Source organism: Narcine bancroftii, chromosome 2 (assembly GCF_036971445.1).
Source record: "Narcine bancroftii isolate sNarBan1 chromosome 2, sNarBan1.hap1, whole genome shotgun sequence".
Taxonomy (NCBI): Eukaryota; Metazoa; Chordata; class Chondrichthyes; order Torpediniformes; family Narcinidae; genus Narcine; species Narcine bancroftii.
In genome coordinates this window covers 98,322,624-98,466,802 of record NC_091470.1, presented here as the reverse complement: position 1 = coordinate 98,466,802, position 144,179 = coordinate 98,322,624, and the positions used below count along the sequence as shown (strand labels likewise).

Here is a 144,179-nt window from a genome sequence, read left to right as displayed (position 1 = left end):
AACAATATGGACATTGATGAATATTTATGCCCCGAATTATGATGATGAAGCTTTTATGAACTTAAAAACAGCTGAGGGAAGACAAGATATATTAGTTGGGGGAGATTTAATTTCTGCTTGGACCCAATGCTGGATAAATCGGCAAGAACAATAATGAGGGTGAAAGCAGCAAAAACCACAATTTCATATATGAAAGATCTAAATCTTATCGATGTATAGAGGTAATTAAATCCCACAGAGAGAGACTACTCTTTTTACTCAAGGGTGCACGACTCACATACAAGGATTGACTTATTTTTAATGTCTGCCCAGATAAAAAGTAGAGTGATTAAAAACAGAATATCTAGTGAGGCTTCTATCAGACCATTTTCCATTAATATTAACTATAGCAATAATGGAAAAGCAAGAGAATATTTACAGATGGCATCTCAATACTACATTGCTCAAAAGAACAGACTTCTGTGAATTTATAAAAAGACAGATAGAAATATTTTGTGAAACAAATCTGTGGTCTACTAATAGTTTTCTGATATGGGACATGCTTAAAGCATATTTAAGGGGACAAATTATATCCTATTTGAAGAATCTTAAGAGGGAATATATGGCAGAAATAAACAGTTTGGAGAAGGATATTAAAGAATTAGAAAACAGAATCAAAGAACAGGACTACAAGAAGAATACAGATTACTGGAGAACAAAAAGCTAATGCAATACAAACATATAGGACAGAAAAAGCTATATTTAAAACTAAGCAACAATACCATGAGTTTAGTTAACAGGCGCACAAAGTTTTAGCTTGGCAAACTAAAGCAGAGGAGTCATCAAGAATGATAAATGCTGTAAAAACAGAAACAGACACTAGTATATAAGCAAAAAGAAATTAACACACAATATTACAGACCTGTGATTGGCCAGGCAGCAGTGACACCTCTCATAAGTGTTTGAATTTACCATGGATATCCAACACATTGCGGGTAAAACCAACATGGTGCCGATGCACTGACCCACCCTGCAATCTTTTAAACTTGCTCCTCTCCCGGTGCCATCTCCCCCACCTCCACCCCCAAGTCAGAGTTCCCACCTTGGTGCTTTCCTTACTACCTGTCTTTTCTTTTAACTGTGAAAACAAGACGGCTCAGTACTATTCGTATAAATAAAAAATACATCTTTCAGTTAGTCCCAGTTTGGAAATCATCTTTTCAGTCCTTTCACTTTCAGCTGGCAACTTTAAACTTTTCATAACTTTGTTAAAAATTCTTCCTCATTATCAAAAAGTAGTCAATTCCCTCCTGAGGCATCCACCCTAGATTGCGGTTGTCTCTTTACCTTGTCAAATTCCTTTTTGTTTTGACCAAGGAAGGGCTGAAGTCCTGGAAAAACATTACTTGCATTGTCCACCACTAATGGGCTATTATTGTTTTTTGAATATTCATATGCTGCTCCCAAGATCGCATCTCTCTTCTTTCTAGTAACTTAAAAGTCTTACCGTATCTGGTCATGGTTGCTGTTCGCCAGTTCTTCTGGGTCTGAGGCTCTGGTGAGTCCTTTCAATTTGCAGTTTTAAATTTAACTTATTTTGTCCCAGCATTTGTGGGATCCATGATTCAAAGAAACTCATCGTGTCTTTTTCTTCTATTCCTTCTCTCAGTCCAATGATTCTTACATTGTTACATCTGCTAAAATTTTCCATTTGGTCAATCTTGTCCATCAGTCCTTTCTTTCCTGTGTCCCATATTTTTGCTTCTTCTTCCAGTGCCTTCAGCCTGTCTTTTGTTTTGTCCAGCTCAGCCTCCAAATCATTCATTCACTTAAGTTATCTACTTTGATATATCTTCTTTGATATATCTCTCATCACTGATTCCATACTTGTAAAACGACGGCATAAACTTTCCACCATGTTCAGGATGGTGGCTGTATCTTGGGCCAACTCCCCAGCTCTGCAGGCTTCAGCTGGTCCCAAGGCCCCTGCTGAGTCACTCCTTATCAGGCTTCCACTTGATGTTCTTGGCTGAATTGTCACTTGTTTTTGTTCTTGGTTGCCTTGGTCGTTTAGCATTTGCTTTATCCAGTTTTGATGATAAAACTCTATTTTTTGAACTTTTAAACCATCTTTTTAATACTTCTTGTGGAGAGCATTTTCAAAACACTTCTGCTCAGCTCATTAGTATGGTCACAACCACCTTTTGCACTCTCTTGACTTTTTTCACTTTCTGTGTATTGCACAGACGGATTGTTTATATTCCTTTATTTGTTTAGATGTGTACTTTGAGTACAGTGTTTATTTGCACGTCCAATAAATAGTAATTTGCCTCGCCCACAGGAAAAAGAATCTCAGGAATGTATGTGATATCATGTATCTGAAATCGGAATGCCCAAAGTTAGAGAGGGAGTTGCAAATGCAGAATCTGTCCTCCACTACCAGAAGGGGGAGAACATCACTCATTCTGAGCCAACATCACAGAAGGTCTATGACACTGACAGGAACCACCTTACCATGTTGTTGAAGCCAGAAGGTTGTACACATCCAGACAGAAAATTAGGTGCTGTTCCTCAAGCTTGCTTTGGGCCTCACTGTGACAAGAAGCCACAGATTGACCGGGGACAGGTTGGAAGGGGTCAGTACTCAAGGTTGCTGCTCACAGAGAGTGCTCGCAAAGAAGCAGTGGCAATCCATGAGTGGGAGAATGTCGGAGAACCCAAGGGAAGGACAGGCCAGTTCATTGTGGCTGGATTGGATTAGAAGCCAGCACAAGTGTTGGCATATGTGATGTGGTTGGCCTTAGAGATAAACCTTCCCTCTTTAAACAACCACGTAAATTCAGGAGTTTTATTTATCTCAATCTATCTTTATTGACTGCTTTGATTTACACAGTAATGATATGCTCTCTGTGCTTTTGATTATAAATTTCAAGCAGGTAGAATTTATGTTGCCATTCACATACACAATCAGCTGAAACTGTAGTTTTTGTCTGCAGTTGTAGTGTTAATATGATAAATACATTTCTCTTTTTATTCTGGTCTGAGAAATGTAAACAAAAAGGAAGTGCAAACTGTGCAAGACAGAAAATAAATATTCAATAATAAATAATGTACAAAGTTAGAATCCTTAAGTAATGTTTTTTAGACTGCAATATCGAGAAAATTGTGTAAAAAAATTAACATAATTACTGCCTGTGTTGTTGTTCACACTGGGCACCTTTTTAGACTGCAAGTACCTGACTGCAACAGTCCCAGGGGTTGGACATACAGTGGAGTGGATGACCATCAATGAATTTATCTGGTACGATTTATACTGCAGGCTTCCTCCAAAATGTTGTAGGGATCCTCTAGGATAAATTGTGAGGAAGGAATGGACTCAAAATTCCTGCACATTCCTTTTTAGACTGCCCGTGTAGTGGCAAAATTCCTAATGAGTTCCTGATTGAGTTTGTTGTTGAGGGGTCTGATGGTGGAGGGGGAGCAGCTGTTCCTGAACCTGGTGGGGTAAGTCTTGTGGCACCAATACCTCTTTCCTGATTACTTGAGGCATTGGGAATCTTGGAAGCTGATAAATCCCTAGGACCCAGTCATCTCCACAAATATCAAAGAATAAAAAGTTCAAAGTTCAAATTTATTGTCAGAGTACATGCATGACATCACGTATATCTCTGAGATTCTTTTCCTGCAGGTCAGGCAGAATTTCTACTGTCAGCTGTACACTAGAAGAAAGATATAAATACAAAAGAGAGGAAGGTAGATAAAGAAACAAACAAACTGACTGTGCAATAAAGAAAAAAGTATTCATTAATAAAAAATGTGTAAAGTAAGAATCTTTAAATGAATCTCTAATTGAATTTGTAATTGAGGAGTCTGATGGTGGAGGGGTAGCAACTGTTCCTGAAATTGTAGCACCTACACCTCTTTCCTGATGTCAGCAGCAAGAATAGAGTGTGTGCTGGGTAATGTGGATCCTTGATGAATGCTGCTGCTCTCCAACGGCAGTGTTCTCTGTAGGTGCTCTCACACCAAACTCTGCAAACTCCTGAGAAAGTAGAGGCTCTGACATGCCCATGCTTTCTTCATGATGCCATTAGTGTGTTGGGTCCAGGATATGTTCTCCAAAATAGTGACACCCAGGAATTTAAATTTGCTCACCCTCTCCACCTCTGATCCCCCAATGATCTCCTGAAGTCCACCATCAGTTCCTTGGTTTTGGTGACATTTTGAGTGCGGGATTGTTGTTGATGCACCATTCAGCAAAATTTTCAATCTCCCTCCTGTATGCTGACTCATTGCCCCTTTATATACAACCAACTCCCCTTGTATCATCAGCAAATTTGTAGATGGTGTTATTGTCATACTGAGCAACACAATCAAGTAGAGCAGGGGGCTAAGAACATAGCCCTGTGGTGCTCTGGTACTGATGGAGATTGTGGAGGTGATGTTCTTGCCAATCCTCTCTGATTGGGGTTGAAGGTGAGGAAATCCAGGATCCAATTACACAGTTTGGTATTCAGGCCCAAGTCTTGGAGTTTGCTTTTTGGTTTTGAGGAGATAATGGTGTTGAATGCCGAACTGTACTCAATGTAGAGCAATCTGATGTTTGAATCTTTGCTGACCAGGTGTTCTGGGGCTTTATGTAGAGCCAGTGAGCTGGCATCAGCTGTAGACCTGTTGCTGCGGTACACAAATTGGAATGAATCCATGTCGCTGTTCATACAGGAACTGATATGCTTCAACACCAACCTTTCAAAGCACTTCATCACAGTAAATCTGAGTGCCACTGGTCAGTAGATCACCTATCCCTTCTTGAGCACCAGTACGGTTGAGGCCTGTTTGAAACAAATGGGTACCACGCCTTGATGGAGTGAGATGTTGAAGATATCCGCGAATATAGTACTCAGTTGGTCAGTGCAGGTTGTCAGTACTCTGTCGGGACTGGATGCTTTCCTTGTATTCACTCTCCTGAAGGCATTCTGCATGTCATCCTCAAATATGGAAGGAGAGGATCATGGGAGTGCACCTTGTTCTGGTGGTCAAATCGGGCATAGAAGTTGAAAAAATATGGATTCAGCTTACTACCGATTGGCATTGAAAAACAAGAGCTCCCCCATGATGCTTGCTCAATCTTGATTTCCAGTCTGAATATACACTGGAAGTCCAAAACGACAGACATCTCAAGATTTGGGTAGGCCTGAGTTTTCAGATTTTGTGGATTCTTGGGCAATACTTTTAAAATTCAAATATAAGGAGGAATAAGGATGAGATGAACAGGTACATTTTGATAGTTTATTCATTAACCTTCATGCTTCATTTCTCAAAATGAGCAGTTTTAGAATGAAGTCAACAGTTGACAAAAAAAACTGTGTCCGCCGTGATTCTGTGGTGCTTATGCATGCATGCACACACACAGAAGCCTGTCAAATTTTAGAAGTTTGAGAGTTTTCGAAAAGTCCGGATTCTCAGGTGGTCAGGATTTCTGACATCCAGATTTTTGGACTACTGTAGACCATTAAAGTGGAGTCTCAGAAACCTTCTGACCTTTTGGGCTTTAAGCAGGGGATCTTGAAGTGAAATGATGAGTCACTTTTACCTTTAACCACCTTTGAAGCTGTGTTTAACGTGTTGTGTAAGAGTATTTACATGTCAAAATAATCTTATCACAAATTAAGATACACAGAGGTGAATAAGAAATGAAGCATTTGCACAAGGGCCGTGCCCGGTAACCAGGACTTCGATAAACTTTAACACAACCAGTGTGTCCAGTCATTTCTGCTGAGTTCGCCACGTCTATTTTGACCTTGGCCCTTGATTTCCTTAACCACCTCTGCCACACAAAATTAGCAACTCAGTCAAAAAGCACGCTGAACAAAGGCTTGAGAAGCGTGCTTCTCTGAATTTGAAATGGATTGCTACTCTTCACGGAACTAACTTTGATCTGTCAGTGCTTTCTGTTAAGGTTGCCTGAAACAAAGAAAGAACTGTTAATCTCTGATGGATTATTTCTTGCTAGTAATCCCAAAAATAGGTTTAGAATTGATTACACTGGACAACAGTTCTTTAAAAAAGGTTAACTTCCAGAAAAAATATTGGGGATTATGATAGACAACTTCAAGCTGAACACAAAGATAATTTCAGATTTGCTGTATCACATAGGAAGTTAGAGAAACATTAAATTAACTTTTTATTGAATTAAGCATGTTTAATCACATTGTATGAGTTCAACTGACCTAAAAATATTTTGCCGCTGGTTTTTGTTTGTACTCAGCATCTGATGCCTCTCAGTGTCCAAAAATAGTCGGCCAGCATTGATGGATTCCAATTGCCCTAATATGCTTTTCTATGATTGCAATACCCTTGTGAAACCATTCATCGTGTTTGTCACTAAGTGCACCAAGAGCAACAATGACAAGTTGCACTTTGTGGTTTTGTCTGCTTGAAGAAGACTTGAATATGACAGGAAATCACAAAAATAGGTTAAATCTGAAATGTATGTGATAGGAAGATGTTACGGTGATTTTCATGATCAGCAGGTCAAAATCCATAAAATACACACAAAAGTGTTCAGGAAGCAAAATCTTCATTGTCCAGTGAAGTTCTTTCTCAAGCTGATGTTCAAGTCGAGGGCTTGACGATTGCTATTTCAACAATCAATAACTCTGGAGTGAAACATGAAAGTCTGCAGACACTGTGATTGGAATAAAAACACAGAAATGCTGGAGGAATTCAGCCGGTATCGCGGAGTCCCTAGGAAGCAAAGCTATATTACCAATGTTTCAGGCCTGAGTCCTTCGTCAAGAGAGGAGCTCGGTTAGCTCAATGCTATTACAGCGCTAGTGACCTAAATTCAAATCCGGCACTGTCTGTAAGGAGTTTTTACATTCTCCTTATGTCTGCATGGGTTTCCTCTGGGAGCTCAGGTTTCTTCCCACCTTTGAAAACATACTGGGGTTGTAGGTTAATTAGATGTAATTTGGCAGTACGGGCTCATGGGTTGAAAGGGCCTGTTACTATGCTGTATGTCTAAATAAAATCCAACAGGCAAAAGCCCATAATTGGACATGGATAGTAGGACAAGAGAGGAAAGATGAGGATTAATCGGGGAAGGGAGAAAAGAAGAAAGAGGGAAAAGGAAAGAAAGAGTGAGACAAAGTGAGAGGAAAGGAGACATAGCGATAGGGGAAGGGGAGAGATGTGGGGGGGGGGGAAGTCAATGTTAATGCCATCTGGTTGGAGGGCGCCGAGTCGGCATATGTTTATCAATGGGTCTGCCCGGACCATTCAAGGAAGAGATCCCAACTAATTAACATATTAGACAATTTCTTTAGAGCTTTTCAACATTTTTCTTTCCACTCACGTTCCACCTTATGTAATCCCTATGCCATTGGTGCTCTGTGATTAGTAAGAGTTTGCTTAAGGTGGTAGGTGAGTGGGAAGGGAAGGTTGAGAATCACTGCTTTATACTAAATTGTTACTGAAATATTTTGCTTGAGAAAAATTGTCATTGGCCCATTTCCTTTGGAGTTATGAAACCGTGCACATAATGAGTCAATTAGGTAATTAAAACATTGGTTTTCAAACTTCCCTTCCCACTCACATACCACCTTAAGTAATCCCTTACCAATCATAGAGCACTTACGACATAGGGATTGCTTAAGGTGGTATGTGAGTGGAAAGAAAAAGTTTGAAAACCACTGATTTAAAGTAACAGAAAATCAAAGCACTGCAGATGCTGCAAACCTGAACTAAAAACAGAGAATGCTGGAAACATTCAGCAGGTCTGGGTCTATGAATATTATAATTTAAAAAAAATAATAATTTAGACATACAGCATGGTAACAGGCCATTTCAGCCCATGTGTCTGTGTTGACCAATTTACACCTAAATGACCTACATCCCCGGTATGTTTCAAATGGTGGGTGGAAACCGGAGCTCCTGTGGAAAACCCATGCAGATAGGGGGGAGAACGTACAAACTCCTTACAGACAGCAAAGGATTTGAACCCCGGACCCAATATCGGGCACTATAACAGCTTGGCACTAACTGCTACGCCAACCATGCTGTCCCTATTTCTCTTTAATTTATATTTAAATTATATTTGTTCTCTTATTAAGTGGTTTTAAGGACTTGAGAAAGGTGCCGCAAGACTTTCACTCTATCTGTACATTATACTTATGGTTATGTATGTATCCATTATACTTATGGATGACAATAAATTTCATTCATTCTATCTGTGAAGAGAGAAACAGAATTAATGTTTCAGATTGAAGACCTTTCATTTTTTAAAAAAATGCTTCCCAGATAACAGTTGCAGAACAAAATAACGTTAGAAATAGGAGTAGCAGTTGGGCATGTGGCCTATCGACACTGCTCCACCATTCAAATTGATTGTGGGTGATCTGGCCGTGGACTCAGCCCCACTTTCCCTAATCTTTCATAAGTCTCTCAGTGTCTTAAATACATTCAATGAGGCAGCCTCGACTGCATCCTTGGGCTGAGAATTCCACAGAATTCACTGCTCTCCGGGAGAAGCAGTTCTTCCTCATCTCTTGTCGTAAATCTACTTATGTAGCTTGAGGGTCTGTCCCTTCTTTTAGTCTCACCTGCCAGTGGAAACAACCTCATTACTTCTACCTTATCTATTCATTTCATAATTTTGTATCTCTTTTAAGATTCTCTCTCATAAACTTCAATGAGCATAGACTCAAGCAATTCACTCTCTCCTCATAAGCTAACTCCCTCATTGTCAGAATCAACCTGGCACCATAGAGCAATTACAGCACAGAATCAAGCCACCTCGGCCCCTCTAGTCTGTGCCAAACCAATCTTTATGCCTAGTCCCTGTGACCTACACCCTGCCATCCATGCCCCTCCCATTCATGTACATCCAAATTCTTCTTAAATGTTAAAATTAAGCCATTTACCACTTCAGCTGGTGAACCTTCTTCAAAGCCAATATATCCTTTTCTCCAGTATAGAGACCAGAACTGAGCAGAGAACTCCAGGTGTGGTTTCACCTGCACAGTTGCAGCAAAATCTCCCTATTCTTGACCCGGGTTTGAAATTGGCACTGTCTCTAAGGACTTTGTATGCTCTCCCTGTGTCTGCATGGATTTCCTCCGGGTGTTCCTGTTTCCTCCCACCCTTCAAAAATTGTAAATCAATTGAGAGCAATTGAGCAGCACAGGCGTGAGAACCAAAAGGGCCTGTTACCATGCTGATGTCTAAAATATTAAAATTTAAATTAAATTCCTGTAGCAACGAAGACCATTTGCCTTCTTGATTACCTGTTGTACCTGCAAAGTTCAAATTCATTGTCAGAGTACATATTTGACTTCACATACAACCCTGAGATTCTTTTTTCTGTGGGCCAGTCAGAATTTCTACGTAAACTGTACTCAAGGAAAAATAAATATACAAAAGATATAAATGCAAACAAAGTGTGCAATACAAAAAAAATCAATACTCCATAATCAATAATGTGCAAATTAAGAGTCCACAAATGAGTCCCTGATTGAGTTTGTTGTTGAGGAGTATGGTGGTGGAGGGGGAGCAGCTGTACCTGAACTTGGTGGTGCGAGTCCTGTGGCACCGATACCTCTTTCCTGATGGCAGCGGCGAGAACAGAGCGTGTGCTGGGTGGTGTGGGTCTTTGATTATTGCTACTGCTCTCTGACGTCAGTGTTCTCTGAAAATGTTCTCGATGGTGGGGAGAGTTTTGCCTGTGATGTCCTGGACTGTGTCCATTACCTTTTGCAGGGATTTCCATTCAGAAAATGATAGCCACAGCCAAAGTTTAAATCAATTTCCTGAAAGGAGAGAAGGATTGTTTTGCTGAAAAATTCACTGTTGGAACAGGAGCAGAGGGATGCTAAAGGAACATCTGCCCTCCTTCTGGACCACCAACGACTTCTGCCTGATTTTCCATTCACTATTCCAATGGTCTGACCTGCTGAGCATGTCCCTTGGCTCCAGCATAGGCAGGACTGCTGGAGCTGCTGTCAAGGCAGTGTCGCTGCTGGTGTGGACCCTAGAAATCGGAGAGCAGAGGCACAGCACTGCTCTGTGGTGTCCTGATGTTGATGACTCTCTATCGGCTTTAAATGGCCTGTTAAAGGAGCCAACAGTGTTTTTTCATTAAATCCTGCAACCACGGAAGTCTATGCCCAAGATCACACATGTCAAACTCTGGCCCGCGATATAATTATATTTGGCCCGCAAGATCATTTCAAAAATGTATTAGAGATGGCCCGCTGGCCGCCACGCCAGAATAGCGCATGCACAATAATACAACAAATCCCAGAATGCATTGGTGTCAGCCCGCTAATCGCCCCCACCTCCTCTGTTTACGTTGCAGGGTCTCACCGTGGACTCTGGTTTTGGGGCCTGGCCGGTGTCAGGGGAAGCCAAGGCCGCTTCCTAGCGCCCAGAACCGGAGGCCTCGGGCTTGACCTCGCCAGGAACGTTGCCCACTCCCCCTCCCTGCCGCAGGCCGACCCACGACTCACGGTGACAGGGCCGCTGATCCCCTGAGATGGCGCCTTGCAGCGAGAGCCGATGCCCCCACACTCCCACACTGTCGTGTACCCCGCCCGCCCCCCCCCCCCCCCCCCACCGCAGCGTGGCCTGGCCGGTGTCAGGGGAAGCCAAGGCTGCTTCCCAGTGCCTGGAACCGGAGGCCTCGGGCCTGACCTCGCCAGGACCGTTGCCCACTCCCCCTCCCTGCCGCAGGCCGACCCGCGACTCACGGTGATGGGGCCGCTGATCCGCCGAGATGCCGCCCTGCAGCGAGAGCCGATGTCCCCGCACTGTCGTTGTCCAACCCGATCGCCCGCAAACCCCCGCCCTCCCACACACAGGCCTGAGTAAGGATTATGAACTTTCATCTCAGGATAAAACGATCTTCCAATAGTTTCATGTCACAGTGATAAATATATTCCTGGTTAAAAATGGTCCTGCACCTGGATACAAGCTCATTAGGCATAAAACTTGAAAAGTGTGTAAATCAAAGGATATCTGTACCAATGGAAAAAGGGCATGGCAAATAACCCTGCTAGAGTTCATGCCCACAATCAGTCACCCATTTGATTGTTTCAGGAATCATGTTATTCTCCCACATTCTCAATAGCCCTCAGATTTTACTATTCGACAGCACACTAGCAACATTTGACAAATCCTCTCTAGAGAAATATTATTTATTGAATATTTTATTTCTCATTTGTTAATGCTTCTGGAAAGTGTTTATCCAAAACTATTATTAAACATTTATTTTAATAAGAAAAAGTTTAACATTACATATGTTGAAAGAAGAGAAAACATGCAGATGTTGTTGAAAATTTTCAATAAATATTTAGTCCAAGTTTTTAATTTTGGCCCTCCGTGAATTTGAGTTTGACACCCCTGCCCAAGATGGTGGCGCCAGTGCCGGGCGGAGGCAATGAGGGGTGCGGACTCCAAGGAAGCAGCGGACCAGCGGAGGCCACTAAAAACACGGAGAACACCACACATCGAGAAGAAGCATAGGAGACGACCCTATGGTGACCATGACAGTGGACCGGCAAGGGTCTCAGTGACTGAAGGCCTACATAGGCTGTTGAGACTAGCTCATGGGAATCAGGTATTAGAACTGGGATTCAAGAGGGTGCTGAGGGCAAGAAGAGATCCTGAATGGCCTCGGGCACTGAAAACTCCCTGATTGTATCGGAGGTTTGGATCTGGAGCTCGGGTTGCTGATGGATTGAACAGGAGTCTGTGAGGCTGCGGGGGTGCTTGGAGGCAAATTCACGGGCAGTGTCTCTGAAAAAACTCTCTTTTGCTTCTCTTTCTCTCATTGTTAGGGGCTCCTGGAAAAGCTCACGGTGACTCTGTTTGCCTTACGGCAGGCATAACTTGAGCTATAGCTCAATGCTGGAGAAACTTGGCAGGTCAGCGTAGCAAAGATAAAGATTCATAATCAACGTTTCGGGCTTGAGCCTTTCAACAAAATGTTAGTTATGTATCTTTATCTATAGTACATTGTTTGACCTGCTGAGTTTCTCCAGCGTTGTGTTTTTACTTCAATCACAGCATCTGCAGACTTTCAAGTTTTACTTTCAAAAGTTGAAGTATGTCATGTACATTACATTTTTAACTTATTATTAGGTGACAATAAAAGGAACCTTGAATGTTGAACCTTTCTCTATCTCATCATTAACACATCACCTGGATGGAGAAGTGCAGTGCGCTGATGGCCCTTGGTACTGCAAGGAGGGGATGAACAGCAGATTAGCAGAGGCCATTTATAGGAGCAACAAAGGTAGGGCTGGCACTTCTCCAGTGTTGGAGACACGGCCTCACCTCCACGCCCTGTGCACAGGCTGATGCACCAACCCACCAGGTCTCCGCTCGTGCCACCAATATACCCCATTATTTCAGCACCTCACAGATCTAAACATACCCCACAGCGTCCTGAAAACGGACAACATAGATCCAATTCTCCCCGCACAGAGCCCATCTTCTAACATTGCATGAACTGCAGTTAACATGGCGCGGTTACAGAGCCAACAACCTTGGTTTGATCTGACGCTGTCTGTCAGGAATTTATACACTCTCCCCGTGTCTGTGTGGGCTTCCTCCAGGTGCTGTGCTTTCCTCCTACTGTTCAAATGTACTGGGTTTGTAAGTTAACTTGGATTCAATTGGGTGGCATGGGTTTAAACGACTGGAATTGGCTTCTACCGTGCTGTGATTTTTAAAAAAATTAATGAAAACATTTAAATTTAAAATAATTCACTGGTTGGGTCACACTATGGATCCACAGGTATTGAAACTGGTGAAGCAAATGCAAGTGAGGTCTGACTATTTTGCTTTCTCTCATTACTTACTTCTTTTTTTCACTCTCACCCACTCTGAATGCAGGCAAATGGGATGAGGGCAACATCAGCATGGACATGAAACATGAAAGTCTGCAGATGCAGTGATTGTAGTCAGATGATTACAGTAGAAATGCTGGAGGAACTCAGCAGGTCTCGTAGCGTCCTTGAGAACTTCTTCAGGATAAGCATTTTGCAGTGGAGCAACTGAAACACGAAAGTCTTCTCTTCAAACCCCTCCCCTCATACCTTGACAAAGGGCTCAGGCCCGAAACATCGGTTTTTTAGACATTCAGCATGGTTACAGGCCATTTCAGCCCATGAGTCAAGGGTGCCTAATTTATACCCGAATGACCTATAACCCCCATAAGTTTTGAACGGAGGGAGGAAACTGGAGCCCCCAGAGCAGACACAGGGAGAACGTACAAACTTCTTACAAACATGTGAGGTTTGAAGCCCAGTCCCAATTGTTTGTGCTGTAACTACGTTACACTAACTGTTACACTGTGTTGCCCCTTTACCTCCTACAGATGCTGCAAGTGTGGCTGAATCCTCCCACTCTCAGATGGACCCAGCTGCTGTCGATCACAGTCTTTTGTAGACACTTATCAGGTAAGTGGTTAATGTTCTACAGGTAACAATGTACAGTAGTCAGCTAGTATCAAGGTCATACTCCACAAATTTAAATAGTGTAGATATGAGGTATATTTCATATCTCAAACAGTAATATTGTTTATTTCACATTTGCTGCAAATCAAACCCATTACGATTAAAGAACCCAAATTGATTGCAGACTGATATGACCCTCCCCTCTCCTCCTGTCCTCCCCCCTTCTCCCCTCCCCTCTCCTTCATTAGTATGAATGGATGCTTCACTATCAATGGGCCCACAGAGGGGCTGTTTCCATTCCATAGGACACCACCCCCTCCCCTGTCTCTGCAACTGGCAGACCAGAACAGAGGGAATGGATAGAGAGAGTCCTTGGTGGGTATTTATCTATGACCTTTTCACATTTTGCACAGTTGCTGGTTTGGAATTCAAGGGGCCCAGGAACATAGAAGCCATCTCAAAGTTCGAAGTTCAGATTTATTGTCAAGAGTATATACATAACATCACATACAGCCCTGAGATTCATTATCTTGCAGGTGAGGCAAAATTTCCATTTATCGGTAGTGCAAACAAACCGTATTCAAGATACAAAGACAAAAGAGAGAAATGTAAAGAAGAGCGTGTGCTGGGTGGCTGCTGCTCGCCGACAGTAACGTTCCATGGTGAGACCTCACTTAGCGTACTTTAGCAATTTTGGGCTCCTGATTTAAGAAAGGATGTGCTCTTGTTGGAGAAGGTTCAAATGATTTTGGGAATGAAAGGGTTATCATACGAGGAGATTTTGACAGGTCTTGGTCTGTACTCATTGGAATTTAGGAGAATGAGAGGGGATCTCATTGAAACATGTTGAAAAGTGTGGACAGAGCAGCTGTAAAAGGATGAGAGTGTCTAGAACAAGAGGGTACAACTTTAGGATTAAAGAGCTTCCACTTGGAACAGAGATGTTCAGGAATTTTTTCAGCCAGAGACTGGTAAATCTGTGGAATTTGTTGCCACAGGAGTTGTAGAGGCCAGATCATTAGGTGTATTTAAGACAGAGATTGATAGGTTCTTGTTTAGCTAGAGGTTATGGGGAGAAGGCTGAGTGGGAAAATGGATCAGCTCATGATTGAATGGCAGGGCAGACTCAATGGGCTGAATGGCCTATTTCTGCTCCTATGTCTTATTGTTTTATGGTCTTTTCTCAGGAGTTTTGCCTGTGATACCCTGGGTGGTGTCCACTACATTGTGCAGGGCTTTCTGCGCCCATACCAGGCCGTGATGCAGCCAGTCAGCACTTTCCACCACACACCTGTAGAAATTTTGCCAGGGTTTCCGATGGTGAAAGGGAAGCAACTGTTTGTGAATTTGGTGGGACGAGTCATGTACCTACACCTCTTTCCTGATGGTAGCAGCGAGAACAGAGTGTATGCTGGGTGAGTGGATCCTTGATGATTGCTGCTGCTCTCCAATAGCAGCGTTCCCTGAAGATTTTCTCATAACAACCCTTCACTAACTCCTGAGGAAGTCGAGGCACTGATGTGCTTTCTTCACGATAGCATCTGTGTGAGGTGCTGCCTGAAGAAGGCAGTCAACATCATAAAGGATCCTCATCACCCTGGTGTTAATATCTTCTCACTGCTATCTTTGGGCACAAGCCGGAAATCCAGCACCTTGAGGGACAAGAACATTTTACTTCCAGCAACGCAACTGTCTTTTTTTTTCTTTTTTTTTTCTTTTTTTTTTCTCAGCCTGCATTAAACCTTTCACACAAGCCACCCTCTCCAACAAAAGAGCGTGCATGGCAAAACTAAGCCTTTTGCACCACTGTTCTTTCATGCTTAGATCTCTATCCCCCCATCATTGGAGGTTATTTAAGCAGAAAGTTGAGCATGTTTTAAATGCACCAGAAAGAGCAACGCAACTGTCAATCTCTTGTTACACAGATCAGGAACAGCTCCAACACCACAAAAAGACTGTCTGCACTATTGCAAGTCCCTTTCACTTTTGCATTAGGATTACCCGGCATCAGAATAAGGTTTATTGTCATGAACGTATCACAAAATTTGATATTTTGTGACAGCACTATTGTGCATTACAGGTGCAAAATTGCTAGAAATTACAATTCTGTAAATACAAGATATTAAAAAAAATCATTAGAGCTAAAAAGAGAAAAATGAGACAGTATCTACAGGTTCATTGTCCATTCAGAAATCTAAATGGCAGAGCGGAAGAACTTGTTGGGTATGTATCTTCACAGTCCTGTACCTGATGATAGCAGAGGGTATGGCCTTGGTGATGAGGGTCCTTGATTATAGAGGCTGTTTTCTTGAGGCACCACTTCTTAAAGATGTCCTTAATAGAATGAAGACTAGTGCCCTGCCTAGGCATTGGCACCTCCACACCAGTCAGAATGCTCTCCACGGTACACCTGTAGAAATTTGCAAGGGTCTTTGATGACGTACCAGATCTCCTCAAACTCCGGAAAAAAAAAGGACAGCCACTGGCGAGCCTTCTTGATTGCATCGACACGACGGCCTCCAGGATCTTCAGAGATGTTAATTCCCAGGAATTTGTTCACCCTTTCCCCTGCTGACTTCTCAATGAGGACTGATTTGCATTCTCCTGGTTTACAGATAAAGCCTCTGACCAGGGCAACCCTGACTAAGCAGGGATAAGAGAGTCACCCGAACAGCATCAACCAGCTCTTCATCCTGGGCGACACCATTGCTGTTTCACACAACTTTATTCAAACAGCTGCTTCAAGCAAAGCCCGACCGAGGCCCTCCGCTGGCTGAATATTTGCTCCCATCTTCACCAAAGGTTTGTGTTACTTCAGAGGACATTTACCTTTACAATTTTAAACATATATTTTTACCTATTATTTTATTCATATTTATTTTAATTTTTAAAATGTATTTTCCTCAATTTTTTTTTGCTGGTTGCTTGAGGCTGGAGGATGCTTGAATTCTGGATGCCAGGGATTTCACTGTGGAATTATTTTTTACCAATACCTGGTTGGCTGAAGCAAAGATTGGACAGAGTTGGTTTAGGACCAATACTTTATTTTATATCTGAACACAGTGCAAATCAGTCTTTGCAATACCAGGCTTGGAAGTTTTTGACTATGCATACACTGGATCCCAAATCTATTATTATTTTTGGATATGGTAAGAAAGTGTGGCTCCCTACCACGTAGCAGTGACCTGCATTTTATTGGCATCTGAACAACTTTTGAGGAATATTATTAAAAGATTAGATTAGTGGGCCACGATCCAAAGCCAGTCCTCGCTTGTTACGGACAGTTAATAAACTGCATTCACGACATTGCCAGTTTCACTTTCAACTTGCCTCCCGGCCTCTGCATCAGTCTCAAAGTCTCATGTCTGACTATATTTCTTTGGGCCATGACGTAGTTTCACATGCCGTCAAGTTAAATGCCCACCTAGAACTCCCTCTGCCTTGGAAAAGTAAAGGACAGTCACACACCCTTCCCATCAGGGTGAAGATCCACGGGAATGAATTTGTGCCCTGCTAGGTCCAAGGACAGATTATCTCCCATTGTTATCAGAATCCTGAATGAACTTCAAAATAGTTTGGTATTGATCAGTACCTCTCTCGTACCTCTGCACTTTGGTACCGTCTTACTTGCTGTACTACGTAGGAGATGCTCACAAAACAACCTTCATCATTATACTTTGATACATATAAGAATAAACCAAGAGCACCATGTTCCTTGAAATTCACTTAAGTAGTGACCTATCATGGACAACAGCACCTAATAACCTGAATACGCCTGGGATTGTCTGATCTCGGAAGCTAAGCTGGCTCAGGATTGGTCAGTACTTAGAGGGGAGACTGCCAAGGAAAACCAGGTACTGCAGGTTTCTATGAGGGACACCTGGACAAAGTGGTGACTCTCTGTCTATCTTACATAGATTCTGCCTTACGTAGACAAAAGTTAAAAGAATTTTATGTATGTTACATTCTAAATATAGTATTGCATGACAATAATGGAACCTTTACACAAAACACCTCCTCACTTGTAAGGAAGCCATAACAGTGACTGCACTCCCTGAGAAGCGGGCAAGGCTACCAGCCACCATTATGTCAACTTTCTACAGGAGCTCTATCAAGAGCATCCTGGCCGGCTGCATCACAGTGTGGTACAATTGCTGCAGAGAAATGGATTGGAGATCAATCCACAGCATCACTGGCATCTCCCTCCCTGCCACTAACTTGATCTACCAGGATTGTTGTCTGAAGAAGGCATGTAAGATTATTGAGGACCCCTTCCACACGGCATCTTTCAGCTGTTCCTGTCAGGAAAGATATTCAGAAGTATCAGAGCCAGGACCACCAGGCTGAGGAACAGCTTTTTCCCATGGGCAGTGAGAACGCTGAACGACCAAAGGAACTGCTCACACTGACCATCTGAGACTCTCATATTCATAAAACAAATATTTATTAATTAATTCGTATAAGGCTTTAAATGACTCGTGAAGGGAGCCAATGTTGGTTTATTTTAAAGTATGCTAATAAAATGTAAACTTTATTGGGTAATTTTTTGACAGTATTACTCTGCTGGTCATAGGATGGCTGGTAAGACTTGGGTTGGACTTTATAGCAGCTGGCTCAAAACCTACATTTTAGGTGGAAATTCAGGGGTTGTCATACACGAGTCATCTTATATGTAGGCAAATGCAATACTTGTCCTGCATATGTATTGTTTATCTGTATGGGTGCTATATCTGGATGTGTGTCTGCATGTTTTGCACTGAGGACCAGAGAACGCTGTTTCATTGGGTTGTACTTGTGCAATCAGATGATGATAAACTTGACTTGAAACTTTGAACCCTGACCTCTTATTACCAAGGCATGAGCAAAGACTCTGTGAAGGTGGGCTGAACTTGGTCACATTTCCTTTCTCTGGGTGTCAGCAGGAGGTTATTGCTCAACAGTGGAAATGTCCTCGGTTCAGAGCAATGGGAGAGAGAAGAGATGCCGCAGAATTTGTACTACTGTGTGCAAACGGCAGGGGGCAGATGCACGGCGAGCAGCCAGAGATACTAGAACACAACAGGAATAGGCCTTTTGACCCATCTGGTTAGTGCAGAGATAAGAAATGAAGCATTGCAGGGTAATAAGGACTGGAGCCTTACTTGGATCCTGAACTGAGAACAGTCACAGTGGATAGCAGAACCACCATCTGGATTATTAATATTAAGAATATAAGAAATAGAAGCAGGAGATACCATCCAACCTGTCGACTGCTCCTCCATTCAACGTGATCATGGCTGATCTGATGATAGGCTCATTACTGCCTTTTCCCCATATCCCTTAATTCCCCTACTATGTAAAAATCTATCCAAACTTGTCTTATAGACATATATACTGAGGTCGCCTCCACTGCTTCAATGGGCAGAATTTTACCTTCTGGGAAAGGCAGTTCCTCCTCATCTCCATCCTAAATCTATTACCCTGAATTTTGAGGCTATGCCCCAAGTTCTGGTTTCCCCCACCAATGGGAACAACTTACCTACCTCCACCTTATCTGCGCCTTTCATAATTCTATACATTTCACAAAGATCCCCTCGCATTTCTAAATCAATTAGTAGAAGAACCGACTCGGGACGGTGTAATACTGGATCTCCTGTTAGGGAACGAGCTAGGTCAGGTATGGGACATTAATGTTTGAGAACAACTTGGGTCTAGTGATCATAACACATTTAGAGCACATTTCGAAGGAATAAGAAGGGATTTGGGGAGTATTGAGTGGGACAGGATATTTTCAGGTAAAGATGTAAATGACAAATGAAGGATATTCAAAAAAGAAATTTTGAGGGTACAGAGCAGATATGTCCCAGTGAGGATCAAAGGAAAGGCTGGAAGTCATAGGGAGGCTTGGTTTTCGAAGAATATTGGAAATTTGGTTAGGAGAAAAAGGAGTGTCCTTGGGAATATTTTGTCCGGTCCTGGAGATTTATCCACCTTTATCGTTTTCAACACAGCCATTACTACCTTCTCGGTTATCCTTATATGCTTTATGACCTCCCCACTATTTTTCTTTACTTCAACTGGTTCAATATTTTTTTCCCTAGTGAATACTGAGGCAAAGAAATCATTCAAAATTTCCCCCATTTCCTCTGACTTCTCACTCAGCCTACCCTCACTATCTACAAGGGGTCCAATTTTATCCCTCACTAATCTTTTACTTTTAGTGTACTTATAGAAACCCTTGGATTTATTTTTACTCTGTCTGCCAAAGCCTCTTCATGCCTTTTTTTGGCCTTTCTAATTTCTTTCTTAAGATTGCTTCTACACTCCTTGTAGTCCTCCTTCAAATTCTCAGCTCCCTGCTCTTTATACCTCTTGTACACCTTGTGAACAGATAGTGGGGCCATTAACAGAGATATTTAGGATGTCAGTGGCCACGGGGGTAGTGCCAATGGATTGGAGGGTTGCGCATGTGGTTCCACTGTTTAAGAAAGGGTCCAAAGGTAAACCTGGGAATTATAGGCCCGTGAGTCTAACGTCTGTGGCGGGCAAGTTGATGGAAAGTGTTCTGAGGGATTGTATTTACAAATATTTGGAGGTACAGGGATTGCTAGGGAGTAATCAGCATGGTTTTGTCAAGGGTAGATCATGCTTGACAAATCTGATTGAGTTTTTCGAGGGGGTTACAAAAAAGGTTGATGAAGGGAAAGCTGTGGATGTTGTCTATTTAGTCTTTAGTAAAGCATTTGACAAAGTTCCCCACAAGAGGTTAGGAAAAAAGGTGGAGGCATTAGGTATAAATAAGGAGGTAGTGAAATGGATTCAGAAATGGTTGGATGGGAGGTGTCAGAGAGTAGTGGTAGAAAATTGTTTGTCCAATTGGAGGCCGGTGACTAGTGGAGTTCCTCAGGGATCGGTCCTGGGTCCACTATTGTTTGTTATATATATTAACGATCTGGAAGTAGGGGTGGAGAGTTGGGTAAGCAAGTTTGTGGATGATACAAAGATTGGTGGTGTTGTGGACAGTGAGGAAGATTACTGTAGATTAAAAGGTGATTTAGGAAGGCTGGAGGTGTGGGCTGAGAATTGGCTGATGGAATTTAATACAGATAAATGTGAGGTGTTATATTTTGGAAAGGCAAATCTAAATAGGTCATATGCATTAAATGGTAGGCTATTGAGATGTGCAGAGCAACAAAGGGATTTAGGAGTGATGGTAAATAGTACCCTCAAGGCTAATACTCAGGTAGATGGTGTGGTGAAGAAGGCATTTGGAATGTTGGCCTTCATAAATCGTAGTATTGAATTCAAGAGTAGGGAGGTTATGATGAAATTGTACAAGGCATTGGTGAGGCCAAATTTGGAGTACTGTACAGTTTTGGTCACCAAATTATAGAAAAGATATAAACAAAATAGAGAGAGTGCAGAGAAGGTTCACGAGAATGTTGACAGGATTTCAAGGTTTGAGTTACAGGGAAAGGTTGTGCAGACTGGGGCTTTTTTCTCTGGAGCGTAGAAGATTGAGGGGGGACTTGATAGAGGTGTTTAAGATTTTAAAAGGGACAGACAGAGTAAATGTGGATAGGCTTTTTCAATTAAGAGTGGGGGAGATTCAAACTAGAGAGCATGGTTTAAGATCGAAGGGGGAAAATTATAAGGGGAACATGAGGGGAAATTTCTTTACGCAAAGGGTGGTAGGGATGTGGAATGAGCTTCCGGAAGACGTGGTTGAGGCGGGATCATTATTTACATTTAAGGATAGACTGGATCGTTACATGGAGAGGAGAGGACTGGAGGGGTATGGACCGGGTGCTGGTCAGTGGGACTAGGGGGGGTGGGAATTTGTTACAGCATGGACTAGTAGGGCCAAACTGGCCTGTTCTATGCTGTAGGTGGTTATATGGTTATATTCTTTCAAATTCCAGCGAGTACAGTCCCAGATGACTCAATTTCTCCTCACAGGCTAACACTCTCATCTCTGGAATCAACCTAGTGAACGTCTGTGCTGCTTTCAAAGCCAGTACATTCTTCCTCAAATCAAAGACCAGATGCAACTTCACCAGTATCTTGAACAATTGCAGCATAACCTCCCTGCTCCCACATTCAATCCCTCGAGCAATGACCAACATTCCATTTACCATTTTTTTAAAATTTTTTTATTTTTCACACTATGAACCATATTGACCAAAATACACATAATCATTTCCTTCTTGAATATACAGTGTCATTTTCTCCCCTTTCCCCCCCTCCCCACCCACTAAACGTTCAACATATACAATACATTAAACAATGTCATCACACAATGAAAATAAACAAGGAAATGGTGTCATCTACTTTTACACACTGGGTCAGTTCATTTCGTCGTCTTCTCATTCTGTCATTTTAGGTGGTGGAGGTCCATGGTAGGCCCTCTCTGTTGTGTTCCATGTACGGTTCCCAAATTTGTTCGAATACTGTGATGTTATTTCTTAAATTATGTTATTTTTTCCAATGGAATACATTTATTCATTTCTATGTACCATTGCTGTATTCTCAGGCTCTCTTCTAATTTCTAGGTTGGCATAATACATTTTTTTGCTACAGCTAAGGCTATCATAATAAATCTTTTTTGTGCTCTATCCAAATTGAGGCCAAGTTCTTTACTTCTTACATTACTTAGAAGAAAGATCTCTGGATTTTTTGGTATGTTGCTTTTTGTGATTTTATTTAATACCTGATTTAGATCTTCCCAAAACTTTTCCACTTTCTCACATGACCAAATTGCATGTACTGTTGTTACCATTTCCTTCTGACAGTGAAAACAGCTGATACTGTTGGGTCCCATTTATTTAACTTTTCAGGCCTGTGTAACCAATTATATTGTATCATACTTAACTTTTGAGGCCTGTGTAACCAATTATATTGTATCATACGTAACCTCGTATTTATTGTATTTCTCATAGTTCCGGAGCATAGCTTTTCCCATGTTTCATTCTTTATCTTTAAGTTTAGATCTTGTTCCCACTTTTGTTTAGGTTTACAACTTATTTCCTCGTTCTCTTTCTCTTGCAGTTTGATGTACATGTTTGTTATAAATCTTTTAATTATCATTGTGTCTGTAATCACATATTCAAAACTGCTTCCTTCTGGTAACCTCAGTCTGCTTCCCAGTTTGTCCTTTAAGTAGGTTTTCAGTTGGTGGCATGCAAACATTGTACCGTGAGTTATACCATATTTGCACTTCATTTGTTCAATAGAGCAGCACCATTTGCCTTCTTGATCGCCTGCTACACCTACAAACCAACCTTTTGCAATTTATGCACAAGTACTCCCAAGTCCTTCTGCATGGCAGCATACTGCATTCGCTTGCCATTTAAATATAATCTGATCTTCCATTCTTCCTTCCTTCTCACATCAGCAACATTTTACTCCTTCTGCCTCCCCTCTATCTTCTTCCCGGTTTTCTTTCTTCGAGTTCTCTCTTCCCTTTTCCATTTCCTTTCACAGAGCCAACATCAATTCTCACCTTCCCTCTTATATCCAATTAACACCTTTTGTTTGTTGGTTGTTTGTTGGTCTGGACTCCATCCCCTCCCATTCTTCCCCCTTTCTCTCCCAGTCTTTACGGAGATGCATTTTGCTCACATCTTGAAGAAGGGTTCAGGCCCAAAATGTTGGTAATATATATTTACCTCCGATGGACGCTGCAAGACCTGCTGAGTTCCCACAGCATTTAGTGTGTTGTTACTACAATCACAGCATCTGCAGACTTCCCTCATCAATAACTACCTTCCTGACTGTCCATCTCCCGTGTGCCAACACAATTATCAAAATAAAGCCAGGCTGAAGGATTCGGGTGAAGAAAGGGAGATGTTTGAATCACAGATGCTGGAGTGTTGAGCAACACAGTGAAGGTTCTTTGTGGAACTGGAAGTGTGCAGTTTGCACAAAACAAGACACAAGGAAGGGTGGGACAATCCAAGAAAAGGGGCGACAGTCTGAAAGGAGTTTCAGAACAAATAGGGAAAGGTGTGTTGGAGAGTAACCCTGAGTAGTGGGAAATGGACAGGGGCTTGGGGGAAGGCAGATGAACACCTTCGCTCTGTCTGCATCAATGACAGGGATCTCCCAGGGGCAAACCATTTCAATTAGTCGCTCCACTCCAGCACTGTTATGTCTACCCATGGCCACATCCACTGCCAAACCAAGACCCCCTGTAAATTGGAGGAGCAACCCCTAATTTTCCATCTGGACACTCTCCAACCAGATGGCATTATCATCGACTTCTCCGGTTTCTGCTGGCCCACTCTCCATTGTCCCTCTCTTCTCCATCCGTCTTTCCTCCAGTTCTCCACCCCCTTCTCTCTCCATTCACAGAGCCATTCCCCCTCCCCCTGGTGTGCCCTCCCTTCCTTATCTACCTATTTAACTCCTGCCTGTGCTCCTCCCCTTACCCCTTCCAACAAGGCTAACTTGTATATTTAATATAGATAGAACGATATTCAGAAACAACAGCGCTGTTCTAGAGCATCCAAACCCCCTAATTCTTTATAGCAATAATCCATGAATGGGACCCGTCTTACAGAAATTCACCTTTACATCTGATTTTTTTTCCTAAACGTAGAAAGTGCATGACTGAATACAAGTAGGTGGAGTGCTGTCTTTCTATTTCATCAGAATTGCCTGTCTAACTATTGCTCCCATTTCTTAGGTCATTGGGCACACACAAGGGGAATGTGATCTGAAGCTCCTCCCCCCCACATCCCTCCACCTCATTCACAACCGGGCCGCACTGTTCCACAGTTGCCAGATCCACTGCCTCACAGCCCCAGGGACCTCGGTTGCTCTCTGTGTGGAGTTTGTTTGTGCATTCTCCCCTTTTCCAGGCTCCTCCCACCTCCTAATGATCTGCATGTGCTAAAGACTCAAAATGCTCCGATTATTTTAACCTCCACCATCTAGGTTAGCTAGTCTCGACAAACTGCCCTCAGTATGTAGATGAGTGACACCGAAAATTACATTTTTAATTTAATTTGGAGACAACAGGGTAACAGGCCCTTCCAGGACACAAACCCACCCCACCCTACCATTCTTCAGTCGTTACTCAGATGCCTTCCTGTTCAGATATTGCCTACTTTTTGCTCGTACCTTGAAGAAGGGCTCAGGTCTTGAAACGCCAGTAATACACCTTTAACTCCAAAGGACGCTGCGAGGCAGGCTGAGTTCCTCCAACAATTCTGAGTGCTTTTACTACAATCACAGCATCTGAAGACTTTTGTTTCATACCCTATGTGGCCAAGGGGTTATGAATGGTGGGAGGAAACCAGAGCACCCGGCAGAAACCTATGCAGACAAGGAGAGAATGTACAAATTCCTTACAGACTGCGCTAGATACGAACCCTAGACACTGGCACTAAAATAGTGCTGTCCTACCTCGGGAGTATAGGTGGGAATGTGGGGAGTAAAATTAAATGATTGCCCACTTCGGGAGATTTTGTGGCTGCCATCACAGAAACTCGCATTTTATCACCAAAATGAGATGTGAACTTGTGGATTTCAATTTCCTGCCCCATTCCTGTCCAGGGCCTCATGCACTGCCAAACTGAGACCACCCACAAATTGGAGGAACACCACCTCATCTTCTGTCTGGGCACTCTCCCACCAGATGGCATTAACATTGACTGGTTTCCATTAGCCATTTCGATCTTCCCCTCCCCATCTCTCTTCCCTTGTCTCCTTTCTTCCAGCTCAGCATTCAGAGCCCTCATCAATTCTCATCTTTCCTCTCCAGTCCTCTTATCTATATTATTGCTTTTTGCCAATTAGCCTGGTGAGGCCTGCTGAGTTCTTCCAGTAGGTTTTTACAATCACAGCCCCTGCAGCTTTTCGTGTTTAACTCTGCCCCATCCTTTCAATTCAGGCACCTGCCTGCGTTTTGCTCACATCTTGAAGGACGGCTCAGGCTCGAAACATTGGTTCTGTATCTTTACCTCCTATGGAGGCTGTGAAACCGGATGAGTTTCTCCAGCATATTTTTTGAAAACATGGTCTCTGTACTAAACCATTGTGCTCTGGTACACAATCAAGTGATTGAAGGTAAATTAAAGAGTGGGAGAGATAGTTGAATTTTGTTTAACTTGTGACGCAGAGGACATTAAATACATTGCACACCTTTCAGTTATACTCTGCCCACATAAAAATAATTAACATGCAAAAGTACCCAAGAGCTTGTGTAGACCTTAAGGCATCCTACCACACCAGTAGGAAATTCTGTAAAGGAGGTTTCTGCAGAAAAGACCAGATGGCATCATTTAAAAGCCACAAAAAGTAGCTTATTAGAGGTGATATCCATTCAAATGAAGGGACACTCTCCTTTCTGTCAACTTTTTTTTAAAGGAGCTGCCACCTTTATGACAACCTTCTACAGAAGCTCTATAAAGAATGTCCTGGCAGGCTACATCAGTGTGGTAGAGTTGCTGCAGAAAAATGGATCAGAGTCAATCCACAGGACTGAGGCTCACTAGAGTCTCCCTCTCCCATCGATGTGATCTACCAGGATCCTATCTGAAGGCGGCGTGCAAAAATCACTGAGGACTCCTTCCACCCTGCACACAGCATCTTTCAGCTGCTCCCATTAGGGAAGAGATACAAGAGGATCAAGCTGAGGAACAGGCAATGAGAACGCTGAACGACCAAAGGAATGGCTCGCACTAACCACCCAAGACACTCCTATTCATGAAACAATATTTATTTATTTATATATGCATATGTATCATTTGTATGTGTGTTATACCTGGTTGTTTGTCTACATGTTTTGCCCAAGGACCAGAAAACATTGTTTCGTCGGGTTGTACTTGTGCAATCAGATGACAAACTTTCGACCTCCAACTCCCTCACTTTATACATTGAACCACTTTAGCTTTTTTTTAGAACTCTATATTTTGGTAAAGGGCTATAGCCTGAAGCAAGAGACCATCTACAGTCTTACATGGATGCAGCTGAATTTCCTGAATTGTTCAAACAAGCTCTCGTTGTCCAACTGCTCTCTGCATTCATAAATCACATTTCAGCCAATGGTGGGAAGGGTTTTGCCTGTGATGTCCTGGGCTGTGTCCACTATCTTTTGCAGGGCTTTACGGTCAGGGGTATTGGTGTCCCCATATCACAAAAGGGCTCTTCCTCCACACAATTCTATGATCCACAATCCTGCCTCCAGCTTTCTGTGGTTTCTCTCCTCCCACCCTCATTATACAGCTCAACCATTAATGACATCATGAAAAAAATAGCACATCAGCACCTCGACTTCCTCAGGAGTTCGTGGAGGTTTGGTACGGCATCAGAAACCCTGCAAAATTTCTACAGAGGTGTGGTTGTAAGTTGACTGATATGGGGACACCAATACCCCTGACCGTAAAGCCCTGCAAAAGATAGTGGACACAGCCCAGGACATCACAGGCAAAACCCTTCCCACCATTGAGAACATCTACGGAGAATGCTGCCGTCAGAGAGCAGCAGCAATCATCAAGGATCCACACCACCCAGCACACGCTCTGTTCTCATTGCGACCATCAGGAAAGAGGTATCGGACTCACACCAGTAGGTTCAGGAACGGCTGCTACCCCTCCACCATCACTCTCAACAATAAAATCGATCAAGGACTCTTACTTTGGCACTCTGTTGTGCACTGCAGAGGAAAAAGAATCAGTTTGTTTGCATGTATACGTTGAGTATCTCTTTTGCTTCGTCTTCATGAAAAAGAATTTCAAGGTTGTATGTGATGTACTCTGACAATAGATTTGAACCACACAAACAGCTCCTGAACACTCAACTTGGTTTATTACTCGCATCTTGTTTTGGGGCTTCTCACTCAAGAAACATCCATCCTTGACAGACATATCAGAACTCCTTCCCCCCCCCCCTCCCCTTTCAACTTTCACCTATGCCCTAGAGTTTTCTACCTTGAGAAGAAAGCTGACCATTCACCTTGTCCATGTCCCTCACAATTTTAATTGATCTCTACCAGGTTACCTTGCAGCCTTCTCTCCTCAAAGTCTCAGGGTGGCCCATCTCTCTTCACACCTCCAGTCCTTGATACACCCAATGGGGGGAACATTCCACTGGACTGCCTGCTACTCTGATCTCTCCCTCCCCAGTTGCACACTTGCCGAATCAGATCCCAGCAGTTCATACTTCTGAAACTAAAAGGAATGAACAGCAGAAGCATTTCTCAGTTTAAAAAAGCACTCTGGTCATAAAAAGTATTTTTATTTTTCAAGCTTTCAAGTCATAAAATATTCCACATGGCAGAAAATAACAATTATTACATTCATTGACTGGAAATAATAGAGGAAGCAAATCAGTGAAAAGATTGCCATTTCTATCAATGCATTTTCAATAGACGACGTTTTCAATATCCTGTAAAATAACCCCACCAATCCCAACCAGCATCATCAATATAGCTCCTCTTCCATTCATTTCATACTTACAACTATCATTCACACAGACCCTTATCTGTTGCACTTGAACCCCCCCCCCCCCCTCCATTTAATCCTGGATTCGCAAAGTCCATTGGATCAAAATCCTTCCCTCGAGCTGATGGCTTTTGTCGGATCAGGCAGGTTAATGAGAAGAGAGCTTCTATAAAGACAGCGACTTGTGGGGATAATCCTCCTCCTCCTCAGCCCACACGTTGATCAGCAGGTTGCCCACCAGGTGCAAGCCACTGGACAGTTTAGCCCCGTAGTGTTCATGAGGAATTCACCACGAGCAAGGTACCATTCTGCTCACCGTGTTATTGGTTTCATCAGAAATCACATCAGAATGCCCTTTTTATTTTATTTTTCACACCATAAATCACATTAACCATGGTACACACTTGAAGAGCTCAGGTTCCAAGGACCAGAATGTACCAATTCTCCATCTTAACAGAGTCCACGAGCAAACAATCTAACCCTAACACTACTCAACATGCAGATTAGCATTAGAAATCAGAGCATAACTCACTGCCCAACTTGTTACCCAATCAGCAGAATTTTTGCCTGAATTTAGCCAGACCTAGACAACTTTTATTTTTGTTTACACCCACCTAGACCTCGGCGATTGTTTCACAAGATATAGGAGCAGAAGTCAGCCTATTGAGTCCACCCCGCCATTCTAATCATGAGCTGATCCATCCTCCCACTCAGCCCCACTCCCGTGCCTTCTCTCCGTAACCCTTGATGCCCTGGCTAATCAAATGCCTTAAATACAATTCAACAACCTCGCTTCCACAGCTACCTGTGGCAACAAGTTTCACAGGCTCATGATTCTCTGACTAAAATTTTTTTTTAACTGATTCGGTTTTAAATTGACACCCTTTTGCCCTGAAGTTGTGCCCTCTTGTCCTAGACTCCCCTACTATGGGAACTATCCTTGCCACATCTACTCTGTCCAGGCATTTCAGCATTCAACATGCCTCTATGAGGCCCCTCTCTTCCCCACCCCCACACTCCAGTCTAAGAGCTGAAAAATGCTCCATGTATGCCAACCCTTTCATGGTTTACCAGTGAATGATGGTTTTGTTTTGAAGAGCTCCAACACTGGGCAAAGCTCTGACGAAAAAGGGGACCAAGGTCACATTCACTTCCTCAGCAGGGCAAATTGAAATGTGGGAAACAGATTGTTGATCCGATTGGGACACCTGCAGCAGGATGGGCTCAGGGGCAGTTAATCAATAGGAACCCCAGAGGCATGTGGGGAAAAGAACCATTCACCACTTCTAACAGAGATTCAGAGGATGGAAGAGAAAGCCACATCGACAGAGGTGGAATTGGGCACAGGGGAGACCGAACAGAGGAGGGATTTGCTCACTGGCCTGGAAGGCGAAGGGTCAATTTGTTTGAAGAGAGTGGACAGGATCGAGATTGGAGACATGTTTGGGGGAGGGGGACCCAGACCCACAAAGAGGTGTTCGGACGACCTGCACAGCGGGCAAACCGGCCACTCATTTCAAGGGCCAAAGTCTGTTCGGCTGAGGGGCGTCAACGGCGTCCCGGGGGCCCCGCACCTTCTGGCTCTTCCAGTGCGCATTCGCCGTGGGCTGGGGCCGTTGGTACAGGCGCATGGCGTTCACCGGCCTTGACTGTCTCCTGCTCCCAGGCCAACCTTTGTCCTCCTCACCGTCCCTCAGTCAACACTTAAAACAAGTTGCACCCTTGTACTGAAGATCTAGTTACATCTACAATTGAATTGTGAAGCAATCAAAAAATATATTGTACATCATTAAAATTTACATATGAATCAATTCAAGGACCATACTCCCATTAAAGTTTAATAAAACGTTCTGCAACCATCCAGAAACTTTTAGAAAGCCATCAGCACCAGTTCACACCTTTAAATCTCACAAATATATTAAATTGCACAAAGTAATCTTACTGTACAAATTCACCCCAAACTGGAAGTTAAAAGTCAGACCTATTTAGAGACTCAACACCCCACTTGTGCAAATAAAAAGATGCTTTTTTATTGGTGCATTAAAAAGTACACATTTCCATTTACAAACCCAATCCAAAGTGCAATGGTCTGCTCTGGTTTTGCATCCAACAAGTTTGAGAATGGTGAGTGGACATTGCCTACTCACAAGGCTGGAAATTCTAGGAGTAAGAGTTTGGAAATGTGCCACGTCTTAGGTGGTGCTCCACCCTGAGTGGGCAGGCACAGGTGGAGCAGTGGCATAGATGGACATTTGAAACCACATTGGATAACCCAAGAATCAGAAGATTAAATATCTACCATACATACTCATGTAATTGTTGATACTGTCCTATAGTCGACCCGCCTTTTTTAGGTTCAAAAATCGTGCATTTTCGTATGACCAGTGTAAAAGTTGACCCCCATATTTGACCCTGAGCACTCGATGGTCTGACTGCAGATCCTTGCCTCGGCTGCCCACCAGAGCTCCCAATGCCTCGGCTGCCCACCAGAGCTCCCAATGCCTCGGCTGCCCACCAGAGCTCCCAATGCCTCGGCTGCCCACCAGAGCTCCCAATGCCTCGGCTGCCCACCAGAGCTCCCAATGCCTCGGCTGCCCACCAGAGCTCCCAATGCCTCGGCTGCCCACCAGAGCTCCCAATGCCTCGGCTGCCCACCAGAGCTCCCAATGCCTCGGCTGCCCACCAGAGCTCCCAATGCCTCGGCTGCCCACCAGAGCTCCCAATGCCTCGGCTGCCCACCAGAGCTCCCAATGCCTCGGCTGCCCACCAGAGCTCCCAATGCCTCGGCTGCCCACCAGAGCTCCCAATGCCTCGGCTGCCCACCAGAGCTCCCAATGCCTCGGCTGCCCACCAGAGCTCCCAATGCCTCGGCTGCCCACCAGAGCTCCCAATGCCTCGGCTGCCCACCAGAGCTCCCAATGCCTCGGCTGCCCACCAGAGCTCCCAATGCCTCGGCTGCCCACCAGAGCTCCCAATGCCTCGGCTGCCCACCAGAGCTCCCAATGCCTCGGCTGCCCACCAGAGCTCCCAATGCCTCGGCTGCCCACCAGAGCTCCCAATGCCTCGGCTGCCCACCAGAGCTCCCAATCACGGATACTCGCCCCGGCCGCCCACCCATCCAAGCTCCCCATGCCACAAACACAGACTTGTGGCCCCACAGAGCTCCCAGGCCTCAGCTGCCCATCTGAGCTCCCTTTTCCTTTCAAAATATTTTTATTGATATTTAAAGTATAAATGATTGAACAGAACAATTATACAATGTACCACAAATTTAGGAAAAAGATTACAAATATGATAATTAAAAATCCAGAGCACATTCTTAAAAATAAAATAAAGTCTAACAACAAAATAAAAAAAAAGGAAAAATAAAGACTTACTATCTGGTCCCGGCCACCTGAGCTCCCAATGCCTTGAACGATGCAGATACTTATCACTGTCAAAAGCATGACCCATGTAAAAGTCGACACCCCCAAATTTGACCCATAAAATTGGTCCAAAAAAAAAATCCATAAAGGATCGGACTGAGACAACACCATTGAGGGAGCGAAAGGGAACACTTGACAGTGGGGATCTGGAACTTGCCTCCCTCCCACCCCACACTCAGCACAAACAGACCCAGAATCACGACTGCTCATTTGAAAGCCTGTAACATTGAACCCTGCTCCCTCACCATCTTGAAGATGATCTCTTTAATCTTCCAAAGCAGTAATGCAACCATTAAGCACAGAAAACACTCCCTTCTAGTCTGTGACGAACTGTTATTCTGCTCAGTCCCACTGACCTGCACCCAGTCCACAGCCCTCCATACCTCTCTCATCCACATTTTTCCTAAATATTAAAATTAAGCCCATATTCACCACTTCAGCTGGCAACTCATTCCACACTTCCACTACTCTGTGTGAAGAAGTATCCCCCAAATGTTTCCCCTTTCACCCTTAACCCATGTCCTCTGGTTTGTATCTTACCTACTCTCAGTGGAAAAAGCCCACATTTACTCTGTCTATACCCTTCAATTTTCAGTGCTTCAGTCTACAGCATTTACAAATCTGGGATTCAATACCACAAGCTCAGAAGTTGTCATCAGATTTATTTGTTTTAATATTTAAAATTTAAATTTATACATACAGCTCAGTAACAGGTCATTTCAGTCCATGCTGCCCAATTGACTGACAATCCCCCCCCCCCACCCACCCCCAGAATGTTTTTGAAGAGTGGGAGGAAACTGGAGCCCCTGGGGAAAACTCACACCGACACTGGGAGATTGTACAAACTCCTTACAGTGAGGGTTTGGGACCCCAGTCCCTGATCTGCTCTGTTTTTATTTTAGATTTTCAGCATCTGTAGTATTGTCTTTTCAATCCAACCTTGCAAGAAAGTAAATTGATGATCATGTTAATTTGAAGTATAATCTGTTAACTTTTACTTTATGCAACCAGTGGAAAAAGAAATTAAACTGTTCGGTTTCTAACTCATGTGGTAACGCTGTCAATAATTGGTAAAAGACTTTGGTGGATTAGCCCTGTAGTCTTCCTCCAAAACTTTAACAGCTTCTCCCTCGGCAGATACCGTAGTATAGGATTTTTCTTTATTAAAAAAAAATCACTAAATCTGGGGGGTTGTCCTATTCACCGGGTCCAAAATCTGGTGAAGTTTCAATAACGCCGCCATCTTCAACCCAATCTCACGCATGTCTTGTTAGTTAGCAACAAAGTCTCAGTGCTCCTCCACAGGATCCATCTGTGCAGTCCCACTGCTGTCGGCTCTGTACAGGCTTTAAGCTGCCTGATAGGAGCCAACGGTGGTTTATTTTAAAATATCCAAATAAAATTGAAACCTTTTAGTTGGGTTAATTTGTTATTAAAATATGATTTGCTTTTAACAACATCCATTAGTCAGCAGTCAGTGCCAGATTTGGGTGGCGTCTTATACAAAAGACATCACTCGAAACCTACATCTTGGGTGGAAATCTGGGTTGTCCTATATGAAGATTTGTATGGTACTGCTTGATCTCCATGGCTCCAGGATTTCCTGCAGCCATTTATAGATTTCCTGGCCCTGCAGTGTTTTTGCTTGGATTACAGTGGGGGTGAACAGCATCCACACCAAAGGAGATGGTAAGGAAGGTGACCACACGAACAGACCACGGTCTCCCCAAACCCCACCCCCTCCCATCAGTCAACACCCTGCCCTTACTCTTCGCTCTCACCCTGGGAAAGCTTCCACTGCCCCAGTACATCCAACAGGGCAGCGAGGTCACAGAGAAACTGAAACAGCAAATGCTGGCATCTCAAGTAGGCAAGCTGGCAGGACTCAAGGGTGGGCAACATCCATGGAGAGAAAGGGTCAGGACCCTTCGTTGATGCCAAAGTAACAAGGAGTGATATCAAGTGGGGAGAAAAGGAGGGGTCCAATACCCCATCAACTCACCCCACCTTTTCCACAGCCCCTTCCTTCTTCAGTTTCAATAAAGTGCCCTGACCAAAACATTAATTGAACACCTCTCTCCATGGATGCTGCCTGACCCAAATCCCCCTAGTTTGTTTACTCAGGACCTTTCCTTTAAGGCAGTGGTTTTCAAACTTTCTTTCCACTCGCATACCATCTTAAATAATCCCTATGCTGTAGGTGCTCTGTGATTAGTGAAGGATTGCTTAAGGTGGTATATGGGTGGAAAGAAAAACTTTGAAAATCACTATTTTAATTGTACCTAAATGACTCGTTATGTGCACGATTTCATAACTCCAAAGGAAATGGGCCAATGACAATTTTTCTCAAGCAAAATATTTCAGTAACAATTGGGTCGAGAGCAGTGATTTTCAAACTTTTTCTTCCCACTCACATACCACCTTAAGCAATCCCTTACTAATCACAGAGCACCGATGGCATAGTGGAAAGAAAAAGGTTGAAAACCACAGTCCATTTATTTTCCCTTTCTCATTGTAAAGGCAACTCCAAACACTGCCATAAGTACACATCAAAATGCTGGAGGAACTCAGCCGGTCTTTCAGCATACATAAAAAAGCCTCAGTTCTGCTTATTCCATGAAGAAGGGCTCAGGCCCAAAACGTTGGTGATATTTCTGTCTTTTCTGGTATGTTTTTACTATGATCACAGTTTCTGAAGACTCTCCTGTTTCACTCCAAACACGGGTGGATGATGCGCCGAGTCCACACAGCAAGCATTCTTCAGTTCTGACGTATGCCCCTCCTGGCTCACTGTGAAACCTCCCAGCTCAGGATTTAACAACATGACAGAATGTCCAAACATTGGTACAAAATTACAGACCCGCTTCTGTTATCAATATGGGAAGTCCCCTTACATGGCAACAGACCAATTGCAATGGGGAACAGGAAAGGCCAGAATGCATTCTGGTCACAGGCCGTTCCACTGTGAGTCAACCCAATGGAACGGTCAGGACTCAGATCGCACCCACTAGGACAATAGGATTTTAAAAATTTATTTAGAATGTAGACGTATAGCACGGTAACTGGCCTTTTCGGCCCATGAGCCCATTTACACCCAATTGACTGACAACCCCCAGAATGGGGAATGTTGGGAGGAAACTGGAGCTCCCGAGGAAAACCCTCACAGGGATGGGGAGAACATTTCAACTCCTTATAGACAGCGCAGGATTCAAACCCAGGTTGCTGGTACTGTATCAGCATTGTGCAAACTGCTATGCCAACTGTGCCATCCAATTGTCCTGGGGGACGTGACTCAGTGGGTTGGATCTGCCCAACACATCTTGGTTTTAATGCCCACTCCCATCTCTTGCCTTAACCCCAGACAGGACAAGACACAGTTCCATTCTGGAACACTGATGGCATCTAGCCATAGTCTCAGAGGAGAAAATCTGAAAGGAATGTGAAACCCTGTAAATCATAGATCAGTGTCAACAATGGACAAACCCATGAAGAGTTGGTGCAAAGCTTCGTGTAACAACGCACAGAGCAGCGCGTCTGGACCGACCGCGATCCCTGGGCCAACGCCCTCCCCTGCATTACACTCTTTCAGCCCTCCGGTTGGGCTGGTACGCCACCCGCAAAATGTTGGGGGTTTCCTCCATGACACGGACCAGCAGGTTGTCGATGTAGTTCTCCAGCTCCCGCGTATGACCTTCCTTCTTGGCGATTGTCTCCTTCTGCTTGAGGATCAGCTGGACGAGCTCGTCATGAGTGAGCTGAGCATAGGCAGCCGCTGGGTCGGAAGGATCATAAGCCTGAGGACGATAGGGTGAGAACGTCATTACCGCAGGGCTGGAGAAAACCTTCCTGCACCACCCTGCAGCAGTCCCAAAATAAAGCCCCTTAATACCGAAATTCAAATTTACTCATCAACATGGTCTAACTCAAAATCTATATCCTCCACCCACCACACAAGGAGTAATATATGGTAACCAATTAACCTACAATGCAGATAATGGAATTCTTTATTCTAGAGCTCAGAATCCCCAAAATGGAGTTACAAATCGCATCCTCATTAAAATCTTAAGACATAGGAGCAGAAATAGGCTAGTCAGTCCATTGCGTCTGCTCCACCATGAGCTGATCAATTTTCCCACTCAGACCTGCTGCCTAACCTTCTCCCCAGAAACTTTGATGCCATAACCATAACCTGGCTAATCAAGAACCTCTGCCTTAAACTCAATGACCTGGCCTCCACAACCGCCTGTGGCAACAAATTCTAGATTCACCACCCTCTGGCTGAAGAAATTCCTCCACATCTGTTCAATCCTGAAATTGTGCCCTCTTGCTCTGGACCCTCCCATCTTTCTACAACTACTCTGTCCACACCTTTCAACAATAGAAAGGTTTCAGTGAGAAACATGGGCTATCAAAAGGGTGAAAGACAAAGTAATTGGAATTATGCTTCTAGTTTGCAGAGATCATTCGTGATGGAGTTATTTAGAGAATTAGGAATCTAAAGTGTCAGAAAGCCACAACTTGTATACCACCATCAGGAGGAACCAGTATGTGGATCAGAATTGGAAGGAGCTTGAATTTGAAGCCTAGAGGTGGCTTTCACACCAGGGGACAGGAAGTCTCTTATTTAAGAAATAACTCCCAGTCAAATAGATGGTAGCAAAGGTGATAAAATTGACGAGTTCTGCACAAGTTCTGTGGCAAGGTTGTTTCCCATGGTAGGAGATACTGGGACAAGACGGCATAATTTCAAGATAAAAGGGCATCAATTTAAAACAGTTATGGAAAAATTTCTTTAGTCAGAGGGACTTGAAGTCTGGAACTATTTGCCACAGGCAGCTGTGGAAGCAAGGTTATTGGGTGTATTCAAGGCAGATGATTAGACAGGGCATCAAAGGTTACGAGGAGAAAGCCGGGGAGTGGGGCTGAGTAGGAGGATGGATCTGCTCATGATTAGAATGGTGGAGCAAGCTCAATGGGCTGATTTCTGCTCCTATATCTGATGAGTGCAGGAAGTAAAGCCAATGCAGTTGACGTAATAAAGGGGTTGGGGAGTGCTACCAGAAATGTTTACATACAAAAAGACAGGCATAGCTGGGGCCCATAGCTACACCTTTCATTTGTAGGTGTAAGTCACAAGAGAAGTTGTTCAGGCCAGGGACGCTCGGCCAGCAGAGGAGTGATGGTGAGGGGGACAGGTTGGACCTTGGTTGCTGAAACAAAAGACCCCAAGGCCTGCCTGATATGTGATGGAGGTGTACAAAGACTGGATATCCATAAGCAAGGAGGAGGCTTAGAATGTTCTCATTCAAAAAAAAATAGTAACAGTTGATCTCAAAGGTGTGTTAAAAATTGATAGCAGAAGTGAAGAGAAACTGAAAGGTATTTGTAACCAGAGGAAAGACTGGAGAAAATTGGCAAAGGGCCTGCTTAAAGTTTTGTTTCTGAATAATTTATGGTCTGGACTGCACAGCATGAAAAGATGTCAAAATGGTGGAGGGTACAAATACTGAGCTGGATGTAGGTAAGAAGGGAAGACAGGATTGAGGAGAGGCTACCAGGACAGTCCCATTTGTTGACCTTGGGCAAGAGAGGTGGAAAGTGAAGGGCTGGTGCACCATCAGGTTGGAGACTATGAAGAGGTGAGTGGTGGGATCTCCTGATGATGATGATAAGGCCTGTGACAAAGGCCTGGTGTTTGTTGGTAATGTCATGGCTCCGGGATGGGCATGAGGAGGTAACAGAGCTGTTGTCTGCAGGTTGGAGAACTTGGTTAGGAATGATGCACAGTGTTAGGGTAGGGAGGGAACTGGAGAAGTTCAGGTGGCTGATGCAATGCCAAATGAAAAACTCAAGAGACAGCAGAGGTCAGGATTGAACCTGGGTCACTAGAGTGATGAAGCAGAAGACCCACTGCCCCCTCCTTTGAGTCGGCTTAGCTCCGCTGGCCACCTGTTTCGGAACTGCTCCCCCCTTTTTGTCCCTCGGGTCTGTCTGGCAAAAAAAAAGGTGCAGGACAGGACAAGGCTGTCTCACAGTCAACCGGTTTAGCAACACCTTCTGCCCACACCCAGCAGTCACTGGCATTGAACATTTGTCAGCATTCATAACAAATTTACCGGATCAATTTTAAACAAGTTAAATATTTCAGACCAGAGCCACACTATTGGAGCAAATACAAGGTTCAACTAGTCTTTTTCCAAGATACCAATACCTCCCATTCACTTCAAAGGGACAATACTGTAGTTATGTCAAATTTAACTAGCATCAACAGGGTTCAACAGGGCCCCTCATTGGGCCAGGAACAGTGATATTTCACAAAACAGGCCCTTCAGCCCATCAGGTCCATATACTCACCCTATTTTATTCTCCCCGCATCTTTAAATTTTCCATCTGACCCACGCACTGGCAGCGCTGAGGGCAATTTACAGCGGCCAATTCACCAACTACTAGTCTTTGGGAGCAATGGACCTGGGGACGGTAACCCATGTGATCACAGGAAAAAAGTGTGACTTCACACGAGCAGCTCAAGATCAGGATTTGGAGGGCTCAGGAAAGGAGATTTAAAGAGGAAATTGAAGGAAGTTAGTCACCCAGAGAATGTTGGGAACCTGGCATGCATGCAGGGAGGGTGATGGAGGCAGGGGCTCTCACTCCCTGAACGAGCACATGAATCAGGGCAGCCCAGATGCATTGGTCTGTCAGTAGATGGGCACAGACCCACAACAGTAGCCCCATTTTTTTTCCACGGGCACAGACCCACAACAGTAGCCCCATTTTTTTTCCCCACAGATCCTGCCAACCTCAAATATTTCCAGCAACTTGCTTTAAATACAATAAAACCCCTGGTATCTGGTACCCTTGGGGACTGGTAGATGCCGGATAAGTGTATTTTCTGGTTGCTTGAGACTTACTCTTACAATGCCTAACTAATACACCTGCATAAGGAATAAACAGTTTAAAAGCCAAAAGACAAAAATTATTTACTGAACAAACTTCACTTGCAAGAATACGTAAACATGAAAGCATTTTACTCTATCTTCAGTCACATTCTTTGAAAATATTTAACCATCACTGCATCTGCAGGTTCCTCCCCTTCCACGGGGCCGCCCAAAATAACATGATAAACCACCTCCTCCCCCCCACCCCCACAAAGTTTGCAGATAAAGCCTCTGAATGGGGCGGCTCTTACTAAGCAGGGATAAGGAGACAGTTTAAGAGAGTCGCCCCAACAGCGAGTGTCACAAACCAGCTCATCATCCTGGGCGACGCCATTGCTGTTTCAGACAACTTTATTCAAACAGCTGCTATGAGCAAAGCACAAGCAAGGTACTCCGCTGGCTGAATATTTGCTCCCATCTTTGCCAAAAGTTTGTGTGTTATGTTACTGAATAAGTTAATACAAATATGGAATAAAATACATCAAGGGGCAAGGTTAGATTGTGGGAGTTTAGGTCACACTTCACAAACAGACATCTCATTTGAAATGCAAGAGCTATGCCTAAGCACAGACTTCATGTCAGTCAGTGTCTTTACAGAAAGGAGTGCCTATATTGTCTTTAAAGGAACAGGTGTCCAGGCTCAGAAACTGAAATCTTTTGCTAAAACTGGTGCCAGCTTGAAGTTTAAGAGGAGTCATGTGGTTCTGCAAATAGAGAGACACAGTCAGTTTACAGCAGGAGTTGGTGTTGGAAACTGCAAGTTTTGCAGACCTGCAAAACTGTCCGAGGATCTCCTATTGGAAGATGGGCTTTGAGTTTGAGTTCAGCCTATTCTAAACCCTTGTAGTCAATTACAAGAGGCTTTGACTGGTTAATCTGTTTCTCTAGAAATAGGGGGAAAAAAAAGAATTCTGTGGTAACCTGGAAGAGATCATCTTTTGGAAAACCCATGAGGGGGCAAGTTTCTTCAGCAAGAGACTGAAGTGGCTGATGAGAGATCAGTTTGTACGTGTCCAATGAACAACAAATCTCTCTCTCTGAAACCAACTAAGACCTTCCTTTGCGGTAACAATTTAAGGGAAAGTACAAGAGTCTGGTGAAGATCACAAATCTTCAATTCTGTGCACAGTATGAAAATTGCCTGATCCCTGTGAACTTGGAGAAGTGAAAAGTAAATGATTTGACAGTGAAATAAAGAACTTTCCTGAACACATACACGTGCACTTAGAATTAGAAGGGGGTTAGTTAAGTGAAGTTAATAGTTAACTATTGTGTGTGAAGAAAATTAAAAACATTTTTAAGTCTTGGTGAATTTCTGTTGCTGCTGCCTTTGGAGTCCTCTGGGCTCGAAACAGTTACTTCAGAGAACTTTTACAATTTTAAACTTTACCTATTTTAGGTAAAGTTTATTTTCCATAATTTCTTTGCCAGTTGCTTGAGGCTGCTGGTTGCTTGAATTCCACATACAAGGGATTTTACTGTAAAGATTCTGATTTTATTTCCTGGAATACATGATCTTTAATCACAAATTACTACATTTCAGACAAGCCTGCTTGGGTGACAGTTGGAGAGTTACTGACCGACATTCACTGCTCCATCACGTCCACAAGTTGACAAGGTCCAAGACTAGGATGACTTCCAGGACTTCCCGTCAGCAGAGAGGTCAAAGGCCCACCTTTGTATTGAAAGTGGTGCCCCTGTGCTCGAACATTCCACCCTCTCCATCAGATTTTGGAAAAGCAGCACCATCATTTATTTGTACAGGAAGACTTGGAAACCAACATTCCCTTTGAATTCCAAATCTATTGGCACCACAGGCATCAAAGGAGTGGAGGAATTCAAGGAAAGCAGCTACATTTCATTTTAAAAAAAGGCATACAGCACGGAAGTAGGCCCTTTCAGCCCACGAGCTTGTGCTGCTTATAATTACAACCAATTTAACGAACTACCCTGTACATTTTGGGAGGAAGCCAGAAGAAACTCACACAGACACAGGGGGGTGGGGAGTACAACCCCAGTCCCGATCGCTGGTGCTGTAAAGGCACTGTGCTCATCGCTACGCCAACCATGCTGCCAAAATTTGATATAATTGTTAAAATTAAATTCACGCACCTTATGGATTTGACTTTTGTTTGTTGCCAATGAGTTGCCAGCTGAAGACTTGGTCACTAACACATTGATATTCTTCATTTTGCTCTTCAGATTCTCCTCTGAAGACATTTCCTTGAATCTTGTTTCTGTTGCACTCAGGGGCTTCACAGGGTGAGGTCTGGGAAAATAATTTAACCACATTTAACCCATCATCACTTTGCCTCTCAGAGTGCAAGCATTCCTTAATTTCGCTGTAACGTATTTTTTTCCTCTGTATTACAGTTTCTTTACAGTTCTTTATTTGTTTACATGTGTGTATCAAGTACAGTTTTTTTTGCCCTACCAGGAAAAGGAATCTCAGGGTTGTATATATTACGTATGCACTCTGACAATAAAACTGAAATCCTTTACGTACCTTCCTTACCTCCCCCCACTTATCAGACAAGGCACCCAACTGGGATAAATTTACAGCTGTCAATTGAATGCTGCCAACCGGCACATTCCTTAGGATGAGGGGAAACAACATGGAGGTAACGCTCACTGTCTCTGCAAGAACACGTAAATTCTAGAGGTCAAGACTGACCCTCAAGTTCCTAGAGCTACAGGCAATACCACGAAATGCTGCACTATTACCACCCTCAGTGTGACGAACAGTAGAGACAGATACAAGATTCTGCATTCATGTCCTCTGGGGGTGGGGGGGCCATTTGAAAGCAGGACCAGCCCTCTCAAGATTAGCTGTTTGCACTTGTGAAATAAATCTCAACACAATGCCCAGAACACTTTCAATTAAAAGATATCAATCTTTAGACAGAAAAAGTGGCTCTTTGTAATAGGTTTCATTTGATGCTGAAATAGCACATTGAAAACTTGGATGTGGTTTCTATCAACACCAAGGGACATGGTAAGTACTTATTTTTTCCAATAACCATAACCATATAACCGTTTACAGCACCGAACAACACAATAGAAGCCAATTCCAGCCATCGAGACCCATGATGCCCAATTACACCCAATTAACCTCCAACCCTGTATGTTTTGAAGGGTGTGAGGAAACTGGAACACCCAGAGGAAACCCATGCAGAAACAGGGAGAAGATACAAACTCCTCATAGCCAATGCTGGATTCGCTGGTGTCCTACTCGTGCTGCCCTACTTGGGGCACCAGGTCCCTGTGGGGCACTTCGCGATAGAACTCTTGCATCTTTTCAAACTTCAAGCTCTTGTAATATCTCGTCATGTTTTGGTCCTTGTCCATCTTCTACGATCATTGCTGACTCCCCCAAACTGTAAACATTTCAGCCTTCAAGGATACAAGCCTTTTCTAGACACATCCCACTAAAACTGGACAACAAACATTTTCCATAGGTTTTCTTCTTGAGGGGGAAAAAAAAGAGGGATTATGATAGACAACTTCAAGCTGAAAACAAAGATAATTTCAGATTATCACACAAGTTGGAGAAACATAAATTTTTATTGAATTTAGCATGTTTAATCGCATAATGTTGCTGAGCCAAGCTCGCAGGTTGATGGCACATGTCGCACAACAAATGTGAGGAGCCAGGGTTTGTCTTGGTCATCAATTTTACAATCAAGGTAGAGCTCAAAGGCTTTCTTAATAAGTTAAGTCATGCTGCATCTTTGAGCCTTAAGAGTATCCTCGCCCCAGATGTAACAGAATATATTGCAGCTGTTGCAGCACTGATGAGACATTTCTGCTGTATTGAATCTTCCTGAAGATAATAAATGCTATCGTTTAGTACACTCACTATGCTATTGCCTGAAGAGCATGTGCATCAACATGCGTTCAAGCTATTATCAAGTAATGCACAGCATTTGTACATGTCAGCTGTTTTTATAGCCTGTCTGCATCTATCCTGACTAAACGTGCCTAGGCCTTTGACAACATTTGCATAGCACCCGCACTGGGTACATTCCCAGGCCTGCTTGGACTGACCAAAACAACTTGCTTTGTGGGCAATACACCAGTAGTCTTAAAATATGACACGAAATCACAAAAATGGTTTATATCTAAAAAATATGAAAGGAAAAGATTACGGCGATTCTCATGATCCGCTGCCCAAAATCCATAAAATACTCCCAATAGTGTTTAGGAAGCAAAATCTTAATTGTCCAGTGTTGCATGAATCTAAATTGAGAATTAAAAATCCAAGAGAGATCCTGAAAAATGCAGGAGGTTTAACTGCAGCAGAGAGCATCGGTGTGCTGGGACAAAATACTTCTCACAATCACATCCAATGTCCTGCAGCCTACTCCAATCTATCATTGCCTTGGCTTATGTTTGTAAAAACAGTGCTTGCTGTAACTGGACCAGATCTACTTCAAATTCCACCTACAAATTTCCTGATGTCACCATGGTTGTCGGCAGAATAGCAGACTGAAGTGTACAGGAGGAAAATAGATCTGCTAAGTTGAGTGGTGTCACAACAACCTTGTGCTTATCAACAGCAAACTAAAGAACTGGTTGTGGACTTCAGGAGGAGGAGGAAATCAGACCACCACCAGACAGTCTGCGTTGAGGGGTCAGCAGTGGAAAAGGTGAAGAACTTGAAATTCCTGGGTGTCAATATTTCTGAACATCTAATCTATCCTGGGGCCTCCATGTCAATGCAAGAAGGCCTGCCAGCAGATATACTTCATGAGGAGATTTGGTATGTTACCAAAAAGACTACTGAAAATTTCTACATGCCCAACATGGAGAGCATTCTGACTGGCTGCATCACTGTCTGGTAATGGAGGTCCCAATGGACAGGACAATAAAAACTACAGAGTTGTAAACTCGGCCAGCGCCATCGCGGGCATTACTCTCAACTCCATCAAAGACATCCACAAATCTCCAAAACAAAAAGCACCCTCTATCCTCAAAGACCTTCACTCCACAGCCCATGCTTTCTTCACCTTGCTACCATTGGGAAGGAAGTGCAGACAGGAGCCTGAACACTCAGCAGCACAAGGACAGCTTCTTCCCTTCCACCATCAGATTTCTGAATGGACAATGATCCACATCCATTGAGGCTGATAATTGCACAATGCATTGCTGGCACAAAATAACGAATTTCATGACATGCTCACGATTATAAATTCTGCACATTTCCTTAATGTACAGATCATTCAACCTTCCTCAAAGTAACCCCTTCAACCTCATTTCCCCACCAGCATATTTAACAAAGTCCCCTGATTTTTCCCTCCAGCAACCTATGCGATGAGGCGATTTTCAGTCACCAAATAACTTGGGAGCCAGGATAGCTGGAGGGATAAAATACTAACTCAGCACTTACCAGGGGACAACATGCAAGAATTTGAGTGTGGAACTTATGCAAAAAAATGGCAGGTCTGATCATCTTCCCGCTGGTTTTTGTTCAGATTTAAGCAGGAAGCAGGCGTGAGTCAGACCATCAGAATCTGAGTATATGCAGGAATGTTGAAAGAGATTTAACAACTCAGAACTGGATAAGTAACTAGGAAAGAGCAGAGGGAAGACCAAAATAATTCATTAATACAGAACAAAGAGGTCATTCCCACAGCTGAAGTGCAGTTCATTAATGGACACACCTCGAGGCCTCGATTAAAAATCCACCTGGGAATTTAAATTCAAACAATTCCAACCAAAAAAAAAAAAATTTTTTAAAATATATATATATATGTGCATGTGTGTATTTAAAATATATTTTTAAAAGTTCCACTTAATAAACCATGGGATGGTGATGAAAATCCTTTAAAGAAAATGGTAGAAACACAGGTCTGGCAGCCTCTGAGGAAGAAAACAGTTCATGTTTCAGATCAGAGACCCAGAGTCAGAACCGGCATAAATAATGTCATAATGAAAAGCTGAAGGATCTCGGTTTACATTTTTGACATATAGCACAGTAACAGGCCCTTTTGGCCCACAAGCCCGGGCCGCCCAATTACACCCAATTGACCTACAACCCCAGTACATTTTGAAGGGGGGGGGAGAGAAAACCCACACTGACACAGGGGAAAAAGTACAAACTCCTTATAGACAGCTCCAGATTAGATCACCAGTCGCTGGTGCAGTAACAGTGTTGCAATAACTACTATGGTAACCGCACCACCTTTGGTCAGGCAGTATCCTCGAGTGGAAATGGTCAACATTTCAGGAAGGAAGAGGTGATAGGATTTTGGAAAGACTGGGGAGATGCAGATATAGAGAGAGACCACTGGGAGGGGTGGCAGAGAGAAAAGACCAGCAGCAGGCGCAAAGAAAAGTGGATGGGAATAGTGGGGGCTACATAAAGTTAGAAAAAATATAATCCATCTTCATGCTATCGGGAAAAGGCTGACCAAGAAGAACATGAGTGATGTCATTCAAACTCATATTTAGCTTCCCTCTGGCACTGGACAGGCGTATGTGTGGCAATGGTGAAGAGGATTAAAATGGTTTAACTCTCAAATTACATTTTTCTACCACCTTTACCCCTCTTTTACCCAAACATTTCTGAGTTCTGACAAAGGGTCACTGATCCAGAAGTTCCTCTTCCCATGGAGATGCCGAAACTTCAATTTTTTAGCCATTTCCATTGTTGCACATTTCCTGCAATTGCAGTTTTTTTTCAAAAAAAAAATTATTTTCTCAAAAAACAGGTCAGGACAGCCAGACTAAGTGGAGACATTTACACAGGTTGACCTGTAGTTGTTTCCGCACATTACAGGCACAAAGGTTTAAAAAAAAGCACATTCCATGAATGAAAACAGTTCCAGGTGAGTCTCAGTTCAGAATTCTGTAAAATTACAATAAATGTTAGCCCTTCCAACTCCACTACCACTGATCTAACTCGTTGGGGATTGGGGAAAATATTTCGGCTAAACAGATGTGGCCATAATTATTCAGAAAAATAAGACCTCAAGGGCATTTGAAAATTGGCTCAAGCCCTCACCTGCGTCCTGACGCATTGTCCCGTGAGTGAATTGGTTGTGTCTCCGTAGGCAAAACCCTTGCCTGGAGTGGCTTCTTCTGGCCAGATTGCTCCGTTCCGTGACAACTCCGTGCTGGTGGCTTTGTCAAGGGAGGGACATCAGGTATAGGGAATGCAGACTGGGTCAAAGCAGACAGAGACCGAGAAGGGGTTGAGAACCCAAGAGAATCTGGTGTAGGCAAAATCACAGCCTGACCACCGGACTCAGGCAGTTGATTGGAAGTGGAAGCATTCACACCTGAACTCTCAGAAGTCTGCTGCTCACGTTCACTGAAAGGCTCTGCACTCAGATCTGAGGTACCGTGGGCAAGCTCTTGCTCTAGGACTTTCATTATTGGTTCTGGATCACCAAAATTAGTTTTCTTGGATATTTCTGCACTTTCACCATCATCAGCTGGGCTCTGACCATAAGGTTCCCCTTCCCTTTGGGTGACGGTCACATCATCCACATTTATCTCTCCTTGAGTCGACTCCTGATGGCCGGGCTCAATCTTCATCAGCTGCCCCCTGCACGGGTGGTCAGAATCGGCAGCAATAATCTGAGTTGGATCTGGATCAAGGTCAAACAAAGTCCGAGCATCTCCTTCCCAAGATGGAGTCCCAGGTTCTCGAGATGGCAACGGACTGCCCATTTCAACGGCTTGTTCCGTTGCAAAAGTATCTCCCGCAGAGTTTTCCACCTTCCCAGGAAGGACCAGCTGTCTGCTGGGCCAGAGACCGGAAGGACATTCCTCAATCACATCCATCTCCTTCGCCACTGAAATGTCAGGGATCTCCTTGGAAATAGTGGTGGAGGAAGGCACAGGGTCAAGTGCAGCAACCAATGTGCCTCTGTAGTCATCTCTCTGTTGATCAGCATCAATATTCTCCGATGGCACAGTACCTGCCCCTTGGACCACAGCAGACCCCTTTACCAGTTCCGCACTACACTCAGCATTCCACTGAAGAGAGATCAAGTTCTCTGATGGTTGGGTCTCTGCAGACTGCAGAGAGGCATCACTGGAAATAGCTCCACTTGTTTTGGTTAAATTCCTTGGTTTAGGAGTTGGCAATATCTTCTGTTTCTGAATAAGCAATGGCTTCGGAGACTGCGACGCCACTGAACTGGACAAGATGCTGCGGGGGAATACTTTGGGTGGCTGCGTGGGAAGATTGGTTTCTGATGTTGGAACAGGACTGAGGACAATTGAGACTGAAGGATCTGTGGACTCCTTTCCTTGTGAAGCATTGCTCCCAGGCAACTGCAGTGGGCGCTGCTGTTTATCATTAGCCTTCTCACTCTCTTCAGTGTTTTCAAACTTTCCCTCTGGATTAGTTTCAAGTGCAGCATCTCGAGTTAACTCTTCATCTTGCTCAATCGTGCTGGGATAGACACCCACCCCATTGCAAGAGGGCTGGCCACTGCTTGGAGTCTGTTTCCTTCCAGTCAGCTCTTGGAACAAGAGTTGAGAAGACATCTTGCTGCCCTGCCTGAGTGGCACATCAACTTGCCGAACCATTCCCTCCACATGCTCAGCTGTAAGCAACTGGCTTGTTGGGGCATTTGAAGATCGGGAGGAGGAAGAGGAGCAGGCAGAAGGAGACAGAAACAAAGTGGAGGGACAGAGCTCATCTAACCGAGATTCCAGTGAGTCCAACTTGGCATTCAATGAGGAGGGAAATGGCTGAGCAGGAAGAACCGAAGCAGGTGGACTATAGGTCAAATGGAGGCTCGAAAAGTCAGAGGCCTTCATGCTTATGGCAGGAGCGGAGCTAAAGGGATCGCTCAGAGCAGGAGGAGAGTGGGGCTCTGAAAGTGAAGGAGGTAACAAGGAATTGGCCTCCGGAGACACGTCCAATCTGTAAAAAGGACAAAACACCAGTCAGCCAGGTGAAGCATCAGTGTCGCTGGGATAGTTTTGGAGAGGGGGTGGGTCATTTCCCACACCCCACCGCGAGTCAATTAAACTAAGTACTCCATTTGCTACTGATTATCAAATGGCTGTAGTCCCCAGTAGAAAAGTGGAGGAACCTTGACTGCAGCTAGCTATCGGTGGACTCATTTATGTTGAACTACTTGACAAATTGAGCAGCTTTCAATTCATCACCGAACTATTCCTCTCTCCTTCAGATCGAGTGTTATTTAGTTATTTACCTTCAGAGAAGAACCCACTCCAAGGTGACTCCATACAAAAAAAAATCCCAAAATATACAAATACTGGAAAATAAATATCAGGACAAACTGGAAGACAATAACCAAAACAAATTTCAGTGGCATAAATATTTGAAGAGAATGTAAAACCATATACAGTTTAAAAAAAAAAACCCTGATATCTAGCACCTATGGGGATTGGTAGATGCTAGATAAGTGAATTTTCCAGTTACTTGAGATTGCACATTGCCTGATTGGTGAACTAATGGCGAGGCGTACCAATTTTACACTTCATTTTTAAAAAAATCTATTTATTTTCCGTGATTAGTTTTACCGTTCGCTTGAATTCCAGAGAGGGGTTTTACTGCAGCATTATTTGAAAAATTAAAATCAAATCCATATATTTAATATTCTGAAAACTTCCAAATGTCAAAAATCTTTGTGAAACAGCCAGTATTTCAATGATGCTCACTGAAAATTAAGCAGGTTTTAATACAGTCACATTAGAGACACTACTCTCACGAGCACAAGGATTCAAAGTTTTGCATACGATAGCCACTGTTTAATTCGCTAGAAACAATTTTACCGAAACCTCTGCCAGCAGAGTGCAATAACTATCCCAAGCTGCAAGTAATATGGGCCAGATCACCCAAGAGAGGTACATTGGATAAATTGCAGTTCTAGGTGGTGCAAGGGGAAATGAGTGGGAAGCCCCGAAACACTAGACTGGAGCCTCACATGAGTCAAGAGGTAAATGGGGTTTCCTCCGAGATCAACCCAGAAAAGTGGGACTGGAGCCTTGTGCAGGCCAAGAGATAAAGGGGGTTGAGTAAAACACAAAAATCTGCAAGCACCATGACTGAAGTAAAACCACAAGACTGGAGAAACTCACCAGGTCGTACAGTGTCCTTTATAGTAAAGGTACATCACCTATGTTTTGGGCGTGAGCCCTTCATCAGGGTATGGGAAAATGTCGGCAGGCATCCGAAAAGAGATGGAGGGGGAGTTGGTTGCAAAGCCAGGTGATAGGTGGAGAAGGGAGGGAGGGGACAGCAGTGATCAAGGGGAGGAGGAATGGTTAGGGGAAGAGAGGGAGGAGAAATTAACAGGGAAAGGGACTTCCTGCAAGATCAAGTGGTAGATGTGTGTGGAGGGGGTGTGGAAAGAAGAGTACAAGGAACCAGGAGAACGAGAGACATAGATGTCAAAAGTTGGATGATGGCCAAAGGATTGGAGAATGGCAGCAGGAGATGTGTAATTACAGCAGAGCGGGCGGTGGTTTAGGGTAACAATCCAGCACCTTTCACTGTTGGGGTGGAGGCATGGTAACTTCCATCTCACCCCACCTCTGGTCCATTAAAGATTCCCATCCAAAGATTCAGTTCTACTAACCAATGTTCCCTCTAATTTTTAGCAGTCAGTGCCCGCAAAAATCTGATGTTGTTCACATTATTTCCTGTGACATTTGTGTAAATGTACACTTGAAATTGTTTAAAGATCATTTTCGCCCAGCCCAACATTGATATATTTTAAATAGTATACAAGTCTGTTTAACTACTTGTTTAACCAACTAGTTAACAGAAACAGTTAGCTAAGAGATTATTTTCAATAAGTACAATTATTAAATACATTATTTTCAGTAACTAACCTTTTGTGCACACATTAATTTCCTTTAGATGCTGGTTGCAAAATGTGCGTGTGCACACCAGGGTCAGTGCCAAAGGGGGCATTCACAGGATTGCCCCTGCCAATGAGGTATTGTGACCCCCACCCGCTCGCAGCCATCGCTCCCCTACCTATAACGCGCAGCGCCACTAACGTGGAGCATAAGCAGCACTTTTGTTACGTTGGAGGGGGATAGCAGCGGCACGGCATAGAAGAGGTTCATGGTAGGCAGGTAGGCCACCACCATCCCCTGCCCCCCCAAGCGAGTTTTCAAACATCAGATTGGGTTCCCCCACAATTACCCTAATGCTTCCCGCTAAAACTTGTTCTGGCACTAACCCTGGCACACACACACCTAGAGGGAACAGTGTAACTAGCATGTTTCTGTTGGAAAGATCAACTCCACATTCAACTTGTTCCATCAAATTACTGCAAAGCTCACAACTTCCCATAAACCCACCTAGTGACAACTGCCCCAGGGTGATCTCCATTTCACAGGCCCAGCTGGCTTACCAAATTACCAATTTAGAACCCCTCAAACACTTATCTCCCCCCTCCAGTGTTCCATTTACAGGGTACTCGCTGCTGTTGCAAACCTCCCAATACAACGGGTGACTTCCAGTCTCTTGCATGCCCTTCTGGGACTAGTTCCCTCATGAGGGCAACAGGAAGGGAGCTTAAAAAAAAAGCAATAAAGCCAGCACAAGCTTCTATAACTCAGACTCACATGTCTGTCCATGGCCTTGTGTACTATCCCACCCTGATCACCCACAAATTGGAGGAATGCCTTATTTTCCATCTGAGCTGTCTCCAGCCAGATAACATGAACATTGACTTTTCTGCTTTCTGCTACCCCTGCTTTCCTTCTTTCCCCTTCCCTGTTCTCCCCTCCCTTCCTCCTTACCCACCCAGCCATCCTTCCTCCCCCAATCGCTCCTGTCCCCTCCCTCCTTTCTCCACCTTCATCTCCTGCCTTTGCTTCCTACCTTCTTGTTCAGATGTTAGCTAGCATTCTCTCAGACCTTCACGAAGGGCTCAGGCCTGAAACGCCAGTTCTGTATCTTTACCTTTGCTACACAAAGCACTTTGATTGACCTGCTGAGCTTCTCCAGCCTTCTGTGTTTTTACAGAACAGCTGAGCTTGAGTGAAGGCCAAAAAAACCTGTTCATCTCACCTCCCCCTCCATAATGCAACTGGACATTCATTCAAATGGCTTGAACTGGAATCTGTGAGGCTGTGGGAGCACTGGAGGCAAATCCACGGACACTCAGCGTCTCTGAAGGGGCTCTTTTTCGCTTCTCTTTCTATCATTAGGTGCACCGTGAGCAACGCTCATAGCATCTGTTTGCCTTATAGCCAGTGCAACACTATTACAGCGCCAGCAACCCGGGTTCAAATCTGTCGGTCTGTAAAGAGCTTGTACTCGTCTGTGTGGGTTTCATCCAAGTGCTCCAGTTTCCTCCCACCTTTCAAAACGTACAGGGGTTGTAGGTGAAGTAGGCTATTTGGGCGGCACAGGCTCATGGGTTGGAAGAACCCATTTCTCTGCTGGATGTCTAAATTTAAATTTATATTATTTTTAAGCATGATCACATGACAATAAAAGGAACCTTGACTATTCCACGGCGTGCATACTTAGACTGCTTCACTGATCAGCAACAGGTAGGGCTCCTCTCCCCAGAGAACACTGCAGCTCAATTCCCATGGTCTAAGCAGAGCTGGGTTCAGATCAAAAGCTTGGCAACTGCTGGTGGGAAAGCTTTGGAGGATCTCATTCAAGATCCTGGATGATGGTGCAAGTCATGGGCATGTGCAAGCCCATGTAAAACCACAAAGCTGGTTAACTCAGGTCAAACAGTCTACTTTATATAGCAAAAAATTTATAACCAATGTTTCAGGCTTGAGGTCTTCATCAAGGTATGAGCAAAATGTAGACAAGCATCTGAACAAAATGGGTGAGGGGGCAGGAGGAGGAGCACAGCCCACAGGTAGGAGATAATAGCTGGATATGGGAGGGAGGCCACATAAGCAAATGGGGAGGGGGTGGGATGGCTCTGTGAATGGAGATAGAAGGGGGTGGAAAGCTGGAGAAAAGGCAAAGGCTTGGGAAAGAGGCAGAAGCAATGTTAATGCCATCCAGTTAGAGAGTGCCCAGATGGAAAATAAAGCATTGTTCCTCCAATTTATGAGTGGGACAGTACACGAGGGCATGGGCAGACAAGTGAACATGGGAGTGGGCCACAGAATTGAAATGGTTGGTTACTGGGAGATCCCTGTCACTGATGCGGACAGATCGAAGGTGCTCAGCAAAGTGATCTCCCAGTCTGCGCCATCTCTCCAATAGGCCACAAGGGAGCAGCAGATGCACTAATTACTCCCACAGATACACAAGTGTTGCTTCACTTAGAAGGACTGTTTGGAGTCCCTGCAAGGATCTGAGGTATCTACACCATAAAACATTACATCACAAAAACAGGTCCCTTCGGCCCTTCTGGTCTGTGCTGAACCATTTTGCTTAGTCCCACAGTCCTGCACTCAGTCCGTAGCCCTCCAAACCTCTCCCAACCATGTACCTGTCCAAATTCTTCTTGCATGTTAAAATTGAGCCCACATTCACCACTTTGGCTAGAAGCTCATTCCATACCCCCCACCACTCTCCTGTGTGAAGCTCCCCCTCATATTCCCCCACAACTTTTCCCCTTTCACTCTTAACCCATGTCCTCTGGTTTGTATCTCACCCACCCTCAATGGAAAAGCCTTCCTACATTCACTCAGTCTATACCCCTCAATTTTAAATATTTCTATCAAATCTCCCCTCATTCTTCTACGCTCCAGGGAATAAAGTCCTAACCTGTTTAATCTTTCCCTGTAACTCAGTCCTGGAAATCCAGGCAATGTTCTAGTAAATCTTCTCTGCACTCTTTATCTTAGTTGATAACAAAACCACACAATACTCCAAATTTAACCTCACCAATATCTTGTGCAACTTTATCATAACATTCTCAATACTTTGATTGATGAAGCCCAATATGCCAAAAGCTCTTTACAACCCTATCCATCTGTGATGCCACTTTCAGGGAATTATGTATCTCTATTCCCAGATCCCTCTGTTCTCCTGCACTCCTCAGTGCCCTACCACTTATGTATGCCCTTTCTTGGTTTGTCCTTCCAAAATGCAACACCTCACACTTGTCTGCATTAAATTCCATCGCCATTTTTCAGCCCATTTTTCCAGCTGGTCCAGATCCCTCTACAAGCCTCGAAAACCTTCTTCGCTGTCCACAACACCTCCAATCTTAGTGTCATCTGCAAACTTGCTGATCCAATTTACCACGTTGTCATCTATAACAATGATCTGAATGATAAACAACAATGGTGCCAGAACTGATCCCTGAGGCACACCACTAGTCACAGGCCTCCAGTCTGAGAAACAATCATCCACCACTACTCTCTGGCTTCTCCCGTCCAGCCATGGTCGAATCCAGTTCACTACTTCACCTAGCATCTGAACCTTCCTAACTAACCTCTCATGTGGGACCTTGTCAAAGGCCTTACTAAAATCCACATAGAATTCGAAAGCTTTTCTTTTTGTCAACAATCCTGGTAACAATCTCGAAAATACAACCTACCAATCTGTGCCCAGCCTCTCAACATCGGAGAAATAGGGCGCACCTTCACTCCATCCGCATCAATGATAGAGACCTCCCAGTGACCAATCATTTCAGATCCATGACACATCCCCCCCCCCACCCCCACCCCCATGTCTGCCCATGGTCTTATGTATTGTCCCACCAAGACCACCTGTAAATTGGAAGAACAACCTGATTTTCCGTCTGGGCCTTCTCCAGCCAGATGGCATTAACATCAACTTTTCCAATTTCGACTAACCTACTTCCTTCCCCTCCCTTCACCTAGTCATCCCTCTTCCCTTTGATCACTGCAGTCCCCTCCCTCCCTTCTCCACCTGCCTCCTACCTCCTCCTGCTACTCTTGTTCGGACACCTGCTGACATTTTTTAATACCTTGATGAAGGGCTCAAGCCTGAAATGTCGGTTATGTATTTTTACCATTGTTATATAAAGGACACTACTTGAACTGCTGAATTTCTCCAGCTTTCGGTTTTCTCTTTAATCATGGTATCTGGCACACTTTTGTGTTTTACTATTAGCATCAATGTCTTAAAATGTAAAGCATCCCCTCCCTCAAAAGAGCTTACTTGGGCTTGACAGCAGCAGTCCTATTTGACCACACTGAGGAACTTGGTGGCTTCTTCATCTCCACTGCATCAAAAGGGTTCTGGGGGTCCTTTGTCTCAGGAGCTTTGACAGCTTCAGTCTTTCTAGGGAACAGGGCCATTATGCCTCCTCGCTTGGGTTCCTCCTTTTTGGTTGCTGCTTCGCCCTTTGGCATGGACCGAGCACTCTGCTCCTCTTCACTCTGGCCATCCTCAAAGGGGTTGAGTGACTTGGTCGCTCCAGTCAGGGCCTTCGATGACTCAGCATTCTTACCCAGCTCTTCCTGCTCAGTGTTCCAGGAGGAAGCGGGGGCCTTTTCCTTGGGCCTCTCCAACCCGCGGGACACAGGCAGGTCGCCCGTGCTGCCAAGACTCTGGGAGGCAGGCACTTTTGGCGATTTCAGAGCTTGGTCATGGGAGGCTGTCTGTGTCTGGAATTTAGAAGAAAGTGTGCTGCTGGTCTCAGTTGAAGCCGTGGGCAACTTGGGCGCCAGGTCCTCTGAAAAGACATAAAACTGACTGTTTGACAGCAACTTGGGGTCGCTCTTTGGTTTCACATTTGGAATGGGGTTGGGTTCCTCTGTGTAAACATGGCTTCCATTAATACAGAGGCTGGACTGTGACACAGGGTCATTCTTTGGCCTCACACCACCAAATAACAGGGTTTCCTTTTTCCCCCCGACTGTTGGTGCCAGATTCAGCTGCTTTGTGTCAGCACTTGAAGACCTCTTGTGGCTCATAATCTTTGGTACGAACAAGGTCTTGCTTGAGATATCCTCTGAAAATTTAAGTGACGACAATTAGCACTGCAAGCATTGTAATGCCTTTCAATCTGGGCCCCATTAATACTCAAGGGAGTAGATTAGAAGATGAGAAGGAACTGTTTTTCTCAAGGAATGGCAAATCTGTGGAATTCCCTGTCCAAGGAAGCATTTGAGGCATATTAAGTGAAACTGGGGGAAATTAAGTGTTACGGGGAACTTAATCCACAGCCAGATCAGCCGTGATCTTATTCACTGGCAGGGCAGACTCAACGAGGTCAGATGGCAGCATGGTTAGCATGGTACCAGAGACCTGAGTTTGAATTCATCACTCCCTGTACAAAGTTAGCACATCCTCCCCGTGTATGCAAGGGTTTTCCCCGGGTGGTCCAGTTTCCTTCCACCCTCTAAAACAGGCTTTAAATAATTTTTTTTTTTAATTAAACTCCAGCTCCTGGTTCCTGTATTCCTCAGCTTGTCTCCCACTCCTCAGTTTGGATTTAACGCGCACCTTACCAGAGCTCAAAGTCAGTCCATGAAAGACTATGAAGATTTTCATCAGAGATGTCTGGCATGGAAGCAGGCCATTCATCCCACCATGACCAATGAGCACCCATCCCTGTGGATCCCATCTCCCTGCAATTGGGAAGTATCCTCCCAGAAAGAGGGATCAAGGTTGGTGTTATCTAGTGTGTCACTCCCCCTCCCTCTCCCCCCCCCCCCCCACCCCACATCATGGACCAAGTGTACAAGTGTGCCTGGCATAGAAGAAACAAATGTGTCTTGCTTGTATGTCCAGGGTAGCGGTGGCAGCTCTGAGCAAGGGGGAGACTGGCGAAGGCATTGAGCGGGGTTGGGGGGGTGGTGCAGCAGTGGCGTTGAGCAAGGCAGGGGATTCTGACCAGAGTGCATTAGAAGGTTCTAAAAGTAAATGAGCATCGAGTTTTAGCCTTGTAAGCTGGGCTGACGGAAATGTTTTTTGTTGTTTTAACTAACGACGGTGATATTTTATAAAAAAATAATACATTTCTGCTGAAACAGTGCACAAATTTTTTTTTTTTATGCAGTCATTTTGGTGTCACCCCCTCTGATGGTGTAACCTGGTGCGGTCCGCAACTCCCACACCCCCTAGTGACACCAGTGCACCTGGGCAATTCAAGTGCTCACCGAGACCTTATAAAAAGCCAGCACTCTCCCTGACAGTGTATTTCAGGGCAAGAATGTTCAGATTTATTGTCATAGTACATACATCACATAGAACCCTGAGATTATTTTGAATTTTAAATGTAGACATACAGCATGGTAACAGGCCCAGGAGCCTGCGGTGTCCAAATACTCCAATTGACTACAAACGCTGTACAGTTTGAACAGTGGGTGGAAATTGGAACACCTGGAGGAAACCCACGCAGACAAGGGCAGACCGAACTCCTTGCAGACAGAGCTGGATTCAGTACACCAACCTTGCCGCCCCTCAGGTCCTCAAACTCCCTCCAAAATCCAAACAGGAATTCATGTCCCTCTAGTTTTAACTTCCTCTGAAATGGAAGAGAATTTCCTCTCAAGCTGGAGGGGAGGCTGCGAAAATTCCCATCAGCACAGCTGGATTAGTGCTTTCAGACTAGAAACAGTGAGAGACCGCCACCCCTCAATTAATCAACCTCCTCACATACCCGCTGTAATGGAAGGAGTCCATCTATATTCTTAAGTGGCATCAGAAGTAGATAGGGTCGTAAAGAGAGCTTTTGGCACATTGGCCTCCATAGTATAAGAGTTGGGATGTTATGGTAAAGTTATACAAGACATTGGAAAATGGGAATTGGGAAGTGAAATCCTGAAACAAGTTCACATCTTCAAGAACCTTGGATTACGGGAAACATCTGATGGCAAATGCGAAATAGACATAAAAGTAAGAACAGCATTTATAGAAATGAAAAACATCCTAACGACAAGAAAATAGCAATTGACATCTGCCTTGGAACTCTCAGTTGCCATCTTCTTCCTATATTGATGTATGGCTGCGAGTCATGCACCATCATAAATGCAATGGAGAAAAGAATCAATGCAGCAGATGTGGTTCCTCAGAAGAACGTTGTGCATATTGGAAACAGACAGGATAACAAATGAAGAAGTTCTACAAAGAATGAAAACAAAACAAAATAATCCGAAAACAGCATCAAAATTCTTTGTACACATCATGCGAAGAGACATTAGAACAGTTAGTTACGACTGGAAAGAAAAAGCAGAAGTAGACAGAATGAAAATTAGAGATGGATTAACATCATGGTTAGAAAAACAGGGACGGCAACAACAGCAGTTCGAAGAGTCAGAGACCATGATGGTTGGAGAGACATGATCACCCACACCGAACGCAAGGTACCTGAATGATACAAGACATTGGTGAGGCCAAATTTGGAGTTTTAGACATCTAACCACAGGAAGAATGCCAGTAAGATTGAAAGAGGAGATAATGAGAGAATGTTGCCAGGATTGAACAACTGAGTTACAGGAAAAGATTACACTTGTTAGGACTTTATTCTCTGGAGCACAAAAGATGCAAACCAGAGGATCTGAGTTAAGGGTGAAAAGGAAACATTTCAAGGGAACATTTGGGGGGTGGGGTGGAGAAGAACCTCTTCACGCAGAGAGTAGAGGGAGCGTGGAACAAGCTGCCAGCTGAAATGGTGAACGTTGAATTAATTTTAACATTTAAGAAAAATTTGGACTGGGCTGGGAGAGTATGGAGAACTATGGAATTAGTGCAAGTCAGTGGAACTAGGCGGAATAATGGTTTGTCACAAACAAGGGCAGAAGGGCCTGTTTCTGTGCTGCAGTGTTCTATGTACTTTCAAGGGTGGTTCTAATATTGAAACTGCAAACCCCAAGTCTCCTGAAACTCCAGTTCAAAGGTCAAATTAGTGGGAAATTTAAAATTCATTTAATGGTTCTGAATATCAAAATAAACAATGAAACCACCAAATTGTCGTAAAACTAATCAGGAATGCAAATAACCCTGATAAGTGTGTGATCCACGGAGCCTGACTCAGAAAAATGCGTTTGGTTTTTAACCAACAAGCAACTCGCTGAGGGAACATTCAGAAATGAAAAATAAATGCTGGCCATAACAGTACTTGTTCCAACAGAAAACAAACCAACTCCAGCTGCAATATTTCCTACCAGAAATATTTATGCTGCAACTTGCGGCCAAAACAAGCATCATTAATGTAATTTATGTTAACATTCTTGGCACTGTAACTGGATTGGAGACCAACAGTGCTGCACCAAGTAGTCAATTCCTAGTGTCCCTTTGCCCCATTGCCCTCCTGTGTCCTTTTGCCTAGCAGTTAACGACAGGGATCATCTGCTTGTTCCAACTCTCAGAGCTCCTTATCAGAGGCCCCTGTACTGCGTCCAAACTTCACCCAAAATTACCTCAACCTGCATTGGTGGGCAAAGCATTCAGCAATCATTGATTCCTCCCTGCCAGCTCAGTCACCAGAGAGAACTGGTGCTGGGCTCAGTGGTCTCACACCATTGGCAGTGGGGGAACAGATCCACATTACATAACCTAATCTGCTTCATGCAAGAACATAAGAAATCAGAGCCTGCTCCGCCATTCAATAAGATCTGATGATAGACTCATCACCTTCCTGCCTTTTCCTCATTTCCCTTCTATTTAAAAATCTATCCAACCTTGTCTTAAATATATTTACTGAGGTCACCACCACTACTTCAATGGGCAGCAAATTCCACAGAATCACCAACCTCTGGGAAAAGCAGTTCCTCCTCATCTCAGTCCTAAATCTACTCCCCTGGATCTTGAGGCTACATCCGCTCATTCTAGTCTTTCCACTGATGAAAACCTCTATTCTATCGATGCTTTTCACATGAAAGTAACACATGTATTATGTACAAGATATAAAGTCATACAAGCAGCAGCAATGCTGGAAATGCTCAGCACATAAGGGAACACTGGGTAAAAAAACAGGGAACATTTTCAGTTAAAGTTCTTTCACCAATTCTTCCCACAGTTGGATCTGACCTGCTGAAAGATTTCCAGCATTTTCTACTTTTAATTTGAGATTTGCATTTGCTCAATTGGACCACATCTTATGCAAAAATTGCACACGAGCCAGGTCCATGATTTCAATGAGGCACCCTCTTCCCAGCTTGTTCACCACAGACCTGCTGTGTATTTCCACCATCTTATCTCTCTCAAGGTGATATCCTCTTGAATGCAAATATCTGATTCACAACAGCATGGCCTCTTATTCCAAGCTGCTAGAGAGCAGATGGGAAAAACAAGATGAATCCTTTCAAAAGGCTTCATTCAGCTCAGCAGGTTACCAACATATTCAAATTCCCCACCTCTGTTCACATATTACTATTCTGGACATGTTTTAGCCTTGTAACCACAACCCTCACTCTCAGGGAGGTTACCTCTCAAGATATCAACTTTCTGGCCGAGAGGTTGGGGGGTGGGGGGGTTTGCTCAGTCTGGGTCCTGGAATGGACACAACTCTCCACCATACATTGGCCGTCCCCTACCACTCGACTACAGAAAGGTCCATCTATCATTCCAGCACTATGCAAGCTTCAACGTTCCACGTCCAAACTCTGTTATCTGCACCCCAATGTCCAATCCACTGCAAGGTGGGCTGAGCTTCAAAATTTTTTTCTCTCATTTTTAGGCTCCTGCCTCATCCATGCACTTGCCCCCAAATGAATTTCACAGCAAGCAGAAGCCACATCTTCTGTTTACGTCTGCAGGCCAGGAATTCTTCCTAAACTGAACCACCTCTTACTCCAAGGCACCTATTGAAATATTGTCCTGACACATCATTGCTCAAAAGGCCATTCAGTCCCAAAGATTCGCAAGCCTCTGCGTGAAGACCAGCAAACATCGAATCCACTGAAGACAGTTGAGACACTTCAATCTAAAGGGATCAGATTATTGCAGGTTCGGAGGCAGCATAGTTAACTCAATGCTGTCACAGTGCCAGCGGTCGGAGTTTGTATATTCTCCCCGCATCTGCCCGGTTTCCTCTCACCATACAAAATGGTCCGGGGTTGTTGCTCAATGGTTGTAATTGAGTGGCATGGCCCATCGGCTGAAAGGACCTGTTAATGTGCTGTATGTCTAAATTTAAATTTAAGCATTTAAATTAAAAATCAAATTGTTAGCAGTGATTGTCTACCTTCAGGAGAGTTATGCAGCCGTACTTCCGTAAAGTCCTCATCACCCAAGGTACTTGTTTTCTTGGCAATATCGGCTGGGGAAGATGGTCCAGTTGGTATGACAGACATGGACTGAGACAGGGAGGTCCGCTGGAGGTTCGATTTGGGGAACAGCATCTTCAGCTTTAATTTCTTCTTTTTCTCTGTCACCGCACCCTCATCATCGCTGTCCAGTGGGGCACTAATGCTGGGGACAACTGCTGAGGCAGAATCAGAGAAGCCACCTTTCTTCTTCCCTTTGATCTTGTCCTTCAGCTTGCCGAAAGTCGACCGGGACTTGTCCTTCATGGAGAGGTCGAACATGCTCGCTGTCATGTTGTTCCGCACAAAGCGGATGTCGACTTCGATATCCCCCCGTTCTTTCTCTTTCTTCCCTGGCTTCGAGTGCAGCTTGTGCCACCTGGGCAGAGGAAGGAAAGAGGGGTTAGGACAAAGAAGTGGTCAGCAGTGGCTGCATCAACAAGCAATCATCAAGTGGAGAGCAGATGAACGAGTGGTTGGAGGGTGGGATTCCTCGGGCACATTCCTTCACACACCCAGCACCAACATCAGATCAGATTTATTGTCACATCACATACAACCCTAAGAGTTTTGTCCCTGCTGGCAAGGCAGAATTACTACTTATTGGTAGTGCAAACAAAAACTCTACACAAACTGACTGCAATACAGAGAGAGAAAAAATCAAGTGCTAGAGTCCTTAAATGGGTCCCTGATTGAGTTTGTTGTTGAGTCTGATGGTGGAGGGATAACAGCTGGTTTTTTTTAAATAATTTTTTATTTTTTACACTGTGAACCATAATCAACCAAAATATGTACAAATGTTTTTCATTAAATATACACAGTGGCATTCCCCCCCACCCCCAAACCAATAAATATTCAACATATGGTTTTATTGTATAAAACAATGTCTTCACACAAAGAAAAAACAAACAAGAAAAATGTGTCATCTACTTTTACACACTAAATCAAATCGTTTTGTCTTATCATTTTAGGTAACAGCTATTCTAGAAACCTGGTGGTCCACAACTTGTGCACCTATAGCTCTTTCCTGATGGTATCAGTGAGAACAGAGCATGTGCTGGGTGGAGTGGATCCTTGCTCTCCGACAGCATCATTCCCTATAGATGTTCTTGATGGTGGGGAGGGTTTTGCCTGCATCTGCTGTTTTGAAAGGCTCTCCGCTCAGTTATATTGGCATCCTCATCCAGACCACAATATTGCCTCTGGGGAGGGTTTAAAACCGGGATTGGCAAGGGGGTGAAAACCATGAAGATTTCAGGAAGGACAGAAAATAAAGGGGGAAGATAAAAGTTAACTAGAAAACAAAAAGCAGAAGACAGGTCAAGCGTCAAAAGAGGGTGAAGTGCAGAAAATTTTGAAGTAACAGAGTTAATGGTGTCAGAATGTAGATGATGCCAAGGCTCCAGTATTTTTTTCAATCATTTCCCATTTCATTGCCAAAGCTTTTTTTTAAAAATGCTCAATGAATGTGTCAGGAGGTTCCTGTGGAATGGTAAAGTGGCTAGAATCTCCATGAAAAAGTTGATGAGTGACTATAATTTGTGAGGGTTTAAAAATTATCTCATTTCAAAAAATATTACTGGGCAGCCCAGGCATAGTTTATCACCTCACTCTTTGAGGGAGCTGATTCCCCCTTCTGGGCACAAATTGGACTACATGCAGTAGATGAAAAGATAACAGGAGAGTTTATATGCAAATGGAACAATAAATTAACTTCAAAGAAAACAGATAACCCCATACTTCAGATATGGTGAAGAATGAATCAATGTATTGGATTGAAGGTGGGGATATCTTCCAGAACAATTTAATACCCTTGACTCTGGGTAATAAAATCCCGGACACCTGGTGCCAAAAAAGGATCAGGTGTATCGAGGATTGTTACAAGCAAGGGCAGGTCATGTCATTTGAGGAGTTGAGGAATAAATAAGATTTGTCTAATAGAACATTCTTCTGCTATCTGCAAATAAGATCTTTCTTAAAGGAAAAATTGGGACCATCTCTGACCCTACCTAGACGTAGTAATGTGGAGATTCTAATTTGACAGGGGAATGTGTGCAATTTCTAAAATGTATTACATATTCCAAAGTGAGGGCCTGAAGATGGGTTTACACAGGTCAAGGGAGAGATGGGAGTCAGACTTGGGCACAAGAACTAATGAAGGGTGGTGGCAAGACCCGTGTTTGGACAGCGTGATTGGAGTCATCAATACTAGATACAGGATTGTGCAGTACAATTTCTTGCACCAGTTGTACCTCACACCACAAAAATTACACAAATCAAAACCGGAAATTTCTGCAAAATGCTTTCGGTGTGGTGTGGAGGTTGGAACTTTTGTCCACACCACACCTAAAGCACTTGATTGGAATTTCCTGGCTATGTACAAAGGTAATTCTTTCTAGGAAGACCTGGGGACATATAACCATATAAACATTTACGGACCTAAAAAAAATTTCAAAGGTGGATATTCCACAGGATCCAGAATTGTACCTATTGGAAGATAGAGGACGCAAGTTTTAGAATGTCCAAATACCAAATTTCATTCATGAAGGTTGTCTTGGTGATAGCCAGGAAGTGTAAGGTGGTTTCGTGGAAGTCCGACTCCCAATTAAATACCCATGATGGAATCTGGAAATGCAAAGTTGCATGCCCCTGGAGAAAATCACGACACATTCATTAAAGTGTCACAACCTTACTTGAAATATACTGGCACACAGATTGATTAGTCCTTCCCCCATAATGTGTTTCTTTCAGTTTTTTTAAAAAACTTTTAAATTAATTATATCAATCTAATTTATTTGACTGTACTTTCAGTAGTACTAAGGAGGTGGGGGGGGTGGGTAAATACAGACTATGTTACATGAATGTTAAAAATTATATGGTTTGTTTCAATTTTAGGAGTCTGTGGATATTTAAAAATATTCAAAAAAGTAACAAACTTCACAGTCGTCTTTGGATTCTTGCAGGATTTAGACGAATTAAAACTCAGACCAGCTCCAAACTTTGGTGGTGTCAGCCTCACAACATTTCCCAGATTATTGGGTATTATTCCCTGTTAATGCTGCCCAACAAATCACACAGCACAGAGTGAACCCATCGAGTTTCAAGAGTCAGATTTCCAGAGAAAAGACGGCAGGTAAAAGTGGACAATGAATATTTTTCTTCCCGAAGACTTAAGGATGTATTTTAGGGTGCCGATCACCTGAACATTTTCCTTTCACATCCTTTTTTAAAAAGATACAACTTTTTTTTGATTTCCTGTCATATTTTAAGTTGACTTCCAGCGTGACTATGAAGTGCAGCGTGTCATTGAAAATTCATGTTCTGATTTGTCCTTTGGCTTCTTCCCTGCTGGTCATCAGTGACGAACACGGTGAAAGGTTTCACCAGGACATCGTGACCAAGGAAAAGCTGTATCAGGGCAATTGAAATCCATCAATGGTCGACTATTGTTGGACACCGAAACAAGAGGCATCTGATACTGAGTACAAACGAAAAAAAAATCAACGGCAAAACATTTTTAGGTCAGTCTGAACTAATGTAATGACTCAGCATCGTTTTGCAATTAAACATGGTAAAGTTAATTTACAGTTTCTCCAACTTCCAATGTGATACAGCAAATCTGAAATTACCTTTGTGTTCAGTTTGAGGTTGTCTATCATAATCCCAATTTTTTTTTCAGGATACAAATGTTTTGAAAAAATTTGATGCTCTATGTTATTTAAGTTTGGGGTAGGTGAATCCATGGAACATATAGAAGCAAACCAATCAGATTCTATTGTCACTGCAGATACATTTCAGAATGACCATTTCCAGGGTATTCATTGTTTAGGAAAGTAAGGCAAGTTGTTGTAGCAATATTTCTAAAAGGACTGCAGTTGGTTTGACAGATGTGGAACTTGAATCAATTTGTGTCACATTGCCAAATATCAAAGGGCAGATTACTGATAAGAGATTATTTATAGGCTGCCAAATTTTGTAGTTTTAAATGTGGCATAGGTCAGGTAGTTAGAGGCCTGTGAACTGACACATTAAACTTGAGGTCCAGACTCCAAGTTGGAAGATGAATTCACAAAATATTTACAGGATTATTTTCTACATCAAAAGCCCAAAGAACAAAGAGAGATGATAGAAAATTGAACAGTTTGAGGGGGTTTGGCAAATTTGTAAAGATGTGGTGGAAAGTGTGCTGACTGGCTGCATCAGTCTGGTGATGGGGACACCAACATCAGAGTGTAAAACTTTCCAAATGGTAGTGGATACAGCCCAGAACATCACAGGCAAAACCCTCCCCACCATCGAGAACATTTACAGGGAATGCTGCTGTCAGAGACCAGCAGCAATCATCAAGGATCCACACCACCCAGCACACGCTCTGTTCTAGCTGATACCATCAAGACGTGCACCACCAGGTTCAGGAACAGCTGCTCCCCCTCCACTATCAGACTCCTCAACAACAAACTCATTTGGGGACCCATTTAAAGACTTACATTTGCACTTCATTAATTTTTTTCTTCCTGCACTGCACAGTTCTTTACTTGTTCACTTTTGTACCTTGTTTACAGTTTTTTTTTGCACTACAAATAAGTGGTAAGTCTACCTCGCCTGCAGGAAAAAGAATCCCAGGGATGTATGTGTTGTCAGGTATGTACTGAAAAAAACCGCAGACGTTGGAATCTTGAGCAAAGAACGAGCTGGAGGGATTCAGCGGGTCAGACAGCATCTGTAGGTAGAATTATCAGTCTACGTCTCGAGTTAGGACTTTAAGATTAGGAAACATCTCGTTGTATGCAGTAAGAAAGAGTTCCTGTTGTCCAAGCTGCTTGTTGGAAGAATGACCAGACAATCTAATTTCATGAAAGACAGGAAGTGGTTATCATTTGAATATCAAACAGAACAGCACAGGAACAGACCCTTCAGCCCACAATGCTTGCACTGAACAGGATACCAAAGTTAATCACTGCCAAACCAAGGCCACCTGAAAATTGGAGGAGCAATTCCTCATCATGGACTTCAGGAGGACCAGGAATGACCACCCTCTACTACACATCAATAACTTTGGAGAGCACCAAATTCCTTGGAGTTCACTTAACTAGTGACCTATTGCACAGCATCTCACTTGTCAGGAAGTTGAAACAGCAGTTTCTGAGAAGCCTGAAGCGGACAAGGCTAACTATTACATCAACCTTCTATAGGAACTCTATCGAGAGCATCCTGGTCAGCTGCATCAGTGTGTGGTATAGCTGTTACAGAGAACTGGATCGGAGGTCAATCCATAGGACCACAAGAGTGGCAGAGAGGATCACTGAAATTTCCCTCTGCCCCACCAAATCCATGTGATGTACTGGAATCATTGCCTGAAGGTGGCACATAAAATTGAGGACCCCCTTCCACCCTGCACACAGCATCCTTCAGCTGCTCCCGTCGGGCAAGAGATGCAGGAGTATCAGAGCCAGCACCACCAGGCTGAGGAGCTGCTTCTTCCCACAGGCAGCGAGGACGCTGAATGACTAAAGGAACTGCTTACATTGACCATCCCAGACTCTTTTATTTACAAAACAATATTTATTGATGAAATACTTGTCCTGCATATGTATTGTTTGTCTGTATGTACGTTATATCTGGTTGTGTGTCTGCGTGTTTTGCATCAAAGACCAGAGAACGCTGTTTCATCGGGTTGTACTTGTACAATCAGATGACAAACTTTACAACCAAATGGCATTAACATAGACTTCTCCAGTTTCTGCTAGCCCACTCCCCATTCTCCCTCTCTTCCCGATGGTTCTGTCTCCTTTCCTCCAGCTCTCCATCCCCCTCCCCATTTTCTGGTGTGCCCTCCTTTATCCACCTATTACTTCCTGTCTGTGGGACTGCACTCCACCCCCTGCTTCTCCCCCCCCCACCATTTTCTTCAGGCACCTGCCTACATTTTGCTCAGACCTCGATGAAGGGCTCAAGCCTGAAACATTGGTTATGTATCTTTATCTTTAGTGTTTACCGGCATCACCTACGGCTCCTAGAACGCTTCCACCAGCGTTGTCTCCACTCCATCCTCAACATCCATTGGAGCGCTTTCATCCCTAACGTCAAAGTACTCAAGATGGCAGAGGTCAACAGCATCGAGTCCACGCTGCTGAAGATCCAGCTGCGCCGGGTAGGTCACGTCTCCAGAATGGAGGACCACCGCCTTCCCAAGATCGTGTTATATGGCGAGCTCTCCACTGGCCACCGTGACAGAGGTGCACCAAAGAAAAGGTACAAGGACTGCCTAAAGAAATCTCTTGGTGCCTGCCACATTGACCACCGCCAGTGGGCTGATATCGCCTCAAACCGTGCATCTTGGCACCTCACAGTTTGGCGGGCAGCAACCTCCTTTGAAGAAGACCGCAAAGCCCACCTCACTGACAAAAGGCAAAGGAGGAAAAACCCAACACCCAACCCCAACCAGCCATTTTTCCCCTGCAGCCGCTGCAACCGTGTCTGCCTGTCCCGCATCGGACTTGTCAGCCACAAACGAGCCTGCAGCTGATGTGGACTTTTACCCCCTCCATAAATCTTCGTCCGCGAAGCCAAGCCAAAGAAGAAGAAAGTATATGGTGTGACCTGCTGAGTTTCTCCAGCATCGTTTTCACTAAAATTCTGCTGCTTGCCGATATATATCCCTCTATTTCCCGTCTCATTCATGTGTATGCCTGGAAGCCTCCTAAAGCATTTCTAAGTTAGAGATTTTTTGAAATTATGCATTGAGGCACCTTAACAGGAAAATAGATGCTTTTCTTTAAGCCATACAGACCGTTAACAGGCCATTTTTGGCCCACAAGCCCGCGCCGTCAAATTTACCCCAATTAACCTACACCCTAGTATGTTTTCAACAGTTGGAGGAAACCCGAGCCCCCAGGGAAAACCCATGCAGACACGGGGAGAACGTACAAACTCTTTAGACAGCATAGGATTCGAACCCAAGTCCAGATCGCTGGCGCTGTAAATGCGTTGCGCTGACCACTACATCAACCGTGCTATCAAATTGAAGAGCAGTAAATCAAAGGAAGAGGCTCGTGGAGTTTCCAGATTACAGTTAGCATGGTTAGTGCAGCAATTAATGCAAGGCAGTTACAGCGCCAACGACTGGGACCGGGGTTCGAATCCCACGCTGTCTATAAGGAGTTTGTATGTTCTCCCTGTGGGCTCCAGTTTCCTCCCACCCTTTAAAAACATACTGAGGGGTTGTAGAACAATTGAGTGTAATTGAGTGGCATGGGCTTGTTGATCAAAAGGACCCATGACCTTGCTGTATGATTAAATTTAAATTTTAAAACCAGTAGTAGGCAAAAGGTTGGGTTGTATTTTAAAAAATAGTAAAATAGAAATTGATAAACAGGAATACACAAGTTGACCAATTAAAAAAAAAATCAAAGAACTTTCTTAGATACAGTAAAAAACCCCTGGTATCCAGCAGCTATGGGGGGATTGGTAAATGCTGGATAAGTGTATTTTCCTGTTGCTTGAGACTCACTCTTACAATTCCCAACTTTACACCTCCATTAAGAACGAACAGTTTAAAAGACAAAATACTATACTGTACTTACACTGAATGAACTTTCCTTGCATTTTACTTTATTTTCAGTCACATTCTTTGAAAACATTTAACCGTCGCTGCATCTGCAGATTCCTCCCCCTCCAAAGAACTGTCCAAAAGATGAACAATATCATAATTAACCCCCCTCTACCAAGTTTACAGATAACACCTTTACTAATATACTTTATGTTCTAATAAAGACTCTTATTAAGCAGGAATAAAGAGACACTTTATGAGTCAGCCCAATGGCAAGTGGCATCAACCAGCTCTTCACCCTGGGGGACGCCATTGCTGTTTCACACAACTTTATTCAAACAGCTGCTATGAGCAAAATACAACCAAGACCCTCCGCTGGCTAAATATTTGCTCCCATCTTCAAAGGTTCGTGTTACTTCAGAGAACATTTATTTTTACAATTTTAAACTTGTGTATTTTTACCTATTATTTTATTCTTATTTATTTTCCTCAATTATTTTGCCGTTGGCTCGAATTCTGAATAATTGTGCTAAAAAAGGAAATTACTAGCAAAGGGTTTTTACAGATGGAAACACAGATTTCAAAATGGGGAACAAGGAAATGTCATAGAAAAACTGAAGGATTACATTGCACATACATTTACAGAAAGGCGAAAATACTGAAAGATTGAGAATTAAATATATGGTGAGAATGAGGAACTAGAAATAAATAATAGGGTTGTACCACACTTGAAATCTGATAAATCAGGTCTCATTTGGAAAGAGCCGACTTGTGTGGAGGGCGATGAGCTTTAATGGATGTTAGGTCAGTAACTTCTTGTGAAATGGAGATGGATAAACCATCTTGATGAGAGAGGAGCAGAATCGAGCAGCTAGGGTAACGACAGCTCTGTACAAATAAGAACACAAGAAATAGGAGCAGGAGTCGGCCATCTGGCCCATCCAGTCTGCTCTGCCATTCAATGAGATAATGGCTGATCTGATGAGAGGCTCATCTCTACCTACCTGCTGTTTCCCCATATCCTTCAATTCCAACAATGCAAAAATCTATCCAACCTTGTCTTAAATATAAAAGTTAAAACACAATGCTGGAGAAACTCAGCAGGTCAAACAGGGTCCTTTATATAGCAAAGATAAAAGTACATAACTGACATTTTGAACTTGAGCATCAAGGCATTTGATATCTTGATGAAGGGCTCAAGCCTGAAAAATTGGTTATGAATCTGTCTTTGCTATTTAAAGTACGCTTTTTGACCTGCTGAGTTTCTCCAGCATTGTATTTTTACTTCAACCAGACTCTGTAGACTTTCATGTTTTACCTACTGAGGTAGCTTCCACTGCTTCAGCGGGGAGCGAATTCCATAGATTCAGAACAGGAAACTGCACCAACATACTCATCAATGCACCAGAAAAGTGGAAGGAGAGCCCGAGACTACTCAAACACCTTTCTCACCAACAGACTCACGGAGCTTGATCAACAAGATCTTCTACTCTCACTTCGGCAGCATGGTTAGCGCAAGGCATTACAGCGCTAGCAATAGGGACCAGGGTTCAAATCCCACACTGTCTGTAAGGAGTTGGTCATTCTCCCTGTGTCTAGGAGAGTTTTCTCTGGGTGCTCCAGTTTTCTCCCATCATTCAAAACATACTGGGGTTCGTAGGTTATTGGGTGTGATTGGGAAGCATGGGCTCATGGGGCAAAATGGCCTGTTACTGTGCTGTATGTCTAAATTTTAATTTTAGGGCAGGACAGGGTCTTGTGCCTCAAATAGTAACTTTCTCCAATGCCAGCACACTTCTGTAATGCTACAGTGGTTAAGATTTTACTGTGGGACTTATTATCTCTGCAGAGGTTAAGCCTTCATCCACAGATTCAGACATGAAACCCACAACATGCAATTCAGAAATCAACCTCCAAAGTGGTTGATATCGACCTCTGGGGGGTTGATAGGACTATCCAAGGAGTCTAAAATGCCAGGGGCGGGGGTTGTTGATTGAACTTTTGCAGTGGAAAGCAGGGGTGTATCTATGGAAAATAGCACCTATGGTGAGGGTGGTCAACTTCTCTCCATAGCTGGCCTTGGTGGCTGCCATGTTGTACTTGACTTTGGTCTTTGAATACATTGAGATCTAACGCGAGGACAAGGAGCAGAGAAGAAAGAGGTGTGCGCTCTTTGTATGGTGGGGTGGTGGGGTCACCTGGGGGTAGGGTTGAGGAGGGATCAAGGATTCCGAAAATGGGGTTGATAGTCTAAAAAGTTTGGGGGCCCCTGATACCAACTTAGCAGACTGACAAATACTGCTTCAGAGCTGTTAAAACCTCCAGCAAGGGCAAACAAAAGTGTTGGAAGTGTACAGTGGGAATTTCCAGCAATTGTTGAATAAAACAACCTGGAAAAAGTCTATTATCTATGTTGTCCATGAGATCAGAAATGGTCAGAGGTTTGACCACCATGAGGTGAGACACTGTCCAGAAATGTTTGATGAGATGGTATTAAACATTCAAAAACAGTCTGCTGAGGGATCTCAGATCGACATTTCCTAGACCATTCCTTTCCCTCTACTGATGCTTCTCAACTCAGAGATCCCCCAGCCACTTGTTTTCATTCCAGATTGCACCATCTGCAGACCCACACCTCCAGCATTGAAAGTTGTCCCTTTCTAAGCCTGTGACATCTAGCAAGATGGCCAAAGCCAGCTGGTGCACGGACAGGATTCTCGGGGACCTCACCCCTTGTAGGAGGAACAGGTCCACCTTAAATCTGTCCCCCCCCCCCCCAAAACAGCCACACGAACCCCAACTCAGCCTCCCCTCTGTCCTCAAGAGAATAGATCCCCAGAGGCTGACAGGTCACTTCATCACAATGGCAAGATTCCTCACCCTCTTGGAATCCAAACAAACCAACTCGCATTGTTTGAATAATTTTAAAATGTCACACGCAGGACATGCCTTTGGGGAATAGCTCGGGAATGTGGTCACACCTCAGGACTGAGAGTCTCAAGATGCCCTCCCGCATGAGGTCAATAATCTAGTGAGATTCAGCAAGGTCATGAGAACATACCATAGATAATTACAGCATTAAAGAAGGCTATTCATTCCATCAGTTCACTCCAGTCAACAGAATCAGAATTTATTGCCATGAATAAGTCATGAAACTCTGTTTTAAAGCAGCTTCATAGTGTAAACGTTCATATTATAACCATCTTACAACATTACTACAAAAATAAGAATAAGAGTGAACGAAAAGTAAGGGAGTGTCATTAATTATTCAGGAATCTGACGGCAGTGGGGAAGAAGCTGTCCTTGTGCCGCTGAGAGTTCTTTTGGCTCCTGTAATTTTTTTCCCGGATGGTAGCAAAGTGAACAGGGCGTGGCCTTGGTGGTGGGGTGTCTTTGAGGATAGAGACTTTTTTTTAAAATGACACTGTCTCATGTAGATGTCCTCAATGGAGTGGTCTGGCGCCTGCAATGTTGCAGGCAGAGTTAACAATCCTCGAAAGTTTTTCCATGTCCTGAGAGTTGGTGCCTCCATACAGTAATGCAGCCTGCCAAAATGCTCTCCATGGTACACCTGTAGAAATTTATAAGTCACTCAGTGACATACCAAACCTCCTCAGAGACCTCACAAAGTATAGCCGTTGGGGAGCCTTCTTCGTGATTGCATTGACGTGGAGGATCCAGGACAGATCCTCAAAGATGATCACCCCAAGAATTTGAAGTTCTTGATCCTCCCCACTACGGAGTCCTCAATGAGGACAGGGCCGTGTTCCCGACTTCTTCCTGAAGTCCATAATCAATCTCATTTCCCTGCAAATTCTCTACTCTGGAGAAACATTGAAATTGGACCCTGTTGCCCTGAGCACAGATGAACTGAAGAACAGATCATTGGAAAGATCAAGAGATAGTGGATCCACAATTATTTTGAAAACAAAAGTACAAAGAGTTGGTTTGTACCAGGTCTGAAATTAGCTGCAATTGTTTTTAATCCACAAGCAATGCTGTCTATCTCTTTCCCCAATCAAGTACCACATTCATTCGCTCCACATAGCAGCTTGAAGCCAACCATGTGCTGTGATTCACAACTGACCCAATTATTAGAACCTGACACCCCAACAAGATCTGATCAGAGTTAGGTTGGATATACCCAACGATTAAATGTTTAACTGGACAGGTTATATCCAGGTCAGTAGGATTTCACATGCTCTGTGTTAGCTGGATCATTCACAATAATGTGTGCAGAACATCAAGTTTCTCCTCCACCCCTCAGGACTAGATGAGGTGTAGAAAGAACAAGTACTCAGCTTAAGCTGAGCTCCAATGGGTCTAGTTTAATCTCCTACCAGAAACGAACACCTTTCACTTGCATTAATAAGCAGGTTCAGGTTATGAGTTGGAACATTCAGAATAAAGAGGTTCCAATGCAGTATTCCCACTGGGAACAGCCTCCAGAACTGTACAGAATCTCCTGGTAAAGAACATTCAGACAGTAAATACAACTAGGGTTTATTCCACTGAAGTTAGGTAAAGTTCAAACCAGAAGTCAAGGGTGAAAGGGGAAAGTTTAGGGGAAATTTCTTCACACAGAGAATGGTGGGAGTGTGGATCGAGCTGCCAGCTGAAATGGTGAATGAAAGCTCAATTTTAACATTTAAGAAAAATTTGGAGAAGTACGTAAAAGGAAGAGGTATGGAAGGATATGGAATGGGTGCAGCTTGGTGGGACTAGTCTCGTTCAGTACAGACGAGAATAGCCAAAGGGTTTGTCTTCTATGCTGTAATTTTCCAGTTCAATGAACACCAAGTTCTCACCACAATCAAACCAAGGTTTCAAGATAACTAGAGCACAACTCCAGGGAAGCTCAAATGCTTTCTGTGTGGAGTTTGCATGCTCTCCCCATGACCATCTGGATTTCCTTCAGGTGCTCTGTTTTCTTCCCACATCCCAAGGTAAACAAGCCACTGTAAGTTACCTCTGGCCCAGGTGGATGGCAGGCAGGAGAATCAGGATGTTCATGGGCAGTGAAAGCATAGGTTACTGGGAAGTGAGGGAATTAGACTGACGGGATTGCCTTGAGCTGGCATAGACTTGCTCACATCACAGGGGATGAGAAAATGACATGGCTCCATTGAACTCCAGTAGTTGGTTGACAAAGAAAAAGCAGCTAGGAAAAATAAAAATAAATCAGACTTTTTTTAAAAACTTTATTTAAGATTTTATAACATGAATAACATATAGAATTATATTTAAAAAAATTAAGAACAAAATAATAAAATTACAATACAGTATCAGTAATCTAAATAAACTATACCCTAATAAATCACTGACTAAATGACTCACTGCATTGATGTCTGTAAGGAAGTTGCCACTTCACATCTGAAGGGAATGTACGTAGTTTTATTTAATCCAGAAAAGTTCAGCCCCACCCCGCCCCCCCCCTCCCCCCACACCTATGAAACAAATGATCAGCATCAGTCATGAAACTCATTCCATATCCAAGACGGAGGTGGGGTCAGATGGTAAATCCCACTGAAAGGTTCACAAAGATATTAGCCTGCGAGAGACTTGGCCATGGTAGGTTTGGGTCCGATGTGATTTTACTGTGCTTTATATTGAAGCATCAGCTTCATTTGAAAAGGAATTGCAACACATTTATTTATATATACACAGCTTGGTAAAAGGCCCTTTCAGCCCATGAGCCTAATGCTGCCCAATTACACCCAATTGACTTACACCCCCAGTGTGTTTTGAAGGTTGGGTGGAAACAGGAGCCCCAGGGGAAATCCATGCTGGTACGGGGAGAATGTACAAACTCCTTAGACAGTTCGGGATTCAAACCCCAGTCCCAATTGATGGCGCTATAACAGAGATGGACCGACCGCGGCACCCATTATTTCAGGAACAACATTTGAAAAACAGTTTATTTCATTTCAAGCAATCATCAGTCTGGGTCAAACAACACTGCACAGTGGTGGGGCAGATAGGGCTGACCCACCACTCAAGCGACCCAGGTTCTATCCTGTCCTTTGCTGCAGTATAGAGGAAGAGATACACAGAAAAGTGGAGAGATCTCTAGCAGCCTGTGGTCCACTTAAGCAGGGGCATGGAGGGTTGCCTTCATGATTGGTCCAAACCCAATAACTTGTAATCCCACCATTCAAAACATAGGTCAATTTGGGCAACACAGTCTCATGGGCTGAAAGGGCCTGTTGCCGTGCTATATGTCCAAAATTTAGATTTAAATTTAAAATTTAAATGCTGGACTAGAGGGGACAGGGGGATGAATGCAGTCGTTGATACACACTGCATCCTGACACCTTCCACAGTCCACAAAAGTACCTAATTTGACAATTAACCACTATATGCAATGAGATTTCAATCTTCTAACTTTTAAAAAAAATTTGAATACAATGAGGGGGAGAGGTCATTTTGAACAATGGGTCTTGCAGAACTGGCAGGCAAGTGGAGCAGAGCCGGTGGCCTGACCAGCCATGACCATATTTTTCTGTTGTTCTGCCACAGGCTAAACCTTTAACATTGTCCAACCAGGCTGAATCCTTGAATCAGAATTTATTGTCACAAACCTGTCACGAAATTAGTCATTTGCAGCAGCATTACAGATGCAAATATTGTTAGGAATAACATTTTGTAAAAATAAAGATTAGGAAAAAGAGAAAATGAAGCAGTGTCCATGGTTCATTGTCCATTCAGAAATCTGAGGCGGAGGGGGACAAAAGCTGTTTTTGTACTGTTGGGTGTTCTTCAGGCTCCTGTACCTCCTTACAATTGGTAGCAGTGTGAAGACGGCATGGCCTGACTAACGAGGGTCCTTGATGATAGAGGCTGCTTAAGACTGCCTCTTGTAGATGTACTTAATGGAGTGAGGACTCGTGCCCAAAACTAAGGAGCTGATTGTTGACTTCAGGAAAGTCAAAAATTAGGGTAAGTTCTTGGGAGTCACTATCTCAAAGCTCTTTCCTGGACCCAACACCAACAGCATTGTGAAGAAACCACATCAGCTCCTCTACTTCCTCAGGAGTTTGTGGAGGTTTGGTATGACAACACAGTCTCATGGGCTGAAAGGCCCTGTTGCCGTGCAATCTTGGTGGGCTGTAAGATGAGATCGGAGTGATCGGCGTGGTTTAGCTATATCTGTAGGTTTTTTTTTTTTAAAGTTTTTTTTAAGTTTTTTTTTAATTCAGATTTGTTTTTTCTTTTTTGGGTTTTTTTTTCTCTTTTTTCATATATTGTTATTAATTATATCTTTTTTTTTTTAAGAGATAGTTCACACCCTAAACTGATCAAAAATTTATTTTTTTATGATATATTTTTATTCTGTAATATTATTGTTTAATATCTCTGTATTAATTCATTACTTACTATGTATTTTTTTTATATCTCTTTGAACTGTATGTGTTTATAAATTATAATAATAATAAAAAGATTGAAAAAGAAAAGAAAGAAACCTTGGTAAATTTCTTCAGAGGCATGGGGGAAAAGAGTGCTGACCCGCAACATCACAGTCTGGTTTGGGGACACTGATACCCCGGAGCGTAAAGCCCTCCAAAAGGTGGTGGGCACAGCCCACAGCAAAACCCTACCCACTATCGAGCACATCTACAGGGAGCGCTGCCGTCAGAGGGCAACATCAATCATCAAAGACCCACACCACCCAGCACATGCTCGGTTCTCGCTGCTGCCATGAGGAAAGAGGTATCGGTGCCACAAGACCAGCACCACCAGGTTCAGGAACAGCTGCTCCCCCTTCACCATCAGACTCCTCAACGATAAACTCATTTAAGGACTCTTGTGCACTTTATTGATTTTCTTTTTGTTCTCTCTGTATTGTACAGTGTGTTTACATTTGTTATCTGCATACAATTTTTTTTTTGTTTATATGTTTATGCTGGGCACAGTTTATTTTTTGCACAACCTATTATTATAATTCTGCTGCGCCCACAGGAAAGAGGAATCTCAGGATTATGTGATGTCATGTATGCACTCTGACAATAAACCTGAAATCTGGTGGCGCTGGCTGAGTTCACAACTCTAGCCTTTTTCTAGCCTGGGTATTGGCGCCATCATGCGATGCAACCAATCACAATGCTCTCCATAGAACACCTGTAGAAATGTTCAAGACTCTTTGGTGACATCCCAAATTTCCTCAAACTCCTCTCAAAGTATAGCCACTGGCGTGCCTTCTTCACGACTGCAATGACAGGATAGCTTGTCAGAGATGTCGACTCCCAGGAATTTGAAGTTCTTACCTTAACGTGGACTCCAGAGTTGAAAAGTTTAGGGCCAGTGTATGGTGGGGATGTCCTCAGTGGGATGAGAAGTTGAGCAATCAGTATCTGGAGCCAGGAATTGCAGAAAGATGCAGGCGACACCAATGGCGGGCAGAAGGCAATTTTGTGTAATATTACATGTTCTGTACCATTACATGACAATAAAAGAATCTTGAATATGTTGTAGCCCACTACTGGCATGGACACAAAGGTTTGCCTTGATGCATGGTTCAAACATGTTCCAAAATCTTTCTGCTTATTTCTTGAAGAGCTCAAACCTGATATCTTTGTTTCCTATAGACACTGAAAAGACCAGCTGAGTTCTTCCACCATTCCGGAGAATGAAAAAGCACATTTCAGCTCTTTTCTCTCTCCCGCAGATCATCAGAAAACCATTCATGTTTCATCAGTAAACAACCATTGTTTACAATACAATCAAGTCACTGAGCAAAAGATCACTCAATAGCAATTAATTCAATTTCCTTGTGACCAAGATTTGCATGCAGCCAGTTTCATTAAGAGAATAAGGCATTTTCCATGTTATACCTGCCATTTCTCACCTCTTAATAAGCAAACATTGCATTAGTCAGCTCACAAATGAGAACTCATTGTCCTGTTTCTACCCCCCTTCCCACAAGACTGGGAATTTGGCCCAATTTCTGAAAAATCCATTTTCATATCCTGGATCCATTCAAATACAAGGCGTGTTGTTGACAAGGCCCACATCCACAAACAGCCTCAATCATTTCAACTACCTTCAAAATCTGCTGTAGTGCATGGGGTGCACCAGGTGCATTTCTGTAGCACTATGGTCCCTTTCAGGATTCTCCAAATTAAAGACATTTGGACAGGTTCAGAGAAAGGGTGGTTGGATACAAGCCAAGTGCAGACGAATGGGACTAGTCCAAGTAGCCACATTGGTCAACATGGTTGAGTTGGGCCAAAGGGCCTCCTCCCATCCTCTACATCAACGATTCTGTGATTAGAAACTCAGCAGCTGCAGGTTTGGGATTATTTTTGGCAACACGTCAACAAAGTAAATCTCACTGAAGACAACAATGCTTTGTTGACTAATTATTCAAACAGTCTCCACTGTTGAGCATTTCCAATAGAAGGCTCGATGGGCCATTTTTGGCCTACTCCTGTTCCTACTTCCTATGTTCCTATGAAACCATGACATCGTGCTATTGTGGTATCACTATGAGGGACGCTGGTGCAGAACACCAAATTTCCTGACAATAAATTCTGATTAATAAAATGGAGTTCAGTCTCGATACTCATTAACCAAGTGGAGATAACATTTGTGTCAGGACACACACTGTTCTCGCTGCTACCATCAGGAGAGAGGCTTTGCCTCATCAGGTTAAGGAACAGCTGCTTCCCCTCCACCATCAGACTTATCAACAATAAACTCAATCAGGGAGCCACTTAAGGACCTGTGCTCTTTTATTTTTTTCCTCTGTATTGTAGTTTGTTTGCATGTGTAAGGCGAGTACAGTTTTTTTTTCGCACTACCAATAAGTGGTAATTCTGCCTCACCCACTTGAAAATGATTCTCAGGGTTGTATGTAATGCCTTGTATATACTCTGACAATAAATCTGATGATTATTTGAGGCTGCATAGACACATCCCTTGATCCTGCTGACCTTCAGGTAAACACTGCTATCACACTGCCTGTGCTCAAGTTAAACCCAAATCTCAATCTGGACGATCAGCATCGACAAGTCCTAAAAGAATCCTGCCTCTGAGCATGCAGAAAAAAATGGCAGCACTGCCACTGGTGCGGACCTAGGAGAGCAGAGACGCAGCACTGCTCTGAAGTGTTCAACTGCCCAGTCCTAATGCAGGTGGCTCCGTAAAACCCTGCAACCGCAGGGTCTGTGCCCAAGATGGCAGCACCTGTGCTCACAGTAGCCACAATGCTTGCAGACTCTAGGGGAAAGAGTGGACCTATGCAGGCACCAGAAACAGGGAGAACACCCCTGTTAAGGAGAAGGACGAGAGACGACCTGACAGGATGGTGACTAGCAAGGGCCTCAGCAGCTGAGGAGTCCACACAAGCTGAGGGCAACCTTCGGTCGGGGACCCGAGTGGGCTGCGGACTGCTGGAGACCGGCTCGTGGGAACCAGATATTGGAGCCAGGATTCGAGAGGGTCCTGAGGGCAAAAAGGGTCCCCGATGGGCCTTGGGCTCCCTGATCTTGTGGGAGGTTTGGATCCTGAGCTCAAGTTACCAATGAATCCAACAGAGTTCTGCACTGGAGATGAATTCACAGACACTCAGCAACTCTGAAGGGACATTCATTTGCTTCTCTTTCACTACAAGGGCACCAGGCAGGTGGGCAGAAAGCAATTTTGTGTAATACTACACTGCTATTAAATAACTATATAAAAGAACATTGAATGAGTTATGGCCCACTATGGTTCATCTTCTAGCATGGTTCAAACATGTTTCAACTCTTCTCTCCCTCCCACAGTTCATCAAGAAACTATACAGTTCATCAGCAAAAAACCTTTGCTTACAATACAAACAAGCCACTGAGTAAGAGGACTCAATACAAATCAATTCGCTTTCCTTGTGTCCAAGATTTACATACATGCAGCCAGTTTAAGAGTAAGGCACTTGCCATGTTATTCCTGCCACTTCTCATCTCTGGTGAGCAAACATTGCATTAGTTAGCAGGCAGTGAATAAAATGAGAGACGACAGATAAAAGTCCCAGGGAGAGCAGCAGCAAATCATCAAGGATTCAACTACCCAACACACACTTGGTTCTCGCTCTTGCCATCAGGAAAGGTACAGCTGCCACAAGACTCACACCACCAGGTTCAGGAACAGCTGCTACCCCTCCACCATCAGACCCCTCAAAGGACTCTTAGTTTTGAATTATATTGTTTTTCCTTCTTTGTATTACAGTTTATTTACATTTATCGGTTTATGTAAAGAGTTTTTTTTTTGCGCTACCAATAAATGATAATTTAACCTCACCCACAGGGAAAAAATGTATGTGATGGCATGCATGCACTCGGAAAATAAATGAGTTGGGGAAGTCAAGTGATCAGATTCTGCCCAATCACAGAGCTGCCATGGTTATGATGCCACACAATTACCATTTGACAAGATCATGCCCTATCGACCATCTTCTCTTCCCCAAGGAGGGCGAACACATTAATCCTGCTCCTAGACAATGTACTATGCCATATTGTCCTGGAGGGATATCTCATTCAAACATACCCATTTATATGATCTCGAGAAAGTTTGCTAAGTGCAGAACAGGCAGATGGGAAACTGACAGTGGGGGCAGGAAGAGAAATTGATCAAGTGAGATAGGGATCTGGTGACTCTTCACCAGATCCAGCTCCAACAGCGTCATCAGGTTTACAGGTGACACAACAGTTGTTGGCCTCGTCAGCAACAAGGATGAGTCGCAGGACAGAGAAGAGGTGGAAAACCGTGATCTCGTGTGAGACTAACAAGCTGAGTTTCAATGTGGACAAGACGAAGGAGATGACCGTGGAATTCAGGGAGACCAGGAACGACCACCCTCCAGTGCACATCAACTCTGTAGTGGAGAGCAAGCTCCTCGGAGTTCACTTAAACATCTCTTCACTTGTCAGGAAGGCGCAACAGCAAATACACTTCCTGAGAAGCCACCATTGTGTTAACCTTCTACAGGAGCTCTATCAAGTGTGCTGGCCGGCTGTATCACAATGAGGTACAGTTGCTACAGAGAAATTGATCAGTCAATCCACTGGACCATAAAAGTGGCAGAGAGAATTACTCGAGTCTCCCTCCTCACACTCACCCCCAACCCAATCAATGTGATCTACCAGGATCGTTGTCTGAAGAGGGCATGAAAAGTCATTGAGGACTCCTACCACCCCACGCGCATCACTTCATTGCTCCCATCAGGAAAGAGGTACAGTAGGACTCCCAGACAAAGCCCCATTCACACCGAGCAGTTCCTTTGGTCGTTCAGCATTCTCACTGCCCATGGGGAGAAGCTGTTCCTCAGCCTGGTGGTGCTGGCTCTGATCCTCCTGGATCTCTTCCCCAACGGGAGCAGCTGGAAGATGAAAGGGTCTTCAATGATATTGCAAACCCTCTTCCGACAATGATCCCGGAAGATCATCATGTATTTTTTGAGAAAGGATTAAAAAATTAGCCAGTATACTAAAGGACAACTGCCTTGCTCTCCTTTCAAGAACAGCAGAGGATCTTTAACCTCCTCCAAAAGACCACAGAGCAGGTTAGCATCTCACATAGATTCTACCTACTGCAACAATGCGCCAGGTTCCTTTCCAATGAGCAGCTGCTTGAAGGTGGACTCCTAAACAAATGTGATTCCCTCCAGATCTTGTACTTAAGCCAAAATTCATAAAGCAGCATTATCCTTGTTAAAAGCTAACTTTTGATAGATAACTGTTCTATCCCTACCCACTACCCTCCGAGACTTAGAGAGGCTGGTGGGGCTACCTTTCCCCACACAGAGGGGGGTGTGTATACGGAACAGGCTGCCAGAGGAAGTAGTCAAGGCGGGTACAATTCAAGGTTTAAATTGGTGAAATGAGAAAGTTTGCAGAGACTGTGCCTGAGAGAAAACAGAAATGCTGGAGGAACTCAGCCGGTCTCGCAGCGTCCATAGGAGGTAACGATATGTAACATGTTTCAGTTCTGGACCCATCTTCAAGGTAGAAGTAAAAACCAGGCACACACCTGAATGGGCAGGGAAGGAGTACAGATCAACAGACAAAAGATGTTAATTTGGCTAGGACAGGAGAGGGGAAAATATTGATTTGAACTGGGGGGGGGGGGGCAGCGGTCAACCTTTTACCATGCGTGGCCCAAATGGAGAGTCAGTGGTTGAATGGCAGGCCACAATGATTTTTCGGCAGTGGTGGTGGAGTTCTGATAAATTTAGTTCGTTGGCCAGATATCTGGTCCACAGCCTTCGTGCCTGTGGGTTGGATAAATTTGGATCGCCAGCTGGATCAGACTCACGGGCTGCAGGTTGCCCACCCCTGGATTAGAAGGTAGAGGAGCTTGGCTCTGTGGATGCAGAGCTGAGAGAAAGGAGGAAAAGGGAAAAGAGATACAAAGCTTGAGGAAAGACAACATGGCAGGGGAGGGGGGGGGGGGGGGAAGAAGAGAGGTTCCAAACAGAAACCAGAGAAGTTAATGTTAAGGCCGTCCAGACAGAATACAAGGTGACATTCCTCTAATTTTCAGGTGGTCTCTGACAGTGGACGAGACCACAGAGAGATATTGGCAAGGGAATGGGGTGTGGGGAAAGACATTTAGATAAGTACCTGGGTAGAAAGCAGTTAGAGAAATATGGGCTAAACCAAATGAGACTAGCTGGACAGTAAGTTGGGCCAAGGGTCTAATGAACCACGATTCTATCAATCTCTGCCAATCTCCTCCCTGCAAAGAACAACCAAGGACATCCTTCCAAGAGGTCTGTTGCTAGCTTGCATTTGTCAGCTTTCAGGCATTGATCCAAGATGGATCAGGCAGATGAAAATGGTCTGACATTGCATATAAAGGTTGGTATGCTCATCTCCTATTTGCCAGAATATTTGTTTACACTGCAACACTTCAGTTTTCCATTGTACAAGCAGTACCTGACATACAGGGTAGGAATGGTGCCAAGAATGGGGCTGTTCAATTATTCATTCTCCTTACCATTAAGAATTGTTTGAATAAATGGCTCTGGGCTGGTTGAAAGGAGTTAATCAGCCTGTCATAACTCCTACTTTATGCCTGGCATCCTCTCCATCCATTGCCCAGAACACAGATAAGTGTTTGCTTCTTGACAAACCTCACAGTCCAATGTCCACCTGACTGTTTTGTTCTTAAATACACAATTCTCAATTATTGAGCCCAAAGAGAAGGAAACAGACAGCTGAAAATCAAATTACTGCTCAAATGGTGGCATTAAAAGTGATATAGCAGTAAACACGTAGAATTCAGGTCGACACCAGAAAAGACTACAAATGGTTGTGAACTCGGCCAGTGCCATCACCAGCACCAGTATTCACTCCATTGAGGTCATCTACAAGAGACGGTGCCTCAAGGACCCCCCCACCACCCAATAATGACTGGACCAATAATGAGTGTTGAGGAGGAACACGAGATCCTTGTACAGCAAAACCCGTTATCCAGAATTCAAGCAACCAAGCATAAGAACTAAAAAAATAAGTACAAAATTTGGAAGCTTAAAATTGGTCACCATTAGTTCATCAATCATGCAACCTTAAGCAATGGGAAAAATCACTTATCTGACATCTATCAATCCACATTCCATGCCAGATACCAGGGGTTTTATTGTACATAACAGTTAAGTGGTCAGAAAGACAAGGAATGTTCTCCATTATTAGCCAAATGATTACATTGAGGGCAGTCCAAATAACATTGCTTGAAATTATGGTTACTGGACACTGGAGGGTGCAAAGAAGTCTACAAAACAAAACCATCAAGAACAGAACATTGTAACCACGAGGAAAGATGGGACTGGGTAAAATAGAATGTTTATCTTATTAAATCATGCAAGCTTAAAATCAGATGTCCATTCATATCAAAGTCTCGAAAAGAGAAGCAATTTAACCTGACTAGTATTGCAACAGTTCCAAAAAAAAAAAGCACTGTCCCTGGAAATCAAAATTGTTTACAAATGTCTGGAGTGGTCAGTATGGCCTTCTGACTGAACTTTGAGATCAGCGCTGGCAGAGCAGCAAGTACTTCTGTTGGGTGTGGTGACTGGTTTTAATCTGGTTTCATTTACTCACTGAACGCTGTTGACCCTGGATCTTCTCACACTGTGAACCCTCAGCAAGATTTTTATCCAATGGTCCACTGAGAAGTTCCCAACCTTGATACAAGAGGGAATCAATGAACTTGATACAAGAGGGAATCAGTGCACAAAGGACTCATGAGGGGCTGCCAGGATTGGAGGGCTCAAGTTTCAAGGAGCACTTGGATAGGCTGGGACCGTTTTACTTGGCCCACAGAAGTGACCTTAGAGGTATGCAAAATCTTTGGGAACATAAATATGGTAAATTGTCAAGCTTTTCCGCAAATAAGGAAAGCCTATAACAGTGGGCAGCATGGTTAGCATAGAGGTTAGTGCAATGTGTTACAGCACCAACGATGGGGACCAGGGTTCAGATCCCACATTCTCTGTAAGGAGTTTGTACATTCTCCCCCATATCTGTGTCCTCCAGTTTCCTCCAAACTTTCGAAGCATACCGGGCGGGGGTTGTAGGTAAATTGGGTGGGTGTAATTGGGTGACATGGACTCTTGGGCCGAAAGGGCCTGTAACCATGCTGCAATTCTAAATTTAAATCTTAGAAGGCATAGGTCTGTGAGAGGAGAAAAGATTTAAAGGGATAGGCCCCTTGGTCAGCATGATCACAAACTTTCAAGCTCCATCTCTGATCTTCAGTAAAGCAACACCCAAGTGCCACCTCCTTCCAAAATTCATCTAGAGCTTTGCAGAACCCCTGCAAATACTCAACCAACCTGACCTCTGCGCACAGATGGCATCAGTAGGACAGCCAGTGAAGCAAGTAAAAACAAAAAATCATGGAAACCTTGGTGCACATAGGCCATTAGCAAAAAGACAGGACTTGCAACAATGCAGCACTCCTGGACCGAACATTAATGTAGATTGTTACAGTTCAGGACATCAGTCAAAATTTCCCCACCATCGACAACATCTACGGGGAACACTCTCACCGGAGAGCAGCACCAATTATCAGGGATCCCCACACCACCCTGCTGCCATCAGGAAAGAGATATTGGTGCCACAAAACTCACACCATCAGGATCAGGACCAGCTGTTACCATCAGACTCCTCAACAATAAACTCAATCAGGGTCTCTTCAGGACTCTTACTACACACGTTATTTATGTTTTCGGTATTTGCATAATCTGGTTTTTTTTTAAAATTTCTTCTTGTTTACATTTCTCTCGCTTGTATACAAATCTTTCTCGAGTACAGTTACAGGCAAGTACTGACCACCTTCTAGCTGAGGCACAGGAGAAAGAATCCCAGGGTTGCATGTGATGTCACGTTTGTACTCTGACAATAAATTTGAACTCGACTTTTTGATTCTGATTTGAAATTTTTAGTCTCAAAGCCACAACATGTTAAAAAGGTGCACTGGTTGATCTTGCCCTGTGTCAATGGGTGGCAGATCTAACAGGTAGAAAATTCAAGCCCGTTATCCACACATTGAGGCAGTGCAGTATAGCCAGTACAGCTCCTCAAGATGATAAAATCCTGCACCATCAACCCTCAAGTTGAAGCTCAGTGTCACTAACCAAAAAAGATTTTTTTTTTAAAAAAAAGTCTGGCAATATTAGTTGCTCAATTCAAAGGGGTGCTGAGGCCAAGAAGCACTCCCAAAGGGCCCTGGAGCTGAAGGCTTTCTCATTGTGTCCAAGGTTTGGATATGGGCTCAGGTTGCCGATGATTTGAACTGAACTGGCGTTTGTGCGGCTGCAGAGGCTGGGGGTGTGCTGGAGGTAGCTCTAAGGGGACTCTTTTTTTTGCTTCTTTCACTGACTGTAACGGGCGTCTCAATGCGAACAGCGAATCTTTGCTAAAGGCAATCTTGTGTAACATTAATTACTGTTTCATTAGATTTCAGATTTATTGTCAGAGTACGTAGTGTTATCACATACAACCCTGAGATTCTTTTTCCTGTGGGCACGGCAGAATCATCACTTATTGGTAATGCAAATAAAAAAACTATACAATGTACACATGTAAACAAAGACAAATGTAAATAGACTATGCAATTTTTTTTAAATCAACAAGATGCCCTTAAATGAGTCCCTGATGGAGTTTGCCATTGAGGAGTCTGATGGTGGAGGGGTAGCAGCTGCTCCTGAACCTGGTGGTGTGAATCTTGTGGCACCTGTACCTCTTTCCTAATGGTAACAGTGAGAACTGAGCATGTGCTGGGTGGGTAGTGCATGACAATTAATAGTATCTGATCAAACACTGATCAGTTTGCAGGATCTCCTGTGTTCAAATTTATTTATCATCCGATTACACAAGGACAACCTGATGAAGCAGCGTTCTCCAGACCTCGGTGCAAAATGTGCTGAAGCACTGTGTGAAAGTTAACTGCTATTTGCCTTGCAGTGACCTGCACTTCACACTTCAGTCACATATTGTACAAGCATTTGGAAAGCCCAGAGGAAATGAAAGACAACCATCTGCAGCAAACAGCATTTGATTATTAATTACAAATGTTCTCATTTGTTTGACTTAATGTGAGGTTCCCATTTACAGGTTTTAATGTATCCACATCATTTAAACTGAGCCTGGAACTTCTAAAAAGGCACTTTCTAACCAAGCAGGAAGTCCTGGAGGAACAATGTTCACACCCAGCCAGAGCAAATGGTCAAAACCTACACCAAATCACTCAACCGTTCATCCAAGTCCTCTCCATTACGCTTGCACTGAACGTTATTTGCTTGTCACCCATACTAGATTCCCGGACTGACACCAATCCTTTGCGAGTCTCCTGCTTAACCCTCTTCCTTCAGGGCTCCGCCAAATCCAAAGCAGGAATGAGATTGACAAATCCTATGCCAGAATAGAACATTCCAGGAGCCTTGATGAGAAAGGAAACTGCAGAGCAGTATCCCTGACAGTATCACTTGTGTAATCTCCTGGACCTTTCAGGAACCAGTTGCCCATCAAACCTTTATTCACAGCCTGATTAAACCACCAGATAGGGGACATGCAGTTTCTTTCCAAGTTCATTGCTTATTCACTTGCTACACTTGGTATCTGCGTGCAGAGCACATGTTCAGTTGAGGAAAGGTGGGCTTCTGCAAATATACTAAGCAAAAAAAATCTCAGATTTATTGTCAGAAAATGTTCATGAGATTCTTTTGCCTGTGTTATCAGTACTGCAAAAAAAACTACACAAAGTAAACATGTAATCAGAAATATAATAAACTGACTGTGCAATACAGAGAATTAAAAAAACCAATAAAGTGCAAAACTAAGAGTCCTTAAATGAGTCCCTGATGGAGTCTGCCATTGAGGAGTCTGATGGCGGAGGGTTCGCAGCTGTTCCTGAACCTGGTGGTGTGAGTCTTGTGCACCTCTAACTCTTTCCCCTTCTCTTGCACAAGTCCTCTGCTCCCAAACACCTGCCTGGTGCCCCTGGCATCTATTGCACACTCACTGACCCAAAATGGAAACAGCAGAGCTTCAGGACCAAACACTTGAACAGATAAACAAAGTCCCACAACCAACTCGCTTGCCTGGTCACCTAGACCAAGCTGAAAAACCTCAGATTTTACACTCAAATTCTATGGGGTGACACAGTTTGAGCAATGCTGTTACAGTGCAAATGACCCTGGTTTGAATCTGGCGCTGTCTGTAAGGAGTGTGTATGCTTTCCCCAAATCTGTGTAGGTTTCCTCCTACCCTTCAAAATGTACTGGGGTGATAGGTCAATTGGGCAGGATGGGCTCGTGAATCAAAAGGACCCGTTACCATACTGCAGGTCTAAATGTAAATATTTAAAATTATCACAACAGATTGTAGAGGGAAGGAAAAAGTTAGATTTGTATAAAGGCATAAAAGGGTACACAACAAATGCAGGTAAATGGTCAAGTACATGGTCAGCACGGACATATGTTCTGAGCCGGACAACTCTTAAGACGGAGAGCCAAAGCTGTATTGTGGAATGTTGTCCTGCTGGTCATACACTTGTCGATCATAAAGGAGTATTTTACTGCCTGAAATAGGTTGATTAACCAAAAGAAATCAGAATTGGACAACAATTATTTTTCTCAAAAGATTTGCTTCCTGAAAGAAGAGTGGGGATTTTGATAGACAACTTCAAGCTGAACACAAATTTCAGATTTGTTGCATCATGTAGGAAGCTGGAAGAACATTAAATTTTATTGAATTTAGCATGTTTAATCGCATAATGATGCAGACACATTGTGTTAGTTCAACTGACCTAAAAATGTTTTGCGCTGATTTTCATTTGTACAACAATAGTCGGCCAGCATGGATGGATTCCAGTTGCCCTGATACCACTTTCCCATGGTCGCCATGTCCTGGTGACACCTTTCCCCATGTTCGTCCCTGACTGCACCAAGATCAGCAGGGAAAAAAATCCAAGTGCAAATGCAGAAAATGAATTTTCAATGACATGTTCCACTTCATTGTTTTGTATGCTTGAAGTAGACAAAATATGACAGAAAAAAAAAATCACAAAATAGGTTACATATAAAAATGGCATGTGATATTAAGGTGATTTTCATGATCAGCAGTTCAAAATCCATAAAATACTCCCAAAAGTGTTCAGGAAGCACTTGTCCAGAGTAATCAGTTGAAGTAGTTGGTTGTTGTCTACTCCAGCCTGGCAGCCACAACACATTCCAGTAACTGCCTGGTTTTCTTTTCACCTGTTTCGTATGTAGTTGGTAGGAGAGAAGTACGAAGAAACCAAACCTTGACTGCTTCACAGGGAAGGGGGCTCAAACTTCAAGCAGAGTCCTGGAAGTGTGGGGGGGGGGCAGCAATAGCCAAAAAAATTTGAGAATGGCTGGTCGAGGCAAATGTTTTGCTTTAATTATTGACCATCTCGAAGAGTTCAAGTCTTTCACAATACATGGTTAGAAGGTCAGCCTGCACACTGCTAATAATAGATGTGAGCTTTTAAAGATTAGGGTGTTGGGGTAGATAATTTGACCAATGCCAATAAGTATAAAATGGCATTAGAGGCCAGCACCAGACTTTAGGGGGAAAAAGTCATGTCAAAAATAAAACAGATGATCATGTGACCAATTTACAAGCTTGAACCTTGAATGTTATAAAAGCTGCTTGAAGCATTAGATCCTGCAAGACAGGTCAACGTTGAACTCGTGGTACAACTTCAGGGACTGGCCAAAGGAAGGCAAATTATTTACCGCTCCCTCTCGGCCAAACCAACCTGCCATCTTCCAGACACTGCCTGTCATGTGGGACCTTGCCAAAGGCCTGCTCAAGCCCATGTGCAACAACTACCACCCTGCCCTCGTCAATCTTCTTGGTGACCTCTTCAAAAAATCTCAATCAAATTTGTATGTGATTTCCCCCCACCCAACCAACATAAACCACCAACCTTGGTCCAAATGCAGGTAGATTCTATACATCAGATGCCCCTCTATAACTTTACCATCACTAACATTAGGCTCTTCTGCTTCAGCTTCCTGCCTTGTCCATCCAGTCCTTCTTAAAAGGCATAACATTAACCAACCTCCAGTCTTCTGTTACCTCATCCATGGCTAACACTTATGGTTTTGTGACTGCAATGCCAGGGAAAATAAATAAATAACAGAAAAGTTAACATAATTACTGCCCGTTTGGTCATTCACACTGGGCGTCTTTTAGACTGCAAGTACCTGAGGGCAACAGTCCCGGGGGTTGGACGTGTAGTCAAGTGGATAACCATCAAGAAATTTATCAGGTACGATTTACACTGCAGGCTTCCTCCAAAATGTTGTAGGGGTCCTGCCGGATAAATTGTGGTGCAGGAATTGACTCAAAATTCCTGTACATTCCTTTTTAGACTGCTCGATTGTGCCGTTACATACCTGAAGTCTAAAAACCATAAATGATACAATTATCTCTGCCAGGTCCCCAGCCAATTCCACTTATTCTGTCTGAGGGTTTCATCCACTTGGTGCACTAAGATTTTCAGCACTTCCTCTTTTGTAACCTGGACATTCCAAATCTTCCACAGCACCCTTCCCAATATTTTATCATCTCCAATTCTGCAAATGTCAACCTGACAGCAACTTCTGGAAATCCCCCTCAAATCTCAAAACAATCTGCAAAATGTTCTCGCATTAATCACTTTTAATGCTAATAATGGATGACTAGAAATAGGCCATTCAGCCCATCCAGTCTGCCCCACCATTTCTTCATGAGCTGACCCATTTTCCCAACTCAGCCTCATTACCCAGCCTTCTCCCCATAACCTTTGATGCCCTGGCTAATCAAAAACCTCTGTCTTAAATACACCCAATGACCCGGCCTCCACAATCACCCATGGCCACACATTCCACAGGTTTACCCCCTCTGGCTGAAGAAATTTTTCCACATCTGTTCTAAGCAGATGCCCTTCAATTCTGAAATGTTGTGTATCCAGGTGATTTTGTAACATTAGAAAAAGGTTCTACCCAAACACAAGCTGTGGTCAGGTCTTTCAGTTTGCTTGCCACTGCCCCAAAATGCATACTCCCACTGCTCAATTCATCATCTTCACTCTCCCAATCTCAAAGTCATTGGCCTGAACCCAGATCCTCAGGTTCTAAACTAATTAGGTCAGCCACCCTACTTTGCAATTTGTGTCCTTTGCAACATAATGCAAGCATAGCTGACTGAAGCAGTCCTAAAAATAAATGTATACCAAAGGGACTATTCGCAACTTCCTCTTAGCTTCATTTACTTCTCTTAATGTCAACATCTTAGACCTCTGCTAATGTACAGTAGCTCATTTGAGCACCTCTCTAATAGACTCAAAATTAATCCATGCAAACTAGTTTTATGTACAAATAGACTCCCTACCAGATTTAAAAGGCTAAAAAAAGCTGAAAATGTGCTATTAAACCACTACTTGCACAATACTACTCAATTTGAATTTAAAAAACTTTGCCCTCCAGTTTATCCTCCAACTAACACTCCTTTCTGATTTGGAAATACTTTACCACTGCTTCAACCAGGTATGCTTGCATTATGTTGCAAAGGACACAAATTGCAAAGTAGGGTGGCTGACCTAATTAGTTTAGAACCTGAGGATCTGGGTTCAGGCCAATGACTTTGAGATTGGGAGAGTGAAGATGATGAATAGAGCAGTGGGAGTATGCATTTTGGGGCAGTGCTCCTCTATTCTTTGCACTTTCATGTGTTTACTTGGAAGCCTCTTGAACACAACCATATCTACTTCCAGAATGCATATGCATGTTTTTAAAAAACTATGACAAAAAAGATGCCCAAATCCATTTTTTTAATTCACGATCATGAGGTTGGGATCATAGTGAGAACATACAAAACAAAATATGTGCAGTTCCAATCTCCTTACTTGAGGAAGGAGGTACTGGCTTTGGATTCCAGAGATGAGGGGATTGGCCTATGAGGAGAGATTGGGTCATCTGGGACTGTATCGGCTGGAATTTAAAGGAATGAGAGGGGATCTTTCAGAAAAATACAAAATCAGAGACAAGATAGAGGTAGGTAAGTTGTTTCCATTAGTGGGGGAAGACAAGAACTAGGGGACATAACCTCAAGATTCAGGGTAGATGATTTAGGACAGAGTTGAGGAGGAATTTGCTGCCCATTGAAGCAGTGGAGGTGAAATACATTTCAGACAAGCTTGGATAGTGTATTTTTTTTTATACATAGTAGGAGAATTAAGAGGTATGGGGAAAAAGGCAGGCAGGTGGAGATGAGCCCATCATCAGCCAGGATCTCATTGAATGGCAGACCAGGCTCGACGGACCAGATGGCCAACTCCTGCTCCTATTTCATATGTTCTTAAACTGTAAAGATCTGTGAGGAGCTCACTAGTGACCTGCAGTCTGAGGATACAGTGACAGGGTGTTCCAGACCACTACCCATTGGGAATCGAATGCTTTACAGATCAGAGGCCTTTAACTAAAACATGAAAGTCAGCAGACACAGTAGTTGTTGAAAAACAATGCTGGAGAATCTTTATATAGCAAAGATAGATACACAACCAATTTTTTAGGCTTGAGCCAAAAGGTATCAGATCTTGATGAAGAGTGCAAGCCCAAAACGTTGGTTGTGTATCTTTATCTTGACCTGCTGAGTTCCTCTAGGATTGTTTTTAACCTCAATCACTGTGTCTGGAGCCTCATCTTTGCCATATGTAGTACACTGTTTGACCTGCCAAGTTTCTCTCGCATTGTGAATTTACTTTTTATTAAAAGATCAGAGGCCTTGTCCTACACTACAGTAGGGTTCAGAGTTACCAGCACTGGCCTCTCTAGGGGGTGCGGACCACACCAGGTGACACCGTCAGAGGGGGTGTCCATACAATTTTTGTGCAGCGTTTCAGCAGAAATTCATTATTTTTTAAAAAAATATCCCTTTAGTTGTAACAACAAAAAACATTTTCCGTAAGCCTTACGTGTATCAATAGACCGACAAGGCTACAACTCCATGCTCATTTACTTTTTGAGCCTTGTTCTTGTCAGAGCTGTCGTTATGACCCAATTATAATGACACTTCGAATCACACGCTGTCTTCTGCGCTGCTGCTCGGGTTGTTATATAGTCACTGCTTTTGTCAAATTTTCTGGTGTTTTAGCTACAATATTGTGGTCATTGGTATTTGTGAATCGATATCCGAGGTCTAATAGCCTGAATTCGCCTGAGATTGTCTGATCTCGGAATCTAAACAGGCTCACACCTGGTCAGGTCACCTAGGAACACCAGGTCCTGTAGGTTTCTGTGAGGGGCACCTGTTACTGTTACAATGTATTACAGGTGACAATAAATGGAACCTTTACTTTTATATCAAAACTTTTTTTTTGAGAATGAAGCAGTAATTAAAGGAAAAAAGGAGGAAAATCCTGGGGGTGAAACCACAGTTACTGCACTGGGAACATTTTAATAAAGTCGGAGGCGGAACCACGGAGCAAGTTGTGGCTGCAGGATGGGAACCTTACCCTACTTTATTCCTGGTCTTGTGGTGGTAGAGCTCGCTCAGGTTGATCACCGCCTGGCCCAGGAACTTGTCCAAGCCCACCAGGGCTCGGTGCATGACGATCAGGTAGAGGGTGCTGCTCTTGTCAGCGCCGCCCTGCTGCAGCACGGGCAGTTCGAACTCGGCCTCCTCCCTCCACAGCGGCTCGCTGCTCTTCTCGGCCACCGAGCTGGAGTACTTCTCCTTGCCCAGCTGCATGATTGCGTAGGCGTCGTTGGTGCCATCTTTGCCCTTGGCCCGCAGTCCCCGAGCCCGGACCACCACCACCTTGACGTGGGTCGGGGACCAATGCAGGCTCTGCTGCTGTTGCAGCAGAGACATGCCGGCTCCTCGGGCGCCGAAACCTGCAAGGGAGAGAGAGGAGTTCGACGCGGGCTGAGGAAAGCTGCTCCGCCGCACGGCTACAGTGTTGCACAACCTGGCAACAAAGTGTCTCCACCTCTGGGCTCGATGCCAATCTCCCTCCCCGACACCTTAGACCGGCCCAGGGACGTGACCAATAGACCTGCCCCCAGCCGGGCTCCCACTCTACCCGACCCCAGCCGGGCTCCCACTCTACCCGACCCCAGCCGGGCTCCCTCTCTACCCGACCCCAGCCGGGCTCCCTCTCTACCCGACCCCAGCCGGGCTCCCTCTCTACCCGACCCCAGCCGGGCTCCCTCTCTACCCGACCCCAGCCGGGCTCCCTCTCTACCCGACCCCAGCCGGGCTCCCTCTCTACCCGACCCCAGCCGGGCTCCCTCTCTACCCGACCCCAGCCGGGCTCCCTCTCTACCCGACCCCAGCCGGGCTCCCTCTCTACCCGACCCCAGCCGGGCTCCCTCTCTACCCGACCCCAGCCGGGCTCCCTCTCTACCCGACCCCAGCCGGGCTCCCTCTCTACCCGACCCCAGCCGGGCTCCCTCTCTACCCGACCCCAGCGGGGCTCCCTCTCTACCCGACCCCAGCGGGGCTCCCTCTCTACCCGACCCCAGCGGGGCTCCCTCTCTACCCGACCCCAGCGGGGCTCCCTCTCTACCCGACCCCAGCGGGGCTCCCTCTCTACCCGACCCCAGCGGGGCTCCCTCTCTACCCGACCCCAGCGGGGCTCCCTCTCTACCCGACCCCAGCGGGGCTCCCTCTCTACCCGACCCCAGCGGGGCTCCCTCTCTACCCGACCCCAGCGGGGCTCCCTCTCTACCCGACCCCAGCGGGGCTCCCTCTCTACCCGACCCCAGCCGGGCTCCCTCTCTCCCCGACCCCAGCCGGGCTCCCTCTATCCTGCACCCGCCCGTGTACCTACCCCAGCAGGGCTCCAACATCCTCCCGTGTACCTACCCCGGCCGGGCTCCAACTCTAACCTACACCCACCCCTGTACCTACCCCAACGGGGCTCCATCTCTACCCTACTCCAGCCGGATTCCCTCTACCCTTCACCTTCACCACCACCCCCCCCCCCCCCCCTTGTACCTACCCTAGCCGGGCTCTAACACTACCCTCCACCCGCCAGTGAATGTACCCCAACCGGCCTCCGAACTTGTTCCGCCACCTTCCCTCTTCGCGATATTAATTCCTGAGCCGCCTTCCTCCGTCACCATTGGTCGACCTGCTCCTCCGTCACCATTGGTCGACCTGCTCCTCCGCCGATTGGCTATCCATTCTGTCCATCGGGAGAAACGAGACGTCCCGCCTTCAGGGCCCTGCCATTGGTCCGACGGCTCCCCCCCCTCTCCGATTGTCCATCTGGTGATGTGAAGGCCCCGCCTCCTCTGAGGTCCATCAAGGGAGGGGCGGGGCCAGGTGCCCCTATTGCGTGGCGACCAGGCTGAGGGACGGAGGTCCACGCGGGACTGTTCACCCAGTATCAAAGGTCAGGAAGAGGTCACAATGGGGTGAAGCATCATTTCACCTGTCAATCTGCAGGGCTTGTCTGGAGCTCCCGTTATAGTCTCCTCTCCATCGGAGAGACTGGACACAGACTGGGAGGTGGCTTCGTTGAGCACCTCAGCCCTGTCCCCCGCAATAGCGGGGATCTCTCAGCGACCCCCCCCCCCCCTCCCCACTTCAATTCCCCGTCCAGAGGAAAATTAATCCACAGAAATTCGTGGATGTCCTGCTGTCACTGCTCTGTTGAAAGTATCCCCGGGTGGTTGGCCAGCAGCAGATGAGAGGGATCTTCCGAGGGTGATCAATAGGGTGCTCCTTGTCCCCTTTGGTCTTGGGAAGGCAGCTAAGAAATATTCTGAAGGATTCTACTCCCCTGGGCTATCATTTCTTTGGCTTATGGGCAGACAACATGGGTCCATTAAATCACGAACAAACAGATTCTATCCCAGAGCCATTCGAGAATTGAACTCCGCCATTTAAGTTTATTTGTATCTTGTAATGTTTTAATGCTTTTTTTCCTCTTTTCTGTTTTAATTGTTTTATATGCTCTTGTATGTTGTATTTGTGAGTACCACAGTTGTGTTTTTCTTACAATAACATACTTAAGTTACTGAGCATGGTCTCGTGTACTGCCAGACCTGCAAATTGGACGAACAACACCTCATCTTCCATCTGGATGGCATTAATATCAACCCCTCCAGTTTCCATTAAATCCCCCCTCCCTTCTTCTTCGCCCTATTGCCTTCTCCCCACCCCCCCCCCCCCACCCAGCTCTGTTCTCTTCTCTTTTCCCTCAGTCTCCTTTCACAGAGCCAAAACCAATTTTCACCTTAACATCTCCCTTTTGTTGGTCTGGACTCCTCCCCCAGCCAGTTTTGTCTTTATTCTGATGGCTTCCTGTTCTTTGCTTATTCCTTGAAAAAGGACTCGGGCCTAAATCATTGGTAATATATCTCCTATGGACGCCGAGAGGCCGGCTGAGTTCCACCAATGTTTTTGCCCGTTCTTAACTAGCATCAAAGCATCTACAGACTTTTGTGTTTCACATCGTTCACACTGAAAGCCAGTATTGTCCAAATGGCCTCCTACTAAATGTGGCCCAGTCTTCTCTGACTGACGCTGCTTGACTCACCAAGTACCCAGCCGTCAGAATGAGGATTTATTGTCATGAATAAGTCACAAAATTTGTTGTTTTGTGGCAGCGTCACAGTGCAAACATTCATATAACCACCTTACAACAATCAATAAAAATAGTGCACAAAAAGTCAGTTAGTTCTTTGATCATTCAGGAATCTATGGCAGAGGGGAAGAAGCTGTCCTTGGTGTTGCTGAGTGCTTCATCTTCTGTACCTTCTTCCTGATGGTAGCAGAGGGCAAGGCCTGGGTGGTGGGGGTCCTAAAGGATAGAGGCTGCTTAAGATACCACCTCTTGTAGATGTCCTCGATGGTGTGAAGTCTGGGGCCCGCGATGTCGCAGGCTGAATCTTGCTCCACATTCCTGGCTCTGCAATCTCACATTGGTTTTAAGGTGAGGGGGGAATGCAAGTTTAGAAGAAGCATCAGGGATTTCTTTTCAACACAGAGAGTAGTGGGTGCCTGGAATGCAATGCCATGGGTAGTGGTGTTGGCTGGAATAAAAGGCCGTTCTCAACTTTATTTTTTACTATGCTTCCCCACCCCTCCAATCCAGAAATCTGCTCAAAGTTTATGGGCCCCCTTCCCTGTGAAGCAGTCAAGTTTAGTGGTTTCTTCTGTACTTCTCTCCTTCTTCTTCTTTGGCTTGGCTTCGCGGACGAAGATTTATGGAGGGGGTAAAAAGTCCACGTCAGCTGCAGGCTCGTTTGTGGCTGACAAATCCGATGCGGGACAGGCAGACACGGTTGCAGCGGCTGCAGGGGAAAATTGGTTGGTTGGGGTTGGGTGTTGGGTTTTTCCTCCTTTGCCTTTTGTCAGTGAGGTGGGCTCTGCGGTCTTCTTCAAAGGAGGTTGCTGCCCGCCAAACTGTGAGGCGCCAAGATGCACGGTTTGAGGCGTTATCAGCCCACTGGCGGTGGTCAATGTGGCAGGCACCAAGAGATTTCTTTAGGCAGTCCTTGTACCTTTTCTTTGGTGCACCTCTGTCACGGTGGCCAGTGGAGAGCTCGCCATATAACACGATCTTGGGAAGGCGATGGTCCTCCATTCTGGAGACGTGACCCATCCAGCGCAGCTGGATCTTCAGCAGCGTGGACTCGATGCTGTCGACCTCTGCCATCTCGAGTACTTCGACGTTAGGGATGAAAGCGCTCCAATGGATGTTGAGGATGGAGCGGAGACAACGCTGGTGGAAGCGTTCTAGGAGCCGTAGGTGGTGCCGGTAGAGGACCCATGATTCGGAGCCGATCAGGAGTGTGGGTATGACAACGGCTCTGTATACGCTTATCTTTGTGAGGATTTTCAGTTGGTTGTTTTTCCAGACTCTTTTGTGTAGTCTTCCAAAGGCGCTATTTGCCTTTGAGTCTGTTGTCTATCTCATTGTCGATCCTTGCATCTGATGAAATGGTGCAGCCGAGATAGGTAAACTGGTTGACCGTTTTGAGTTTTGTGTGCCCGATGGAGATGTGGGGGGGCTGGTAGTCATGGTGGGGAGCTGGCTTCTCTCCTACCGACTACATAAAAATGTTTTTATAATTTCAGATGGTGTCTTCCTCCCCCCGTAAAGGACTCTTAGACAGGCACATGGATGCAAGTAAAATAGAGGGTTGTGGGTGATGTAGGAAAGGATTAGATTTTTACAGGTTGGCACAACATTGAGGCCTGTACAGTGCTGTTCCTACCCCTGTAGAGCAACAGATCAGATTACTGCTCCACTGTTAGTCAGATGCTATGGCACTGTTATCACCACCCTGAGTGAGACATGATAGGCGGCTCAAAGCAATAAACAATGGTACACTGTGTAGTGATACACCACTGTATACTGTTACTTGGATTACTGGCACTGATAACATGTTTGGTTCATGTGTATGGCTGACCCACCTTCCCTCAGTGACTGTACCCCCTGGAATCCCCTAATAAGAGCAGTTAAGCCAATTCCCTCCCTCAGTATGAATCCTGGGATCGGGCCAGAACAGATCTGTCATCCTGCAACTCCAGCCTTTTGGTATTTATTGATAGCATACCACACTGTCTTCAAAAAAGGCAGAGTAGAGGAGAATTGCCTTCTTACTGGGGTGAACCATTCTATTGAGAATAAGATTCAAGGTTCCTTTCCAGTCATGGAAGAGTACAGAACGTGTAATAGTAAACAAAATTACCTTCTGCCTGCTGTGAGGCAGACAAAGAGTCGCCAATAACGTCACCTTGCACCCCTTACAGGACGAGAGAAAGAGAAGCAAAAGAGAATTCCTTCAGAATTACTGGGTGTCCGAGGATTCTCCTCCAGCGCTTCTGCAGCCTCTGAACTTGTACTGACTCCTACTCCTGGTTCGAACCATCGATAACCCGAGCTCCAAATCCAAACCTCCAACATGATCAGGAAGCTGAGGCCTTTTAAGAGCCTTTCTTGCACCCTCTCAAATCCAAATCCCATCTCTGATACCTGGCTCCCACGCGCCAGTCTCCAGCAGCCAGTGCAGAACCCTGACTCAGGTTACGACAGCTTCTGTGGGTCCCTCAGTCGCTGGGCCCTTCACTGATCCACTGCCATGGTCGCCTTGTCCCATTCAATCGTCTCCTCTGCTTACCCTTCTCAATGTGAGGGTGGTCTCCCTGTTTCTTGTGCCCCGCAGAGGTCCACTGCTCCATGGAGTCTGCAACCCCTCGTGGCCATTAGCGAGCATCGGCACTGCCATCTTCAGCACAGACACCTGCGGTTGCAGGATTTTATTTGCAGACACTGTCGGCTCCTCGAACGGGCCTTTTAAAGCCTATTACTGAGCTGCTGGTAATAGGACTGGGCAGCTGACCCTTTCTTCAGAGCAGTGCAGTGTTTTTGTTCTCCTGGGTCTGCACCAGCCAAAGCAGTGTCATTACAGTAGGATTTTAGCCAAGACAAAATTTACTCTGGAGGTAGGGAATTCATCAAAGATGCAGTGTCAAGGTTCTTCAGTCCCTGAAGAATTAAGGTGCCCTCAACAAGATATGAGCAGCGTGGATACCAAATGCATAATATGGAAATCAAACCTGCATCTGCCTGCAAACGTAGAAACGTGGATTAAATAATGCCACACACCATCTTTTTCAGACAGCAATGCAAATTCGATGGAGATATATTTGTCATCGCTCTCGGAGTGGAAACCCCTGCAAAAGATAGTGGACACAGCTTGGGACATCACAGGCAAAACTCTCCCCACCATTGAGAACATCTGCATGAAACGCTGCTATCAGAGAGCAGCAGCAATCATTAAAGATCCACACCAATCAGGACATGCTCTGTTCTCACTCCTATGATCAGGAAGGAGGTTTATTGTCATGAACATGTCATGAAATTTATTGCTTTGTGGCAGCACCACAGTGCAAGCATTTATATAAATCATGTTACAAAATAAATAAAAAATAGTGCAAGAAAAAGACAAGGTAAGGCAGTCTATGGTTATTCAGGAATCTGATGGCAGAGGGGAAGAAGCTGCCCTTGTGCTGCTGAGGGCTTGTCTTCAGGCTCCTGTACCTTTTTCTCCGATGGTAGCAGAGTGAAGAGGCCATGGCCTGGGTGGTGGGGGTCAGAAACTGACTTCTTAAGACACCACTTCTTGTCACGGTCAGTGCCAAGGGGGCCATTCGCGGGCACATCCCTTCCTTGCAAGGTTCAGTTCCCCCATATGCTCACGGGAACATTCTGTCAGACCCACCACTGCCCGCATCACTAGCGAGTGTCAAGCATCACTAGCATCCAGCTTGACGCCCGCTAGTGACTCTCCATACAATAAAAGCAGCGCTTTTGACTGCTATGTCAGAGGAGATTTACGTCCACTCAGCAGGTAGGCCACCATCAGCACACCACCCCCCACCCCCCCATCCCGACCCTGTCTCTTGTAGATGTTCTCGATGAAGTGAAGACTGGAGCCTATGATGTCGCAGATCAAGATAACAACCCTCTGTAGTTTTTTCTTGTCCTGATTGTAAGCACCTCTATACCACACCTGTAGACGCTTTCGAGTCTTCATTGACGTACCGAATCTCCTCAAACTCCTCACGAAGTCTCGCCGCTGGCGAGTCTTCTTCATGATTGCATCGACATGGAGGCTTTAGAATGGATCTTCAGAAATTTTGACACCCAGAAGTTTGAATCCAGTGGCTTGATTTATAAATGTTGCTCATAAGAAAGTGATTTCACTTCACAGATGATTGTGGTGAGTTAGCATATGTTTTTCCTTCATCTTTTGTCCAGGCTACTGGATTAGTAATGCAGTAACATTACCACCATACGACAACTAAACACAGAAACCTTTGTGTTATATTTCAATGGTCGGAAACCAGGATTACCACCATGATAACATGATAGAAGCACCATCATCCACAGTGTTGCAAAACTAATGCTAAGTCTTCACTGACTCCCTCACCTCTCTTGTCACCTTTGACAAAGGACAAATTTCATGAACATCTCAGCCTCTGAACAGGAAAGATGACACAGCTGTTGGGCCGCCAATGTCATTGTGACCGGACCATTGTTCGGCTTTCGAACCCGATTTTGTTTTGCTGACTCACTTTCCACAGTGTTTACTGAGATTCTCCAGTTCTGCTTGCCATGAGGTATGTTTGAACTTTGACAGTTTAACCACTCGGGAAATAGCTTGCAGCTGAATCATTTTCAGTGCTTGTTGAAGGTCAGGGTTTTTTGGTGATGGGTGTCTTTACAACCAAGCTTTTCAACCAAGCATCACATCACAGAAACAATTAAATTGTACAAAGCCACCTTTAACAGTAATGTAAACAGAAAAAGTGAAAAGACTCAGCGGATCAAGCAGTATCTGTGGAAAAGACAATGGAGAATGTTTTCAACCAATTTTTTTTTGTTAGAATTTGTGTGTCTCTCTCTTTGTGTCTATTTCCCCCTTTCTCATTCTTGGCTTTCTCTGCATAGCTGTCTTTCTCCACATCTCTTCCTGTCTTTCTCTGTATCTCTCTCTCTTTCTCTCTATCATCCTTTTCAAATACAGATAAACAGGCCATTTCAACCCATGAATTCATGCTGCCCAATTTATACCCAATTAACCTACACTCCCAGTACGTTTCGAACAGTGGGAGAAAACCGGAGCCCCCGAGGAAAACACTCGCAGACATGGGGAAAACATGCAAACTCCTTACAGACAGCACAGGATTCAAACCCTGGACCCATTTGCTGGCGCTGTCAAGGCATAGCGCTAACCGCTAGGCCAACCGTGCCGCCCAATGTTCTCTTTTCTAGGTATAAAACAAACATTTCAAAATTAGCACTGAAAGAATCCACTGAGTCCCGACACCACCAGTTTGTTACCTGACTCCATTCCATCCAAATGGACAGGGAAGCTTAATGCTTGGCATGGAGTGCAATCAAGAATAAACTCCAGAGGGTTGTTAACTCAGCCTGTGACATCAAAGACACCGATGCACCAGACTTCACACCATCGAGGACATCGACATGAGGCGGTGTCTTAAAAAAAAAGCATCCTCTATCCTCAAAGACCCACACCACCCAGTCCATGCCTTCTTCACTCTGCTACCATTGGGGTAAAGGTACAGGAGCCTAAAGACGAGCACCCAGCGGCACAAGGACAACTTCTTCCCCACTGCCTGAATAATCAATGAACCAAAGACACGGCCTTACATTTCATGCACTGGTATTGTTATTATTTTTTAATTTTTTATAGTAACGTTGTAAGATGGTTATAATATGAATATTTGCACTGCAATGTTGCTGCAAAACATGGAATTTCGTGACTTGTTCATGACAATAAATCCTGATTCTGATTTCATATAGGAGAGATCTGGCCCACATTAAATTGGGCTGTTTCTTCACAACTATTGTAAGTCACCTGCATCACAGTGTTAAAGAGATCCTAGGATTATGTCCAGCTAGAAGCTGGAAAAGGAGGAAAAAACCCTGGCCCAAGGAATTAATTTGAGGATTACTTTTTATTATTGCACGGGCGGCCTGGTTACTGTAGCAGTTGGCACAACGCTGTTACAACGCCAGTGACCGGGGATTTGAATCCAGTGCTGTCTGTTTGTATGCTCTCCCCATGTCTCCGTGGGTTTCCAACAGGTGCTCCAGTTTCCTCCCACCATTCCAAACCTTCCGGGGTTGAAGGGTAGATCAATTGTATGTATTTGGGTGGCATAGGCTCGTGGGCTGAAAGGGCCTGTTACCGTGCTGTGTGTCTACATTTAAGTATTTAAAAGGAGTGAGAAAACATCGGAAAAGAACGGAAGAAGAGAGGGAGGGCCAAGCAGAGGTTGAACATATCAGAGTCAGAGGGGTCAAGGAGCAAAGCCAACTGTTGCAATCGATCGCTGCTTTAGATCAAACCTTTGATTATAAGACCGATGAGGAGAAAATTCTTCACTCACCTGTCTATGCAACTCTCTGCACCAGAAACCTCTGGATGCTCCATCACTGTATCCTCAAGAGTTTGCAGAGGTTTGGTATGACATCGGAAACCCTGGCAAATTTCTACAGATGTGTGGTGGAAAGTGTGCTGGTACCCCTGAGCAGAAAGCCCTACAAAAGGTAGTGGTCACAGCCCAGGACATCACAGGCAAAACCCTCCCCACCCTCGAGAACATCTACAGGGGATGCTGCCGTCGGAGAGCAGCATCAATCATCAAGGATCCACACCACCCAGCACACGCTCTGTCCTCACTGCAGCCATCAGGAAAGAGGTGTCGGTGCCACAAGACTTGCACCACCAGGTTCAGGAACAGCTCTTCCCCCTCCACCATCAGACTCCTTAACAACAAACTCAATCAGGGACTTGTTTAAACACTCTGACTTGAGGACTTTATTGATTTTTTTTTCTCTCTGTATCAGAAAATCAGTTTGTTTACATTTCTTTATTTGTTTTCGTGTACATTGAGTACAGTTTTTTTGCACTGCCAGTAAGTGGTAATTCTGCCTCGCCCGCAGGAAATAGAATCTCAGGGTCATATGTGATGTCATTGTGCTCTGACAATAAATCTGAAATCTATATAAAGATATCAATAGATTGGTTAAGAGAAATGCATATTAGACATGAAAATGGACAGTGCCTCAGATTAGCCATGATCTCATTGAGTCAAGTAGTTATCTGAAAATCTATATAGCTTGATCCTACTCGATATTTTATGTAAAACTAAGGACAAAAATTAAAGAGTTGGGGAGATGGATAGGATTGATGTCTCTCAATGGGGACCACGAGGAACTTTAAGCAAACTGTGACAGCAGAGAATTGGACAAAGGTGGAGTTCATGGAGAGTGGAGGTCGAGAGGTTGACAACAATCAGGTTAATGTCCCCAGAGGTGGCAAAGACGTGGATGAGGAATGCGCAAGGTTAACTCCGAGGAGACCGATGTGAAGGAAGTGGAGGGAATTCCTCTTTGGGAATGTCAAGAATGCCACCATTGCTCACCTTTATCCTAACCCCAGTCTGGTTTGGAATCTGCTAACCTCCAGCAACGTTTGCTGAGCTGATTCACGGGCATCAGAAAGGAAATATGCAGTTCACCTACAATTAAAGTGATGGTTCCACTTCCACTGCTCCTCTTCCCAGAGGTCAAAGACATGAATTCGGTGTATTATTTCCAAATCTGTCAATCCCAAAACTTGGAAGTGCAGTGGATTGTGAAAATGGTAATAATGGACTTTAGGAGGATAGTTGAATAGTTGCATTTGTGAGAGATTACATTTAACATCGAAAAATGTGAAGGGCAATATTTCAATATGAAGATTGATGTGAGACAATATAAACCACGACTATATAATGAGACCAGGAGTAGAGATTTAGACCAGTGGTTCTCAGCTTTTTTCTTTCCATTCACATACCACTTTAAGTATTCCCTATGTTATCAGTGATCTGTGATTAGTAAAGGATTACTTAAGGTGGGATGTGGGTGGAAAGTAAAAGTTTGAAAACCAATGTTTTAATCATCCCTAATTGACTCATTATGTGCTTGGTTTCATGACTCCAAAGGAAATGGGTCAATGACAATTTTTCTCAAGCCAAATATTTCAGCAACAATTGGGCCTAGAGCAGTGATTCTCAACCTTCTCTTCCCACTCACATTCCACCTTAAGTAATTCCTTACTAACCACAGAGCACCGATGGCACAGGGATTACTTAAAGTGGGATATGAGTGGAAAGGAAAAAAGTTGAGAACCACTGATTTAGAGATATCAACACACAATTAGTTAAGATAAGAGATAGTATGAGAAAGGGTGTTTTAAAAAAACCACATAGGATACATTTAGTAAAAAAACAAAAGTGCTGGAGAAACTCATAGTCTCACAGCGACTAAAGGAAGGACACATATATAAACCGATGTTCCGGGCCTGAGCCCTTGTTCAAGGTACCTTGACAAGTTCCTTGAAAGACTTTAGTTATCAAAATACCAGGATGTTGGAGGAACCCAGCAGTTCGTGTGGCTTCATTAGGAGGGGCAGCACGGTTGGTGTAGCGGTTAGCACAACGCCTTTACAACGTCAGCAATGGGGACTGGTGTTTGAATCCCCTGTTGTCTGTGAAGAGTTTGTGCATTCTCCCCATGTCTGCGACGATTTCCTCTGGGGGCTCCAGTTTCCTCCCATCGTTCGAAGCGCACCGGGGGTTGTAGGTTAAAATTGGGCAGTACAGACTCGTGGGCCAAAAGGGTCTGTTACCATCTAAATTTGAAAAAGAATGGTTAACATTTCATGTCTGAACTCTTCATCAGGACTCGGAGTGACCTGCTAAGGTCCTCCAGCAGATTGTTTTTGCTCCAGGTTCCAGCACCTGCTGTCTCTAGTGTGTCTGCAGGACTTTGGTTATATTAATAAATCGGAAAAGCCGTGGCTGTTCTCCTTGGAAAAGAAGAGATGTATTTGGAAGACATATCTAAGGTCTTGTTAAGCAAGAAGGCTATTGATGCTGGGGTTGAATGCAATACACAAATGTGCTGGAGAAACTCAGCAGGTCAGGCAACATCCATAAGGAGTAAAGAGACCAGGCTCAAAACGTTGGTTACCCTTTAAAGTTTTAAAATTTGGACTTTGGGGTGGCACAGTTAGCTTAGCAGTTAGTGCAACGATAGCACCAGTGATCGGGGCCGGGGTTTGAATCTGGCACTAAGGAGTTTGTACATTCTCCTTGTGTCTACATGGGTTTCCTCTGGGTGCTCTGGTTACCTGCCACCCTTCAAAACATACCTGGGGGAGGGGGGGGGGGGTGAGGTTGTAGGTCAATTGGATGTAATTGGGTGGCACAGGCTCATGGGCAGAAGCGGCCTGTTAACGTGCTGTTGTAGCGGTTTGCTTGCAGAACCAGCGCTAACAGCTCCCATCATGTAATGGCTAGACACAACAGCCTCCTATCTACTGGCAATTAGCCATTACAGCCATGAGGGATAGTGACTCAGCAGAACCCACAGGTCTACTGAGAAGCCCTGGCCTGCTCAATGTAGCTGCGTCATGAGGCCATTCGCACTTCAGATGTCATGATGCCAGGTCACATGTTGTATGTCTATATTAAACCTGGCAATAAATGCTTCTACTCTTCTCTGGCTGACAACTTCAGGTGTGGTCTTGTAGCCAACCACTACAAAGAAACACACCACACACACACAGTGTTGGAGATTAAGCTGATTGACTGAGTCATCCATATGAATAACAATAGCGGGTGGGAACAGCCATGCATATGAAGGCCCTTCTTCCCCAGCCTGTTTCTATTAAGTTAGCTGGGCAGCTTGACCAATGCCATTTTACAGCTGTTGATCTGATGCTGCCCCAGCTTCTATGCCCGTTGGTTCATTGTCCTGGGAGTTGCTTTAGCGATCTCTGTCCACGTCTGCTGCCACGCAATGTGCCAGCCCGATCTCCGCAATTGTGGGCCGCACCCCCTGAACCGGCGTTACAGTCTATAGTGTCCTTAGGTATAGTCCCCAAAGTCTTTTGTGATCTGCCTCTGAGTCAAGGTGTTGGTGTCTTCACGGGTTCTGCTGGGTCTGTGTGGGCAGACTTGAGTCTATCTGTAGTGAATACCTTTGGTTTACCACCGATGTCCATTTTGAAGGTGGCTCCATTGTTCCGGATGACTTGAAAGGGACCTTTGTATGGCTTCTGCAGTGGTGAACGATGGGGTCCTCTGCGTACAAATACATACTCACAGCCCATGAGTTCTTTGGGGATGTTGGACTTGGCTTGTTAGTGTCTGGAGTGTGGGATTGGAGACAGGTTACTGACCTTTTCACACAGCCTGTCCAGGAAGGTGGTTGACTTCTCCTGCTGTCGTCTGGCCTGTGGAACGAAATCCCAGGGAATCATGAGTGGGGCTCTGTAGAAGAGTACAGCGGAGGATGCGTGGAGGTCTTCTTTTGCTGCTGTTCGGATGCCCAGTAGTGCCCATGGTAGCTCGTCCACCCAATTGGGGCCCTTGAGTCTGGTCATGAGGGCGATCTTGAAGTGCCTGTGGAAAAACTTCACCATGCCATTGGCTTGCGGGTGGTATGCCATTGTATGGTGTAGCTGAGTGATCCACAGGTTGGCAATGTCGGTCCACAAACTGGAGGTGAACTGTGTGCTTCGGTCAGAAGAGATGTGCTGTGGCAGTCCAAATCTTGCAATCCAGGATGAGAGGAGTGCTTTGGCACAGGACCTGGTGGATGTGTCAGCCAGGGGGATTGCTTCTGGCCACCTGGTAAAGCGGTTGACCACTGTGAACAGGTAGCGGAAACCCTGAGAGACTGGCAAGGGTCCCACTATATCCACGTGAATGTGGTCAAACCTGCGTTCCATTGGCTCAAAAGGCTGTCGGGGGACCTTGGTCTGTCACTGCACTTTGGCTGTTTGGCACTGTGTACACGCCTTGGCCCACCCCCGGACTTGTTTCTACAATCCATGCCACACATACTTGCTGGCCACCAGCTGGACTGTAGTCCTGGATGGGTGTGCCAGCCCATGAATGGAGTCAAAAACTCATCGCCTCCATTCCATTGGGACAATAGGTCAAACCTGCTCGGTGGCCATGTCACACAGAAGGGCGGTAGTACCTGTGCTGACTAGAACGTCCTGAAGCCGAAGGCCTGTCACACTGATCCTGTACTGCGGGATCTCGTCGTCCTGCTGCTGGGCCTCTGCCAGTGCTGTGAAGTCCAAACCGTTGACCAGGGAGTGGATGCTGTGTCTTGACAAGGCGTCTGTGACCACATTGTCTTTGCCCGAGATGTGCTTGACGTCGGTGGTGTACTCCAAGATGTAAGACAAGTGTCTCTGTTGGTGGGCTGACCAGGGATCGGACATTTTAGCCAGGGCCGTGAAAGCCCTTCCCTCAAGAAAGTACCGGAAGTGGAGGATGGCTAAGTACGGCGCCAGCAGCTCTCTTTCGAAAGCACTGTACTTTAGTTCAGGGGGCCGCAGATGTTTGCTGAATTAAACTAGTGGGTACCAACTTCCTTCTCCACCAATTGCTGTTCCTGAGGCATCGACTGTGAGGGCCGTGGGTGCATCTGGTCTGGGGTGGGTCAGGAGTTCAGCTTTGAGCAGGACTTCTTTGGTTTCCACAAACGCATGTGTGGATTCGTCATCCCAGGTCAGGTCCTTCTCCTTGCCGGACATCAGGATGAACAGAGGGCACATCACTCGGGCAGCTGCTGGGATAAACCTGGAATAAAAGTTTATCATCTCCACAAACTCCTGCAGACCTTTGGTTGGACTGGGCTTCGGGAAGCTACGGATGGCCTCTACCTTGTCAGGCAATGGTGTGCCCCGTCCTTTGTAATCCTGTGGCCCAGGAAGTCGATGGTGTTCAGGCCAAACTGGCATTTGGCCAGGTTGATGGTGAGGCTGAACTCCTGCAGATGACTACAGAGATTTCGGAGGTGCTGAAGGTGTTCCTGTCATTTTCTACTTGCCATGATAATATCGTCGAGGTAGACGAAAGTGCCATCCAGGTCTCGGCCCACTGTGTCCATCAGTCACTGGAACGTCTGTGTCGCATTTTTGAGCCCTAATGACATCCTCAGGAACTCGAACAGCCCTAATGGAGTGATGATGGCCGTCTTAGGGATGTCATCAGGATGCTCCGTGATTTGGTGATATCCTCGCACAAGGTCCACTTTTGAGAATATTGTTGCCCTGTTTAGGTTTGCTGCAAAATCCTGGATTTGAGGCATGGGGTAATGGGGCTTAGTTGACCTGGCGATAGTCGCTACATGGTCTCTTGTCCTCAGTTGCTTTAGGCACCATGTGCAGGGGTGAGGCCCATGGGCTGTCTGACCATCGAACAACACCCAACTCTTCGAGCTTGCAGAACTCCTCCTTGGCCAGTCGGAGATTCTCCAGGGGAAGTCGTCTAGCCCTTACATGGAGAGGTGGGCCCTTGGTCAGGATGTGATATCTGATGCCGTGTCGAGGCATCTCCGCTGTGAACTGAGGGGAAAGGGTTGCCGGGAATCCCTCTAGCACCTTGGAGAACTCATCATCTGAACTGTGGATGGAGTTGAGGTCCATTGCCAGAAACCTAGCGCCCCTCAGTGCGATGGTCTGGTAGGTCTCAGTGTGTACGAGTCACTTACCTTTAAGATCCACTAGGAGGCTGTAGGCTCTCAGGAAATCCACTCCAAGGAGTGATTGTTCCACTGCGGCCAGTGTGAACTCCCACGAGAAGTGACTGCCCCTGAACTGCAGCTCGGCCCTATGAGTGCCATAGGTCCTCATACTCCTGTTGTTGGCAGCCCTCAACGTGGGTCCCGCTAGCCTGTGCCTAGTGTCCAACCCTGTCGGGGGTATCACGCTGACCTCTGCTCCTCTATCCACCAGGAAGCGTCTGCCAGGCGGTCCCAGATGTACAGGAGGCTCTCTTGGTGGCCAGCCGTCATGGCCATCAGCGACGGCTGGCCTTGTCATTTCCATGGAACTCGCAGGGGAACTGGCATCGGCAGGCCTTGGGTGCCCCATCTCCAGCAGTAGAAGCACCATCTGTTGCTGGACTCACTCCTGCCTCTCATCTGCCGTTCCTTGCTTGGGACTGCTCTGGTCTGATTGCGGGACTTCTTTACGAGCCCCACGGTAGCCGAGCACTTCTGTTTCTGTTTCCACAGAATGTCTGCCCATGCTGCAACTTTCCGGGGGTCGGTGAAATCCGCATCCCCCAGGAGCAGTTGGATGTCTTCAGGCATCTGTTCCAGGAACGCTTGCTTGAACATGACGCCGGGCTGCTTATCTCGCAGGAGAGCCAGCATCTCATTGTGGAGAGCCAACGGGGATCTTTCTCCATGCCCATCCACGTGGAGCAAACACGCTCCTTGCTCTTGCGGCGAGAGTCCAAACGTCTCAGTTAATAGCTTTTTGAAGGCAGTGTAAGTGCCTTCTCTGTCTGCAGTGTGCAGATCCAGGGTGCAGACCACATGGTAGTACTGGGTGGTCTCTGCTATGATGCCCCGGATCTGGAACTGAGCCTCCGCCTGTTTGAACCACACGCCGGGTCAAACTGTCCAGAAGGTCGGGAGCTTCAGGCCCACTGCGCTAACTGCTGCTTCATTCTCCATCACTAGATTTAGATTCTAAACCGTCGGGGTCACCAATTGTAGCCGACTGCTACAAAGAAACACACACAGTGTGGCAGGTTAAGCTCACTCACTTTATTAGGGCTGGAAAGGCTGCTTTTATACTGTTCAAGTTCCAGCCGTTTTTTGCTGACTGAGTCAACCATATGAAGAACAATAGCGGGTGGGAATGTCCAAACATATGAAGGCCCTTCTTCCCCAACCTGTTTCTGCTGAGTTAGCTGGGTAGCTTGACCAATGCCATTTTAGAGCTGTTGGTCTGATGCTGCCCCAGCTTCTACCCCCGTCGGTTCATTGCCCTGGGAGTCGCTTTAGCGATCTCTGTCCATGTCTACTGCCATGCGATGTGCTGGCCCGATCTCCGCAATTGTGGGCCGCCACAATCTCATTATTCCTAACACTTCAACATGACAGCGTATGGAAGCACAAACATCATCCGCCACTCTGTATGTCTAAATTTTTAAAAAATCTAAATTTAATACAGCACGGTAACAGGCCCTTTCTGCTCACGAGCCCGTGTGGTCCAATTACACCCAATTAGCGTATAACCTGGTTTAATTTGAAGGGTGGGTGGAAACCCATGCAGACACGGGGAGAACATACAAGCTCCTTTCAGACAGCGCAGGATTCGAACCCCAGTCGCTGGCAATATTACACCGTTGCGCCTACTGTGCCACCCAACCAAGGTAACTTGTAAAACTAAGCTCTTGTTAAACAAGAAAGTCTGCAGATGCTGAGGTCGAGTGCAAAACACAAACGTACCGGAGAAACTCAGCAGGTCACACAATATCCACAGGAAGTAAAGAAACGTTGGTTACCCTTCATCAAGCCCGAAACGTCAGTTCTGTATCTTTACCTTTGCTACTATTTGACCTGCTGAGTTTCTCCAGCATTTTGTGTTTTTACTTCAACCATGGGGTCTACGGAACTTTGTGATTTACTTCCTGCGATGCTTAAAAAAAAATCTATGGGAGCTGTGGCCGAGAGGTGTAGGTGATGAGAAAACACTTTCCTTGGTGGTGTTCAAACCACTCGGCTGAAACTGGATTGGTAAAGAACATGGCGGGGAACAAGTGGATAGGATTTTGAATGCACTGCTGAGGTTTGTACTGAAGACAGATTCAATCCTGCCATTGTAAAGTGAACTAGAGAAAAGTTGCCAGTTCTGCAGAATATGCTGTTTTATTCTTTTCTGGAATTGCTACTACACAGTGAGCCAAAAGGCACTGCAGTATTAATGCCTTGGCCTTCTCAGTAACACATCCTCCCTCTGCGTCAGCAGGCAGCTGAGTCATGTTGCAGCCTCCAAACAGGTTTCCCCTGAAACTTGATCAGCGGGACAAACTAAGGCACATGAATTGCACCCTTTGAATGCTGCAAGGTGCAGTCTGGCTGATCAGGAGACACCCAGCGGTTTCAGATTTTACAGGTTGGGATTTTCACTTGTCACAGAGGCTGTTAGTGCAAGTGTCTAGATTACTAGTAAAAACCTAATGCTGGAGAAACTCAGCAGGTCACACAGGGTACTGTACTTTTTTCTTTCTTTCTTTGGCTTGGCGGTATGGAGGGGTAATGTTCACGTCAGCTGCAGGCTCGTTTGTGGCTGACAAGTCTGGTAAAGATCCATAAACATTTCGGGCCTGAGCCCTTCTTCAAGGAATGAGCATAAAGCAGACAGGTGCCTGAATTAAAAGGCTGGGGAGAAGGGAAGAATGGGCAGGGGGTGAGGTACAGACCAGCAGACAAAAGGTGTTAATAGGATGACGAGAGAGGAAAGAATTGATTGGTGAGGAGGGATGATATGGATCAGAGGAACCTGTCTCCAGCCCATCAATCAGCTGATGGCAGAATTCAGAGTTTCCTGTCAAATTAGTTGAATAAATGTTGCTGTTTTATTATTGTGATTGGGTCAAATATTCATTGCCACTTCATTCCATGGATGGAGTTCAGTCATTGCTGCCCCAGGGCAATTAGAGCATGAGAGATGGGGCAATAAATACTGGCTTTTTCTGGTGACGTTTATATTTTATAATTAAATTGTACAAAGCCTCCACTCCTCGGCATCTCTTCCTGATTGGGGCACCCGATTGCCAAAAAAGTACTGCACAAAACATCATGACTCAGTCACTGAAGTGAACTTCTTTATCAGTTTTATTTGAACTCCTGAACAACAACGAGCAGCTTCAGAACATCTGCTCAGATATCTTGCCACAGACGGTTAAAAATCAATGTTTTCCTTTACACGGTCTGTGTTCGTGAAGTTAATACAGATTAACACCAGTGTCCAAGGTAACATCACATAAAATAATTCACAGATAAATAAATATGACTTAATTGTTCATGGTTTAGCAGCTGATTTGATCTGTCCTCCCACAATGCAAAAGGTTATTTTTAGAAAAACCGCATATCCTCGTGTAAAAGTCAACACCCCCCCAACCTTATTTTAGGCACCAAAATTTGCTGTTTTCCATATATTGCTTGTAAAAGCTAACTCCCCCCCTCCCCATTTTTGGCCTCAGCCGCCTGCCCATCCAAGCTCCTGATGCTCAGAATGTGGACCTACCACCCAGTCCCTCCCCTCCGAGCTCCCGACACCTCGAACGTGGATTTAGCACCTGGTCCAACCCATCCGAGCTCCTGACGCCTAAATGTGGTCTGACCACCCATCCGAGCTCCTGACGCCCCGAACGTGGATTTACTACCCGGTCCCACCAACTCCAAGCTCACGACACCCTGGACGTGGATTTACCACCCGGTCCCACTCATCCAAGCTCCCAATGCCTTGAATGACACAGATACTTACCACCATTATGTATGACGAGTATAGAAGTCAGCCTCTCCCCCTAAATTTGACCTGAAAAATTGGTCCAAGAATTTCAACGATGACACGAGTATATATAGTATATCTTAAAATAATTCAATTAATGCAGAACTTGACACATTCACAGATTCATACCACAGAGTCATAAATACATGACTGAAAAACACCAGCGTGAAGTCCTCAGCACACTTCACAAACACCTTTAATTAACGGCACCCGAAATTTCATATTCAAAAGAAAAGGTTTCAAGGTTGGAGACATCACGTGACAACAACACAAGGGATCCAGCCCACAGAGCTGCAGATCAATATGCAGAAAAAATATATCCCCCATGTAGAAGAATGAGATAGTCACTAAGAACAAAATTCTGGTTGCGGATTCAGGAACCATTCCCTGACTTTATGTGTGGTTGGAATCTGGAACTTGCTGTTCATGTTTAAGGAAAAACTGGGTGAACAAAGAGAAGGGAAGGGCAACTGCATGCTGATGGGTTGAGATGAAGAGATGCAGGCAGTGGCTTGTGTGGTGGAGACACCTGGTGGACCATGTGGGCTGGAGTCCATCTGGCAACCACAGACCAGAACCCACTAACCAAAGAAGCGACAGAAACGGAACCAGTGAGTGTTTGCAAGAAACAATTGGGAGAATAGTAAAAACACTGGAGAAACTCATCAGGTCAAACAGTGTTCTTTATATAGGAAAGATAAAGATACACAACCAAAGTTTCGGGCTTGAGCCCTTCATCAAGGTATGAGCAAAACATAGGCAGGTGCCCGAACAAAATGGTGGGGGTGGGAGGGGCAGGAGGAGGAGCACAGCAAACAGGCGGGAGGTAATAGGTGTATAAGTGGGGGAGGGGGGTGGCTCTGTGAATGGAGAGGGAACAGGGTGGGAAAAAAGAAGAGAGAGGGATAAGGGAGGGAGGGAGATCAGGGAGTAGGCTAGCAGAAACCAGAGGTCGAAGTAAATGCCATCTGGTTGGAGAGTGCTCAGACAGAAAATTAGTTGCTGTTCCTTCTATTTACAGGTGGTCTTGGCTTGACAGTGTCCAAGGCCGTGGACCGACATGTCAGCGTGGGAGTGGGGCGCAGGTTTGAAGTGGCTGGTCCAGTGATCTCCCAGACCATGTCCAGTCTCTCCAATGTAGAGAAGGCCACAACTGGTGCACTGGATGCAGTAGATCACTCCCCCGGATACACGTGGGTCGCTTCCCTTAGATGGACTCCTTGGTGCGCAGAATGGTAGTGAGGGAGGAGGTGTGGCCACAGGGGAAGGTGCCAAGAGGGCTTTGGGGAATGGGGCAGTTATGACCACTGCAGCCAACATGCACTCGATGGGCTGAACAGACTCCTTCTGAGCTAACAGCAATTCTGCGATTTCAACTCGTCACTCTCTTCCTCAGGACAGAAAGCAGAAATGCTGCTTCATTTTGTTAGTTATTTTTCTCTGTGAATGAACCTGCCCTGTGGTGAAAACACAGCAATGCCAGAGGAACTCAGCAGGTCACACAGCATCCTTAGGCAGTAGAAGATACATGACTTACGATTTGCTTGGATGGCATTGACATCGACCTGTTTCCATTAGCCTCCCACTCCATCTATCCCTATCCATATTCCTCTTGCTCTGTCTCTCTGTCTTCTTTCCTCCTTCTGTCTTTCCTTTCTTCTGCATTCACAGAGCCAACCACCTTCTCCCATCAATTGTCATCTTTTCTCAATGCCTCATAGCCTGAATTCATCTGGCATTTAGGCATTTTTAAACTGCCGCACCTGGGTAGCCCTCTTGGGACCCAAGTGCATTTAATGGGTCAAAGGTCCTCCCAGGACCTCTTAACCTGCCGGGGGAATTGCCCCATTAAATCGCCTACCTGGCGATTTAAGGGGGATCCTGCCCCAGCTATGACACGGTGAGTGACGCGTCACCCACGCACTGGATGAAATGACGCAAAAGATTTTAACCTTACTCTTCCTGGGAAACACGTTTAAACCACATTATAATATCCCCTTTCCTGACCTGCACTGCCGAGTTCCTCCTCTACATTTGAACTTGGCGCCAACATGCTGCCTGGAGACGCACACATGCAAACGCTGGCGTCACCAGAATAATCAGGTCGGCCATTTTCAAACCGCCGGTGGACGAGAACTAGGTAAGTTTAACTGGGTTCCCTGACTACCTCTGAGGTAGGGCAGGGATCCGGCTGATTTAGGAGCCTGCTGACCGGGTCGGACCCTTTCAAGCTGCCTTGTGAGTGGGGCGATAACCGGGCAAATTAACCCCATTTTACAAGGCAGCTTGAAAGGGCCTCACGTCTGATCTTGAAAGCTAAGCAGGCTCAGGCCTGGTCAGTACTTGGAGGGGAGATTGCGTCGGACACCAGGTGCTGTCAGATTTTGTGAGGGGCGCTGGACAAAATGGCGACTCTCTGTCTGCCTTACAGTAGATAAAAGTTGAAGAATTTCACGTGTGTTACATTTGAAATGTAGTATCACGTGACAATAACGGAACCTTTACTTCCTATCCTTATCCAATTAACACCTTTTGTCTGTTGGTCTGTACTCCTCCCTCTCTCCATTCTTCCCTCCCTCCCCCCAGCCTTTTAATTCAGACACTTGTCTGCTTTTTACTCATACCTTGGAGAAGGGCTTAGGCCCGAAACTTGAGTTTTGTATCTTTACCTCCTATTGGGCGCGGCGAGACGTGCTGAGCTCCTCCAGCATTTCTGTATATTTTACTACAAGCAGAGCGTCTGCAGACGTTCGTGATTCACTGCCAAGTGGTGAGTTGGCTGGATCCCGATTAGTTGCTTCTGATCGCTGCCTAGTGGTTGCCGCTGGGAATTATACCTATGGCAAAACCAAAAAGAGACCAGGTTCATTGAACTGACACTCACACTGGAGGTCCAGGCAAAATAATGCGCCTTATCCAGCATTGTGGACTCTTGGAGAACCTGTTGCGGTCACAAGGGCTGGTGTGACCAGCTAATTCATGGAATGTAATTCAAAATATAGGCTTGTGACAAAGCATTGCATCCTCCAGTTGTATAGTACCAACATAGGTGAGGAGAGACCATGCTGTCCAGATGCTTCCTACCCTTCTTTCAAACCACTGAAGAGGCAAAGAGAACAGGATCAATACCAGGGATAAGGTGAACAAAACTGACCCTTGGGGGTACATGGACTATTACTCTATATAATGATGTGATCCCCTCCAACCAAGAACCAGGCTCACTCCCATGAAGTCAACAAGCATGTTAGCTGTTCAACACTTGGCTACAGTGAAGTCTCATTGAGTCTTCAGCCTATCGTGTCTGCACTGATCATCCGGCACCCTTTTCCCCCTCTTCTCACTAACCCATTTGGTAGTCATTTGGTGATCAGAAAAGACAGCTATCCTCATGGATGGATCACCTGTCTGCCATCACAGTAAGTGGCTCATCCACCATGGAGGGGCGCTTCAGACCCTCTTGCCTGAGCTAAGTTCAAGCCTCCCATTTCTCCACGTTGTAAGTGCCTGTATAACAAGCTGAGATGCATTTGAGCATGGCATGTTCTTTCTGGCATTTCAGGTCTACTGGAACACGTCTGAATTGCAAGTCATTGTTCATGTAAATCAGCCTTCGAAGTGTGCAGAACAAGCTCCAACTACCAGAGTTGTGATAGTCACAAGATAACAAAATCTTCCCCAAAAGATTTGCTTCCTGAAAATAGTTAGGGACTTTGAGAGACAAGCTGAACACAAAGATAATTTCAGATTTGGTGTTACACGTAGGAAGTTGGAGAAACATTAAAAGTACAAATATCCAAAGTTAAATGATCTCGTTTTAATTCAGATATAAATCCTCCATGTGATAAATGCAAAATTGCTGAGGCTTCTTTGGCTCATATGTTCTGGACTTGCCCTAGTTTAGAAAAATTTTGGAAAGATATTTTTCAAACATTATCGGAGATCCTTAAAGATGAAATTAGAACCTTGCCCTATTCGGATCATTTCAGGAAGATTAAGTCTTTTTGACTCCAACTCAAAGTGGAATTTTATTATTTACTTATTTGATAGCCAGACGTTGAATTTAAATGGAAAGGCATGACTCTACCTTCACAAATGGCTAAATGATACCGTGACTTATTTAAGTCTAGAAAAATTTAGAAATGCTATTATTGATTAAAAAATGAACTTTCGAAAGATGTGGGGCCCATTTGTGGGCAGGGGTGGCCAACCTTTTAATTTTACATTTTTAATTTAGACATACAGCACAGTAACAGGTCATTTCGGCCTATGTGTCCATGGCGCCCAATGAACCTACACTCCTGGTACGTACACATGTCCTGAAATGGCCTGTTACTATGCTGTATGTCTAAATTAAAGATTAAAAATTAAAAGGTTGGCTACCCCTGATCTAGAGAGTTAGGGTTGTCAAAGTGCTTTGGTGCTGTCGAGTTCTCGGTTGCTGTAACTTGTTTTCCACGTATTGATTTCTAGCCTTGCTTACTGGTCAAGGTTTTGAAATATGGGGGGAGGGGTCCTTTTATTTCTCCCCTTGTTTTGTAGTTAGTTTTCTTCTTTTTTTGTATTGGATAATAACCGATCGTGGCTTTGCTCAACTGTGAATAATACAACTTTGATAAAAAAATTTACAGAATGAGAAGGAAAGAAGAAACTTATAATTCATTTGAAAAAACTTTTAACTTTACATTTCCTTTACTTCTCATTATTTCAGGATATATATTAAGCACAAATAAAAATATTTCAAAATCATCCTTGATTGAATGTTTAATCGCATAACGATGTTGACATATTGCGTCAGTTGAACTGATCTAAAAATGTTTTGCTGCTGATTTTCATTTGTACTCAGCATCTGATGCCTCTCATGTCAGTGTCCAACAATAGTTGGCCAGCACTGATGGATTCCAATTGCCGTGATACCGCTTTTTCATGGTCGCAATGTCCTGGTCAAACCATTCACTGTGGCCGTCACCGACTGTACCAAGATCAGCAGGAAAGAGTCCAAGTGCGAATGCAGTAAATGAATTTTCAATGACATGCTGTACTCTATGGTTGTGGATGCTTAAAATTTTGACAGGAAATCACAACAATAAGGCAATTTCTAAATATGGTACATAAAAGGAACATTTTAAGTTGATTTTCATGATCAGCTGCCCAAAATTCATAAAATCGACCCATAAGTGTTCAAGAAGCAAAATCTTTGTTGTCCAGTGTAATCAGCTTTTAAAAATGTTGATTGAGAGAGTAAAATAATAACAGGATTATGATGGAAGAATCTAGAGGGATAGCATGTTGAAACTCCATGAAGCACTGGTGAGACCTCACTTGGATTACCTTTCTTACAGTTTTGGGCACCTTTGAGAAAAGACGTGCTAGGGTTGGAGAGAGTTCAGAGAAAATTTACTAGTGATACCGGGAGTGAAAGGGTTAACATTTGTCACTGTGCTCATTGAAGTACAGAAAGTTTGGGGGGGTGGGGGTGGGAAACGGAGCTCATGGAGAATTTTGAAAGTTGAAAGGCCTGAACAGAGTAGATGTGGTTTCCTCTAGTACAAGAGAGCACAACTTTAGGGTAAGAGGGTGTCAATTTAAAACAGAGATGCAGAAAAATTTCTTTGGCCAGAGGGTGATAAATCCTTGGAACCTGTTGCCACAGGTGGCTGTGGAAGAGAGGTCGTTGGGCATATTTAAGGTAGAGATGGACAGGTATTTTATTAGTTAGGGCATGAAATGTTACGGGGAAAAAGATGGGGAGTGGGGCTGAGTGGGAGGATGGATCAGCTCATGATAGACTGACAGAGCAGGCTCGATGGGCCGACTTCTGCTCCTATATCTTGTGATTTTGTGAATCCCTCTGCAGTTTCTCTCATGAGGGGCACTGGACAAAGTGGTGACCCTCTGTCTGCCTTACAATAGACAAAAGTTAAAGAATTTCATGGATGTTACATTCTAAATGTAGTATTACTTGACAATAATGGAACCTTTACCTTTAATGCAAATCTTTTTAATTTCAACATACATTTTCATTGAGCATTATGTCATACCCCTGAAGTTTGATCTAGATTCAGGCTCATTCACTCCCTTGACGAGCCTCATTGGATACAGAATGGTGGAGCAGAGATTGTGTGTGCGCAGCCTCCGCACCTGTGCGCAGCTCCCGCACCAGTCACCGAGAAAGAGTGACCAATTCCAAATATACCCCCTCCCTGCCACTGATGCTCATCCCTACAGAATACATTGACCAATTCACCAATCTTGCATTACGTCGACTGACCCCAAGGGGATCAGCACCTGCCCCCCCCCAACACCACTTCCAAACAAGCCTCCATCCTGTTCCCTTCCTGAACAACGTCACCCAATCCCAAGCAAGCACCTGCAGCCCAGCTATCTCCCTCACTGACTGAGAGCCTGGTAGGATGATACCTTTCTTAACAAGTTACAACCCAAGTGCAACCCAACAGTGCAATTTGTCCCTGTGTCCTTCAGTTTAAACTGAGAAGGCAACAGGCAACACTGTGCATCATGGACGGCGGTCTCACTAACATCAAAACGTTGTCCAGTGTTGAGAACGCGTCGGGGATCGGCATTCACAGAGGCAAGGAGATCCTCCAGTTTCAGACTGCCCACATCTGGAAAATAATTTCCCCTGATACTCACAATGCATCGGATGCATTGAGCATTTTATGCATTAACAACCAGTCCGATGGTGAGATGGGAAGGACAGCACAATGTGTGGCAGTTTGGAATTTGACCAAGAGACCTAACACCCAGTGAGATCAGGCCTTCCACCTGACTGACATTACACCAGTGAGGGGAGGCTGAGAATTCTGGCACTGCCTCATAACACGACACTCACTGCAATACAGTTGTTGGTTGGGACAATCTTCTTCTGACAGGTGAACATCTTCTTCAACTCTGCCCTGAAGCGGTCGTGGAGCCAGGCATAGAGGAAGGGGTTGCAGCAGGCAGATGACATGGCGGAGCAGTGGCACAGGAGCTGAATGAGATTAAAGTAGTCCTTGTTGATCAGCCTGATGTCGATGTCACGGATGATGTTGAACACATGCAGAGGGAGCCAGCATATACCAAACATGGCCACCACCAGCACCAGCAGGCGGAATATCTTCTTGCGTTTCACCTTCTCCCACCTCTCTCGGCTGTGCGTGGGGTGGCCGGGGACCACGCGGTTCTTGAGTTTGAGGGTGATGCGGAGGTAGGACAGGGAGACAGCAGAAAGTGGGAGGATATAGGTGATGATCAGCGTGCTGTAGGCATAGGCAAGGTGCTCCTTCTCCTTCCTCACCCAGAACTCCTCGCAGATGGTCTGCTCTTGATCCTGGAACTCGATGTGGTAGGTATGGGCAAACGCGGGAGCTGCCAAGGCACACGACATAAGCCAGACTGCAGCCAAGATGTACGTGCACGTCGCGATGGATATACGCTTCTTCAGTGGGTGAACTGTGGCGTAATACCTATGGAAGCAAACGAGAGGAGAACTCAATGCACACCTATTCATCTAGAGCAGAGGTTCTCAACCTTTTTATAATAATCCCTTACTAACCACAGAGCACCCATTGCATTGGATGCCATAGGTCCTCTGTGGTTAGTAAGGCATTACTTAAGGTGGTATGTGAGTGGAAAGAGAAAGGTTGAGAACCATCTAGAGTCAAGCTACCTGCTTCAACAACTGTTGTTCACCAGCAGTGATTAAACAACCTTCAAAAAGCCTCCCACTAAAGCCACCCTGTTTCATTCAACCTGGCGAGTGGCACTGAGACTGAGAATTAGACTTTCCACCACCGCCCACCCCAGTGGATCACTTCAGGTGATTTCCACTAAACACTGCAGGATTTTTTAAAAACACATTTGAATTCAAAGCTTCTCTAATGTACATTCATTTTAAACAGGAATTGTGCATGCCTGAAATGCCTTGCCAGGGATAGTTGTGGAAGCTGAAACATTTAAGTGTGACAGATTATATCATATTTTATATTATGTATAGATATGTTTTTGGAAAAGATAGATTGTGGGGGGTTTTAGTGTAGGAAACAAACACTTCACAAAGATTTCATTTAAAATGCATGAGCTCTGCTCAAACCGAGTGCCCTTGCAAAGACGATGGAAACTGCTTTGACTGAGAGCCTGGTAGGATGATACCTTTTCTCAACATGTTACAACCCAATTGCAACCCAACAGTGCAATTTGTCCCTGCGCCCTTCAGTCTAGACTGAGAAGGCAGCAGGCAACATTGTGCATCATGGACGGAGGTCTCACTGACACCAACGTCGCACAGTGTTGGGAACGCAACGGGGGATCAGCATTCCCAGAGGCAAGGAGATCCTGCGGTCTTAGTCTGGCCACATCTGGAAAATAATTTCTACTGATATTCACAATACCTTAATCATTCTAGATATCTGTCCAGATTTCAACTGTCATGCCAAACTTTATGTGTCTTTTCCCCTAACTCATAATATTTTTGTTTAGATCTTTGCAATAAGTGTTCAACTCTATAGGTTAACAGAACTTTTTTCTCTTTATCTAATATACACCTCTGTAATTCTTTTTCCAAAGCACTTGTATCTTTCTCCAACTTATCAACTTCAACTAAATATTGCTTTTTAAGTTTAACTGTAAATCTAATAATCTGACCCCCTTAAGAAAGCTTTTAAAGCCTCCCATACTACAAATTTACTGTTCACAGAATCCCTATTTATATCTAAAAACTGTTGAATTTAATATATTTACAAAATTCATAATTTTTCAACAATAAAGGATTAAACCTCCAACGATAAGTAGAAGCCATCTTTTCCGTTCCTGCATATGCTAATAAAACCAATGAATGATCTGTCAAAATTCTAGGTTTATATTCAAACAATACACCACATTGTCCAATAAATTTAAAAAAAAATCAATTCTAGAATAAGTATCATACTGATCTGAACAATACGAATAATCTTTCTCTTTTGGGTTTAATTTCCTCCATATATCAATTAAATTGAATTCTTTCATCAAAAATACCATTTTTTTTTAACCATCTTAGTTCTGGGCGTCGCTTTACCTGATTTATCAACTAAAGGATCTAAGCAACAATTAAAGTCACCCCCTATCATAATTTGATCATTAGAATAAATTAAGCAATTTGAAGATGGGGATCTGGTTGTAGTGGGGTTTTCTTATTCCACAGTAAAAGAATTGGTGTTTGGTATTCTCTTTTATCTTTCTTTCCTCCTATTTTTTGTTATTTTTTTCTTTAGGGGTTAGTAGGTATAGGGGTAAGATTGGAGGGTGGGGTGTATTTGTAGGTAGGGGGATGTGGAGGTTTTGGGGTTTACATATATTTGATATATTGTATTACTGTATTATTATTGTAATCATGTTTGTTTTTCTTTAAATTATTTTTTAAAAATGTTCATAATGCAGGAATGCATTGAGGAGGTGAAAAAAGAAGATCCCCTCTCAGGGAACTGATGAGCTCTTTCAGGAACAGGTTTTGGAGCCAGTGATCTGTTTGGTGGCAGTTTGCGGTTTTGAGAGAGGTTCTGGTTTTTACAAGCAGGGAGAGAGAACATGTGATTCTTTGGAGAGAGTTTTCTGCAGCACACAACAAAGTTGGCAGCTTGTTTAAACCCTATTTTGAAGACGGGTTGTGAGTTTGGGGAGTTCCACCTGTTCAAAACCCTTGCAGTCCTTACTTCTTGGCTGGTGTGTTTCTCCTGAATGGAATTCTGTGGTGACCTGGAAGAAGAGGTTATCATTTGGAAAACCTTAATGGGGCAAGTTTCTTCAGCAAGACACTGAAGTGACTGATGGAAGTAAATCAGTTTGAGTGTGTCCAATGAATTTCTCTCTGAAAACCAACGAGAACCTTCCTGAGCAGTCAGTAACCATTTAACCGTTTCCACCAGAGCTTGGTGAAAATTCATAAAAGTTCAATTCTGTGCACAGTATAAGAATTGCTTGATACTGGTGAACTTGGAGAAGTGAGAATGGACTGTGAATCAAAGAACTTTCCTGAACTTGCACACACATTACATACACATGCACTTGGAATTAGAAGGGGATTGTTAGGTTAAGTTAATAAGTTAAAGTTTGATCTTTTTTTAATGTTTAAAGAAAATTAAAAACTACTTTTGTTTAAGTAACCATTTGTCTTGGTGAATTTCTATTGCTGCTGGGATTTGGAATCCTCTGGGCCCATAAGAAACTCTTTGACCAGCTCGTGGATGGAAGAAAAATAAAGGGTTACAGGGTAGGGAGGGTTCAGTATCTTTTTAAGGAATATATGGTCAACACAACATCGAGGTCCAAAGGGCCTGAACTGTGCTGTACTGGTCTATGAAATTTTATTGAACTCAAAACATAGAAATGCTGGAGGAACTCAGCCAGTCTCGAAGGGTCCATAGGAAGTAAAGGTATATTACCAATGTTTCAGGGCTGATTCCTTCCTCAAGGTGAAGAAAGGCTAAGGCCCAAAACATTAGTAATATATCTTATGGACGCTAAGAGACCGGCTCGGTCCCTCCATCATTCATTTTAATTAGTACAGCATGAAGGTACATTTTCTCAGGCAAATACTCGAGGGGAGCTGCTCGTTACAAGTGAGAGTTAAGAGCAGGGAACCCACTCCGCTCCTCAACTCTGTCCCCAATTAATCTGGTCACAGGTCTCCTGATTGTAACCCATTCACCCACCCTAACCCTTGCTAATCAAGTGTGTCTACTTAAAATATTCATAGTCCCTACTTCCAAAGAGTCTCGATTGAGAAAAAAAATTGCTTTGTCTCTGTCTTAAGTGGAATTCTTTATTTTTAAATAGTGATTCTGAGTTCCATATTCCTTCTGCATCCTCAGGAAATTTGCATGCTTTTAACACGTCAATTAAATTTAGACAAACAGCACGGTAACAGGCTCCTCCGGTCCACGAGCCCATACCACCCAATTAACCTACAACTCTAGAACATTCTCGAACAGTGGGAGGAAACCAGAGAACCCGGAGAAAACCCACGCAGACACAGAGAGAATGTACCAACTCCTTACAGACAGCTCCGGATTCAAACCTGGGATGCTGCCGGTTTAATAATGTCGCGTGTTTGTGGGATCCTGCTCGGCCAACCTGTGCAGCAAGCAGGTGTTTACACTGGAGTGTGGTGAAGGAGCGACTCAGGTGGTAACATTTTTAAAATCTCCAGGTCACCTGGAAGTGCGAACACAGGAGTGAATCCGATGCTGTAACAGTGGAGCCCTTACCACTACGCAAAGTAGCTTTTTTTTAAAAGAAGGAAGACCGGTCTTGGTGGAAATCTAAGAATTAATCTAATCAATAAATCGACACCAGGGTTAAATGGCAAAGTGAGATTGCGCAGTCCATTCAATGACATTGAAAAGGTTGAAGGTATTAACTATGAACCTGGGAGAATAGCCAGAAAATTAAAGCTGGGTACTTAAAACACAGGGAAACAGACTTGGGTCATCGTTGTGGAGGAGTCAAGTGTTCCTTCACCTCTTAGGGCAGGGGTGTCAAACTCAAATTCACGGGGGGCCAAAATTAAAAACTTGGACTAAGTCGAGGGCCGAACTAAATATTTATTGAAAATTTTCAACAACATCTGCATGTTTTCTCTTCTTTCAACATATGTAATGTTAAACTTTTTCTTATTAAAATAAATGTTTAATAATAGTTTTGGATAAACTCTTTCCAGAAGCATTAGCAAATGAGAAATAAAATATTCAATAAATAATATTTCTCTAGAGAGGATTTGTCAAATGTTGCTAGTGTGCTGTCGAATAGTAAAATCTGAGGGCTATTGAGAATGTGGGAGAATAACATGATTCCTGAAACAATCAAATGGGTGACTGATTGTGGGCATGAACTCTAGCAGGGTTATTTGCCATGCCCTTTTTCCATTGGTACAGATATCCTTTGATTTACACACTTTTCAAGTTTTATGCCTAATGAGCTTGTATCCAGGTGCAGGACCATTTTTAACCAGGAATATATTTATCACTGTGACATGAAACTATTGGAAGATCGTTTTATCCTGAGATTAAAGTTCCTAATACTTACTCAGGCCTGTGTGCGGGAAGGCGGGGTTTGCGGGCGATCGGGTTGGACAACGACAGTGCGGGGGCATCGGCTCTCGCTGCAGGGCGGCATCTCAGGGAATCAACAGCCCCGTCACCGTGAGTCACGGATCGGCCTGCGGCAGGGAGGGAGAGTGGGCAACGGTCCTGGCGAGGTCAGGCCTGAGGCCTCCGGTTCCGGGCGCTGGGAAGCGGCCTTGGCTTCCCCTGACACCGGCCAGGCCACGCTGCGGTGGGTGGGCTGGCAGGGGGACACGACAGTGCGGGGGCATCTCGGCGGATCAGCGGCCCCGTCACCGTGAGTCGCGGGTCGGCCTGCGGCAGGGAGGGGGAGTGGGCAACGGTCCTGGCGAGGTCAGGCCCGAGGCCTCCGGTTCCAGGCGCTGGGAAGCAGCCTTGGCTTCCCCTGACACCGGCCAGGCCCCAAAACCAGAGTCCACGGTGAAACCCTGCAACGTAAACAGAGGAGGTGGGGGCGATTAGCGGGCTGACGCCAATGCATTCTGGGATTTATAGTATTAGCTGTGCATGCGCTATACTGGCGCGGCGGCCAGTGGGCCACCTTTAATACATTTTTGAAATGATCTTGCGGGCCAAATATAATTATATCGCTGGCCAAATTTGGCCCACGGGCCAGAGTTTGACATGTGTGCCTTAGGGGGATGTCAGGAGAACACGAACTGGTCCTCATCAAGGGGTCAGCAGTGGAAAGGGTTAAGAACTTCATATTTCTGGGTGTCAGTGTCTCTGAAGATCTGTCTTGGAGCCTCCATATGGATGTCATCATGAAGAAGGCTCACTGGCAACTATACTTCATGAGATTTGCTAAGTCACCAAAGACTCTTGCAAATTTCTACAGGTGTATTGTGGAGTGCATTCCAAATGGTTGCATCGCTCTCTGGCATGGAGGTGCCAACGTGCAGGACAGGATAAGACTACAGAGAGTTGTGAACTCAGCCAGCGTCATCAAGGGCATCAGACCACTCCATTAAGGACATCTGCAAGAGGCAGTGTCTTAAGAAAGCAGCCTCTATCCTGAAGGACCCCCTATACCCAGCCATGCCCTCTTCACTTTGCTACCATCAGGAAGGAGGTACAAGAGCCTGAAGACAAGCACTCAGCGGCATAAGGACAGCTTCTTCCCCTCGGACATCAGATTTCTGAATGGACAATGACCCTCACTGTCCCTTATTTTTGCATGAATTTATTTATTTTTAAAATGTAATTTATAGCATTATTTTCACCCTTAATACTTCTGCAAAGCAACAAATTTTGTGACGTGTTCTTGACAATAAATTCTGATTCAGGTGCTACTGTACCAGACCACAAAATATATTTTTATATAGAGTGGCTGGAGTGTCCTTGGACCTGTCCTGGCTAATGCAGGTACAAACGCTGTCACTCAGTAACAGCCATGCTATGGGAGATTCAGGGACCACCTATGCTGGATCTATGGGAGATTCAGGGACCACCTGTGCTGGATCTATGGGAGATTCAGGGACCACCTGTGCTGGATCTATGGGAGATTCAGGGACCACCTGTACATGTCACACATCTCTTAATATTTTCCTCCATATACACACAGACCAAAAACAGTTGACCACAAAATACCTGTCGACTGCGATGGCTGTCAACGTGAAGACGGACACGTAGACGGTCACTGGCTGCATCAGGAACACAAAGTAACACATGAACTTGCCGAAGATCCATCCTCGGGGGTGGAAAGCATAGGCCAGCGTGAAAGGCACGCAGGTGGCGCACATCAACATGTCTGAGAACGCCAGGTTGCCGATGAAGAAATTGGTGACGTTGTGCATCTTCTTGGTCTTGCAGATGACATAGAGGAGCAGGTAGTTGCCAAAGATCCCGACGAAGACCACCAGCACGTAGCAGGGGACGATGAGAGGCTTGTACGACTGGATCAGCTCAAGGCCGGTGAACTGTGAGGAGCTGCTGCCTACAAGGGCAACCTGGTAGGCTGCACTGTTGGTGGGGTGCGTATCCCAGCTCTCCGTGCCTCTGGCTGGCATCCTGCCCCCAACAACCCCCCCCCCCCCCCCCCACTCAACAACAATGCACCACCTCCTGGCTGTTCCACCCCCTGCAACCTTTGATGGGAGTCAAATTCAATCGCTGCTTCAAGTGACCAATTAGCTTTTGCGATCCCTGGATCGCAGGAACTTCCTTAGTTATTAAATCACCTTGTAGTTTTTCTTTTGGACCCTTCCCCAATCTTAACAGGGCAGAAGTCGAACGCTGGTGCTGAGACTGTTTTCCTCCTGCCAGATGTATTGGGTCTCCCAACCCCTTTTAATTTGGGGCAGAACTCCTTTCTCGACTCCTGCGGAAAAGGGAAACAGCGGGCCATCAGATTTATTGTCAGTGTACCTACAGGACCTCACATACAACCCTGAGATTCTTTTCTCCTGCAGGCGAAGCCGAATGACTTTGGTCATGCAAAAAAACCTGTACTCAACGTACACAAATAAAGAACTGTGAACAGATAACAAAATGACGGTGCAATACAGAGATTTTTTTTTTAATCAGTAAGGGACCTGAGTTTGTGGTTGAGGAGGTTGACGGTGGAGGGGCTGCAGCTGTTCCTGAACCTGGTGGTGTTGTCCAAAGCCTTAAGCATCATCAAACGAGCCCAAGCTTCATTTCACAATCCACTTAAGCCACAAAACAGGTCGGGCAGCATCTGCGGAAAGGAAGACCAGGTTTGCATTGGATGGGTCACCCGGCTGTAACAGTGACCTCTCCGCAGACACTGACCCAATGCGTTCTCCTTTTTAATGTTTGATTTTCCGCACCCGCGGCTTTCTTTTAAATGTGACTCCGACCGACTGGATCTCCCTGGACATGATGCCCTTGGCTCTCCAGTCGGTGAGCGCAAGCCTGCGGCTTCTCAATCCAAACCCAGACCGCGGGGGCGGGGAGGGGGACATGAAAGCAAAGACGATCGTTGCTGGAAATCAGGAACAAAACTGCGGAAAGAGAAGCAAAAGAAGAAAAGAAAAACCGTCTCACGCTGCCCACTTTGTTGAGACCAAACGCTGAACGAAATCAGGCTGAGGAAGGGGGGGGGGGGGGGTGCTCAACCCCGAAACGTTACCTTTGCTGCATCAGGTGGACCGAGGGTCTCCAGCGCTGGTTTTACAGACAACATCTAAGTTTGGACCAACAACAAAAAAAACCCGGCTTCAAACTTTCATGTTTAATTTTACCCATGTTAAAAACAGATCGAGAATCAACAGTTCAGCTCCTGAATCCCCAGTGGAATGAAATGCACCTCCTTCGATCTTGTCCCAACGTTAACATCGCCGGTGTTAATCCTCAACGCGCGACCGAACTGCTCATGCCTGGCAAATCATTCACCTTCTCCTTGCATCCAACCGAACTGATGGCAAGGAGCGTGGCTTCGTGCAGGAGAATGTCTGCGAGATCATTTGCTCCGGGGTATCGCAGCAGAACCCGGGCCGTCTTGCTCCTCTGCAGATGTTTCCCCCCACTTTGCCAGCTGCGCCTGGACTCGGGTGCAATAAATAGCGGGCAGTCAAAGAACAGCCCACCTCCCCGAACCCTCTCCGCTCATACCATTGGATCAGACAACTATCGCCATTCAAGGTCTCTCTCCCCCCCCCCATATGAAAGTCTTGCAGACACAGTGGTTGAAGTAAAAACGACGCTGGAGACACTCAGCAGGTCCTTTATATAGCAAAGGTACATAACCTCAGGACTTGAGCCCTGAGGTGATAGGTTTCCTCCATTGTAATGTAGTTATCATTTTCGGATGTACATATGGAGCTGGCCTGCTCCAGGAGCTGACTCATACCCTATGACTCCCCCATAAAAGTGGAGCCACCTTTCCCTTTTCTGCCATTTCCATCCTGGACTCCGGGCCAGTAAGGTTCTTCTGTGTATTAAAGCTGATGTTCCCTCAGCTTGTCTCTGTGGTTACTGGAAGTGCCCTACAAGCCCTTCATCAAAATATGGTACAGTGCAAACTTAAAGCCCTCTCTGCACCCATACATTTCAAATCTAAGGAGCACCTTCTGCTCGACACCCTGTTCCATCACTTTTTTTCTGCTGGTTCAAGGGTGAGGTTGAGCATCTCACTGTACAAAGTTCTTGCAGCAGCTACAGTATTTTTTTGTTTAACATGGGCTTCATGTTCAGTGCAGACACGTGGGCTGAAGGGCCTGTCCTTATGTGCTGTCCGGTTCCATGTTCTACATTACCACTGGCTCGACTAGAATTTAAAAGGAACCTGATGTGACCCTAAGGCATGATAAATTGGTAGGAATACAGGCAAACACAGAGCTGCTTTCTGTGAAGCAACACAGGCCTGCTGGGCTGAATGGCATCTCACCAGTCTGTCCCCCTAAACTCACATTCCACCTTAAGCAATTCCTATGCCATAAGTGCTCTGTGATTAATAAAGGGTTGCTTAAGGTGGGATGTGGGTGGGAAGGGAAGGTTGAAAATTACTGCTCTAGACCCAATTGTTACTGAAATGTTTTGCTGGAGAAAAATGATAATTGGACCATTTTCCTTTGGAGTTATGAAACGGTGCACATAACGAGTCAATTAGGGACGATTAAAACAGTGGTTTTCAAACTTTTTCTTTCCATTCACATCCCACCTTAAACAATCCCTTATTAATCACAGAGCACTGATGGCATCGGGGTTACTTAAGGTTTAGGGGGACAGTTTGAAAATCACTGGCCTGTGACATGTTAATGGTTTGAAATCATGTAAAGTGATCGGAAGCATGAACAGTAAATTCCCTAGTGGGCAGAGTGGCCTGTTTCCATGCTGCAAATGCCAGTTTGTCCATGAAGAAAGGAGTTAAATTGATCTAGTTCGTCTTATAGACCCAGGGTACAGTAGTTGAGAAGCCAGGTTATATACAATTGAACTTATTGTAAAGGCAAAGGTCCAACTTACACGCTTATGAATATGATTTTAATTGTTGGAATAATCTTGTACTGAAGGAACAATTAATTATCAGTGACAGAATTTTTTTTAAAACTAGACTGTAATTATTATTTACATTTTAAATAGTCTGAACAATGTGCATCTTTCCTTAGTGGTTCAACATTAGGCAAAATAATTAGAACAAAAGCATCAGTGCGTGTTTAAGCATAAGTTCATATTGTTAGTAAATCTCAGAACTTCTGATATCATCTGTCCAAGAACCTTTTTTATTGAAAGGATATGGATCAGAGTGGCCAACCTTTTAATGTTTAATTTAGACATGCAGCACAGTTACAGCCTATTTTGGTCCCCGAGTCCATGCTGCCCATTTAACCTACACCCCCGGTACTTACTTGTGAGCCAAAATGGCTGTATGTCTAAATTAAACATTAAAAGGTTGGCCAACCCTGATTGAAGCATCTCATCTTAATGAAGACCTGAGTATTGTGAAGGATTGAGGGGAATTCTGGTTTAACCAATGGGAAGACTTGGCAAAATCAGTATCTATGAGTAGGGTCCCAATAGTGAAATGCTGCAGTCAAAAGGTAAAGGCTCCGTTATTATCACAAAATACTACATTTAGAATGTAACATACATGAAATTCTTTAACTTTTCTGTAAGGAAGACAGAGAGTCACCACTTTGTCCAGTGCCCCTCATAGGAATGAAGTCCAAACAAGGAACAAACTCGTGACTCTTGGTTTACAAGACCAGTGCTCTAACCACTGAGCTATCGGAGCCTCTGACCCCATAAAAACAGAAAGTGCTATTAAAACTCAGCAGGTCAGCCAGTACCTGCGGAGAGAGAAAAGCAGGGCTAATATTTCTGGGCAATGATTCTCTGAAGAAGATTAATTGGCCTGAAAGGAGTTAAAACAAGGCACTGTGATTGTAGTTCAATACACAGAAGTGCTGGAGAAACTCTGCAGGTCACGCCACATTCTTTATGTAGCAAAGATATATAACCAACATTTCAGGCCTGAGCCCTTCGCCAAGGTATGAATCATTAACCTGAAAGGTTATTATAGCTTCTCCCTCCACGGATGCTGGCTGACCTGTAGAGTACTTCCAGTACCTTCTGTTTATATTCGCAGCATTTACAACTTCTTGATTTTGGAATTCCAAAATGAAATATCGTTCTGTGTCATTTTCTATTGTTCTTTCACTATGACGTGGTGCTGAGGAGTTCCCGTTGGTCCAGGCTTCATGATCATCCAGGTCAAGGCCTCAAAGCTGCCTACTTGTATGATTCCAGACCTGTCGTATGGACTTTGTGTTGGGATTCAAACAATCATTCGGTCCTCTCTCCCTCCCTCCCTCTCTTTCTCAGTTAAATAATCTGCCTGAGCTCCCAGACAAAGGATGCAGAGAGTAGATCCACAGGACCATCAGGACCACAGAGATGTCTCTCTCTCTCTCTCTCTCTCCCAATTCTAACTTCAGCTCTCAACATTCCACATTATGCTGCGCTGCAAACTATTGAGTGTATGGCCACGCCAAGGACGTAAATCTGATCCACGTTGGGGGGGTGGGGGAGGGTGGAAAGGATTGTAAAGATAGTTAAGATTCAATTCTCCTTGGCTTTTGAAGAAACGATGAGAGACAGCAGGCCCTGGACAACTGGAAATATCAATCCTTGTCAACCCCTGCTGGCCTCTGAGGCAAGATTCATCGTAATTCTTGGGATGGAAGCTTCGCATCTCTGTCTCCTCAGCCAAATACCCGAACTTACAGTTCATCTCGACCTGAGCAGGATAACCATTGCTACAACACATATCCTCAATTAGGCAAAGCTAGCCCACGGAAATAGTTTCCATCCCCTCATCTCCTTAAGCAGTACATCTCCCTCTCTTTGAAGCGTTCAGTATGATCCCTTCCCCTCCTGTGCTGGAACACAACACAATTAACAAATGTCTAATACACGGGACTAATTTTTTTTTTTCAAAAGGTTTGCTTCCTAAAAAAGAATGGGGACAATGACTGACAATTTCAAGTTGAACGCAAAGATAATTTCAGATTTGCTGTGAGTATAACATAGGATGTTGGAGAAACATTAAATGAACTTTGATTGAATTTACCATGTTTAATCGCATCACGATGCTGACACATTGCGTTAGTTCAACTGACCCAAAAATGCTTTGCTGCTGATTTTCATTTGTACTCAGCATCTGATGCCTCTCATGTCAGTGTCCAACAATAGTCGGCTGGTATTGATGGATCAGAATAAGAATCAGAATTTACTGTCATGAAAAAGTCACAAATTTCTTTGTCTTGTGGCAACATCACAGAGCAAACATTTATATAAAACACCTTGCAACAATAAATAAAAATAGTGCATGAAATGACAAAGTCAGGCCATGTCTGTGGTTCATTGTTCATTCAAGAATCTGATGGCAGAGGGGAAGAAGCCATCCTTGTGCCGCTGAGTGCTTGTCTTCAGGCTCCTGTACCTTTTCCCTGATGGTAGCAGAGTGAAGAGGTGGTGGGTGAACCAAGAGGATAGAGGCTGCTTTTTTAAGACATCACCTTGATGGAGTGACAACCCTCTGGAGTTTTTTTCTTGTCCTGAGTGTTTGCACCTCTGCACCGGACAGTGATGCAACCGGCCAGAATGCTCTCGAAACTCCTCGAACACCTCACGAAATATTGCCGCTGGCAAGCCTCCTTTATGATTGTATCGACATGGAGGCTCCAGGAGCGATCCTCAGAGATGCTGACACCCAAAAATGTAAAGTTCTTGACCCACTCCACTACTGAGCCCTCGATGAGGACTGGTTTGTGTTCTCCCGACTTCCTCCTGAAGTTCACAATCATCTCCTTGGTTTGGCTAACGCTGAGTGCAAGTTTGTTGGTGTGACACCGCTCAACAAGCTGGCTACCTCCCTCCTGTTCGATTCCTCATTGCCGCTTGTGATTCTGTGGTGTCATCGGCAAATTTGCAGATGCCATTTGAATTGTGCCTGGCCACACAGTCATGGGTGTATAGCGAGCAAAGCATGCATCGTTGGGGTGCGCCTGTGTTGATAATCAGTGAGGAGCAGATGTCGTTTCCAATTCATACTTCCGATTAGGAAGTCAAGGATCCAGTTAGAGAGGTGGGGGTGAGGGGGTGCAGAGGCCCAGGGTTTGTAGCTCTGAGGGAATAATGGTTTTGGAATAATGGGATTGAAGGCCAAGCTGTAGTCTGTGAAGAGCAGCTGTATGTATGAGTTGCTGTTTTCAAAGTGATCCAGAACTGAGTGGCGAGCCAGTTGCCCTGATATTGCTTTTCCATGGTCACAATGTCCTGGTGAAACTTTGCACCATGTTCGTCACCGACTGCACCAGGACCAGCAGGGAAGGAGTCCAAGTGCGAATGCAGAAAATGAATATTCAGTGACATGTTGAATGCCATGGTTTTGTATGCTTGAAGTTGATTTAAAATATGACAGGAAATCACAAAAATAGGATATATCTAAAAAATGGTGCAAGATTTAAATAGGATTTTCATGATCAGCAGCCCCTTATCCACCCAAAAGTGTTCTGGAAACAAAATCTTTGTTGTCCAGTGTAATTATTAAATTTCTTCACTGTAAACTAATGTTGGCAGAAAAGTCTCATTAAAACACACATTGCAATGTTGAATTAAATTCTGCTTTATACAGATCAGTCCTTGGGGTTATTAAGCAACAATTAAGTTATTTTGGTAATTGCAGAATAATTTAGTTTGACTAATTGTCAAGATTATAAAGATTAACAGAACAATCTACAAATAATGGAGGGTAATTTCATATCTGTAAATAACTGAATGCATTATTGATTTGAATAATTTTATGACACGTACAATTTGGTTATGAATATATAACACAGAGGGTCCAAGGGTTCATGGGCTTTTGCGTCAAAAGTTGTTGTTTGTAAAGCTCCCAAATCTTCAGCACCCCGTTCAAGGAAGCTGGGACCCAGGAAAATTAACACTGCACCACTTTAACTGTTCAAACTTGTGTAAAGCGGTCCATGGTAAAAATGCAAGGATCAGTTCAGAATTTAATTCGAAGAGATAAAGAAAGCACACTGAGACTAACGTCGACCACCTCTGGAAGATGAGGTGCTCGGAGAAAGGGACCTGAACAGAAGAATCAGAATCAGGATTTATTGTCAGGAACGTCACGGTGCAAACATTAATATAAACCACCTTACAAAATCAAATAGAAATAGTACAAGATAAAAGTCAAAGTGAGGCCGTGTCTATGGTTCATTGATCATTCAGGAATCTGATGGCAGCGGGGAAGAAGCTGTCCTTGTGTCATTGATTGCTCATCTTCAAGCTCCTGTAGCTTTTTCCTGATGAGAGCAGTGTGAAGAGGGCATGGCCTGGGTGTTGGGGGTCCTTGAGGATAGAGGCTGCTTTCTTAAAACATTGCCTCTTGAAGATGCTGTCGATGGAGTGAAGCCTGGTGCCCATACAAATGAATACCTATGACTCGAGATAATAAGATCCTGGACACCTGGTGCCGGAAGGGGATTAGGTGTATCAAGGATTGTTATGTGCAAGGGCAGCTTATGTCATTCGAACAGCTAAGGAATAAACATGATTGAATAATAAAACTTTCTTCTGCCATCTTCAGCTAAGATCTTTCTTAAGGGATAATTTGGGACTGTCTATGCCCCTGCCCGTGTGTAGTGACATGGAGATTCTAATTCAAAAGGGGAATACACGCAAGTACATCTCTATAATATATCTCCTACTCCAAAGTGAGGACCCGAAGCCAGGCTTAGACAAGTAGAGGGAAAGATGGGAGATGGATTTGGGTACAACAACCCACAGGTCTTATTAACCCAGCAGTTATTAATGCCATGTACAGGTTGGTGCGATACAATTTCCTGCATCAACTATACCTCACACCACAAAAATTACATAAATTTAAACCAGAAATCTCAGAAGTTTGTGCTTTAGGTGTGGTGTGGATATTATTATTATGGCGAGCTCTCCACTGGCCACCGAGACAGAGGTGCACCAAAGAAGAGGTACAAGGACTGCCTAAAGAAATCTCTTGGTGCCTGCCACATTGACCACCGCCAGTGGGCTGATATCGCCTCAAACCGTGCATCTTGGCGCCTCACAGTTCGGTGGGCAGCAACCTCCTTTGAAGAAGACCACAGAGTCCACCTCACTGACAAAAGACAAAGGAGGAAAAACCCAACACCCAACCCCAACCAACCAATTTTCCCTTGCAACCGCTGCAACCGTGCCTGCCTGTCCCGCATCGGACTTGTCAGCCACAAACGAGCCTGCAGCTTACGTGGACATTACCCCTCCATAAATCTTCATCCGCGAAGCCAAGCCAAAGAAAGAAAGAAAAATATTGGAACCTTCATCTACTCAATCTGGTTGTGTACAAAGGTGAGATCCTTCTGGGAGGACCTGAGGGACATTCTGAAAAAATTACAAAGGTGGATTTTCCACAGGATCCATAATTGTTCCTTCTGGGAAACATTATGGATGTGTGTTTTAAACTGTCCAAGTACCAAATTCAGTTTGTGAAGGTCGCCTTGTCGGGAGCCAGGAAGTGCCTAGCGGTCACGTGGAAGTCCGACTCCCAACTAAACATTACATGGAAATGCAGAGTTGTATTTCCCTGGAGAAAACTATGACCAATTTAAGGAGGAAATATGACACATTCGTTGGGGTGTGGCAACCCTATCTGATACACATTGGTTCACAGATATAATTCTACCCCTTCTGAATAAAGGAAGTGCATTGATCCATGACAGAGGTGGAATGATTGAGATCAGTGAAGTGGGTTGTGGCGTATTCGACCGGCTCTTATATTTTGTTCCTTATCTTTTTTTACTTTTGATTTCTTTGGGTTTTTCTTAAATTCCCTTAAAGGGTTTGTGACTTATATATGGTTATATGGTTATATGGTGACTTTAATCTGTTTAATTTATATAATCTTTTCTTTGTTGCTCTAGGGTACGGGAGGGAGGGGAGATGAGATGGAGCAAAATAGACTCTATATGCTATGTACTATTGTTGAAAGAGATTGGGTTGTTTGTTTGGATTTGTATGAGCCTTTGAAATAAAAAATAAAATATTCAAAAAAAACATCTGGTGCCTGTGATGTCACAGGGTGAGTTAATGACTCTCTGGAGTTTATTCTTGTCCTGAGTGATGCAACCAGCTAGAATACTCTCCATGGTCCACCTGTCGAAGTTTTTGAGAGTTTTCGGTGACAGACCAAATCTCGTCAAGCACCTCACAAAGTCTAGCTGCTGGTGAGCCTTCTTCCTGCTTGTATTGACGTGGGGGCTCCAGGACGGATCCTCGGAGACGTCGACACCCAGGAATTTGAAATTCTTGGCCCTCTCTGCTACCGAGCCCTCGATGAAGACTGGATTGTGATTCCCTGACTTCCTTCAATCATCTCCTTGGTTTTGCTGATTTTGAGTGCAAGGTTGTTGATGTTACATCATTGAACAAGCTGTTCGCTTCCTCATTTGCTGTCTGTGATTCTGCCGACAACTGTGGTGTCATCGGAAATATGTAGATGGCATTGGGATTGTGCTTGGCCACATAGTCATGGGCGTATAGATCCTGCTGGTCAGTATGGGCAGGGGTGCAGTGTTATTTTTTTAGGTGCCAGAACTCACAAGAAAAAGATCAAATACCCTAATGTTACTAGTGGGTTTTTTCCCCCCATCAGCCACCACCCCCCCTATCCCACTTCCATAAAATCACCTGCATTCAGAGTTAGTGCCAGAACAAATCTAATAGAGGAGCATTAGGGTAACCATGGGGGGTGGGGGGGGGCACCAGGGTATCTACACAAAATTGCACCCACGACAGGGGTGGCCAATGAGTGGAAATAAACTGCGACGAGGAGGTCTTGCGAGACCTGGCCTTAGTGGCCGCCATGTTGTATAATTGAGAGCGAATGATAGGAGAAGGGAGGAGGACAAGTGTCCAGGTGGTGGAAGAAACAGGTTCCTTTCATGTCCAGACTAGCACTCAGCCGGGGGTGGGGTTTGGGGACCATGACGTTGACCCTACCTGTGTTTAATATGCAGCCGCTGTTAAATTCACCATTAGTTAAACCCCCCCACTTGTTTATTTTGCCTTTTTTTTAACAGAGGTGCTGGAGCAGAGCTCTGGTGAGCTCCGGCAGTACTGCACCCCTGAGTATAGGGATATGCCCACAAGCCAATGCTGACCTCAGGGCCATCCCAGGGTGCAGGATTCTGTGCTGAGGGACAGTGCAAAGGCTCTGCTGGGTAGATCCTGTCTCCTCTCTGGGAATTGAGTGGCTGAACCCCATGGAACAAACTCTCAAACACTGCCCTAATGGAATGTTTGGGAATTATAATACATTGACATTGTGCGGCTTGCTGCAGGGAAGGAACGCAGTGCAATGACATTTTATAAATAAAATTCCCAGCCCTCTTGTCAGTCTCACCTTATCTGTGGGCCAATGTCTCTCACAAGAGTCTGATTCATCCCTCGCACAGGCCACTATCAACCCACAAACAACCCACCACAACAATGGTCTCTTCCTCCTCGTGTGGGCTAAATGTTACAACGCGGCCTCACTTTGAACTCCCATTCCACCTTAAGCAATCCCTATGCCATCGGTGCTCCGTGATTGGGATGTGAGTGGGAAGGGAAGGTTGAGAATCTCTGCTCTAGATCCAACTGCTACTGAAATATTTTGCTGGAGAAAAATTGTCATTGGCCTTTGGAGTTCTGAAACCGTGCACATAACAAGTCAATGAGGTACGATTAAAACAGTGGTTTTCAAACTTTTTCTTTCCACTCTCTTCCCACCTTAAGCAATCCCTTCCTAATCACAGACCACCGATGGCAGAGGGATTTCTTAAAGTGGTCCGTGAGTTTAGGGGAGCAGTTTGAAAACCACTGGTTTAATCCAAGTTTATATATTAACAGTTAATATAAGGGGCAGAAGAAGAAATAGTTACAGGAAGAATACTACTTGGTTCAATCATCAAATACATGCAAGGAGAACACTGCATAATCAAATTTTATTAACACCTAATCAGTTTGAAATTGTTTTATTCATTTGCATTGGTGAGTATATGAGTCAATTTCCTGTGGGTTCAATGTTGCAGCCACCATAAATCTGCTGGATTATGACTTTATTAAAATGCTGTCCACGCTGTTGAAGATCCAGCTGCGCTGGGTGGGTCTCGTCTCCAGAATGGAGGACCATCGCCTTCCCAAGATCGTGTTATATGGCGAGCTCTCCACTGGCCACTGTGACAGAGGTGCACCAAAGAAGAGGTACAAGGACTGCCTAAAGAAATCTCTTGGTGCCTGCCACATTGACCACCGCCAGTGGGCTGAAATCGCCTCCAACCGTGCATCTTGGCACCTCACAGTTCGGCGGGCAGCAACCTCCTTTGAAGAAGACCGCAGAGCCCACCTCACTGACAAAAGGCAAAGGAGGAAAAACCCAATACCCAACCCCAACCAACCAATTTTCCCCTGCAACCGCTGCAACCGTGTCTGCCTGTCCCGCATCGGACTTGTCAGCCACAAACGAGCCTGCAGCTGACGTGGACATTTACCCCCTCCATAAATCTTCATCCGCGAAGCCAAAGAAAGAAAGAATTCTGCACTCAGAAACACTCAAATCCATGCCCTATAAATCCCTTAGGGTGGAGGATGACTTGATTCATCTCCATTCTGAGAGATGGAATAAATAGCAGGAATACTAAAAAGACTTGGTTTGTCAGCTAGCATCTGTGGAGAGAGGAACCATTGTTATTTCTGGTTGATGGTGTTTTATTGGAAGGTTTCTCTCATCGTGCAGAGGCCATTGGGCACCAGCAACCATGTGGTCCAAAAGACTCAGGATCAGTACCCATGGATTGGAGGGTAGCTAATGTTACCCCACTATTTGAAAAGGGGGGTAGAGAAAAAGCGGGGAATTATAGGCCAGTGAGCCTTACATCAGTAGTGGGCAAAATGATGGAATCCATTATTAAGGATGTAATAGCAGAGCATATGACTAGCAGAGAAGGGATCGGACAGAGTCAACATGGATTGACAAAAGGTAAATCGTGCTTGACAAATCTATTGGAATTCTTTGAGATGGTGACAGGTAAAATAGATGGGGGAGAGCCAGTGGATGTGGTGTACCTGGACTTCCAAAAGGCCTTCGATAAGGTCCCGCATAAACAACTGGCTTACAAAATCAAGGCTCATGGGATTGGGGGCAAAGTATTGATGTGGATTGAGAACTGGCTGGCAGGTAGAAGACAGAGAATTGGGATAAATGGCACGTTTTCTGAGTGGCAGGCGGTGACCAGTGGGGTACCACAGGGATCTGTACTGGGGCCCCAGCCGTTCACAATTTACATTAATGATCTGGATGAGGGGATTGGATGTAATATCTCCAAATTTGCAGAAGACACTAAGCTAGGAGGGGTTGTGTGCACGGAAGAGGGGGTCAGGAAGCTCCAGTGTGATTTGGATCAATTGAGGGACTGGGCAGATACATGGCAAATGCACTACAATGTGGATAAATATGAGGTTATCCACTTTGGTAATACAAACCGGAGGGCAGATTACTATTTGAATGGCAATAGATTCTTCTTTGGCTTGGCTTCGCGGACGAAGATTTATGGAGGGGGTAAAAAAGTCCACGTCAGCTGCAGGCTCGTTTGTGGCTGACCAGTCCGATGCGGGACAGGCAGACACGATTGCAGCGGTTGCAAGGGAAAATTGGTTGGTTGGGGTTGGGTGTTGGGTTTTTCCTCCTTTGCCTTTTGTCAGTGAGGTGGGCTCTGCGGTCTTCTTCAAAGGAGGCTGCTGCCCGCCAAACTGTGAGGCGCCAAGATGCACGGTTTGAGGCGTTATCAGCCCACTGGCGGTGGTCAATGTGGCAGGCACCAAGAGATTTCTTTAGGCAGTCCTTGTACCTTTTCTTTGGTGCACCTCTGTCACGGTGGCCAGTGGAGAGCTCGCCATATAATACGATCTTGGGAAGGCGATGGTCCTCCATTCTGGAGACGTGACCCATCCAGCGCAGCTGGATCTTCAGCAGCGTGGACTCGATGCTGTCGACCTCTGCCATCTCGAGTACCTCGACGTTAGGGGTGTGAGCGCTCCAATGGATGTTGAGGATGGAGCGGAGACAACGCTGGTGGAAGCGTTCTAGGAGCCGTAGGTGGTGCCGGTAGAGGACCCATGATTCGGAGCCGAACAGGAGTGTGGGTATGACAACGGCTCTGTATACGCTTATCTTTGTGAGGTTTTTCAGTTGGTTGTTTTTCCAGACTCTTTTGTGTAGTCTTCCAAAGGCGCTATTTGCCTTGGCGAGTCTGTTGTCTATCTCATTGTCGATCCTTGCATCTGATGAAATGGTGCAGCCGAGATAGGTAAACTGGTTGACCGTTTTGAGTTTTGTGTGCCCGATGGAGATGTGGGGGGGCTGGTAGTCATGGTGGGGAGCTGGCTGATGGAGGACCTCAGTTTTCTTCAGGCTGACTTCCAGGCCAAACATTTTGGCAGTTTCCGCAAAGCAGGACGTCAAGCGCTGAAGAGCTGGCTCTGAATGGGCAACTAAAGCGGCATCATCTGCAAAGAGTAGTTCACGGACAAGTTTCTCTTGTGTCTTGGTGTGAGCTTGCAGGCGCCTCAGATTGAAGAGACTGCCATCCGTGCGGTACCGGATGTAAACAGCGTCTTCATTGTTGGGGTCTTTCATGGCTTGGTTCAGCATCATGCTGAAGAAGATTGAAAAGAGGGTTGGTGCGAGAACACAGCCTTGCTTCACGCCATTGTTAATGGAGAAGGGTTCAGAGAGCTCATTGCTGTATCTGACCCAGAGAGACCTAGGGGTACTTGTACACCAGTCTCTGAAGGCGAGCATGCAGGTACAGCAGGCGGTTAAAAAGGCAAATGGTATGTTGGCCTTCATATCAAGAGGGTTTGAGTATAGGAACAAGGATACCTTACTGCAGCTGTACAGGGCCTTGGTGAGACCCCACCTGGAGTATTGTGTGCAGTTTTGGTCACCTTATCTAAGGAAGGATGTTCTTGCAATGGAGGGAGTGCAGAGGCGATTCACCAGGCTGATACCTGGAATGGCAGGAATGACTTATGAGGAAAGATTGCGCAAATTGGGATTGTACTCGCTGGAGTTTAGAAGATTGAGAGGGGATCTCATAGAGACATATAAAATTCTGACAGGACTGGACAGAATGGATGCAGATGGGATGTTTCCAATGATGGGAAAATCCAGAACCCGGGGCCATGGTTTGAGGATAATAGGCAAACCATTTAGGACCGAGATGAGGAGGAATTTCTTGACCCAGAGGGTGGTGAATCTGTGGAATTCATTGCCACAGAGGGCAGTAGAGGCAGGTTCATTAAATCTATTTAAGAGGCAATTAGATCTATTTCTTCAGTATAAGGGTATTAAAGGTTACGGAGAGAAGGCGGGGACGGGGTACTGATCTTTAAGATCAGCCATGATCTCGTTGAATGGCGGAGCAGGCTCGAAGGGTCGAATGACCTACTCCTGCTCCTATCTTCTATGTTTCTATTATGTTTCTATTAGGTTAGATTCAACTTGATTGTCATTGTGCCAGTACAATACAATACAAAGCTAATGAAATACAATTAGCACCCAACCAACAGTGCTATATGCAAAAAAAATAGTGTGATAATGAGCTCCTGTTTTAGTAAAATGGGTTTATCCCTGTAAAGGATAGTATAGACAGGAAGGACTGAATGGTCACAGTTCACCTATAACATTTTGCACAAGCACAACACAAGTCACAGCCCAGTGACAATTTGATACATTGGAAGAACTTGTCACAGTCTGTTCCAGAATTTGATACATTCGCAAAGAGAGGAAGCTTCGTGGAGGCTGCCCAGATCGAGTCTTGCCCACAAAAGGACCAGAAGTATTATGTCCACAGCTCGTATGGATGAACAAAGGCAACGCAAGGAGAATTCATGAGTCTGTAGCAGCCATGACTCTAGTCTTCCCATCGGTTCAACATTCAGTCTGGGCAGCAAATTTCAAAGGCTTAAGCTTCCACACTGTGTGGTGGTACGTTATTACACCTCTAGGTCATCAGGTAACTCACCTGGTGACCTGCGTTTTTGCAGGACCGGGTGACCACGTGGGAGAGGGATCAGGACCAGTACGTGGCTCCCCCCCCCCCCCCCCCCCCCAGCTACCAAACCACAGGCTGAGGTTCAGCCAAGTACTGAAGCCCGACAGGCTAGAGCTGGATCACAGAACCCTAACCCTAACCCTAACCGGTGGAGACCCATTCCCCCCCTTATTGTGGCCTAGGCTTGCACAAAGACCTCAAGACCTAGCTGTATATATTAGTCTATTAAAACTAAACATTTTACCTGCACTCTGCTTCGTGTGATTTGATGCTAGTTGCCATCAATTTAATGGACATATATATATGTCTATTAAATTTTTAAAAAATATCCAGAATGGATGCCCCACCAGCCCTCGACTCAGCCGAGTCCCAACTCAGGGACCCAGAAACAGAGATGGGCCCCGCAGAAATGGATTGGACGGAGAGCTGCAAGATCGGGATCGAGAGAGAGAGAGAGGGACTCACCCAGTGGTCGTGGTGGACTACGGAAGGGGTTGAAGCATCCCAGAGCAGGTAATGAGCGGCCGAGAGCCCTGACTGTTAACTAACTCGCCGGGACCAGGACCGGCCGTGCAGCCCACGGGGTTCCTGGTGTACGACTAATAGTCGTGCCAAGTGCGGGTGGAAGGCGTGCGGAAAGTCGCCCTACTGATCGTGATTTAGCGGCAAGACTGTGGGAACGGACTACCCCAGAGTCACCCCCCCAAACGTCCCCGATTCCCTGGAGAAGGTCCGCGTTTTTGCAGGACCGGGTGACCACGTGGGAGAGGGATCAGGACCAGTACGTGGCTCCCCCCCCCCCCCCCTAGCTACCAAACCACAGGCTGAGGTTCAGCCAAGTACTGAAGCCCGACAGGCTAGAGCTGGATCACAGAACCCCCCCGAAGTGAGCATGCACTTCGGCCAGTGGCAGAGATGCTTTTTAAATTATGCGGGGGTGGAGGGAGCATCAGAGGAGGAGATGCTGATGCTACTGTTAGCTCAGCTGGGGGATCGCCTGTACTCATTTTTTTTTAAACAATTTATTCGTTCAAAATACAGATAATAAGTAACATATATAACAATAAACTAAGCATGAACGATATATTTTATATATATAAAAGAAAAAAAGAAAGAAAAAAAAGAAAAAGAGAAAAAAAAGGAAACCCCCCTTCAGCCAACTCTCTTAAGGAGAGCCATAAAGAGAAAAAAAATTTAAAAAAAATTAAGCATTCATATTAAGATCTAATCAATGTAAATCAAAATGTAAATATTCTGAATATAACAACCACATTAATAAAAAAAACTATAGTTATCACGATAAACATGTGATTTTTTCCATTATTAAACAATATTTCATCTCATTATGCCATCTATTAATATCAATCATATTCGTATCTTTCCACATACTAGCAATACATTTTTTTGCAACAGATAATGCTAAATATACAAAAGCAAGTTGAAATTTATCTAATCCCAGATGTTTCAGAGGTTGCAAACTACCCAATAAAAATACTGTCGGATCTAAAGGTATTTTAATCTTATACAGGTATTCCAGAGACAATTGTTCTTTCTTCCAAAAAGATTGTGTATATATATATATATATATATATATATATATATATATAAATAGACCAAACTGCATGAAAAAAAGTTCGAACAACGTTACCACATCTAAAACACAAATCTGGTTCATGAAAACCATATTTTTTTTAGCTTTTCAGGTGTTACGTATAATTGATGTAAAAAATTATAATTAATCATTGCATAACGTGTATTTATCAGTCTAGTTACACTATCATAACAAATATCTGACCAATCATCCTTGGAAAAAATAAAACCAATCTCCGCGGACTGTTTAAACCTCGAATATTTAAATTAGCAAACCTCAACTTTGACATATCTAATAATATTATTAAGAACTAATAATATCGATATATAAAAACTCAAATCAACGTAAAAAGGCCCTCCAATAGGAGAAAAAGAAACCACAAATTAAAGACTAAATAAAATGAAAATGAAAAAAAAAGAAAAAAAGATAAAGTAAAAAAAAACACAAAAAAAACCTACCAAAAGGTAGTAATCCCTAAACCAAACTTGGGTGTGGATCACCCACCAGTGGCTGATGACTAATAGAACATAGAGCAAATCTCTCCCTCCCCAGCCAAACAAAGAATAACAACAAGACATCATAATGACATAAAAATAAAGTAAGAATAAGAAAGTTCTTCTATTCATCTAAGAGATTCTAAACTTGGCGACCCCATTTCAAGAGAAGTTAGACTTTTCCATTCCCATTTCTCCCATTTCTACCATTTCTTCCATTTCCAGAACAACCAGATTTTTCGTTAGGAGACAATGGTGGACTACATCTTTGTCCTCTTATATCTGGCAATGAATCAGCAAAAATCATTGCTTCACGCTCATTCTCAAAAAACCGAGATTGAAAGTCTCCACAAAACACCTTCAACATTGCCGGATAGCGAAGAGTAGACTTATAGCCTTTACACCACAAAACTTCTTTAACTGGATTAAATCGACGCCGACGCTGAATAACCTCTTGACTCAAATCAGGATAGAAAAAAACTCTACTATTCTGAATCATTAACGGAGCTTGTCGTTGACTCGCATTTTGGACTGCTAGACGAAGTATTGTTTCTCTGTCCAAATAATTCAAGCATCGAATTATCACGGGTCTCGGGTGATTGATCAGGCAGAGGTCTTCTTCTTAAGGCTCTATGAGCTCTTTCCAATACCAAGCCTCCAGAGGAAAGTTCTTGCCCCAATATTTATGGGATCCATTGGATAAGATCGAGCTCTTCAGGTTGGAGTAGTGCCTGAGTGGTTTCAAACAATGGAGTCATTTTCCTGCGTGCTCCCTCTGTTAGAGTTGGCAGGCTGCCAGAATCAGGATCCACTTCTTGGGAACACGCACCTTCCTCCTGAGAACCAGTAATTCCAGCGATATCCTTCTCCTGGTGAGTAGTAGTCATTTTTTTTTAGCTCCCTCAGGCAATTTTTGTGGTTTAGACATGGAAGAAATTAAAGCTGAAGTTGTAGCAGGCTGTTTAGGCCCTAAATCTTCAACACTCCAAAAATGTAGTTTCTTCTGCACTTGAGGTTTAATATTTTTACCATTAACAGTTCCTTAATACTTTAAACTAAGTTTTTAAAAAGTTTAAACTGGAAAACAAAGAGTTAAAAATGGGTTCTTAAAAGTCTGGCCAGAGAGATCGAGATTACACGTCTAGACTCTACGCCATCTTGCCACATCCCCCGCCCGTACTCATTAATACAGGACGCTAAGTCGTATCAAGAAGTGATGAACACTCTGCAGAGACATTATAATAGAGGGCACAGTGAGCTGCCTCCAGGCATTGGCTTAAGACCAGGTCGCAGCAGGCAGGGGAGTCTGTTAGAGACTTCATACTCACGCTGAAAGATTTAGCGAGGGCATGTACTTTTAAAGCAGTATCAGCCCAAGAGTATGCGGATGATCTGGTAAAGGACTGAATTGTAGCCAGTGTCAGATTGACGGAAATAAGACAAAGGCTGCTGGAAAAGGGGATGGTTAGGCTTGAAGAGGCAGAAACTATTGTGGAGGCTCTGGAGGACTCTAGAAGGGAACTAGAGAAGTACTCAGAACTGGACTCGTTAGCCCCTCACAGGGAGAGATACAAAGGTGATCAAGGGCAACACATATCGGCAGCAGCCCCGCTGGAGTGCCCCAAGTGCCCTTTCTGCGGGCAGCTAAAGCACCCCAGAGCTCACTGCCTGGCTAGGGAGAAAGACTGTTTGAGGTGTGGAAAGAAGGGGCATTATGCAAAAGTCTGCAGAAGCCTCAAGGCTCCCGCCAAAGCCTTCTCTCATGCAAATGAGAGGCGGGAAAGCTCTTCTCCTTCCCCCACAGGCAAGCAGAAGCAGAGTGCCATGTGCTGTCGGCCATCTTGTGAAAGGGACGCTGGACAGAGGACATCGCGACTGGGTGACGAATACGATGCCGAATCCTACTATGACCAAGATTCAGACTCCTACCAGAACGGAGGATGTGCCATGCTGGCCTCACTGTGATTGGATCAGGCGAGTCCACACGATTTATCGGATGTGACCGTTAGTATTAAGATTAACGGGTCCACTGTAAATTGTTTAGTGGATAGTGGGAGTACGGAGAGTTTCATAGATAAAAACATACCCGAGTGATTTTATTAGCGTCTAACAGACATGTAACTAAGGTCAAACATTTCTGCAGGGTCACTGGAGATACAAGGTACAGAGTACGAGGGGTTTAAGTAGCTGCTGCTCCCGTGCCTCTGCATGCCAGTACTGCTGGGGCTGGACTTTCAGTGACCCCCCCCCCCCCCCCAACTACTCCTTAGAAATAGATGACACTGTAACCTTATGGCCCTGAATATAGAACCACCCCCATAATTCACACACCTCACTCCTGACTGCACCCCAGTGGCCACCAAGAGCAGGAGGTACAGCCTGAAAGACGGAGTTCTTTAGAGCAGAAATCCGCAGACTCCTGCAGGATGGCACTATAGAGAAGAGCTCCAGCCCCTGGAGAGCACAGGTTGTTGTAGTGAAGTCTGGGGAAAAGAGGTGCATGGTTGTGGACTATAGTCAGACGATCAATAAATTTACACAGCTGGATGCCTACCCGCTTCCACGTATTACGGACATGGTAAACAGCATTGCCCAGTACAAAGTGTTCTCCATCATTGATCTCAA

General features: G+C 44.7%; 2 protein-coding genes across 6 annotated transcripts; both read right to left on the bottom strand.

Moving 5' to 3' along the window:
* Positions 1–34,783: 34,783 nt before the first annotated feature.
* LOC138753971 (rab11 family-interacting protein 1-like) lies at positions 34,784–92,731 on the bottom strand. Of its 5 annotated transcripts, none has more exons than XM_069917624.1 (7): positions 92,410–92,730; positions 90,874–91,255; positions 59,261–59,700; positions 53,287–54,082; positions 45,235–47,112; positions 40,341–40,497; positions 34,784–35,084 (listed from the first exon to the last, which is right to left on the bottom strand). In XM_069917624.1, the coding sequence occupies exons 1-7, from the start codon at positions 92,486–92,488 to the stop codon at positions 34,866–34,868; spliced, it is 3,951 nt and encodes a 1,316-aa protein (XP_069773725.1). In that variant the 5' UTR covers positions 92,489–92,730; the 3' UTR covers positions 34,784–34,865. The 5 variants fall into 5 exon arrangements, with proteins under 5 accessions (XP_069773725.1, XP_069773726.1, XP_069773727.1 ...); XM_069917625.1 differs by having other exon boundaries at positions 92,440–92,730; XM_069917626.1 differs by having other exon boundaries at positions 92,420–92,508.
* A 24,391-nt stretch (positions 92,732–117,122) lies between these two features.
* LOC138752906 (prolactin-releasing peptide receptor-like) lies at positions 117,123–124,394 on the bottom strand. Its single transcript, XM_069915515.1, has 2 exons — positions 123,976–124,394; positions 117,123–117,756 (listed from the first exon to the last, which is right to left on the bottom strand). The coding sequence occupies exons 1-2, from the start codon at positions 124,392–124,394 to the stop codon at positions 117,123–117,125; spliced, it is 1,053 nt and encodes a 350-aa protein (XP_069771616.1).
* Positions 124,395–144,179: the final 19,785 nt, after the last annotated feature.

Coding starts and splice junctions, on each gene's coding strand:
- LOC138753971 (XM_069917624.1), bottom strand. CDS start 92,488: ATGGTGACGGAGGAAGGCGGCTCAGGAATTAATATCGCGAAGAGGGAA. Junction 91,256..92,409: donor AAGTTCGGAGGCCGGTTGGG/GTACATTCACTG, acceptor TCTCCCTTGCAG/GTTTCGGCGCCCGAGGAGCC. Junction 59,701..90,873: donor AAGACCAGGAATAAAGTAGG/GTAAGGTTCCCA, acceptor TCCTCTGCCCAG/GTGGCACAAGCTGCACTCGA.
- LOC138752906 (XM_069915515.1), bottom strand. CDS start 124,394: ATGCCAGCCAGAGGCACGGAGAGCTGGGATACGCACCCCACCAACAGT. Junction 117,757..123,975: donor ACAGCCATCGCAGTCGACAG/GTATTTTGTGGT, acceptor TTGCTTCCATAG/GTATTACGCCACAGTTCACC.